We start from the raw sequence: 142,152 nt of genomic DNA on the forward strand, positions 1-142,152 counted from the left end.
AGCCTGAAATGCTTTGTTGCTTCTGCCCGACAACTCTCAAATGATTTCTTGAGATTATTGTGAATGTGAGATCTGCTGAAGAGTCAAATCACTACAAGCCAACCGACAGAGGTGAAAATGGAGACAATGAACATTTAGTTCCGGTAATGTCCATAAAGGAGGATGACGAGTGCAAGTCAATTAAGTTTGCTGTTGACTATGGCAACCTCCATAAGCAGAAGGCGTAGTCCATGGGGAAGGCAGCCAGTGATTTTATCTAAGAGGACTTGAAGATGGACAACGTGTATGCCTACATGTTTCATCTTTTAAACGAATATGCTAAGCTGTTGAAGTTCAAGCCCACTGTGCCTGATGAAGCTATGGAAGGCTATCTGGAAGGAGTTGAGCCTGATGAGGAAATTTGCTATCATGTTGTCTTCCACTTTTCTGAACATGCCAAAGACCCAGGGATTAAATCTGATTGCTATGGAATCTGCCAAGGAATTAAATAGGCCATTTTATAGTAATCTCATTGGTACCTCCAGCTCAACAGGGTACTATAGATTTGCAGAGTGGGATTCGTCATGTGGAAGATGCCTGATTGGGCATACATGAAGGATCATGTAATTCTAAAGGCCCAAGAACTCCAACAGCTAGTTGAAGTCCAAGAATCCACTGGAATTCCAGTAAACATTGCCAATGGAAATAAACATTATGGAAGCAATATGCCACAGCCTGAGTTTGCTATTGTTCTTCCGTGTAATGTTGATGTTCAGACGAGCAATTGTTGAGGATGTGACTGAAAATCGAAATGAAAGAGATGCAGTGTACTTAAATCTTGCTCTTGAAGGCGTCTTTGAAACTGCATACCAAGTTTCAAGACATCACAGCAGGAAGGACTAGCATGTGCCCATTATATAAGTGTAATTGTATGCATACCAGATCTGTCATGCACTTAACTGCATGCACAGTGCTATTGGGGTCTGTCATTGTGATATCAAGCTTCAAAATTTATGGGTCAATCTCCACACTCATCAGCTGCATATATGTGATTTTGGAAGCTCAAAGAAGGTGGCGCTAGGTGAACCAAACAAGTCATATATTTGCTCAAGGTATCATAGAGCTCCAAAAATGATCTTTAGGGCTACAGAATATACAACTGCCAGTGATATGTGGTCTGCAGGCTGCTTTGTGGCTGAGTTTCTTCTTTCCATCCAAATGCATCCTTAGATCCTAAGACTCTTATCTTATTCCACACAGCAGTTACGTGGTTATTTCCATCATGAAACCCCTCCAGATGGCAATCATAGGTCATCTGTAAACCTGCATAGATTTGACCCAAGAGATAAATCACGTCAGTGCCACTTGAAGCATTTGCTTAAGGGATCCGCAACCTGGGCAGGGGAGAAGTTTCTCACTCCAAAGTTGCTGGTTGTAACATCTGTAATATGCAAATCTCGGTGTAAAATACCTTGCTAGAGCATGTCTAATCCTCGTGCATGGGGTCTCGTCTTTGTAGCCGCGAGCTGGGTTTCGGTCAGCCTGCTTTATGCTCTCAATGCCTTTTAAGAGCTGTGGGACTTTTGATGCAAGGAGAGGCTATTGCCCAACTAAAATCTGCTAAAGCAAGTAAGGGGGAAATCACCGCATCTGTGGCTGAACTTAACAAGGCTAAGGAGAATCTCTCAAGGCTGGAAGAGCGATCTAAGCTTAAGCCTGGTATCCCTCAAAAATATGGGAAGATTGATTATTCCCAGGATTTCTTTGCCCGTCAAGCATTTTTTACTGTTTCTGGCCAACTGCTAGTTGAGACTTATGCATGTGCTATTGGCAGTGTTTATACATTTGGGCCAACTTTCCGAGCTGAACACTCTCACACATCAAGGCATTTGGCAGAATTCTGGATGGTGGAGCCTGAAATAGCATTTGCAGATCTTAAGGATGATATGAATTGTGCGGAGGCCTATGTGAAATTTCTTTGCCAGTGGTTACCTGACAATTGCATTGATGATATGGAATTCATGGCTAAAAATTTTGATAAAGGCTCCATTGATCATCTAAGAATGGTTGCATCAATGCCCTTTGAGCGAATTTCATATGCAGAGGCAATCAAACTTCTGGAGGAAGCAATCAAGAAAGATAAGAAATTTGAGAATAAAGTGGAATGGGGGATTGATTTAGCATCTGAGCATGATCAGATTCTGGCCAGCAGGCAAGGACACGTATAAGAAATTGACTTCTGATGGAGGGGTCATCTCAAGCATCTTGGTAATGTACTTGCTGCACCACATGTCCTGCTGAAGAGATGCTTCAGTCAAATGGTCAGAGTTCCATCATCATTGCTAGGGATATCAATATGTCTCTTTAGGCTTGAGACTCTTTTTGATGAGGATGCACAGATTGTAAAGAATGCGGGGATTGCTAGCTTTGCTTCAATGAGGATTTTCTGCTCTCCTCAGCATTCGGGTAATAAAGATTTGAAGGACTCCACAGGGATATCTTTTAGAAGATGTATGCAGCCTGTAGAGAAGTGTTCAAGGGATGTTTGGGAATTATTTCGATCAGTTGATGGTGCAGTACATGGATGGCCAGCCTATATAGCAAGATCATGTGATTCATTTGAAGATGAGTTGTTGACAGAGCAGATGTAGTGGCACTCCAGATTGCATTCTTACTCGGTTTTCCCTCATCACCTATTCACTTGTATGTCAATGCATGGCTACCTTTGAGGAATGTGCTATCTCCTATTCCCCTCTTTTAATTTTTAAGATAATTGCCCCAAATCCTATTTTGTAAATATTCTCTCAAATTCAGCTTTTCAAATAATCCCAACTCCTATTTTCTAATAAAACTTGGCTGCCTTTTTCTTTCTGGCAAGCCATTTTCAAATTTTCTTTGTTTTTTAAAATGTTTTAAAATAAGCATGGATTTAATTTCGTAATTCCGAATAATGGAATTTATGGGATTAATTCATGCAAAATAAAACGGGCTTTAGTGGGGGCCCAACATCAAATAATTTTTCTTTAAAATAAAAATGAATTTTGAGTGAAGTGCCATGCGTGCCTTTGATGATTTTGTACTCGATTTTGTGACATGTGAGTTATGTTTATACTCTTTATTTTGCACTAACCCTCTCTCTTGATAGCGCATAGTGGCTCGCTGCACAGGTACACACTCATTCCCACTCTAATTAGTCTATATGCATTTTCTGACTCTCGTATGTGCATGTTTTGCTCTGAGTATTCATTGATTTATTCATCCATTGCCATGTTAGCTTCACCTCATTAGTAGAGACCCGACTTAGGGACTTAGAGGGGTGCTACGGTCTTTACCGTACCTTCCCGATAAGTAACCTGACCCCCGAACCCGATCCGGTTTTTCGTAGATCACCTTTTCCAAAATAAGGAGTCACACTTAGGGTTTTCTTTCTTATTTTGTTTACCGTTTAAAAATAAAACAAAAATAAGTGGCGACTCCAAGTCATTTTCAAATAATCAATAAAAATCAATTTTTTAAAAATAAAAATCGAGCTCGCCATCGAGTGGGAAACGCATCGAGCAATCGAAATGCGGGGTCCACAAGGGGCAATTAATATTTTTCAAAATTTTTATTAAATAAAAATTTACTTTTTTGAGATCTCCTTTTTTGAAAAATTTTTATAAATCAAATTTATTATAAACTACAACCATCATGGAAAAAAAATAATGATTGAATAAATGACACATAATGAAGAAATGCTAGTCGGATAAATGTCCTAGAATGGGTGGCTAAAACCCATGGTCTAGTCGCAGTGTAAGCCTCCGGAATTGTCATGAGATCAAGCTCATTACCATTACAATATATAAATAACCCCAAAATACACTTGTTAAAGCATAAATGATAAGGCACGAAAGCTTGAGAGTTTGTTTCTAATACTTTTGAAAAATATTTTTAACTTCAAGCATGGATTGATCTAATCCAACTTGACTTCAATAATGGGATTGGACTTTAAGTTATGTTATTTCAAGGCCTAATTATAACCTCATCTAATACTTTTATAATATTTATAACATAAAATATATTTGTGGACCCCGTATTTTCACACAATGCATTCCCACTCGATGATGTGACTCGTTTTTTCATTTATTTGATGAAAAAAAAAATTATTATTAGAAAATATTTGGAATCGTCACTTATTTTTGTTTTATTTTTTTAAAGGAAAACAAAATAAGAAAGAAAAATTCTAAGTGTGACTCTTTATTTGAAAAATACAGTCTGTGGAAAATCAAAGTCGGGTCTGGGGATCAGGTTACTTATCAAGAAGATACGGAGAAAGACCGAAACACCCCTCTACTAAATAAGATAAAGCAAGTGTGACAATTGATAAGGAAATCAATGGATACCGATGAAATGATCAAATAATAAAACAAATCGAGCATGATAATAAATAAATAAATGAAGTATGAGTGGGAGCATATATTAGTAGCAAATAAGAATGCGCTATCATAAAACGAGGTTAGTGCACAATAATGAATACAAAATACATCACATGCATATCAAAGAGCAAGACAAAAAAACAAACAATATTCATTAAGCATAACAGTTGACAATAAGAAGAGAGAACTCATATGTAGGGCCCCCACCAAAGCCCAATTGATTTTACATGAATTAATCTCCCAAATTCTATTATTTTGGAATTATGAAAATTCATTCTTACTTATTTAAAATGAAGGAAAATGAAAAATTATTTTAAAATCAAAGAAAATTTGAGAAAAATGCTTACTTGAAAGGAAGTGTAGCAAGTTTATTTAAAAACGGGATTTTTAGTAACTTAAAACCCTAATTAGGAATGGCAATTTCGCGGGTCAATCGGGTCACCCGCCCCGCCCCACCCCTCCTCTATTGGGACGAGTATGGGATAAATTAATCAGGTATGGGACGGGTATGGGAAAGCTTTGTGAAACCCGAATCGGGTTTGAGGCGGGTATGGGTTTGTAGTTACCCGCCTCGCCCTAGAATTAGAATTACCAATTTACCCTTAAATATTATAAAATACCAAAAATCTCCTCTGTATATATAATTTATTCTTCCAAGATTTTTATGGTTTTTCTCTCTCGGGAGAAAGGTTTCGTCTTCTCAGTTCAAATGGCCCTAAAAGCAAAATCTTTGCTCTAAAAACCATATTTGCAATCTCGTAAACAAGTGATTATTGGAGTTATTGTGGATTCCTTCCTTCTAGGTAAGAAAACCCTAACTTTTGAAACTTTGTTAAAAATTTGGCTTGTTTTTCAAAATTTTTTGGTTTTAGTTTATGGGTTTGAGGTTTTTTCAATTGTCTATCAGTAGATTTGTAATTTATATGCACTCTTAGTCTTCGTCTTATATGTATTTTTCAGTTGAATCAATTTTCGTCTTTGACTCTTATTGTTCATGTTTTTGACATTAATTTTCACCCTGTCCAAATCAATTTCATCCACATATAAACTGATTTTTGGGGTTTATACGAATAAGAATGATGATTTATGGGTTTTTCATTATTTTAGGGTTCAATTTTGGTATTCACGTTTTTGCAGAAACAAGTTGTTATAATTTCATTATTTTAGGGTTCAATTTTGATATTCATGTTTTTGCATAAACAAGTTGTTATAAGAAAACGATCTAATTTCATGTTGTTTTTTCATAGATGAAAACCCTAATTTTTTTTTTCTAAACAAATTCTGGAAACATATTATTCATGCTTTCAGAAACATACAAATAGAATTTTATTGTGGTTAAATTGGTTTCAAACTATTTCAGAATATCCTAACGATTCAGCAAAATGACATCAGAAAGGGAGGAAATTTTTTTCATGCCAAGTAGTGGTTCTAATCTAGCTACAGGTAGTACTTCAACTATTGATGGATCATTGACATGTAAAAAAAGAAAACTGACTTCAATTGTTTGGAATGAGTTTGAGAAAGTCATAATAGATGGACAAGATTATGCTATTTGTAAGCATTGTAAATCAAAACTCAAGGCCGATAGTAAGAATGGGACTAAACATTTGCATGTACATTTAGATAGGTGCATCAAACGGAGAAATGTTGATATTAAGCAACAATTTTTAACAATAGAGAGAAAAGGCTATGGAAAAGTGCAAATTGGTGGTTTCGCATTTGATCAAGATATCTCAAGAGAGAAGCTTGCACGTCCAATTATATTGCATGAGTACCCTCTTTCAATTGTTGACCATGCAGACTTTAGAGATTTTGCTAGTAGCCTTCAACCTTTGTTTAAGATGATTTCCCGCAATACAATTAAGGATGACATAATGAAGATTTATGAGTTTGAGAAAGGGAAAATGAGTAGCTACTTGGAAAAGCTTGAAACTAGAATGACTATCACAATTGATATGTGGACATCTAATCAAAAGAAAGGTTACATGGCTATCACTGTGTATTACATTGATGAGTCTTGGTTACTACATCATCATATTGTAAGGTTAGATATGTTATTTGTTCAAGTTTTCAATTTTTATTTTATTTTATTATCGTTTAATGATGTCACTTATATTAATAATATGTTTTTATATATCGTTTAATGTAGGTTTGTTTATGTGCCTCCTCCACATACAAAAAAAGTTCTTTCTGATGTGTTATTGGATTTTTTATTGGATTGGAATATGGATAGAAAACTATCTACAATCACCATGGATAATTGCTCAAGTAATGATGACATGATTGATATCCTCTCAGAGAAATTATCTTTAAGTGGTTCACTTTTATTAAATGGAAAAATCTTTCATATGTGATGTGCAGCACATGTCTTGAACTTGATTGTGAAGGAAGGTCTAGATGTCATTAGAGTAGAAATTGAAAAAATTCGTGAGAGTGTTGCATATTGGTCAGCAACACCATCAAGAGTGGAAAAGTTTGAAGATACAGCTCGCCAATTGTGTCTTCCATGCAACAAGAAGCTATGCCTTGATTGTAAAACACAATGGAATTCTACATACTTGATGCTATCAATAGCTATAACTTATAAAGATGTGTTCCCGCGTTTGAAGCAACATGAAAAGCTCTACACCTCAGTGCCATCAGAGGAAGAATGGAATTTAATAAGAGAAATATGTGAAAGGCTGAAATTGTTTTATAATATAACAAAGTTGTTCTCAGGGCGAAATTATCCCACTGCGAATAATTTTTTCATCAAAGTGTGTGAGATTAAAGAAGCATTGTATGATTGGTTGATTTGCTCAAATGAAGTTGTAAGCACAATGGCATCAAGTATGTTAGAAAAATTTGACAAGTATTAGAGTGGATGTCATATTGTAATGGAAATAGCAGTTGTATTGGACCCAAGATACAAGATGAAGATTTTAGAATTTTATTTTCCAATAATGTATGGGTCTGAAGCTTCAAGTGAGATTGGAAAAATTCGTCAACTATGTTATGATTTGCTTTCTGAGTACCAATCAAAGTCTAAGATGGGTCAACAAACTTCATCTCATGATGCTTCATCAGTTTCAAATCTCTTTGAGTTGACCTATGACGAACAAGATCCTCTTTCGAAGTTTGACTTATTTGTTCATAGTACCAGTGAAGAAGGTCATGCGAAGTCGGAGTTAGACTACTACTTAGAAGAAACTATTTTGCCAAGGATTTCAGATTTTGATGTTTTGAGTTGGTGGAAAACAAATGGTATTAAGTATCCGACTTTACAGATGATTGTTTGAGATATCTATGTCATTCTAGTATTTACAGTTGCATCTAAATTAGCCTTCAGTACGAGTGGTAGGATGGTATCAAAACATCGTAGTAGACTCCATCCAAATACTTTGGAGGCCTTAATGTGTGCTCAAAGTTGGTTGGGAAATGAAATGGAAAATAGTTAATCTAAAATATTTTCAATCTTATGGAACAACTATGTTGAATTTTTTAATAAAGTTATTTCTTGTTATTCTTACTTTTATTGGGTGATTTTTTGCTTGTTAACCCATGGGGCAAACTCACAATCATGGATGAAGATGATGAATCACTCTTGTTGTAGGTTCTTTTCTTGAAATGAAGTTGGTATTGGAGATACATTTTGGGACCCAAGATACACCTTTTTTTTAATGCTCTTTTTTAACCTTAATGTGGTTATATGTATGAATATGTTGGGAAGACTTTATGTTTAATGTTTTTTTTTTTTTAATGTTGCCATATCCATGGAGATTTTCTATTTTTATATGTTGTAGTTGTGATATTTATTTATTATTCATTTTTATCTTAATGTTATAATTTATATTGTTATATCCATGGTATTAAGCATCAAAGTTGTATCTTTTGCCAAAGAAGGCATTAGTGCTGACCTAATTGCAGTAAATGAAGACGTTAGGGCTGCTTGTTGGGGCTACAGATTAATATAACTTGGAAGTGATGCCAAAGAACCCTTGTCATGCCAAGGAAGAAAGGAGCTGATCAACCTGGCACATGAAGCAATGCAGAATCCAAATCATGAATCATCAAGAGGTCCAACTTCTAAGAGAAAAAAAGTTGTTGTTCCTCTTGGAAAAGAGGAAAAAGTGGACAAGAAATTTGTTTATATTTCTCCAATGTTTCTTAGAATTGTTGTTGCTGGTGCTAGATTATTAAAGAACAAAGGTATATTGCCTAAATAACTTGGATGATTTGGGTTGATAAATCTATCTTTTCTTCTAGGGTCAATCACATTTAATTTGTTCCCAAGAGATGGAAAGCAAAAGAGAGAGGGCCCTTGTGTTGGAACCAAGGGCTTTCGGGCACCTGAGGTAAGAACTTGTAATCATTTTTGCTTCGGTGACTGCATTATTGTTATTATTTTCTATGTCATGTTCATTCGAATCCTAACCCACACTATTGATCAAAAGGGGGTAATGATTGGTGCTATCACGAGTGGGCAGATTGCTGATTTTATTGGTCGAAAAGGGGTAAGATGGAGGATACTCTGTCGAGATTGTTCATATTTGAGCATTTTTCCTACACAAACCTTCTCTCACAACTTGCTTTCTTTGTGGGTGGAATCAGGCCATGGGGATGTCATCCATGATCTATCTAGCAGGATGGCTCACAGTCTACTTATCTTTTGTAGGATATCTCCAATTTTCAATTATAATTTTGATATATTTGTATATGTTTTTCTTCATGTTTTACCCTCTGGATGTTTCAATGTAGGGATCTTTTTCCCTTTATTTTGGGAGATTTCTTCGTCTTATATGGAATTGGTGTTCTTTCTTATGTGGTATGCTTTTATGAGAAGCTTCTCTTCTTGGATATGAAGTTCCGATAATTATGCAACTTAAGAAGCATTAAACATCTTTTTTTTCCTCTGGATGAACAGGTACCAGTCTTCATTGCTGAAATAACACCTAAGAATCTTTAAGGAGCACTAGCAACAGCAAATCAAGTAGAAGTTTTTATTTTATTTTATTTTATTGTTTGCATTGTTTTCAAAAGCAATTTTGTTGAAGAATAATTTATGATGGAATGATTTCAATATGATTTAATGTAAAAATGTGTTTTAATATGTTGGATTGGGTTTAAAGCCTCATGCATTAACTTTATTGAGAAGCTTGTGTGCTCTTAGTGCTTTGGATGGTAATAGGCTCACTTAATTTTTATGTGATTTCCCTTATCTGCTATTGATGTCTATGGACTTCAGTTTCTGAGTTCTATGGGGTTTTAAGAGTGATGAATACGGTATTTTGATCCAAACAAATATTGTATTCATAATTGGCTTGTATTATTTGAAAAAAAAAAATTTACTTTTGTGCATCTTTCGTCCTTCACTGTTTTGTTTTTGATAAAGATTGAGTTTTTGTGTTTTTCTTCAACCCCTGGATTGACATCTATACTATTATTGCTATCTCGTTTTTGGTCAATGTATTATCTTTCTGGATGGTGCAGTTGCATTTTGAATCCATCGATGTCTGTTTTGGGGCACTGGCCTGGTTTCATTGGTCGTTAGTAGTTTTCAAATCTTTCTTATTAACTGCTTTAGTTTTTGCTGGGACTTTGTCGTTCATCGTTATTATTATTACTATTATTATTATTGGTGTTGCCATATGTATAAGTTAAGTCTTTGATTTGCCTTTTATCATACACATAATGTCTTTTAGTGTCCAAAGGTAATCAATAGTGGGTTTCCTCTTTTTGATGAGAATTGCAGATATTTATATAATGGAAATTGATTCATTCTCTAAACCCTGTAGTTTTTTTACTCGTATTCTTATTAGGTTGCAATTGAAGACCTGGAGCATATCTTAAATGAGGTGAAGACCCACATCCTTTCTTCTCCTCCTGATCCATCTCCTATGAGGACAATGGCTGGGGGCAATGTTGCCAATACTATTTGAGGACTCTCTGCAGGCTTTGGGGTCAACTGTGGAATACTCTGAGCGTGTGGGGAGATGAGCAAGACGGCTTGTTTGTAAGTAACATGGGCTCTAGTGGAGTGAACTTTTCAGCATTGAGGATAAAGAAAGGGCCAACAACTCAGGTGAGCTTCATATTTCTTCTATATAAATGGACTAGCTCTTTGACATTTTCTCATTGGAATTCTGGATAATAAGTCCTAGAAATTTATTGACACTGGTACATCACAGTGTGTTTGCCTGGTTGATGCATTGGGCAATCATACTATGCGGCCCTGTCTCTCAAGTGTTGTTAAGATTCAGGTGCATGCTGCTTTTTTAGTTTTATTTCTTTTCACTTAAAATAGTTTAGGCTCCAAGTCTTTCTTTTCATACAGTTTTCTTATTAAGATGAGCATACATAGAGTCTTATTATTGTTTTGTCCCTTGCAGGCAGATGAATTAACTAAAGAGGATTTTAAAGGGGTAAAGGTAAGACATCTCTAGATGGAAATAAGATATCATGGATCAAGTGTGACCATGGAATTTCTTTTTACTGTTATCTTATTATTCATTTTCTTCTTGACATGGTAGGTTAACTTACTATTAACTAGTTGGATTAAATTTGTATCCCAACAAATGATATTAGCTACTTTGTAAGTATCTAAACTATAGGCATAAAGGTGCATCTATACGTTTAATTTATAGCTCAGCTTCAAATACATAGATGCAATGTAATTGCTCTGTTTGGTTATTGGTAGTGCATAGCTTCTGAAAAACATATCATTCAGCGGTTCTGTTAGAACTTAATTGCTGATCCATCTGTTGTTACAGTGGTTGGTAATGAGATATGGGATATATAATTTGGAAGTTATTCATGCTGTAATTCAGATGGCCAAAGAGGAGGGCATATTTGTATCCTTGGATTTGACCAGTTTTGAGGTATGAGTTTCTTTGCATGTGATTGAAAGAAGGTATTCCATTTGGTTTTCTACATTGTGATAAACAGAATGAAATTATCACCAAAATGTTAATGAAAAAAAAGAAAAAAGAAATGGAGCTTCATAATCTTTATAATTAGTTCCCCTACACTCCCTAAAATGATCATACCTTGTAGACAAAATTTTATGTCCTTTTCAATTAAAAGACTCACTAGTCCTCCAGTGGCATAATACCATGTTTGAAAAGCAAAAAAAATAAGGGGTTGTTGTACTTTGACTGCAATATCCTACTCATGCACTGGAACAGACTTGTTCTGAATTACTGGGTCAGGAATTGTCTTTTTTAACCATTGTTTTTTTTTTTATTATTACCATGGCCAGTTGGTTCGGAACTTTAGAGGACCTCTTCTAAAGTTACTGCAATCAGGGGATATAGATCTTTGCTTTGCCAATGAGGATGAAACAAGAGAGCTGTTAAGGTGATTGCCAATTGATTTTTCCAAACCTATCATGTTAAAACAATCGATGATGAAAGAGAATTAATCCTCCTCATCCAGCTTAAAATTTTTGGTGCAATATGTGGTAAATGGTGCTAATTTCTCTTATGATGGTTGTAGAGATGACGAAAATGCTAGTCCTGAGGCTGCTCTTGAATTTCTTGCTAAGCACTGCCAATGGGCAGTGGTGGCACTAGGTTATAATAGATGTCTTGCAAAATGCGGAAGAGAGGTTAGTGCAATGTAGCTACACTGCACTTCTGTTGATGTCACCAATAAAATGCATTTTACTTGTATTCAGATGTGCCCTGTGGAGAATTAGCTGCATTCTGGTTGTTAGTTTGAGTAACGTATAAAATGTTTCATTTTTCTTTTAGATGGTCCGAGTTCCAGCCATAAGGAAGGCAAAGACAACTGATGCCATTAGAGCAGGGGACCTGTTTGCAGGTGGGTTTTTGTATGGGTTAGTGAAGGGACTATCACTGGAAGAATGTTGCTGAGTGGGCACATGTAGTGGTTGTGTTTTTTTCCATAGAAAAACATATTCAAAAGATTGTATATTTATTGAAAATAAATTTATGTTTTGCCACATTGATTGAATGCTGAATAGTATGTGAAGAAAATGCTAATTGTTGATGCTTTTAAGAGTTGCAATCTATATCATTGTGATGTTGAATAAGACAGGAAAATAACCATGGAACCTATGTCATAGAATTTTCCAACTAGAAAAAACCCAATACCCGAACCTGAACTAGAAACCCGAGCTCACCCCGCCCCGAAAACACATTTGGTACGGGGATGGGATTATCAAGTCTATTGTAAACGGGAACGAGACACAATAACTCATCCCGCCCCAGGTTTGGGACAGGGATGGGAAAGAGATTCAGATAATTGGGACAGGAATGGGGTAGGGGTGGCCCGGCCCAAACCCGTCCCATTGCCAATCCTAACCCTAATAAAGGATGAAAAGTGGTAGAATTAAAAAATATTCAAAAACTTGAGTGAAATTAAAATTATTTGAAAGAAAACTAGAGTTTTGAAATTTATTTGAAAATTGAAGTCTTGAAAATTATTTGAAAATTGAAGTCTCGAAAATTATTTGAAAATTGGAGTTTTGAAAATTAAATTTAAGAATTGGAATTTTGGAAATTAAATTTGAAAGAAATTGGAATTTTGAAAATTATTTGAGAATTAGAGTTTTGAAAGTTAAATTTAAAAATTGGAGTTTTGGAAATTAAATTTGAAAGAAATTGGAGTTTCGAAAATTATTTGAAAATTGGAGTTTTGAAAATTATTTGAAAATTGGAGTTTTGAAAATTAAATTTAAGAATTGGAATTTTGGAAATTAAATTTGAAAGAAACTAGAATTTTGAAAATTATTTGAGAATTGGAGTTTTGAAAATTAAATTTAAGAATTGGAGTTTTTGAAATTAAATTTGAAAGAAATTGGAATTTTGGAAATTATTTGAGAATTGGAGTTTTGAAAATTAGTTTTGAGAATTGGAGTTTTTGAAAATTAATTTTTAAAGAAAATGGAGTTTCGAAAATTAGAGTTTTGAAGATTAAATTAAGGAATTAAAGTTTTTGAAAATTAATTTTGAAAGAAATTGGAGTTTTGAAAATTAATTGAAAATTGGAGTTTCAAAAATTAAATTTAAGAATTGGAGTTTTGAAAATTAATTTTGAAAGAAAATGGAGTTTTGGAAATTAGAGTTTTGAAGATTAAATTAAGGAATTGAAGTTTCGAAAATTATTTGAAAATCGGAATTTTGGACAATTATTTGAAAATAGAAGTTTTAGAAATTAAATTTAGAAATTGAAAATTTGGGAAATTAAACTTTGATATTAAAATGTGAAGAATTAAAAAAATGATGAAATGTGGTCTTCAAGTGGTGCATGGAAGGGTGGCCATGCATGGCCATGCGGAAGTGGGCTTGGGGTGAAAAGTGGCTACCTTGTTGGTGGTGAGTTGACTCGGCATCGTTCATATTAAAAAAAAATATTCCAAGGTTCCTTAAAACTCCTACCAATATAAACCATTTTTGGTTGCTCTTTCTTGAAGTATCACTTGTAGTTGGTTGAGTACTGTGGGAAAGACATTGCTTTGTTGCATCAACACATTCTATCATCAACAATGCAGATTTCGAGCAAGACTGGTTTTTCTCCAAGTGGCGGACTGTGAGTTGATAATGGTAAGCTCGAAGCATTCCCACTCAGTCAAAGAGTTGTCCATGGTGATCGAAAGGTTAGAAATTATCAGCATTAAAATCCGAAAATTCAAGTGCATTTGATCCATTTCTTGGAACTTCTTTTCCATGGAAGAGACTCCACTTAGAAATGATATTCTGAGGTCCATTGGAGCCATTACTGTGACTTTTTGTGAAAATGGAATCAATAATGCAGTCCCTAGGGCAATGATATCCTTGGCCACGTTACCAAACTTTGAAGCATCCTCTGAATCTACATGGCCGGCCTGGAGCTTTTCTATTTCCAGCTTCAAAACCTTTTTCATAAGCTTATGAACCTTGCGCTTAAGATCCTGAAATGAATCCTCAGGAGTTTCATCAATTGCAATAGCTTCTCATTTTCTGGAGCTTGTAGAAATCACCATTCTTTCACACTTTACAGTTTCTTATTTTGGCTATTCCAAGACACAACATTATGCTTGGGCAAGCATAAGAAGGCTCTCTTTGCAAGCACCATCTCACTACATTTTTCATAAAGTTCAACAAGAATAGACCTACCGAATAAATTAGAAAAAACCTCCAACCTTGATAGCTTTCATGTACACTCATTCTTCTCTAGCATCCTAGCATGTCACTCACCTTCCCACAAGATATACAAGTAAAGCTCCCATCTAAACACACAAGTCACCCATCCCTAAGAGGAAAGACTTCTGATTTGAAGAAACAAATGCACTAACCCTTTGCATTCAATGAAATTTCCGACCTTTTGACAAGAGCCACTGATCATTCATAGGAAATTAATATCCTGCTGCATCGATTTAATGCCCCCATATCTCACTCACCACCTAGATTCACAAACATTTGCAGTTGGGGTTGCCTTTTTACCCATCAAATGTTCTTCACATCAAGTCATTCCCCACCAATGCATCAACACATATTTTAATTCATAGGGCTTAGGGTGTACATTCAGGGAAAAAAAATAGAGAAACAAAAGAATAGGAGTGGAAATAGAGCATGAAACATTTAACAAATATGCTAAACCCATTTTGTTATTTTATCCATGGGTTTAACAATTAGTGGATTGCACTATAGGAAAGATTTTCTAGAGTAAAGCATAAAATATAGCAAACTCTTCAAATATTAAACCAATAATCACCAAATCATAACAACACAACAAGCAAAGTTGAAATCATAGGGAATGAGACAGGACAAATATGAAATATGAAAATATATGGGAAACCTATAATGGCCATATCTGAAAGTCTCCTTCCCGATAAGGTATTTTGGGTTGCAGCTCACTGTTCTTTCTTCTTATTTTCGCGCACTATACCTCTAGCTTTGTTTCAGCTATCTTCACACCTCATTTAGATTAAGCTCAACTCACCATCTCCCAATCTCTCCAAAACGAAGTTCCCATGGATCGTTCCTCTCTCGGTTCCGTCCAGCTCTCTTCATTTCTTCAGAGAGTTTTGGGCCAAAATGGGTTTTTTCCTAAACTTAATACTAAAAGTGGGTTTCTTCCCAAACTAATGTTCAAAATAGCCTCCATCAATCCACATAAGCATAAAACCCAGTTTTTTATACTATTTTTGTTTACTTTCCTAGCTTCCCATTCCATGCTATGTTCTTTATGTAATTTTTTTCTTCAAAACCTTAGCCCCACCAATGGGCCACTATGAGATAGACATTGTTAGAGTTACAAAGTATCAAGGTTGAGGTTGGTCCCAATCTTCTTTTTGGCTTGTTTTATATAAAGTTTTTTGCATTTTTTCCCCCCATCTCGGAATCTTGATTTTTAGAAGAAAAAAAAAATTCATGTTGCTTTTGGTTTTCTCTTTTGTTTATGTCCTTTACGGCTATTTTAGCATAAATGGTTTGTTATCATCTAAATATTGAAGCCCTTTAAGATGCAGACGTTTGTTGAAGTTTTTGGGGAAAATGAAAATTTATGGGGAAAATGAAATTTTCTAGGAAAAAATGACAATCCGTGTTTCTAATATTTGACATTTATTCTATTATATTTTTTGTCTCTTTTCTATTAGGACTTTGGGAGAATGAATTTTATATCCTTCCTTAAAGTTGCTTTCCAACGCATCCTAACTCAAGACATACATGTGAGCTTAGTGTCTCACACAGGGCCTACAGTTGTATATTGTGATGATTAATGTCTTAAGGGCCGATTTCAACTTCGGCTTTGTTAGCTTAAGCATCACATAGGGTAACCTGCATGGAAAAACAGGGCTCGATTTTGTAGCATCTGGTTCTAGATCTGGATCTACAACGCACTTAAATGGTCCAACCTTGATTTCTCCGATGAATTAGTTCACTTTTTTTTTTCTTTTTTGGTTGGTAATAAAATGTTTTTAGGTCTCAATTGGTTTTTAGCTTGAAGGTGCTCATTACAGTGCCTGATAGCTTGAAGCTACAGTTGAGTCATCAAGTAGCAAAATAAAGGGTTTGTTTGAGGGTTTTAGGTATTTCAAGTCAATTATTAATAAATTAACACTACTTATGATATTATTTATGTCATCTACATCAAAGACTTATTATTACTTATTAAAAAATAAAAATAACTATAATTGTAATATCTTTTACTATCCTAAACTCGCTTTTGGATTTTTCAGGGGCTTAATGTTAAGTTTTTAACTTTTGTGAATTTGATAATATCATTACTAAATTTATAAAATATTTATATATTTGGATATTTAAATGAATAAATGAATATAATAATTAAAATTTTAAGGTGTAGTAGAGTCATTTTTATAAATATATCATATTTAAATACTTCACTTTTAAATAAACTTTATAAAATATACTGTTATTTATTTTTATGTTCATATTTTCAATTGCTAATTTGCTTAATATCTTGTTTTTAAAAAAATAATATTATTTAATTTTATGATAAGTCAACACAATGCATGAATAATATTTAATAATTAAAATATTAATCATATTTATTTTGACACATTAAAATCTATATATAAACCCGATGTGATTTGATTGGTCATGTTTTTCAATATGTATTGAATCAGTTCGGCAGCTAGACTGAGATCGCATCGAAAATTTGGAGACATGATGGGCCCTAGACACAGAGACTAAGAAAAAAAAAATGTCATTCATCACTTGCTCATTAGATCTCTTCATGTATGGGTTTGTGAGAAACTAACCAATAAATGTTTCCTAACATTATCCCTTCTATAAGATAAAAATGGCAGATCCTTCGTAGAAGGATACGTCCATATCACCCGAGGTTTGCTTTACCACCAACTAAAATAAATGTTTGAATGTTGGAGGAAATAGCCAAAAAAAAAGTAATAATGGGTAAATATTAGTGCTAGTAAATTTCATAAAAAAAAAAATTCTTTTCTTCCTCCCTATTTTTAAACAAACAACTTTCTAATGAGTAAGTAGACTAGAACCAAAGATGAATGATATTCCTATTAACTATTTAGATATATACCATGTACCATTCCCAGAACCCCCACATACAGAAAATCATAGTTTTCAATATTGGGAATTTTTTCCTTCTGTTCTCAAAGAAGGAAGAAACTTTTAAGTTTATTCCATGTTATATGTATCGATGCCACTCTATAAAAACTATTGTCCAACCTACTTGTAACTTGTAACTTCTAATGTTACATCCTTCTCAATGTATGATGCATCCTATCCTATATTCACAAAATACTAGATGTTGTTCTCAATTAATCGATGTTGTTAGGGTACTCAAGCCCCATGAAAAGAACTTGAATCTTACCTAAACATTAATGTCTATATCATTGAAATTTAAACACATGTTTAAGGGTGTTTATACAGAATTTTAAATCACGGTTCCCAACTTACATTTTGTCAAAAAAATTAACATATTTAACATATGTTTATTTTAAAATTTAATTTTTAATATAAAAATATTAATTTCATTTTATCAATAAAATATTAGAAGTTAATCTCATCCTAATTATCAAATTAGAAAAATAAACTAAACGTGTTTGTAACCCAAACACATGTAAAACATTTTATTGGACCAAAAAATAAAATAAAATAAAATACATCAAATTACGCAATAATAGACATAGTAGTAAGCTCAACAGTTTCTCAACATCCAAACAAGAGAATTACCATTAGATAGTTTTCTAAAAATATTTTATAAATTTTTGTATTATATATAAGTATGTTGTAATTTTATGAATAATAAGTTGAGCAAATTGTATTTCATATTTCAATTCTCGAACATAAATTTGCTCTTAAAAACAATTTTTAAGAACTATAGAATAGAGTTAGTTGACTAGTCTTTTTAGATGTGATATATGTTATTGGAACTCGGGGAACTTCCTTCGTAGCCTTTTATTATTATTATTTTTCATGTGTTTGTACAAATCATCAATGGAGAAACCGTTAGGTAGAAGCTAGTATTTAGGGAATGGTGAAATAATTCTAATCCATTTCAAATATGCTACCACCCTAGACAAGGGTCCTAATGCCTATATTGATGTTTAGTATTATGACCAATGCTACAATTTATTGCCATTATTTAGGCCATCTAAGACATACTCATGATTTTTTATTTAAAAATCAATAAAAGAAATTGAACATAAACCCAATGCTATTTTATTTTATTTTTTGACTATAAAATGACATGTTAATTTGCGATCATGAGTTCTTCATCTCTATGAATTCTTCATTTTGAAATATTTATTGATATTATCATATTAATTCATAATATCATCCTACTCTTTACTTATACGCTTATTTGCTTATAAATTGCTTTCATTTGAGTTGAACTTGGTATTTAGACATGAAGCTTTGTTACATTCCAATATTCATTTGGTTTATTCTTGTCTTTTATGAATCATTGACCGCAAAGTATTATTTTTTACTTGAATAAATATTATTTTTTTTATATAATAACCATTTTTTATTATCTATATGGAGGCAATTATGAATGATTCCATGGTAGAAGTGCTATGTTATTGAAATGGAACAATTTTGAGGACAGAAATGGATTTGAGATATATTGGAAATAATGTAGAGATTGAGCCTATAGATGTGCCCATTCATACGACCTTTGTGGTGTTGTTGAACATGATATATGATATCATTGGTGTTGACAAACACTATCAGTTGGTCTTGAAATGTCGACATCTAATTGAAATAAACAAATTTCAACTATTAGTGGTTAGGAATGATGGGACAGTTGCATGTATGCTAGCGGTGCCATCAAAGTATGGAATGTCTTCAGTTCAATTATTCATCAAGCAAGCTCCCAATCACTATCATTTGAGTAATGAAATGAGCCATTTGACATGGTTGTCGGCAGGTGATACTGATGTTGATGGCGAAAATGAAATAGATGAGGAAGATGATAGAGATGATGCAACCAATACAAATGAGATTCATTTACCTAATGATGATGAAAATTGTTATGAAAAAGAAAATATTGATTTGGTGATGGTCCAACAAGTTGTGGAATGTGAAAGCACAAGATATGTGAACCTTGAAGTTGGTGATAGGTCTAATAATCTTAAGGTTCAATTTGAGGTTGAAAATACATCACCAGTTGCCTCCCCACATGGTACCCAAGTTAATATCTCTAATGACAATCTAGAGGCAGCATTTGCACCCGTTTCATACCATATGCCACTTGCACAACAATTTTTAAATATGGACGAGGCAATTAATTGTGTTGTAAGTGATTGGACTCCATGGAAAAACCCAACTTTAGGAAATGTTGATGGAGAGTTATCAATTGGCCAAATATTTTCCTCAAAATCAGATTTGCAACATGCTGTGAAGATGTTTTCCATAAAGTCGCACCAAGAGTTTACTGTTTATAAATCAAATGCAAGTGTGTTAGTTTTTAAATGTAAAAAAGCACAAGAGTGCCAATGGCGACTAAGGACAATGACGATGAAAGATACAAGTATGTTTAGAATCACAAAGTACAAAGGTCCTCATATATGTGTCAATCCATGTATAAATCAAGATCATTCTTAGTTGGATTTTAGCTTTGTATCTGAGTATATTGAAACATTGGTGAATGCAGAAATGACCATTATAGTTGCTGCAATTCAAGCTGCTATTGCCAAATAATTTGGTTACCAAATTTCTTATCAAAAAGCAATGAAAACAAAAAGGAAAGCAATGACTCGATTATTTGGTGATTGGTACAAGTCTTATGCAAAGTTGCCTCGCTTCTTCCTTGCTTTGGAGCAATCAAATTCTAGATGTATTATGTATTCCAAAATGTTTCCTGGAAACAACCCAAATGAAGAAATTTTCCAACATGTTTTTTGGGCATTCGCTCCATCTATTAAAGGGTTTACTCATTGTCGACCAGTTCTTAGTATTGATGGGACACATTTGTATGGAAAATATAAAGGGACTTTGCTGATTGCTATGAGATGTGATGGTAATAACCAATTGTTCCCACTTGCATTTGCCATTACAGAAGGAGAGAATACAGATAGTTGGAGTTGGTTTTTGGCATGTATCAGAGTTGGAGTAATACAAAGGAAAGGCTTGTGTCTAATCTCTGATTGTCATCCTGACATTATAGCTGTTGTGAATGAAACATATTCGGGATGGACTAAACCAGATGCTTATTATAGATTTTGTATGTGTCATTTAGCGAGTAACTTCAACACAAAGTTTAAAGATAAGAATTTAAAGGATCTCATGTGTAGGGTTGCTATGGAGATTAAAGTTAAAAAAATTATTTCTCACATGGATACAATTGGCCGGATAAATGCTGAGGCTAGAAATTGGTTGGAGCATATTCCTCTTAAAAAATGGGCACTCTCACATGATGGTGAGCGGAGATATGAGATTATGACAACTAATATGTCTGAAGTTTTTAATGGTGTCCTTAAGGGTGCTCATAACTTACCAATAACAACTTTAGTCCAGTTAACTTGACTTCATAGTCAGGTGAGAGCATGGTGCTAGTCAACTTGCTTCAGGTGAAGAATTCACTCCATATATTGAATCCAAGTTGAAGGCTAAAGTTGTTAAGATAGATTCACATAAGGTTGTTTTGTATGATCATGTAGCGGGATGTTTTCATGTTAAAACTAGACACTATGTTGGAAGTAGTAATAGAAAACCTTGCACATATCATGTTACCCTTTAAACGGGGTCTTACACATGTAACAAAACACTTTTGTTAGGATTCCCATGTTCGCACATTCTTGCTACTTGTCATTGTTGAGCATTTGATTTTCGACAATTTGTACAAAGTTATTACACCACACATGCTTACCTATCAAGGTGGGCTCCCTTGTTTTATCTCATATTTGATGAGTTGGAGTGGTCTCAATATAATGGACCGATAATTGTACCTTCGGACTCACTGAAACGACTAACTTCTGGTCGACCAAAATCAAGTCGTTTGCATAATGAGATGGATGCAAGGGAAACTAGAACTTTACAAGCACGTGGACTTTGCAAGCAATCGGGTCACAATCGACGTTCTTGTCCTAATAGAGAAACCAATGATAGGAAGAGTTGATGTACTTCATGAACATTTTATTTTACCATTTTTATTTTTTTTATTTTACTAGTATTGACCTTAATTGTTTTAAGATATATGTAGAAACTATCTTATTGAACATCTTATTGACATTTGTTTGTTTGAAATTGTTATTTTTGTCAATTCATTCTTATTTTGCTTATATCAGGTTACATGGAAAAAAATATTAATCTCTATTGTTTAGGGAAGATGTTGCTCAAATTTTAATCATGAAATTCATATTGTTAGAAAATATTGTGAATTCATTCATATTTTGCTTATATTAGGTTATATGGAAAAAAAAATCGAATCTCTATTGTTTAGGGAAGATGCTGCTCAAATTTTTAAAATTTTAATCATGAATTTCATGTTGTTATAAATTGTTGTTTTTTGTTAATTCATTCATATTTTGCTTATATCATATTACATTGAAAAAATTTGAATCTCTACTGTTTAGGGGAAATGCTACTCAAATTTTTACAATTTTAATCATGAAATTCATGTTGATAGATATTGTTGTTTCTTGTCATTTCATACATAGTTTGCTTATATCATTGTGGATCTTGCATTTCTACTCATGCGTTTCCAATCGATGGCGAGCTCGTTTTTTATTTGAAAAATGATTTATTGTTTAGAAAATGACTTGGAGTCACTACTTATTTTTGTTTTATTTTTAAAGGGAAAACAAAATAAGAAATAAAACCTTAAGTATGACTCCTTACTTGGAAAAGGTGGTATGTGAAAAATCGGATTAGGGCTCGGGGATCAGGTTACTCATTGGGAAGGTATGGTAAAGATCGTAGCACCCCTCTAAGTCCCTAAAAAGGGGTTTCTACTAATGAGATGAAGCAATCATGACAACTAATAAGGATATCAATAGGTATCAACATGATCACACACTGAAATCCAAAGCATATATGGAGGATGGTCAAAGTGAGAGAGGATACGTACCTTGGCAGTGAACGATAATGCACTATCAAAAAATGGAGTTAGTGCACAAGAATGAGCATAAAATATGTCACACGTGTTACTAAACAGAGTGAGAAATCACCAGATATCACAATTCACTCAAATTTATTTTTAGAGAAAACATCCACTAATGTTGGGCCCCCACCATAGCCCAATTTATTTTTGCATGAATTAATTTTGTAAATTTCATCACTTGGAATTACAAAATTGAATTTATGCTTATTTAAAACATTTTAAAAATCATGAAAATTGCATGCCAAAGAAAATGACAGCAAATATTTTATTGGGAAAATGGATTTTTGGAACCTAAGAAAAATGCTAAGGATGAAAATGGAAGAGTTGAAATTATTTTTAAAAAGAAACTAAAATTTCAAAAACTATTCGAAGAAAGGGATTTAGAAAAATTATTTTCAAAATTAAAAATAGTGAAATGAAAAATAGCACATGGGTCAAAGGTGGCCAAGCAACTGGAAGCATGCAGGAGATATGCATACATCATGCCCAACAGATCACTGATTTAGTCACTTCTAGAATAAGCTGATCAAATATACTCTAGGCCAATGATTCTGTTCCTCTTATTGTGAGTGCCCGACGTCCTGTATCCAAATATCTCTTCATCTTTACTAGAATTCCCATGGTCAAAGTGAATAGTGATGGGAACACCATTGTCCATTGCCACCAGCGCCTGTTGGGTGATGATATAATCAAATCGTGGGGCCCATTTCCTTGATCTTAGATGCTCTGTGGTTGAACAATTACCAACCATGAATGAAACTCTGCAAGCATGCGCGAAGAGATTCAAAGAATCTACTGACTCAATCACACTTTCATTAATTTTTCTCTGAGTATGAGTGCCATTTCTTCCTCAAAAACTCAATATGTGCCATCATTAAAACCACATACACACCAGCAATGAAGGGGCATAACGGACCCAAGTCACCAGCTATTCATACTGAGCTCACCCTCTCACTAACTTTTCACATTCTTGTCTGACCAATCTTACCCATAAAGAAAGCTGGTAGACCATTCTTTTCATAAAAGTGACGCCCAGTCAACACAATACTGCAAGTTTCTCTTCCACTGGCTACATCTTTATAGCACTCATACAAAATATCCATACAAAGATAGTATGAGGCACTGTATATAGCCTTAAATTTCTTTTTCCATCTTCTGACAAGGCATTTGTACACAGCCAACATACCCCGAGTTGAAATAATCTTCAATATAATTTGAGTAATGCACTCAAGAGCATTCTTGTAAGCTAGATCCTTGCTTATTCCATGCTTAGTGTACTTTCTAAAAAAAACTCTACAATTCCATGAGCAGTATCAAGCAAAATTCCTTGCTCCCCAAAGATGTAATTTTTTGTGTGTCTTTTTGTCGTAAACCACACGAGCCTCCACAACCTTACCATATTTACTGAAAACCTGCTCCAGACGAACACTGTCGACACCCTATGGCAAGTTACCAACGTACATTCTAAAACCAGGTTCAAACATGCGAGAAGGGAGAGGGGGGGGGGGGGGGGGGGGGGGGGGGTTTGGCAATGATCTTCGTGGAGCAGCCTTGTTTACAATAGATGCAACTGGAACCAAAGATGGAAGTTTCCCATCTTTCCTTGCACTCTTTACCTCTTCCTTGGTATACCAGACTTCGCATCCGTATCGATGTCCAAAGTCTCCAAAACTTGCTATTTATTTTGCAACTCGCAGTGGGCCATTTAAGTTTCATAAGATAATTAAGCTACTCCATTACTTCGTGAATTACTGCACAATCTGATTCATCCATCTTGTCAACTAATTCTTCTTTTCCTTCACATGCCGATCACCGTTTGGCTCATGTATTCAATCACAGTTGTATTTCAAACATCGCAAGACACCAACGTATAAAGCCATTCCACGATGTCGTCTCTTTGGTCTTGGAATTCTACTAAGCAGTTATGTCCTTGATTCACTAGATTTTGTGATTTTTTTTAGACCACTCATTGTCACGTTTTCTTTCTTGGATGGTTGTGCAGCGACGACGGGTAGAGCAAGTGTGGAATCGGACCTGACCATATGCGTGGAACTTGGAGAGCGTGTTCGAATGGATAAGGGAGTGAGACGATGGATGAAGGCATAGGTATGTCAATCTCTGAGTAAGTTATGGGGCTTCGTTTCCTACTACACAAACAATTGAAACCCCCCCCCCCCCCCCCCCCCACAGCATGAGATCAACCAACGAGGATGCCACCAAACTTGATAATTTCAATGAATCGGACGTCTTCAAAATTGAGTGAGATTGATAACGCTAGTTCGTCATGTACAACTTTGTCAAAAGCTTTCAGTATATCAGCACAAAATAGTCTCTCTAAATCCAAGCACGCTTCATACGTGACCAATCAAGCTCTAGGCGCGCAAAACATCTCCATGTCTTTCAAGAAGGCCATGCATGCGTCAAAATGGTCATGCATGTGGGTCATGTGCATAGGGGAGAGAATAAGAAAGATATTTATGGTGAGTGAATGGTAGAATAGGTAAAGGAGGTAGTGAGAGAAAAATGGATTCGGTGGTGTTAAAAAATGATGATATGCATGGAGCATGAAGAATGGGTATAGAGATGGGTGTGAGGATATTTGGATTTGATAGAGAATGGAGGCTTTGGTGGGTGGTTATGCAAGGCTTTGGATCGTTATTGAGGGAACGAAAGATGAAGGGTAGTGAGATTGATGGGTTTAGTGGGTTTAGGAAGATGAGAAAAGAGGTGAGAGAGGTGAGTAGTGAGAGAAAATGAGGAGTAATGGGCATGAAAGATGGAAATGTGGCAATGAGGGGAAATGGGTATGGTGGTATGGGGATTAGTGGACATTGAAGGATAGCCATAGGTGCATGCATGATAGGAATGAATAGGAGAGGTGGTGAAATGAAGGTGGACATGCGCGTAGGATTAGTATTAAGCATAACCATAGGTAGTGAGAGAAAATTAGGTTCGGTGGTGTTGTTCATGGATTGCATGGATGATGGGGGTGTAATGTGAGAAATGGGTTAATGAGGTGGTTAGAGAAGATGAAGATATGGGTGGTGAGCATGAAAGACGATGGGTACAGTAGGCATGAGGTGTGAGAATGGAGAAAATGGATATGAGAGGAATATAAGCTAGCCATGCACGCATGAGGGGTGAACCCATCAATATAATTTGTGATCTTATCAATATCAAGAGCATTTAGCTTGTCAAAAGAAGCCAAAACTTGCACTGCACTGAGAGTATGCACTATATGTGGATCATGTTTGATGTTACCCCCAAACCCACCAGATTCATGTTAACACTCCATGACCCATGAAACAACTTCATCTTAATCCACTATTTCTAGCTTTCCAAGAAGATCTAGAGTAGTCAATCCCCAGTATGCTCTATTCATTTTTAAATGCTCTGTCACCACTAATTCAAAATCATCCTTCCTCTTTTTAACTTATAAAATGTATCGAACGTGTTTCTCAGCTTCCAGCTCTTCTATTTTTGTCAGTCCCTTCTTTTGGAGCTCATATTCTTTTTGGCAACTTTTGAAATTCTTCTTCCTTTTTTCCATCTTAACCTCCCTTTGGGACCATTTCCATGCCAACTGTCTCTTACCTTCAGCACATACTCATTCACTGAGAGATTAAAGACTTTACCACCAACACTAAAAGAAGCATTAGGCATGGAAGAAAGCTACAAACAGTCCACGACTGATCCTCCTATTGGGCTTGGCAGTCAATCACAAAGCTCATTCACATACTCCAACATACATCATCGTGTTTGATTTCGCCAAAGTTGATTTGGCATCCAAACAACTGCCATTTCACCAGCATAACATCCAACATCATGTACACTAGATAACTTGTCATTGTTCTCCTCATCCACAACACTCTCAATGATCATGCTGACACCAAGAGTCTCATCAAAGGTACACAACTCAATTTGCGAGTAGATCTTCTATGGTGATGTCTTTGATTAAAAGTAAATCAATGATCGTTTGCCCATACTGTGCAACTTCAGCCTTGCATTCAAGCACTATATTCTGGAAGCACTGGGACTACCCTTCATGCTAAGTAATGGTGCCAACAAAATCAACCCTAAGCTTGGAAGACACTCTCAACAACTAGACTTCTTTCACAACTGAATCTATTGAATTGTTTCAACACTAATGATCATCATCTTATTTACCTGAGCTCTCTTAGAAACATTCTGATCAAGATGGCCAACCCAAACATGATGCCCAACTTTCCAAAAAATATCAGAACAGAGGAGAGGGTGAAGAAAAATAGAGCATGTATAAAATGAAGAAAAAAACTGTCAAGTCTAACTTCATTTTATGAAGATCAAGGAATTGAACATAGGTGGGATCAAAAGGGAGTGAGAACATGATTTTAATACACTAAGTTCAGGGAAGAAACGAAGCATTAGATATTTTCAAGAGAAGTAAAAAACACCCAAAATAAATCTAAAAACAGAGCATGCATACTCAAAGTCCCACAAAACAAACAAGTGGCCTATAATATCTACTCCAATCAATAAACCAAATACTCAAAAGAAATATTAAAAGTGAAAGTTAATCAAGGTGAAAATGAGAAATCAAGAGCTCACCGATAATCATACCTGGAATGCTTCTTTCAAGCCAAGAGTGGATTAGCTTCCAACTATGCTTTTGTTCCTCTTATCCTTCTTTATTTTATTTTTTTCTCTCACTGTTCTCCCTTTCTCCTCTCAGCTCAGGCTTTTTTTCTTTCCCTTCCTCCTATAACCAACTCACTTTCAGAGAAAAAAATTTTCCCTCTCGTTTTCCTAAAGTCACCACTCCCAAATATCTCTCTACAACCTAATGAAAAATCTCTATGTCACAACCTGCAACTCTTTCAGTCTTTCTCTCTCTGTAAAACTTTTTCTCCAAGAAAAACCTTGCAATCCCCTCCATGTTTTGCCTCCCAAAAAAATATCTCACCCTTAGCAACAAAATACGCTTCCCCTTCTCCTCCTCCTGTAACCAGCTCATTCTCAAAGAAAAAAATTCCTCTCTCCTCTTCCTCAAGTCACCACTCCCAAATATCTCTCTGCAACCTAATGAAAAATCTCTATGTCACAACCTGCAACTCTCTCAATCTCGCCCTCTTTGTAAAACTTTCTCTCCAAAAAAAATCTTGCTATCCCCTCTGTGTTTTGCCCCCCAAAAAAATATCTCACCCTTAGCAATAGAATACACTCCCCCCTCTTCCTCCTCCTGTAACCATCTCACTCTCAGGAAAAAAAATCTCCCCCTCCTTTTCCTCAAGTCACCACTACCAAATATCTCTCTACAACCTAATGAAAATCTCTATGTCACAACCTGCAACTTTCTCAGTCTCGCCCTCTCTGTAAAACTTTCTCTCTAAGAAAAACCTCGCAATCCCCTCTGTGTCTTGCCCCCCAAGAAAATCTCCCCCCCCCCCCCCCCCCCCCCTCCCCTCCAAAAAAAAAAAATATATCTCACCCTCAACAACAGAATACGCTCCCCCCAGCTTGCTCCAACACCTATAACTTTTCTCATAATATTCCTTGACCTGCGTCAACCTCCCATTGTCTATCTTAACCACTATTGTGATTCCTTGATGGATAACCATAAGGCGACACGTGGCTTCCTGAGAGCTTTCCACCTAGTAAGAACAAGCTGCATAAAAGTGAGAAAAAATTAGCCCCCAAAATAGGGGTTTACAATCATGTATTGATATACATGCAGACATGGATACTCCATTGTTTCCTGTTCGTCTTCACCCTAAGGATACATTTGTGCTTACTCTTCAGCATCGACATCGATCATCCACCATACGTGTTGATCCAGATATGGGTAATGTTTTGACCTGTTGACACAAGTTTCGTCGAGAGTGGGTTTTGGATGATCGTGTTCAGCCATACATTATACAATTAGGATTTTATGTCTTTCATCGAGTAGGTCATGTTAAGGTTGATTAGTCTTTGATTACTATACTAGTAGAGAGATGGCGCCTAGAGGTGCACACATTCCACATGTTAGTTGGTGAGATGACCATCACATTGCAGCATGTAGCCATCTTATTTGGATTACGTGTACATGGTCATCCTGCCACTGGTTTTACAGATATTGATTGGCATGCACTTTGTGAGGAGTTATTAGGTGTTCAACCAATAAAGACTGATATTTGTGGAGCATCCCTTAGAGTTCGTTTTATTACTACCCATTTCTCCCACTTACCACCAGGGGTTGTAGATGAGGTCACATTACAGCGTCATGCTAGAGCATATCTTTTATTGTTAGTTGGTGGTTCATTATTTCCATATAAGAAGGGAATCTACATCCAATTAGCAATTCTACCCATGTTAAGAGATTTTGGTGAGACTGCACAATATAGTTGGGGGAGTGCAACACTAGCACATATTTATCGAGAGTTATGTCGAGCTAGCTTAGATAGTGCAGAAACTATTGCAGGACCATTACAGTTGTTGCAGGTATAACTACAAGTCTTATTAATTATGTAATTTTGTCATAATTATGTGCATTTACACATAATTTTGTTTCATTTTTAGTTTTGGTCATGGGAACGATTACATGTGGGTCATCCTAGTAGATCACTTCCCCATGCACTAGTGCCTATAGATGGGAGATTCTCGCCAGATGCACTAGGGAGTAAGTAGAGAGTTCCCTTATCTCATACAGACACTCCTCATCATGTGTTGGTCACATACAGAGATGAGTTTGATAGACAACAATCTGATCAGGTTTGGGCTAAATATTAGTATTTTTTAACAAGATTATTAATATTAATATTATAATTTAAACTTTATTAAATACATACTAAGATTTGAATACATCAGGTATTATGACAGTCTTACATAGATGATATACTAGCATTACTTCCAGACATTTGTTTAGCTGATCAGGATATTTGGCGGACGATGTCACCACTTATTTTTTATTTTTTATTATTGAGTGGCATCGTCCTGAGCGTGTGTTGCAATAGTTTGGACTCATACATGGTATTCCTTTGACATCCCTTATTGATTCTGACCTCACTCCATAGATCGACGTGGTCGACTTCAGTTTGATTGGATGTTATATCATGAGCACTACGTGGCATTATGGGAAGCTAGGGGGGACCACATTGTCATTGCGGAGCCTATAGAGCCTCATATGGACTACCATGCTCCGTACATGACATGGTATCCTCGTATTACACGTCGTTTTATTACACCTATGGATGATTTTGGACCTATGCAATACCAAGCTACTGCCTTATCTGCCCACTTATTGGTTTGTATCACTTTAATATTATGTACATATTGTGTATAATATTTATTCCAACAAATAATTACATATCATTTTATGTGACAGATTGAGACAATGACATCTATCATATCTCGAGGATGTCATGCATTGGAGGACTCTAATAGTAATGCTTGTCGCACTAGTATTGTTGATATTATTTGTATAGCCACTAATGTTATGTGCATTATTCAAGAGGATTATCGTATCCCACATGTAGAGCATGGAGGAGGTAGGTCACCAGCTTAGTCGACAGTTGCTCAACTACTACTTGTTCGAGGTCAATCGACATCTCGAGAGAGAGGTAGATATATTAGTTGTCAACCCATCACATCGTTAGTATCAACATCATTACAACCCCTACCTTTTTATCCTCACGATTAGTCACCCATCTCTTCAAACGTACCATCAGTGCATCACCCTACTTATTCAGACATACTATCAGTGTAACCCCCTACCTCTTTAGACCCACCATCAGTGCAACCCCCTATTTCTTTAAACTTATCTTCAGTTTAGGTCCCTACTTTTTCAAACCCACCATCAACACAACCCCTTACCTCTTCAAACCCACCATCAGTACAACCCCCTACCTCTTTAGACCTACTTCTATTACAACCTCCTACCTCTTCAGACCCACCATCAGTGCAGACTGACACATCTACTCAGGTAGATTTACCTCCAGCCATTCCGAATGGTAGACGGGACCTACGTCGACCTAGATTGCTACTTCCACCACCACCTCTATTTCCAGCTCCAGCCCTATCACAGATAAATGTTCTTCATGTGTCACATGCAGTACCTGCTACAGTTAGAGAAGAGCGTCCAAAAAGGAAGAGAGTACTGGTTACACATAGGTTCTCTCCTTGTGGAGGCATGTGAGATTATATATGTTTTTTTATTTTCCACTATATTAATGTTTGCTAGATATTTTTTGTGACTTTGATTACACTACTAAAAATTACATTTTTAATAGACTTTTTCTAATTAATTTCATTAACTAATTTTGTTAAAAAATCTATATATGACAACTGCAACTTAAAAATATATCATTATTTCGATAAAGATAAATTTGTCATAATACAAATAAATTAATATCTTAAAAAATAACAAATTAAATATCTTAAATTAATAAATTATACAATTTTATATATTATTTATATGTTATATAAGTTTATTGTTTTAAGATTATTAATTTATTAATAAATAAAATAGTCATTTATAATATCTTCTATTTATCAATTTATGTTTGTTGAAATAATACTAGATTCTTAAGTTTAAATATAAATAATTTATTATTTAAGTATATTTTTAAATTTTCAATCATAAATTGTAATTTAATACTTTTTAATTTTAAAAAAAATTAATTAAAGTCTCAGTTGGCAACCGTGGCTTTAGTTCAAAAATGAAGTCTTAGTTGACAATTGAGGCTAAACTGAAGTTTCAGTTACCTCAGTTGACAATTGCGGCTTTAGTTCAAAAATGAAGTCTCAATTGCCAATTGAGGCTTCAATTTAAAAATGAAGCCTCAATTGGCAACTGTGACTTGAGTTCAAAAATGAAGCATCGGTTGCCAAATGAGGCTTTAACTAAAATGATGAAAAAAAAAAATTAATGACATAGCACCTATGTGGCACCAAAGAGGCCAATTTGAACATAAGTTTCAAAAAGTAGTTAAATCTTATATATATATTTTTAAATAAATGGGTCATTTTGACCCAAAACTCTTCTCTATAACTCCCTCTACAACTCTCTGTTTTTCTCTCTCAATTACCCAACTCTCTGTTTTTTTTCTCTCTAAAAAAAAAATCATTGGCCTGAAAACCCTTCTCGGATCCCCTTTTCACCAACTCATTTTTTTTTCCCCACCAAGCTTTTACCGGCTCCATTGCTCACCTTTCAGCAAATATGTCACCATCTTCAACCACCACCATGGCAAGGTGGTGACATCCTTCGCCACACGTCCCATGCAACCTACCTATGGAAGTCATCCACCACTCCAAAAAATAAAAATAAAAATACTTAGCTCCTCGAGTGGCTAGCAAGGGGTCTACAATATTATATAATAATATTATTTTTTTTTTAACCTTTAAGAAAAAATATTAAATTATATTATATCATATAAGTTTCAAAAAGTAGTTAAATCTTATATATATATTTTTAAATAAATGGGTCATTTTGACCCAAAACTCTTCTCTAGAACTCCCTCTACAACTCTCTGTTTTTCTCTCTCAGTTACCCAACTCTCTGTTTTTTTTCTCTCTAAAAAAAAAATCATTGGCCTGAAAACCCTTCCCGGATCCCCTTTTTACCAACTCATTTTTTTTTCCCCACCAAGCTTTTACCGGCTCCATTGCTCACCTTTCAGCAAATATGTCACCATCTTCAACCACCACCATGGCAAGGTGGTGACATCCTTCGCCACACGTCCCATGCAACCTACCTATGGAAGTCATCCCCCACTCCAAAAAATAAAAATAAAAATACTTAGCTCCTCGGGTGGCTAGCAAGGGGTCTACAATATTATATAATAATATTATTTTTTTAACCTTTAAGAAAAAATATTAAATTATATTATATCATATATTTTTTTTCATTATATATATATATATATATATATATATATATATATATATATATATATATATATATATATATATATATATATATATATATATATATATTTATTTATTTATTTATTTATTCATTTATTTTTCTATTGTTATCTTGAAATTTTATCATATTTATTAATTTTATTCTCATATAAACATATAAAAAAATTATAGATGAATTTTGAATTATACAATTCAATTAACCCAACCAACCCGAGTCCAAACCAACCAACCTAAAATCAACTCGAACTTTAAGAAAATAAAGTTGGGTTGAGCACCTCGAATTAGAGGTCAAATTTAGTTGGAAATGTTAATTGGTTTTTTTAATTCGAGATGAACTAGCTATCAACTCAACCAATTCTTCCAAATTGTAACTGTACTTATAACATTCATAGTGTTCAAGAAAAACATTTAACAAAAATTTAGAAATATTTTTAAAAAGTTGAAAATCATTTATAATGATTATGAAGGAACATTTGATAAATGATTTTTTCAAAAAAAAAATAATAATAATAATAATTAAAGCAAACATTTTTACTAAAAATTCTTCCAATAAAAAACACTTCCAAAAGCAGTCTAAAATGTATTGAACTCTTATTCGGACGACTATCTTCAACAAGAAAAAAATCTCTCATTATCTAAAACGCACCAAAAGCACCCTTTTCTGCCGTCTCTGTGGATGGCGCAAAACAATTGGCCTGCTTACCATCTTTCACACCGAATATTTCCATCTTTTTATGTTCTCCTAAATGCAATATTTCTGTAAAAGTCACCATTGTTGAACATTAATACCAAATTCAACAAATATCTGAAAATGTAATTATACAAACACTTGTCATGCTAGGTAGATCTTGATATTTCTGCAATTTTCATAATACCGAGAAGTGTCCTTTGAATTTGTTGGAAATCATGACCTTCAAACACCAGGATCTGATTTTATATTAAGTTACTAATTTGATTAAAAGGTGAAGTTGATAACTTGTTGTCAACCCCGCTTTGATTAAGCAAAAAGGAAGAAGGAAAATTAAAGAGAGCAAGCATGGTATATGCTGATTCCAGGAAACAAGCATCAGGCCAATTGTTACATTTTGGAAAAAGCAGCTAAATCTAGAAATTTTGGCTGTAAATATATGATATGAAGATCATATCATAGTGTATTAGGCACAGGCCTGAACTCTTATTGCCAATGTGTGGTGGATCAAGCTCAAGGTATCATGCAGAGTTGCCTAAGAACCAGTTTGGGAAGTGAGAACAGGAGAAGATGGAGAGAAACAGATAGAACACAACCTCAAGGATATGGGAAAACAGGAAACGAAAGAAGAAGACTGTCAATCAGAGAACCTCAACAAAATGGATGAGTTTACCTAAATGTGAAGGGACTTCCATCTGAATTTTGTAAAAAATACTGGGAAAAGCCATTTCCAAAATGTTTCAGATCGGTTTTTTATGCTGTGATGATAGGAAACATGTACCAAACTGGATCCTTAAAATTTTAATGAAGTACCAGGATTCTTAGACTCAGGTTTCTGTGAGACATTTATGTTTAGTGTGGAAAAAGCTCTCGGGTGGTAGTAAGCTTAGGAAAGAACAAGAAGAGAAATGGACTCGAACATTATACAGAGACACATAAAAATACCTACGATAGGCATATATGTTTAGTCAGTTACTTAATCTTCGTCCATCAAAAAATATTACAATCAAGGCCATAACCACAGCATGATCACCAGACCCAGGAAATATGGTTAGTCGAAATTTGCACCTCCCAACAAAAGCCTTCCCAAGCTTGTACATGAGGCTAGTCTGCATCAAAATTAATTATGAATAAGAAAACAACATTGTAATAGATTTCATCAACCATGTAGATGATAGAACAAAACAGACGACCAAGTCATAAGTCCTCTGTTAGGACTCCCTCATCAGGACATGCTGTTTCTATAGAGGAGACCAGCTCACTCTAAGTTCAACTAAACCATGGAACTGGTCTGAGTCAATAGAAACAGAATGGTGATGAGCCATTATGCACTTGGGAAACCCAAGACTCCCATAGCTTTGCTACTCTCTCCTACAAATTGACCATGGGAAAAAATTTGTTACCATTCCCACTGTTATGTTTAGTGCCAGAGTCCAAGGCTATGTTTGGTTCATGAAAAAAATGATAAAAAATTATTTTAAAAAAAATGCTTACAAAAATGATTTTCTCATGTCTGGATACCATGAAAAATGGTAAGGAAAACAGGGAGAAATATGCTATAAGATTTTCCAGCCTATTTTCCTCATAAGATGCTGGGGAAAGTGCATTCCTTATAAAGTTAATTTTCTTTCCCTTAATTTTTCTATGGACAATCAAACAAGAATTTTTTTATTTTTTTTTTATAATTTTTCCTAACCTTTTTCTTTCCTTCTCTTTTTCCTCTATGTGTTTTTCCCTCCTTCAAACTTTATGGGAATCAAACATAGCCTAAAGGTATGTAATTGTCACAATCTCAAAACACTTCTATAGGATACCACAAGGATTCAGTAGCAGGCAAGGAATATCGTAAGGAATTCTCTATATAGAATCCTTTAATTGACTCAAAAGTTCATTCTGCTCAAAATAAAGTGATTCCACTCAGAATAGAGCGGTTTGCAAAACCTCAATTGTAGTGTAGTTAGCATCAATACCTGTGCTACTATAGAATTGCCTTTGTAGATGGTGCAGGACCTCTGGAATGGGCAACCTTTCATCTTGAAATCTGTGGAGTCTTCACAATTTGCACCACCGAGGAATATGTTGAACTCAGTTCTAGTAAGCGTATTCAGTGTTCTCTCAACTCTGAATATCAAATCCTCCCCACTACCATCCCCTCTGAAGCATTGCCAAGATCCATCCTGCAAGCAGAGACATAACACATTACTTAATATTAAATTCAAAAAGTATCAGATTCTACAACCACCAAGCCTTGTCATTTTGTTCTCATACCAACATAATTAATATAGTTATTTAGCTTCAAATGAACGCATACAACTGATCCTAATTGTCATTTTGATCTTGATTGCAGACTGTGTGAAACTCACAAGGAAAATCATGCAAGGTAAGTAATTACACCAGGCAAGAAAATAAAGTTAACATGTGTTCAGAAACATTCCTTCCTCCTCTCCAGCACCATGGCTTGTTGAGAAGGTCAATGACATCTGGCTTTCCATTGACAAAATATTCAGCCATTCATTAACAAATATATTGTATTATTTGTATATTTGATTAGTTGTCTTTTATACTTAGACTACCAAGAATAGCTTAGCATGATTAGCATGATTGTAGGAAATCTCTTGTATAAAGCTACGTCTCCTGATTCAATAGATTTATTCAAAAAGGAAAATATTCTTTTCCCTTTCTTTTACATGGTATTAGAGCAGGGAATGATACCCTAGCTCTCTGTTTTTCTTTTTGCCTTCTTTTTTATCGTTGTTTCTTATTATCATGGCAAATGAGCAACATTCGGATGGAGGCAAGCTTGATGCTATCAATCCATATTTTCTTCACCATTTGATCATCCAAGAATGATGCTTGTTTCCAAGCCTCTCAATGGGGATAATTATTCAACATGGTATAGAACCATGATGATTTCTTTGAATGCCAAATCCAAGATAGGTTTCATAGATGGGACCACCACAATGTCGTCTGCCACAACCAAACCAGACGACTATGCTTCATGGAAAAAATGCAATGATATGGTCCTCTCTTGGATTTTTAATTCACTCACACAGGATCTTGCAGACAGTGTCATTTTTTCAACCACCTCCCAAGAGGTATGGGAAGACCTTCGGGATCGTTTTTCTCAAAGCAATGCCCCTCGTATTTTTCAGATTGTGAGAGACATTGCTTGTCTTGCTCAAGATCAAATGATTGTTGCGGCTTATTACACAAGGCTAAAAAAATTATGGGATGAACTAGGATCCTATAATGACACCATTTGCTCTTGTGGGGTGGATCATAAGAGACGCAAATTGATGCAATTTCTCATGGGACTTAATGAGTCCTACAATGCAATCCGAGGACAGATTCTATTGATGAATCCACTACCTGATGTTGCCAAGGCTTACTCTTCCATTGTACAAGAAGAGAAGCAGCAAAGCCTAGGGGCTGCACGTGAGACGACGGAGAACTCAGCCATGGTTGTTCAAAGGACTGAACCGGTGGGGCTGTTCAACATGGACAAGGTTCTTCTTCTCATTCCAACTTGTCTAATTGAAAACCTTTGCATTGCTCTTATTGTGACCATGGCCATCATGTGCGGGAAACATGCTGGAAGCTGAATGGGTACCCGCCAGGACACCTTAAACATGCATCAAACAGGTCCAATCAAAGAAGCACTCATTTTAAGCGCAACAATAGCCATCAGCCTTCAGTGAACAATGTCAAGGAGGGTCCAATGATGCAGGAAGTGCCATTGGTGACAAATAGGCTCTCTGATTTGCAAATTCAGCAAATCTTATCCATCATGCAGGGTAAAGGAACAACACAATCTGCCAATTCTAAAGATGATGTTGTTGTGCTTCTTCAGGTTTGTTACAAACATTGTTGCGCCTCTATCAATTAATTATCGATAGTGGTGCAATAGACCACATTACCTCATCTCCAACTTTGCTTGTCAACAGTAGTAAGAACACCCGTTTGCCACCAGTTGCTATGCCAAGTAACCATGCTCCGATTACATCCATTGGAAATCTACCTTTGAATTCCAATATTACTTTAAAAAATGTGCTTGGTGTGCCATCTTTCAAGGTGGATTTAATGTCTGTGAGTCGCGGTACCAGAGATCTCAATTGTTCAATAACCTTCTTTCCTCATTGGTGTATTTTACAGGACTTGATGACGAGGACGATGATTGGTTTGGGTGAACAACGAGACAAACTTTATTACTTAGTTGCATTGGCATCAGAGAAGCCAACATCTCAAACTCCATCTATAGCAACTACTTCTTGCCGTTCACCCAGTCATCAAGTCATCTCCTCCACTGTTTTATGGCATTGCCGATTGGGGCATTTGTCTTCCTCTAGATTACATTTTATGGCAAAACATTTGTTAAGTTTCCCTTTCTAGTCTAATAATGTTTGTGATGTTTGTGCCCTTGCAAAACAAAGTCGACATCCATTTTCTGTTATTTCAATTTCGTCTATTAGACCTATTGAATTAATTCATTGTGACATTTAAGGCCCCCATAAAATTCTCTCTTTTTGGTGCAAAATATTTTTTTACTATTGTGGATGATCATTCTAGATTCACATGGGCATTTTTTATGCATCACAAAAGTGAAACACAAAATTTACTTGTCAACTTTTTTTCATTTGTCCAAACACAATTCCATGTTTCTATAGCCAACATTCAGGTTGATAATGGTGGAGAATTCTTCTCTATGTGGGAAGTTTTTAAACAAAAAGGGACCACTTATCAACATTCTTGTGTCTATACCCCTCAACAAAATGGGGTTGTAGAGCACAAGCATCGCCATATTCTTGAGAGAGCTCGAGCTTTTCGTTTTCAAGCCCATCTTCCTTTACATTTTTGGGTAGAATGTGTTTCTACTGCTATTCGTATCATTAATCGTTTGCCTACACCACTCCTTTCTCGTCAAACTCCTTTTGAGCGACTCTATGGAAAACTTCCTTCTTATTCCCACCTTCGAGTTTTTGGGTGTCTAGCATATGCTATTGATGTGCACGTTCCCCATAAATTCGCTCCTTGAGCCAAACATTGTATTTTTCTTGGCTATCCAGCTGATCAAAAAGCTTACAAGCTCTATGACCTTGCCACCCATAAAATGTTCACTAGTCGTGATGTTGTTTTTCATGAAACTATTTTTCCCTATGAGTCCATTTCATCCATTTCCTCAAATTCAAGCCTTGTAGTTCCTCTTTCTATATCCGATTCCTCACCACCAGAACCAGTTTCTCCTGTCCAACAACCCACACCACCGAATCCAATTTCGTTTCTGCAATCACCTACTAGTCCTCCTCGTGAACCCATTTTACGTCGTTCTCAACGACCTCACATCCCCCCACGGTTTTACGTGATTATGTCTGCAACCAAGTGACATCTCCCAACCATTTGTCGGCTTTGTCATCAAGTCCACAAAAAGGTACGCGATATCCCCTTTGCCATTTTGTCTCTTATCATCGTTACTCACCACAACATCGCTCCTTTATTGCTACTGTCAGTTAAGATATTGAGCCTACCTCTTATACCGAAGCAGCTTCTCATCCCCATTGGCAAGAAGCAATGCAATTTGAATTGGCAGCTTTAGACGCCAACCACACTTGGTCCCTCACTTATCTTCCTCCTGGTAAGAAGCCTATTGGTTGTCGTTGGGTTTCTAAAATCAAACGACACTTAGATGGCACTATTGAGCGTTTCAAAGCTCGTTTGGTTGCGAAAGGTTACACACAGCTGGAAGATTTAGATTATCATGACACTTTTTCTCCCACTGCTAAAATGATTACTATCCGTTGTTTATTGGCTTTAGCAGCTGCCCAAAATTGGTCTCTTCACCAACTTGATGTCAACAATGCATTTCTTCATGGTGATCTCCATGAAGAAATTTATATGACTCCACCTCCTGGTCTTCAGCGATAGGGGGAGAATCAAGTGTGTCACCTTCACAAGTCGTTGTATGGTTTAAAGTAGGCTTCCCGACAATGGTTTGCCAAGTTCTCTACAGTTATCCAAGCTGCTGGATTTACTCAATCCAAAGCAGATTACTCATTATTCACATGTCAGAAAGACAAATCTTTTACAGCTTTGTTAATATATGTTGATGACATTCTTATTACGGGTAATAATGTCAATACCAAATTAGCTCTCAGGCAATTTCTTCATAGTCATTTTCAGATTAAAGATTTGGGTGATTTGAAGTAGTTTCTAGGCATCGAAGTTTCTCGGTCAAAGAAAGGTATTTCCATCTCACAACGAAAATATGCTTTGGAAATTTTAAAAGATGGTGGTTTTTTGGGTGCTAAACCTGTGAGCTTTCCCATGGAACAAAACATAAAGCTCTTAGATTCAGGTGAATTGCTTAAAGATCCATCTCAGTATAGACAACTTGTTGAATGCCTAATTTATTTGACTATTACCCGACCATATATCACCTATTTGGTCCATATGTTAAGTAGATTCATGCATGCACCACGCAAACCACACATGGAAGCTGCCTTACGTGTGCTGCGTTATTTGAAAAGTAGTCTAGGACAAGGTCTATTCTTCCCTTCTCATAATGATTTATCTTTGCAAGCTTTTTCTGATTCGAATTGGGCTGGTTGTCCAATATCTCATAGATCCACTACAAGTTATTGTGTTTTTCTAGGATCTTCTCTTATTTCCTGGAGGACAAAGAGACAAAAAACCATATCTCTCTCCTTAGCAAAAGCCAAATATAGAGCCATGACAGGTGCATGCTGTAAATTATCTTGGTTGCGCTCGTTATTGATAGATTTGAGAATATTGCATCCGAAGCCAACATTGTTGTATTGTGATAACACAACCGCATTACATATAGCAGCCAGTCTTGTTTTCCATGAAAGAACCAGACATATAGAGATGGATTGTCCTTTTATTCGTGACAAAATACAAGATGGTTCAATTGTAACCAAACATGTTGCTTCAACGAATCAACTTGCAGATGTATTCACCAAGCCATTGGAAAAGGAAGCTTTCTCAACTATGATGCGCAAGTTGGGAGTTCTTGACATTCACTCTCCAACTTGAGGGGGAGTGTTGAGAAGGTCAATGGCTTTCCATTGACAAAATATCCAGCCATTCATTAACAAATATGTTGTATTATTTGTATATTTGATTAGTTGCCTTTTATTCAAAAAGGAAAATATTCTTTTCCCTACAAATAAAAAAATAAAAAATGATTGTAGGAAATCTCTTGTATAAAGCTCCATCTCCTGATTCAATAGATTTATTCAAAAAGGAAAATATTCTTTTCCCTTTCTTCTACGTGGCTCGTCAATTCAACAGTAATACACAACGAAAATAGATATCTCGTGGTTCCTCAATGGCATACTGGTAAGAGGCATGTGAATTCATTTTACAATTTGCCTAGTGTTTTTGCTTATAAAAATAAGAATGTGAATTAATTTTCCATCTCTCTGCACACCTAAAATGACGATTCATTTATATTTCCTGGAAAAAATTTTCCGTGGAAACAAACAAGGGAAAGAAGGAGAGAGACTCACATGGCTGCCGCGCATGGAAATTAGGGGATTGCCTGCGGCATCGAGGAGCACTCTGTTGTGCTTCGGAGATCGACGGTTGACTCTGTACACGATAGTCCCGCTGGAATCAGCCAACCCGAGATAGCCACGTGGAAGGCCGGGATGTTTCTTGGAGATGAAGAGATCGAACGGAATTTGGAAATCTGAAGGGTACGCCAGAGCTGAAGAAGCCATGGAGATGAGATCCTCCGCGAAGGTGAACCAAAAATGGAATGACCTTATTCGACAAGAATATTTCAAATCGGCAAAAAAGGGAGAAGTTAAAAAGAGAAAAGAAAAGTCAGGAAGTAGTTGGTCGGTTAAAGATGACCGAGAATCGGATGCTTTCGCCGGCCGCGTTTGAAAACAAGTTACAGCAAATGGAATTGGGTTTGGACCCGGCAGATGGGTTTTCAATTTTTATTCAAAATTAAAATTTTGAAAACATTTTTAAAAAGCATGTTTGATTATTTCTTTCTATTTTTGTTTTTCTGATAAGAAAAGAAAATTTTTCATTCGTAAATTTTTCTAAATAAATTTTAAAATGGGAAACCAAAGGTCTTTTTCACATAATTATTTCAAAAATAGTTTTCTAACTAAAAACACATGTATAGCAATTTTTTTACTAAAGACAATGTTATTATTAAAGTTTCTTATTTTCTAAAATAATTTGGAAGTGCTTTCAATTTTTTCTTGAAAGCATTTTTATTGCCTATAAGTGCATAGTACTTTTACAAAAAATAAGTTGAGAAAATCATTTTTAATCAATTAAGAGCTATTTTAAAGAAGTGTACGTTGCCAAACAGCCGCCAACATTCCTAATGTTCCCACATCCTATACAACACCTATCTGAATATTGAAACATTGCAAAAATTACTAATTTTTATTAAGGAAGAAAATAAGGACAACCAAATATGCTTGGTATGTATAAAAATTAAAGACGTAATTGAAAAAATAAGAATATATTTTATTTCTAAATAGTAAAAAACTGAAGTGTGCCTAAATGACAGCCAAATAGATATTGAATAGAAAAAAATTTCTATCATTCTCCTCTGTAAATATACAACAGTTGTATCATACTGCAATCACTAATATTGATTTGGCCCTCACCAGTAGTTTCCACAAGAGCATACTCCATCTTTGAAATGATGAAACCTGCTGGAATCTCTTGCAACTATCTCCCTCCCTTCAATCTTTGAGATCAACCCTGTAAAGACATGGCAGTCTGCACATACCCTAAGGTTCTTAACTATCAAGATGCATGTACCGGGATGCGTGCTCATGAGCCCAAGTGCAATGGCCAGCTTCTCACTGTGACCAAGAAGTATCTCTTCTTTGGTTAGCTCATCCACATTTTGGGCCACCATACTTGTGTCGGGGACATACCCAATGTTCTTCATTTTCTGAATAAGAACTTCCAAGTACTTACAGATCTTTAGGTAATCAGGATGAGACCTGTCTCCTGATTCAAAGCTATGAACTTTTCGGCTAATTTCAATCCAAGTACAGGCCTTCTCTTTCCTTATTCCCCTTTCTAACATCAGCCTTCTCACATTGGCAACACCTTCCAAGTCCCCAACAAGTCCATAAAAGTTTGACAGTGAGATGTAGGCTCCTGCTTCCTGAGGTTGTAACTGAAGTAGTTTCTGCCCAACAGTCCTAGCTAGCTCTACATTCTTGTGATGACAACATGAGCTGAGAAATGCTGTGAGAAGCTTTGCATCCGGGTTTATTGGCATCCTCTCTATGAAGTCATGAGCCTCCTCGAGATGCCCAGCTCGAGCAAGGAGATCAACCATGCACGTGTAATGCTCCATCGTTGGGGTGATCAAGTATTTGTGTACCATGGTTGTAAAATTACTCCATCCTTCTTGTAACAATCCTGCATGGCTACAAGCATATAGAGTACCCAAGAATGTGATTTTGTTTGGCACAACACCTTCCATTTCCATTTGTTGGAATGCCTTCAGAGCTTCAATCCCTAATCCATGCTTTGCATAACCAGAAATTAGAGAGGTCCATGAGATCACATTCTTGAATGGCATGTTCTGAAAACATAAACAGGCATCATCCATACATCCACACTTAGCATACATGTCAACAATGGCATTTCCCACTGGTAAATACTGCTCAAACCCAGATTTAATCACCAACCCATGAACTTGTTGAGCATGAACCATCATTGCCATATCGGCACAAATGGAAAGAATGCTCATCATTGTCATAACATCAACTTCAACATCCTCCACTCTCATCCTCCCAAAGATAATCAACGCAGTCCTCCCTTCTAAATTCTGTCCAAGGCCCGAAATCAGCGAATTCCAAGTACCAACATCTCTCTCAGATTCATTCATTTTGGTAAACAAATCGATTGCATACGATGGTAAGTGACACCTGCAAAGCCCAGAAATCATACTGTTAGTCACAACTACGTCTCTTTGGGGCATTTCCTCGAACACCCGGCAAGCTTCTTGAATGTTGGTGCATTTGGAGTACATGTCAAGAAGGGTTGTCATTAGAATCAAATCTGCATTGAACCCAAGTTTCAGTATCAGGCAATGAGCTTGCTTTCCTTCTTGTAAAGCTTCAACTCTTCCACAGACCTTGACGACTGATGAGAGAAGAAATTCAGTTATTTTTTGCCCAGACTTCTGCAGTTGATGAAACTCGGTTATGGCTTTTCGACTTTGGACTTGATTTGCCAGAGAAGTGATCCTTCTGGCCCATGAGAAATTTTTCTGAAGCATTTTTCATTCTCGTAGAGAATCTACATTTTGTTTGATTAGATGAGGAATTTGATCAAAATTCACTTCCAGTTTTGTTAGGGCTAAACCCGAGGGTAACAATTTTGATTTAAAATATTTTTTATGTACAAAATTTTCATACTAAAAACCTGATATGTGATTAGTCTACTTCAAAATTACAATCAATCTTTCCTTTGCTAATTGAAAATAGAGGCAAGAGAACGTCTAAACCCATGTTTTTTTGCTCGAAAAGGGCCTTAATTTGAACTTCAAGCCCTATTGCTAGGGAATAAATACTTTCCTAGCTGCTTGTCCATGAAAAACCAAGTATTTTCAATTGTAAATTCATTCTTTCAAATAGATAAATGCTACGTTTTTATTCATTTATTCTATCCTCGCTTTACTCTTGTGTTAATTCTTTCTTATAAGAATGTTGTTTTCTTGTATTTTTTTATTTTGAAAAATATATAAAAGCTTATTTAACACATAACTTAACAATGTAAAAAAAAAAATTAGGAGGTTTGGCCCAATAAATACGTTTTTTTTTTCATAAAGTAATATTTTTATATTATATTAAATTTAATATTTTTTTTTATAAAAAAACTGAACATAACAATGAATTGGATCAATAGTATATATAAATGTTAAAAAAAAAAAATCAGGTAATGATGATAATATATGTTAACTTATTTAAATCAAAGCCTTAACTTTTTTTTTTTTTTTACAATTTAGTACGTCATTTTCCATGTAAGAAAGATGTTTTTATCAAAGACAAATTTTTCAAGAAGAGTAATAATATTTGCCAGGAAAAAGCAGCCTCCATCCGGTTAAAGAATATATATATATATATATATATACTTTTTTGAAAAATCCCTGCACACATGGATGATACATAGATGTGGCAAAACGCACAAGTCCTCAATTGGTGTATTATAATTTGGGAGAATTGTGTTTTGGGTCCAAAAATTAATATTTGGTCTATATATCATGTATATTTAAGCTCAAGACCTAAACAAAGTATGAAAATTAAGATAAAAATATATTGTCTTTCATTAATCCCTAAAATACTCTTAACCCTTACATAGGTCCAAGTGAGTGTGAATTTCAAATTTTTTTGTGTTTTTTTTCCCTTTTCTATTCCTTATTAAGTATTACTCATTTCTAATTTTTTCTTTTTCTTTTTCTTCCAATCTATATTTCTATTTGATGTCAAATAAAAAGCAATAATGTTTTTTTATTTTTTATTTTTAAATATATTAAATCTTTTTGCTCTTATTATAAGTAATGATAAAATTTTTGGGATTTTTCATCCAAATATTTTTTATCTTTTTGTATTTATCTTTTAGTTTAATTTTCATTTTTTATTTTAAATTTATATTACCCTTTCATTTATATTTTTCTCTTATTTTTAATTATTTTTTTATATTTTCTACATTAACCATATTTTAAAAATTTTAAAAATTGACTATCACTTCACTTTATTATATATATATCTTTTTAGCTTTTTATTTTTTAATGTTTTTATTTTAAAATTTTTAAAAAGATAAATTTATTGAAAAAAAAAACTAAGATATAAAGTTTTAATATTATATTAATAATTTTTCTTATTTAGATAAACTAATGCAAAGTATTTTGACTCACAATAAGAAATTTGTCAATACAATTTTTTAGTTAAACTTTATAAATTAAATTTCAAATAAAATATATTATATAAAATTTTATCTAAAAATTATTGAAAGTGGTATTTAATTTTTTTTATTGACTTTCAAACTTATCTAATTTTTTACTTGAAAGGTAATAGAACATGTTTACAAAAAAAAAAAAAAATTAGTTTTTCATTTTTTTAAATAAATGAGTATAAATATATTAAAAGAATTAAAGATAATTTTAGTAAAAAATTTGATAAATATGATTATAATTTTAAATATGATTCTTTATTTCAAACTTATATTATTTTTCATATATATTAAATAATTTTTAAACACCTCATAAAATATTAGTATTATTTATTTGTTCTAACTTGTAAATTAGGTATCATCAAATATTATATTTTTTCAAATTTATAGAACATATAATAAATACTTTTTAAATACCTCATAAAATATTATTATTTTTTTTTTTTGTAACTTGCAAATTAGACACATGATGTTTATTATTTTGAAAATAATTTAAACACTCACATGCATATATATTGTGAAACCAAGGTTTAGTTAATCTTGATTTTGATGATAACAAAATAAGGTTTAGAACTAATAATCATATTTCAAGTGTGATTAGGCAAGACGATTTCCAAAATGGCAATCACAAAGACAAATCAAGCCAAAGAGAAATCATGAAGAAGAAGACCACCTCAAAGAGAAGAGTTTTTTCAAGACCAAAGCTTCATAAGATCTCTTTGTAAGGTTGTTGGTGCACTAGGACTTTCATGCATTTCATTCTTTATTTATACACCAAAATCATCCAAGAGTAATATTGTTTTAAATATCTTAAGAATTGGATGATTTCATATTCTCAACTAAAACCTTGTGTTAAATAATTTTCAAACTTGTGTTAAAAGGTTTTAAATTAAAAAAAGTTGGGTGTTGAGCCAAAAAATGGCTCAACCGATTCAACTAGTCGACCGGTTGTGCTCGTCCGATCGAGGATCGGTTGAGGGAAGCCAAAAAGTTTCTCTCTCTCCCAATGGCCTTCTCTTCCCGGTCAAGGTTGAACCTCAACCGGTTGAGGTCCGATCAAGGTCCGGTTGAGGTCCTATTGAGGTCCGGTTGAGGCCCAACGGTCACTTTCCAAGCATTAAATGCTAACAGCTAGTCAACCGGTCGACCCCTATCTCGACCGGTCGAACCCCCAACAGCTAATTTGACTTTTTTCTTCTATAAAAAGGCTTCAATCTTCATTGTTTTATAAACTTAACCATCCCAAATCATTCTTGATTATATTTGAGCCTTGAAATAGTGTTTTTGAGTGTACCATTGTTTCATAACTTGCATATCTTTATTGCATCATTTAATCCTAATTTTTTTTGTATCTTTGAGCCTAAAGTTCTATTACTAGGATTTTTGTGAGATCATTATTTGTATATCTTTGTGAGGAATTTTCTCAAGTGAGGGGTATCACTTGAGAGGTTGTTCAAGAGAGGGATATCTCTTGAAGAAGTGTAAAGGGTGCTTGGAGCCAAAAGTCCAAGAGGGTGAATTGGAACCATAATACAATTGTAAAGAGATTAGAAGCTTGGTGTTTGCACTCTCTCTTCCTTAACTCTTTTAAATTATATGCAATTGTCTTTATTTTGTTTATTATATACTTGCATATAATTGTCTCTTATTTTTGCATAGTTTAAATTTTTGAAAAAGAAACCATCACCCTATTTACCCCCAAGATGATTACCATAGTTTGGATTAACCTCAAATTCCTAACATATATATATAATTCCAAAATTACCTAATTGCTCTCCACACTAATCCTAAATATTTTTTAATAAAGATTTAAATATTTAAAATCATTAAAATAAATATTTTCTTATTAAAGCAATTTTTTCAAAGTAATAAGATAAAAATCATGAAATCTTCAAAACTATAATTACAACAAATATTTTTAATTTTAAAACTAATTTCATAATTTAAATTAATAATTTTAAAAAATAAAAACGTTATAAAAATAATTTTTTTATTTTTAATTCTATTTAAATATGATTTTTTTAATCTCTATTGATAACAATGAAATTATGTTTATAAAAGAAAAATAGTAAAAATATATATTTCATTTAGTTTACTCATAATGAACAATTCAAACATGATTGATTTTAATTTTATTTCCTATGTGTTAATTTTTGTAGGGAATCTCTTAATGACATAGTTTGGCAAAAAAAAAAAAAAAAACTATCAATAATCGTCTTAATGTCAAATTCAAGTTGTTTAAAAATTGTACAAAACCTATTAGGAGTCTTGTACACCCTTGTACACTTAGCACATTTCCCTTGTACAGTTAGTGTAATATTCTTGTGCAATGACACAAATTTCATATTTCTCATAAATTATATGTTCATGTAGGTGTAGTAATCATATTTTCAATGGTTTGGTTAAGAAAATGGTGGATGACTTAGGATCAATTTTTTTCCCCAAATATCATTATTAGGGAAAATATTAAAATTGTCATGTGAGAGTTAAATAAAATGCATGACATAGGGGTACAATCCTTAGGTAACAAGGAAAATAAAAAAGTGGTTTAGAATTGATTAAAATAATTCATAAAGGGTAATCTTGTACACTTTTGTATAATTAGTACATTTCCCTTGTACAGTTAGTGTAATGCCTTTGTACAATGGCACAAATTTCATATCCCTCCTAAGTTATGTGTTCATGTTCACGTAGAAGTGTTTAACCATATTTCCAATGGTTTAGTTGAAACGATGGTGGATGACTTAATATCAAAAAAAATTTCCCCAAATATAATTATTGGAATTTCCATGTGGGAATTAAATAAAGTGCATGACATATATGCACAATTCGTGAGTGATAAGAAAAATAAAGAAATGACTCATAATCTATTATAATCTTTCACAAATTGTAGCCTTGTACGCATTTGTACACTTAATACATTTTCCTTATACAGTTAGTGTAATACAATTATACAATGACACAATAAATAAATCAATAATTTTTTTTTTCATATAAAAAAATAGTACTAAACAAGGTTTTCAATTTTCATTTTTAAAAATAGTTTTCATTTTTTAATTAAACGCATTTTCAAAAAGAGACAATATAGAAAATAAAAATTATTTTTTTTTAAAAAAAAAAAACTAGAAAAATATTTTAAAACAAAACTCAAATATAATCTATATAATTTTTAGTTACTCGTTTTCATCTAAAATAAGTAAATATACATTTCAACCCTTTTATATAAGAAAAATTCAATCTCTACTATGTATTGATATAATTCACTTCTAAAATTAGGTTATATGAAAACATTTTAATTAAGTACTTAAAATAAAAACTCTCCATTCATCCTCTTTATTTCTTTTTCTTTTTCTTATTTTAATAAATTTTCAATTAATTCAAATCATTAAAAAAATCCTTAATAAACAAATTTGTAACATTTCATATAACTTATACTAAAAGTTATGTTCAAATAGTTATTAAAATAAAGAAGGAAGAAGATTAAAAAAAATAAACTTTTTATTTTATAATAGTAAAAAAAAAAACTTTAAAATACTTTTTAGTATAAAAAAAATTAAAATAGTGAAAATATTTATTTTAAATGATATTTTAATCATTAAATTATTTACTTCTAAAATGTAAAAGATAAAAATAAATGTAAAAGATAATTTTATTTATTTAAATTAATATTTTTTTTAGAAAGTATTTTCCAAAATAGTCTTTGAATCATTAATATAATTTTTGTTTATTTAAAATTTAAAAATAAAAAATAATGTTAATTTTTCGATTATTTATAAAAGAGTTTAAAAAAATAATAAAAAATCCAAAAATTGTTAAATAAGAAAGAATAGTGGCAAATAGTAGAATAAAGATAAAAATGAGTCAAGTGGGTATTTTTATTAATTACTATCCCATATTCTTATCATCACAGTAGTCGGAGGATTTTATCTTAATTATGAACCCTATATGGGTTGAAAACACAATTATCCCTTGTAATTTTGGGAAGGTGTTGGTGGCCATCCCATCAATGGGGCTGTAGTGCACCCACGTCCAAGTCCAACCACCAGAAGATACATTTGGCTATTTTCCATTCACATACTGCCTAGCGCCTACAGCTATAAGCGACACTAGCATTTTTCTACTCTTCATGGTTTGATTGAGTTGAAATTCAAGCTTGGGTCCGGCCTTTTGCGGCTGCAGGAAGGAAGATTTGATATATAAATCGATGCTTAAAATTATATTAAAAATATCAAAAAAAATTATCGAGGGATATTTTAACATAAATATCGATAAAATAAAAATTATTTAAAATTTATGTGAATATTTATAAAAATTTAAAGAATTGATAAAATAATAAAAAAATATACATGTTAAAGTTAGTTTGTAAGTGTAATTGACATAAATATTATTAAGGAAAAAAATATTTAATAACAGATAGATATATAAGTAAATTCGATACTTGAATATTAAAGATAAAAAATATGATTAGAAATGTTTTTAATAAAAACATTTTTTTAAAACATTTTTAAAAGAATTACCCATTAAGTTTTTCTCTCAAAAAAACAAAAGCATTAAGGACAAGTGATTTAAAAAAAAATTAATATTTTTTAAATTTTATCAAACATATAATTTTTTTTAAACATTTTTTAAAAATTACTATAAAATGTAATATATATATATATTAGAAGTACAAAGGAAGTGTCCTAGAAGCAAGAAAATTAAGTAGTGAACCACAATATAAGTTTAATTTTTTTTTATAACAAAAAACACATGTTATTTATAAGTGGAGAATGATGAACGTTGTCACAGTTCTCGCCACTTAGAAGAGCAAAGAACCAGGAAGAAGGAAAGTGGGGGAATAAATAATGAGAAAGAAAAACCGGTCCAAACACGGTCTAATTATTTTAAGGGAATATGTGAATTTGGGCTATGTGATTTATTTGCAAATGGTGAGTTGAAATGGTTTACCGCGGGACCCACTTGATCCACAAATGTCATGAATGAGTCCAACCATGACACTTTCATTAAACACGGTTGAAAATCGTCCCAAAAAATCTGGTCGTTGGATGTAGAAGAGAGGAGCGCAAAAAATCACCCCAAAAATTGTCAATTTTTTTTTAAAATTAGCGATATATCACGATAAATTGACGATGTTTTGGGAACTTTGGAGATTTATCGTGATATATCACTGATTTTTTTCTCATCGTCCTCGCCGTTGCGCACGTCGCCGATTTTGTTTCGGTCATCCCCGATATCCAATATTTGTCCGATATTTTGATGATTTTTCCGATTTTTCAAACATTGGTTGGAAACAGTTTTTTATTTTGTAATTTGGAAAACATGTTTAATAAAAATTTTGATAAAAAAGTATTTTTAAAAAAGCAAGTGGTTTTAGAGAATTAATTTAAGATGTTTTTAATTATTTTCTTTAAAATAATATGCCTAAGAATTGAAAATATTTATGTTAATGTAAGTCTACAATGCATTCTTGAAAATAAACGAAGAAAATTATTTTTTGTTATAAAATGTGAGAATTTCTAGCATTGAGGGAACTTATGGATGATCATCCATAATAATGTTTACTTCTTTGTACCTCCCTATAAAAGGGAGAGACCCGTAATGAAAATCAATTTAATTTTCTCTTTGTGGATTTTATCATCTCTTTCTTAAGAAATAAAAAGATTTTTCTCTTTTCTGAAAAATATAAAAATGACGTCATTCTTTTAGAGAAATAGAAAAACTTTTCTCACTTTTTTCTCACAAAAGATATGTCATAAACTTATATCATGATTTTCTATTTTATTTATGTGTGATAAAATTATCCTATACATAAATATTTACAATTCCTATAACCAAGTTATGAAGTAAATTATAAATTATGAGATAAATTCATAATCAGAAGTTACGAAAAATATGTGCAATTCTTATAACCAAAATTATGGAGAAAATTACAAAATTACAAAAGTTATGTATATGATCACTAATTATTTATTTTTATCTAGGTTTTGTCCCATTAGGTTTTACTAGCAATGTTTTTAACAAAACAATTACCATATTTTTATGATCATCTAAGGAGTATTATAAAATGTGAGAATTTCTAGTATTGTGGAAACCTATGGATGATCATCCACAATGATGTTTATTTCTTTGTAACTCCCTGTAAAAGGGAGACACCCATAATGAAAATCAATTTAATATCTCTCCTTGCATTCTATTCTTTTTTTCTTGCTTTCTTCTTCTTCTCTCACTTTGTTTTACAATATTTTTTATATTTCAATTCCCACTTTCCAAATATTTTTTTTTTTAAAAAAATAATAGAACTATTAACTATTTTTAAAACAATTCAAAACAAATCCTTAGTTTTAAAATTTTAAGTATATATCCTTTTTTTTTTTATCAAATAATCTATTTTTATGGGTAGTGGCTGAGGTAACACTTGACTTTAGGAAGCATCCTTTAATGTATATATAAATTTTTCCACACAATGTTCCAATGTCGACATGATTTTTTAAGGCAGTATAGTTTTCAATCATTCCATTAGAGATAGGTTTAGCCCCATTAATCCTTGCTTTTTAAGGCAATACAGTTTTCAATCAATCCATCATAGATAGTTAGGTTCAGTCCCATTGCTTTTTAAGTCGGGAGAATTACCCGTTAAGGTGGGCTAAGCTTGAATAATTATTGGAAATGGTGTCTTCTAATAATTCTTGGGGAGGACTTTAATAGATTTAAATACCAAAACTGTCCTTCAACTAAAACTTTTAAAATTCAAAGCATTTAAAGCATTTCACTTGGTTTGTCAAGACATTTATGGTGCGTGAACCCGCATTTATTGTAATTATTGATATTCAAAATTTAAATCAAAATTTTGAGTTTAACCCTTACAATTATTATACATAATGATAGTATAATGTGTTATTTAAATTTACTATTAAAAAAAATACTTTTAAAAAATATTTTCAAAATATCATTTATTTATTTATTTTTACATTTTTTATTTTTATTTTTATTTTTATTAAGAAAAAAATAAATTTTATAATTATATAATAAAAATGGAGATTTTTTCATATATATATATTAATTTTAAATTGATAAATTATGTTTTTTTATTAAAATAATTTTTAAAAATTTATATGATTTTTTTTTCTTTGCATAGTGTTTTTTTTTTTAATTTTAAATTTTCATATATAATTTTTTTTTCTCAATGCATCAAGTGGATGATGTTAATATATTTGATATGTTAAATATTAATGAGGTATAAAAAGTGATCTTCAATATTATTACTTTTATTATAAAATATAGGTACAACAAAAATATGTTATAATTACAATATAAATACATTTACATTACAATAAAACCTAATAAGGAAAATTTTGAATTTTTTTATAGAAATGATAATTTTATACGATCATACCATATTTTACAACATATTTATATCATAAATAATTTCTGAAACCAATTGAATTCACAAGACTCATAGTTTATATATATATATACAAAAAAATTATTAAATAATTTCAATGTACTGGATGAATGTTGTTAATATATTGATATGATATATTAATACCAATAGCGTATAAATAAGCATTTTTAGAATTATTATTTTTGTAATGAAATATAGGTACGACATAAATGCATTATATTTATAATACAAATACACCATCATTACAATATATTACAACATAATTTAATTTATTTTTGTTTAATTTTTTCATGTGCTATATTACCCAATGAATAATTGTGAGTTATTCTATTTAATAATTGTGTGTTAGTCAATTGAATATTTATATATTATTTAATTGATGAGTGCTCGTAAAAAATAATTATTCATTCTATTATGGTAACAAAGTTTTTAATTGTATGTTCTATATATAAAATGATATAATAACCTTAGGATATGGTTTTTATTTATGAGATATTGAAAATTATTTTTTTTTACAAAGTTCTTTAAAAAATCTTAATTTTTTTGGGAAAAAAATGAAGAAAAAATAACAAATTTTTAACGGTCACTTGATTGTTCAAAAGTGAACAAAAAAATTTTCGGGCTTAAGAAATGTACTATTAATTACCTGTACTTATCATCATATATGAATCCCACACATCATTGAGTTTTAAATTTACTTATAAATAATATAAAAAATATATTAAAGGGTAAAATTATCTTCTAAAAATCCTTGAGATGAATTAGCCTTCCTAGTAATTATTTCAGCCCAGACTTTTAAGTTTCAATCAATCCATTAGAGATAGGTTTAGTCCTATTAGCCTTTACTTTTTAAGATAATATATATAGTTTTCATTCAATTCATCAGAGATAGGTTCAATCCCATTAGTCCTTGCTCTTTACGCGCCCTTCACTCTTTAGTCCCTCCTTCTTACTCTAGTGTTGAACCAGTAAAAAAAACTCAAGGTTAATAGGAACATTTTTTTGCCTTTTGAAGTTAGATATTTTCTTACCATTAAAGATCAGATATAAATGTAACCATCTCCTCAAAGCAAAGAAAGTGACAAAAATAAAAAAATAAAAATAAAAGAACGACAAGAAGAAGCAAGTTTTCATTTTTTTTTTTTTTAATTTTCCTGATTTACTTCCAAAGTTTTTGACACTTCTTGGGGGGGGGGGGGGGGGGGGGGGGTGTGTGTGGGCGGGGGCGGGGCGGGGTGGGGTGTGGGGGTTCAGCCGAGTTCGAACACCTGGATCACCTTAGGAGTGGGTTGTTGACTTTTGAGTGGTCTTCTTATTGCTCGTCTTCACAAATTGTTACCTGAATCTTATCAGATATAAGTCACTTCTGAATGGATAAGCTCAAATGGCTGGCAAGGCCTTGCTTAGATAACACGTGGATCCTTCCATTAGACATTTTCTTTTCTTTCAAATGGGTTATTCTTCAGCAATCATCTACGTGCTCATCTTTGCCTTGTAAGCTAACTAGATATACATGCAGGTCCTTTTCTTAGTAGCTTAATCTCATACTGCTTTAAAATTTACTCATTCCATTGAGGTAGTAGCACTCATTTAAATGATAATGACACTTACCCATATACAAATGCTTGGTTATGATTATGTTTCCATCAGCAAAATGAACCAAAAATAATTGATGATCAGTTGGGCACAAAGATGTTTTAGGGGCTATGAAGTATTAGATTGCAAAATCTGAGTCAGTGTTATATCACTGCGCAGAACTCTTATGATTTATTGCATGACAAGTTCATCTCTATTGTAAAAAATTATCTGTCGCTACAACTGAGAGGTGAACGAGAGCCTTCATTTTTTGAGCGTTGGAAACCACCTTTTTCTCTATTTTTTCCCGTCTCTTTCTTTATTTTTACTTGTGTGTGGGACTGTGTTACATAGACAACATTAATTAGAAGGTATACAATATGCAGTTGTTTCAGTTGGCTAGGAGTATATATGTTCTCTGAGCAGGGACTGTGTGGGTTGGAAGCAACACGCTTCTTCAAATGAGGGCATAAAACATAGCAACACCCTTTATCAAATTATACTCAGTGATACTGATACAGCAGTAGACCAAACATATATGATATACCTGCAATTACATGGAAAAATAATGCTGAAGTTTTTTATTCTGATCATTCTTGGATTAGATGTCATCAACTTAAAAAATGGGGGAAAGCAGGGAAGAGTTTTACATATTGCACTCAACCAATTATTTACAGTTCATAAATACACAGAAGGCAGCAGAGATTATTAAAAAACACAACACTCAACATTCAGTGGCATAGTTACGAACAGGCCCAAGGATTAATTCTTTCAGTACTTGATCGAGAAATATATGTTTGTTTTGAGTGTCAAGCTAAAGCCTTGTCATCTCCAAGACTGAGGGCATTCATCTCTTCCTTGAACTTGGGTATGGCAGCTGCAGGAAGGGAAACAAGGACCCTCACCCCACCTTTCATTGCAGGATCCAGACTGGAAGGAGAAGTGAGAATACATAAACCCACGTAGTTGAACATGTTCCATGGCACCGGTATCATGTTCACAGGCTCCTTCCACCCGAAATCTACTTCTTCAACTAGACCCAGTCTTCGCCAGTCTGTTAAAACCACGGTTGCGTCGTTGGTTTCGAACTTTGTATTTTGTCGTCTCATGAACTCCAGCATGTCTATTGAGTTCCTAATGTAGTCAGAGCTACAAGCAATCTTCTTGCTTTCTTTGATCAGTTTGGAAACCCTTGAGAGAGGTCCTTTATTGAGATCCTTCCCCATTGTTGTGGCATTTGCAGCACCAAAAGCATTCCCGTAATACCCATCAGGCAGAGGGGGATTGAGAAGGCGTCTATACCCCACAGTCATGGAGAAGAGGGTTGTTCCATCTGAGTTCAATTCTAAGGCTCTAAACCTAGATCTCCAAACATAGGCACCGAGGGCTTCAATGGTGGTGAAACCCTCTTTGGGAGCTTCATCCCCACATTGTTTCATCAAGCTAGTTTTGAGTCTTTTGATACTCTCACTATTCACGTTGAAGCAGTCATGCACAATTTCAGTGGGTGGCAAGTGTGGTGAAGTTGCTAAAGAAGCCTCATCTATAGGGATTTGGAAGGGGTTTTTTCTGGGTGTTCCCACTAACCTCTCCCTCTCCCACACTGGTTTCACAGTTGGCTCGCTCTTTCCGCTTGCAAGCTCAGCCAAGGCACGGAAGAATTGAGCAGCACCGAACCCATCACAGACTGAGTGGGATATGCCCATTCCAATTGTGAAACCCCCACAAGAAAACTTAGTCACCTGCAGCACCAGAGGGTGTCTACCATCGCCACCATCGCCTGGCCAATCAAACACAAAGGGTTTAGCAAGTTCGACAGTAATCCCATCTAAATAACAGAGGGAAGAAAGCTCGCAATTGGCTGTTGCCACTAGAAAAGGCACCCCAGCAGCATTGCAGTTGAGTCTAAGTTCTCCATCACTGTGCCTCTTGAGCTTCCCAGCTAGAGGATAGTAATAAACTAACACTCTGGAGAGGGCGTCACTGATTACACTAGCTGGGTCACAAGAATCCAGATCATGGGTTTTCCCGTTCGAGGAAGCTAGATCATGACCATTATCATCACTAGAGGAAAATCTCTTTGCTTTGTACGCATAAATGGTTTGGCAAATGATCTCAAGATTGGGGTCATTGTCAATGGTAGAGAAAGAAAGGACCTCAGAAGGAGTGGGTTTTGCAGGTTTAACAAGCACAACATCCATCTTCTCAAGCAAGAAGGGGATATGGATGGTATTTTTGTGGGTTGCCATGGAAGCTAGAGAGCTAGCTGAGGTGATACAAAAATGGGAGAGCTTTATGGAATTTGTGGCAATGCCTCTGCATAATTTATACTACTGTGGCCAACACATGTCTACCCTCCAATGTGATCACGGTCCCAGTTGCCACTACAATTAAAAATATTGAAATGAATGTTGTTGATAAGATTTTGAATTTGACTAGCCATGAAATTGAAGGGTTACCCAACTGGTTGCATTTTCTTGGGTGAAGTGGAAGCAACCCACTTTGAAAATTCTGTGCCCTTCACACACCATCCCTTGGAGACCAATGGAAGACAAAGACACATGGAAGATGGAGTCCGGAACTATTAAAACCATCCTCACACTTCTTTTGCAACAACTCAAGGACAACTATCTTTTGAATCACTTCCTTTTCACCTTCTGCATTTTGCACATGCTCGAAGTAGTTCTGTTCACTGTGGTGGGGATTTCATGATCCCTGTGTATTTGAAAACTTTTCATTTTTAAAATTTTCACGGGTACATCACAGCATATTTCAAAGTATCTTAAATTCGTAATTAAGTTTACATGAGATTGTGTCAGATTTCTCATAAAATAAGGAAGCACATAAATATTATACTGTCATGAGAAAAAAAAAATTATATTTCAAAGCGTCTTAAATTTGTAATTAAGTTTATGTGAGATTGTTGTTAGATTTCTTATAAAATAAGGAAACGATGATGAGAAAAAAAGTTATAAGAAAAATATTAACTTGTGAAGACCATAGAGATTGATACAGATAGAAGGTAGAATGAGACACTTGATTTGAAATAAGAAAGTTTACGATTTAAGATGGAGATATAAAGAGTGAAAAAACTTGAATATTTTAAAATTTCATTATTGTATTTATTTCTTAAAATATATAATATTTTATATCATATAGTGAAATAATATATCTCATACTAAGGAAGACATGTTTGACCGAATCACATTAAAGCCTAATGTACTGTTATGTGTAGATTTTATCTTGTGCTCTTTCTATGATCCAACAAGTGCTTCCGTTTACCAACATTTTTATCCCTTCAAAATTTGTTTGTTTATACATAAAGAAATCAGCCCATCTCTAATCAAACGAAGAACCCACGACACACAAGTGAAAAAAGAAGCCAAGGTCCAGTAGTAATATGTACAAGGATTTGATCGCTCCACTGACTCAAGAGACTTAATATCTTGCAAAGGCAATTAGGTGTTTAGAGCAACAACTACTTGGTCCATTCACAGTAACAGTACTATAAATTAACCTGACTTGAGGGAAAATATATGTAATATGAAAGGTAGAGTTTTGTCCATGGTGGTTCTCTACCAGTTAAGCTAAGCCCAGTTGAGGAGGATAAGGACTGATGGATCAAGTGGACCCAAGAAGAGAAAAATTGGGACGCACTCAGAATCAAATCATCAAGAAGAAGAACCTGAAGTATTTTTGTTTATTTTTTGGGTATCTTCTTGGCAGTTTGCCCTGTTGTACCGACTTCCATTACCGAGAAAGCATAAAACAAGTCTCATGGCTTCTGCAGGAGCAAGTGCCCTTAGTCCTAAAGGTTTGAAACGCGGAAATATGATGCAAGCATGACTTTCCTCCACTCCCTACGCTTATAAGTCTTAATTCTTTACCTACGATCTCTCTTGTTGTGACATAGGGAAAACATATTCTCCACTCTTACCTACCACCTCTCTTTTTTTAATGGGAAACTTTTAGAATATGAAAATTTTCTAGCCCTTTTTATTTTTCTTTTCGTTTCTTTGTCCGTATCACTAGGTTTGTTGGTGAAAGAAAGAAAAAAAAAGTAGAAAATAGGAAAAAAAAAAGTGAAAAAATAAATAATAAATTTAAATTTAACAAAATATTGTCTTTTCAATTAAACTCATTTCATCATTAATTTTTTGACATTATGTAATAAAGTCAGACTTAACTATTGCTTTGTTATATTTTTTTATGAATTGATATTAACTTCAACATTCAATCCACATATCTTACATATATACATGACTTTGGTGCATTATGAATTATATAAGTAAATAAGTCATTAGTCAGTTAATAAATTTAGACAATTTAATAGAAATTATAATGCACTATCTCCTAATTTAAGGGATGATCTGTCTTGACAGGTAGGATGAGTTTCTCATGATAAATGTACTAGTATATATGATGCACACTAGATAAGACTTACAACCAATCATGATATAAGATTATCGATTGTCATGATTCATCAAACTATTTTACTATATGAATTTTTAACCTTATGAAGATATTGAGTCTATGTTAAAATCAACAAGGAACTTTGACTTAGGGGTGAAACCGTAAAGTGGTCATATATACGTATAAATTAAGCCACTGTTGATGAAAGTTAGTAGCAATAAGTATTCTCAATAAAGACACCATGTTATTTCATTGGTTTAAGACAACATGTTTCTTTGGATTATCTAAAGGACATATGACCATGAAATTTGTGGCTGTAATAATTCTTTTAGTAGAATTGGACATATGCTCCTTGTAGTCAGAGTATGTTAGTTGATCATATGATAAGTAAAATTTGTATTTTAAGGATTTGAGAAATAATCTTAACAGGTGATAATATTACCTTGTTATAGATTATAGACACCAGTCCATGGGGAGTTTGTATGTCATAAGTCACGAACCCGAACTTCGTCTTGTTGTTATTTATATAAGGTATGAAAGTGTAATTGATTCTTTGTAATGAGACGTTGAATCAACTTTACAATTGAATTTTGAGGGAACCAATACTCCTATGGGTCCTAGTGATCTCTGCTCTAAGCTCATATATCATGTTGGTATGGTTTATGAGAGTTGAATTGATTTTTGGATCATTTTGGTGTCCAAGGGTGTTTTGGTAATTACGTAAGGTTGTATAAAAGATAGCGAATAAGGTCTTTGGATTAAACTAATTGATTAATTAGATGACCTAATATGATTAATTAATCAATTGTGACCTGTTTAAAGTTAGATTAAGTGATCCACGCTCATATAGACTTAAGTCACTTAAGCCTAGTGAGAGATCTCTATAAATACTCCTTTAAGGGGGTGTTTGGTACGTCGGAATAGGGAATAAAAATAATATTTTGTTTCCTTTCCTATTTCTTAGTGGAATGGAATGAATTTGATGATTCCATTTCTAGCATTTGGATGAACTTAGGAATGCAAGATTGGAATGATTATTTGTTTCCATTCCAATGTTTGATAATAATAGGAATGGAAATGAAAAAGAAATAAATTTACAATAATATCCTTACATATAATTTAAAATATTTTTTTATTTTTACTTTTATTTTTAAAAAATAAAATTTGAGAGGTTTTTTGTTATTAAATAATAAGACTAAAAAATATATATATACTCAATAAATAAAAAATTAACCATAAAAAATCGTATAACCCTAATGCACAAATATTCAATTATCATTTTTATTAAAAATTTGAATAATTTGTCATGCTTAAGTAGTTATAAAATTATATTTTTCAAAAAAAAATTATTTATTATAATATTTAAATTCTCAAAGCTAGCAAATGTTTTTCCTATTTTCAAAAGAGGAAATAAAAGAATTCAAATTTATTCTAATTTTCAACAAGTATCATATCCGATAAAATCCATAACCTTAAAAAATTTTAAATATTGTAAACATGTGAAATCAAAAAATCTTTTTCCAACCATATCAATTTTTCTCTCTAGTTTCCATTAATACAAGATAAAGAAATATCAAAGATTCCAAACATAAATTAATAAAAAAAAATTAATCGATTTATAGAGAAGAAGAAACACATATAAAGAAGTAGAAGAAGAAAGAGAAAATAAGGTAAACCTGATCAAAGATGTAGAAGGGGGTTTTTAGAACCTAGTTGCAGCAAATAATGACGAATCCTAAATCCAACAATCAAAATGAACATCCAAAACCCTATAAATTAGAAATTGATTTTTTTTTTTTTTTAAATATCGTGGAAGGTTTAATTGATTCAATTTGGAAGAATCACTTATTGCAGAGAATTAGATGATGAGTGGGTCTCTAGCTTTGCAAAGAAGATAAGAAGTGGATGATGAATGGATCTCTACCTTTGCAAAGAAGATAAACATCGGGTTTGAAGAACAAGATAAGAGGGTAAAATAGTAATTTAGGTTATTTTATATTATCAAATAGGTTTAATGAATCAGAATACCACCTACTTTTAATGAATGCAAATCCGACTCATAAGTTGGATTTGATTTCTGCCGGAATAATTTTTTATTTCATTTCTACCTTCTTAACATTTATCCAAACATAGAAATAAGGGAGAAAAGGAATGAGATGTCTATTCCCACTCCCTATTCCCATGTACCAAACACCCCCTAAGGGGTTAGGAAATGACTTTTTGATTGTTGTCTTCTAGATCCAAAGAAAGGGTGAAAGTCTAGGCATCTACTCTTTCAAATCCAATTTTTGGAGTGTCATAGACATGACTCAAGTCATTGGACAAAAAACTTTGGGTATATGAGACTTCTAGAGTATTCAGACACGTTCTTCATTGGATGAGTTTCAATCTAAAAATATCCAAATTATATATATGAGTTTTAATTTTTAGATCTATATCTATGGTGTTTGAAGCCATTTATTTTCGTTGTGTTACATTTAGAGATCCCTAAGGAAAGATGTATGTACTCTACAAAATTTAAATACATGGGAATGGAGTAATCATCTCAACATCTCTTCCAAATAAAAAAATTAAATAATTTAAAAACATGTATTTAACTTTTCTTTCGGTATTTTTGTAATAAACCTAACATTAAAAAAAATTATTTTTTAAAAAATATTTTTTCTTTTCTTAATATTTTTCTAAAACCAAATATAATATAAGATTTTTCAGTTACTATCGAACGTCCCATGAGGAAAAGGTGTCTCAACTGCTATGGGATGAAAAAAAAAATTTAAAACTGAACATATAATTTTGTAGGGTAAAAACATGCATGAATTATTTCATATAAATATTGTTAGACTTTAAATCCATTATAAATAACGTTCTAAAAATGGGCATGGAAATTTTGAGGGGCATGACCCAGTACTTCAACTGTGTTTTTTTTGGTCCCAAGGTGAAGATTCTTATTTCTTTCCTTTTCACTTCTATCAAAATCTGGAGGGCCATGGCCCTCAGATCTCCGGGTCCTCCTTTCTTGGACACCTTGAGTATATGATTCACTAATATAATGAACTTGAAGATTGAAATTAAAATTACATAATTTCAATGTGAAAGATGCCAATAAGTTGATGATTGAAGGTAGACAACAGGCAAAAATCTATCCAAATATTATTAGTGGTTGTGTGACTTGTGTCTTCACCAGTTATTGTCGACATTAAAAGCCAAATATCGATGGCGGCCTTCAACATTGATTATCTATATAAGGGGCTTAGAATTTCTAGGTGAAATTTCCAATTCAACCAATTGTTTCATTACTAATGATGAAAATTAATAATGAAATAAGATGGGATATTTCAATGTCACTAATTCCCACCATCATCCAACCATTTTTTTCCCTAGATTAATGATGAGACTAAGTAAAAGTTTTCAAGGCCAAAAATGTCAAGAATCTTGTCATTGGAGTATGAAACTTTTGGTTCAAGCCTTAATTAACCAACTTCTTTGGATTTAATTTGAAGTATGGAAATTGTTGAAATTGGCTAATACTTCTTTCGAGTTTTTTGCTTTAATAATTAGTTTTGACAACATCCGACTATAATACAAAAACACATTTTGGTAATATCTATTAAAAAAGATACCGTCAATCAAGTAATATCACATACATTTTTAGATTATATCGTTGGTACCTTTATTCAATGACTTAAATCTCATCATGTATATTTAACTGTTCGAATCTTTTGTTCTATAGATATTGTTGTAGTACCTTAACATTTTTAGTTTTGACATTATCATTTGAAACAATAAATCAAAGTGGCAAAGATGATGATTACTATACCCATCTCATTGGTGATTTTTCTTCCTACTTATGAACATGCTTTCTTTTATCCAAATTTACAAATTTTTGCTAACTTTTGTCAAATCATGTGAATCATTAGTCGAAAATCAATTTGAAAAAAAAAAAAGTATAGTACAAAGTGATGAAGGAGGTGAATGATCATCTCTTTTCAAAATTTTCTTTCAAAATCAACGACATTCGTTATCATTTCTCTTTTAGACACAAACACACCAATAGAATGGAAAACTAAAGACATATGATGACAATGGATTCTTGGTCACCAAACATAAGTAGAAAAATTATTCCATAATGAATATAATTTTTTACTTATACGATTTAGATATCTTATATTTATGAAAAGAGTGATTTGATTGATGAGATTTGATATCATACTTATAAAATCCGAAGGCATAAATGAAATTAATATTCAAATATTTCTTCTTAAAAATATAGTGACTTGGACCTCTCATAAGCAGAATATTGATGATTAGGATTGCACAAACGAAGTAGTTTTGACCCATAATTGGCAACATTCAGAATTTCATCAAGATATAATTAAAGGCTCTAAGCACACTCAAAGACTTAAAATAGTTACTCAGGAACACTTTCAAGCACGTGAACCAACCAGATGATGCTACTGTTAAAACATTTGGTAGTGCATGCTATCCATTCGCACTCATAAGTGCAAAACAAATACAAGTTTGAATTCCATTCCTTAAAATGTATTTGTATTGGTTATAACCCATCTCTCAAGGGCCATCTTTTGTCTCAACTCAAATGGAAAAGTTTTAGTGCGAGGACAATTGATTTTTAACGAAATTGACTTTGGTTTCTCTTGACAGTTTCTTCACTCCACTGCGCGCACCATTCTTCATGTCACCTTGCCATTAGTCCTTCATTCCACGCCTGCTATAATACCAATTTAGATATGAGCCCCACCCCCACACCCCATCATCGATACCCTCGAGTCCGTATCTTCATCTACCCACTAATGATAATAATCCCCACCACCTGCCACTAATGATAACTTCTCGCTCCACCCATCACCATTGCTGTCTTGTACCGTATCCACCAAGCCCATCACCTACAAAGAAGCCGACCTCCACTTCTCCAGAATGACAAGAAGTCATGCAGAATGAATTTAATTTTACTGCCCTGAAATGCAATCAAACAATAACTAGATGGCACGGTGGATAAATTCACGGCTCATCTTGTTGCAAAAGGAATTCATCAATGTCCGGGCTTCTTCGACCATGTCGATAGATTGATGGGATTCTCATCGCAGGTGGCAGCCTAATGTTTATTCAATCAGTCATTGCTTAAGCAAAAATCCAATAGCGTTGGGTAAACAATTGTCTTTGCATGATGGTCATCCCATGGATTATGTTATTTTATATCACGGGGATTAAAATGTTTAACATTAACTGGATCAGATATAACCTTTGCTGTCAAGAGTCAACAAGGCTACTTAGTTCATGCATCAACCTTCTTTATCCCACTGGTATGGTCTCAAATTAAAAGTCACACCTATCTTAAATCTCACAGCTTAGACCAACACCTACGGGGACAAGTAAATCCCATGATCGCAAGTCTACAAAGTGGATATGCAATTTATTTGTCCCCTCTACTCGTTAGCTCATTGTCAGGGATGATAAGGATGATACAGAGGATAATCCCGGATAATTCAGGAAGTTCAACCATTCAACCATACAGTGATTATCCTATACTAATCCATTCAAATTAACAGCTAAGATAGCCGTTCGTATTTTGAATGAATCTGTTAGGTCTGTACCTGTAAACATATACTACAGAGAAATTGATAGATTATATGTAAATATAAAATATGTACCTGTGTATTAGGCTTTCAACAATTCTCCTCCATTAAATTTTTGATATTTTTTAAGCAGAAAACTGGGTTTTGGGTGGCTAGGTTAAAATCAGATTGAATATCAATTTCCATACTCAATATCCAAAAACTAAGTTGGTAATTGGTTCTAATAAAAGTTCTTTATTGGAAAAAGAGAGAGAGAGAGACAACGAGGTGATGTCTCATCATCTCATCTACTTGCATAACTGCAATACACATACCAACAATTTGCACTTCCAGCAGAGTTGTCAATACACCGATAACATAGAAATTCGGAGATCATGGTGAAATAGTAGTCTTATCCAGAACTGTACACAGGCTCTTTCCCACCTTATTTTTTTTCACATCCTTGACGAAATAGTAGTCTTATCACACAGGCTCTTTCCCACCTTTTTTTTTTTTCACATCCTTGACATCGTGTAGTCCATCACATCCACTAGGAAATCTACAGTCATGAAGGACAAAGGCTGAATTAGCAAAAGGGGGGAATGAAGGAGGATAGAGAGTAGAAGAGAATGGAGAAGAAAACCAACCAGCGTCTTCCTTAGTGAAGCAGAGGGGAGGTGTGATCCTAAACACATTCCCATAAAATCCACCTTTGCCTATCAGCACTCCCATTTCTACAACAACAATGCAGGTTTGTTAGCTACAATTCAAGAGGGAGACACTTCAACACAGAGAGAGAGAGAGAGAGAAACCTTTCATCTTGTCCATAACATGCAGAGTTTCTACCTTTGCTGGAGTTTTTAACTGCCGATCAGTTACAAGTTCAACACCAAGCATCAGACCTCTTCCCCTTACATCCCCAATAACTGCAGAAATAAATAGTCTTATCAGTCATTCTTCTTAATGAGCTATGAAAGAACTGAATGAACTAGAATTAAGACTCTCGACAGTTTGAATGGTTGAAAGTCAATTGTGTATTGTTGCATGGTTCTCAAAAGGATTCAAGTCCATTTCATGTGTTGTGTTTGTAATCTGTATCATTCATATATTCTCAGATTTCATGTCCAAAAAAAAAAAAATTTAGGGAAAGGGAATATACTTTCATGCTTTTCCTTGAGGGAAGTGAGACGGTCTTTCAAATATGACCCCACAACATGTGCATTCTCCTGAAGCTTTTCTTTCTCGATCACCCTCAGAACAGCTAGTCCACTAGCAGTAGATACGGGATTTCCCCCAAAAGTATTAAAATAAGTGCGATAAGTCAAGACCTTTGCTATCTCAGGAGTGGTTACCACTGCACCAATGGGAACGCCATTTCCAATGCCCTGAGAGAACCACAGAAAGAAACAACTCAAACTGTTAAGCTACAACTGAGACAGTAAACTCAACATGGTGGAGACATGAGACAGTAATTCATCAAACATGAATTTATATATATACATATATATAATTCATAAATGCACTTTTAAGTAATGAGGTAATCTCTAGGAGCACACTGCTCCAGGATCCGTCAAGCTACATAAAGTGTAGGGTGAAAAAAATTAAAAATAAGAAAATTATGGGAGGCTAAAGAATCTACCTTTGCCATAGTCACAATATCAGGCACAACACCATGGGCCTCAAACCCCCAGAAATGACTGCCTGTGCGAGCAAAACCTGATTGAACCTCATCAGCTATACAAAGGCCTCCTGCTTTTTTAATGGTGCCATACACAGCAGCCAAGTAACCTGGGGCCAACTCTAAAATTCCACCCACTCCCTGTCAAGCATGCAGCGTTCACGTAGAAATGAACAAAACAAATTTTATCTTAACCATATTCCAAAAAAACAGTGACCCAGGCACATCAAATAATACCTGAATGGCTTCTGCAAGAAAGCCAGCAACATTGCCACAAGTACCATAATCAATGAGGTCTTGAACATCTTTTGCATATTTCAATCCATCAGAACCAAAGACACCTCTGTATTGATCTGGGTTCAAGGCATGATGAACTCCAGTCTGTTGTGATAACATCATAAAATGAGAAGATTATTACAAAATAATATCAGTGTTTATTTGATTAGATATCAACTGAATATTCCAAAAAGATCTTCAAAAGTACCAGAAAGAAAACTCAGTTACAGAACTTGAAAATTAACAACAGGGAAATCAGAAAGTATCCAGGAATAGTACTCATTCAATCATTGAAACTGATCAGTAAAAAGCAACCTTCAAAGCTTTACCAAGATAAGTGACAATAGAAGATTTTTTTGTAGAGAAGTTACTGATTTATAGAAGAATTGACAGATAAAAAATTGAAATAATAGTGCAAACAAATTTTATTTAACCCCTGTTTTTAGATAGGAAACAGAAAATGACACCCTCTCTTGGTTCTGACTTTTTCTGAACTAAACCAAGCCACTTTGTTCACAAGCTAAAGCTCACTGGGTGTGAGCCTGTCTAATCTTCAATCAAAAGGGCTCATGCTTATGTTTGTTTCCATTAACATAAAGCTCAGCATAATTCACAACAATGTTTCAACATATTAGGCATCATTAACTCCAGTAATTCATATTGATATGCTAGAATAATAGATGAAACCATAAAACACCTTGATATTTAAATTTCAGTTTATACCAGTACTGCATTTAAAACAAAATTTAATAGACATAAATATAACATAACATTATCCATCAATACTTTACTAAATGGCTGCTAACTCTCAGTAGACAACCTAATAGTACAAATAGAAGCACCAAGAGTCTTAAAGAAAACAATGATTGAAAAGTTGCAACTGTAATATAGGTCGTATACAATATTTTTAGTTCTATTTTTGTGTCAAACCCATGATTCTTAGGGGGTTCATTTCGGAGACAGGATGAACCTTGAAAGATAAAAATGGACGTCCAGTGGTAAACCAAATGATAATAGCATCTAGTTGTTGATCTCTAAGAAAAAATGAGACTTGTTTTAGAGAGAAATATACCTGTACAACATTGAACTTGTAGTTACATTGAGCAGTAGCACTCATAGTCGCAGCTGCATTCCCATGATATGCATTCCTAAGGGAAATAATATCATGGAAACCGGTATACAACCGAGCAATCATCATAGCTAACTCATTTGCTTCAGTCCCAGAATTCGTAAAGAAGACAACCTGAAAGCTCATCCAAAATTAATTATAGATGAATAACAACATGAAATGATCTTTCCACAATTATTATTTAAGAAATATACCTTGAGATCTCCAGGCATCTTGGATGCTAATGCCTCAGCAAATTCAGCAATGGCATGATTCAGATACAAAACTGTGGAATGCTGCAATCTCTGCGTCTGACTTACTATTGCCTCCACCACATCAGGATGACAGTGTCCACAACATACAGTCGCAATTCCTCCAAATGCATCAAGGTATCGACGACCATTCTCGTCAAACAAGTACTGCATCTTTCCATCTACCAAGTTCAACTGTTGACATAGCACACATCTCCATAAATTACCTTTAAAACTATAGCCTACAGTAACCCACTTGACTACTGGATCACACTGATTCTACAGATGCTTCAACATCAAAATTCTGATTAAGTCAATTCATTTCAAGTCATCAAAATCAAAACCGAAGCACGGCACCAACTAATCATACCAACCAAACAAATGAATGAGTTTTAGCCTTTAAACTTATACCAACTTAAAAAAGGGATGAGTAATAGTTCTTTCTTCAAATGGGTTCTCTAACAAGATCCAAAACATCAAGAAACTTGATTTTACAACCTAAAAAAAACACTCAGAAAGCATCCCATTGCATGACATTAGCTAATGCTATTAACGAATCATTAAAAAAAAAAGAACTTTAATTCTTTAATCTTGCAAGCAACTTAGAAGAGCTTGAGCAATGATGCATTCCCGGAATAAGCTCTCCAACAAAGATCAAGCCCTAACTGTCCCTTATCGTTCTAAAAGAATTACAGAACATGCCAGCACTTTCCCAATGCCCCTGATTTAAGAGGAAAATACACAACAGTGTTGGAGATTTCACTCTATAACGGCACCATTTTTCCAAAATTCCACAAGCTTCGAATCACTCCAACACTTAGTACCATGATCATAAGACTAGAATCCATTGAATCCATTTTCATATCTACAAATAATCAGGTACCTTACAAAGAAAAAACCGTACGTTTTAATGCTTTTTGTAAAATCCAAATCTGGAAAAACCAAAGCACATAGAAACAGAAACTTGCTCTACAAAACCCATACAAATAGACAAAAAGGGGGAAAATCTGATTTGTAAATCCGAACTAGGTCTGAAAGAGCCGAAAACTCACTGGGTTGGAGTAGAAGTGGAACAAGGAAGGACTGAGATACTCTTGACGCTTCTTCAAGATCTCAGCGGCGGAAGGTCCCGTATAGGGAGGAGGAGAGTAATCGAAGGGGGGCATTTTGGGAAGAACAGCATCATCGTCCACAAGAGCAGGCTGGGTTTGAGCCAGCCGGGAGAGGCTACGACGGCACAACTGGAGATAACTTCCCGATAATGCCCCTGAGATTTTTGAGATCCTCTGCATCTTGATAATGAGGACTGGTGATCGTGTACTTTCTCTCGAAGACGCTGATGGAAGCGAAGAGAAAGTGTGAATCTCTCACTAAAGTTTAGACAGCTGACGAGAATCGGCCGAGGGCATGATTTAGTATTTAAAGAGAGAGGCGTGAGATTCGTCACGTGCCATGCAGAGTTAACCACGTTTGTTTTGTCTTTTAGTGGCTGGATATTTTAGCCACGTGGCATGTTAGATTTTTGGGAACTAATTAAGTTTCCATTGGAATGTGAAAGATGTGTTTTATTAGATGATGACTTTTAAATTAAGCAACTTCTAAGTTTGAGTGGCGCCTTGGAACCAAATGAAATATGAGAGCCGTGTTTCTTAAAAAAAAAAAAAATTATATTAAAAAAATATATTTAACAAAATTTTCATTAAAAAAATAATAATTTTCATATTTTAGCTTTTAGTTTATTTAAAAAAAAAAACAAGTGTAATATCTATAAAAATTATTTTAACAAAAAGGCAAATGTAAATATATTTTTGAGGAATGAAAAAATTTTGGTATATCATAAAAATCACTTTGTACTTTCACCCATATCTTGTTTAAATTTTTTATTATTTATTTTTTGAATAATTTTTATTAGGATTTAATGAAAAAATTCAAATGATAAACGATAGATAGATTAGTCTTATTGAATGTCGTTCTTCAAGGAAAAATAATAGCTCTGGAGAAAATACTTTAGATTATGTGTATTTGAGATTTGGTTGGTATGGGAAATATGTTCAATGTCATATTGACCAAGTATTTGACATTGGGCCAAGAAATTGGCACTGAATTGTGCGTGCTTGGATTTAGTTGGTATGAGAAGTACGTCGAAGGATGCCTTAATTAGGTATTTGATATTGACTCAAAAAGTACACTCAAGATTATATGTTCATGGGATTTAGGGTTGACCTTGAAACAATGCTCAAGTTTGTAAGATTTGTTTAATGTGATTTGAAATCAATTGGTCTTTAAATTAGAAATCAAGTCTTCGTATACATATCAAATCAAATCCGTTGAGCATCATTTTGGGAAAAGGATGCATTGGGGGAAATGATGGATAAAAAAGTAAGGCCTAATATTATGTGTGCTTGTGATTTGGTCTTAACCCTGAAAAATATGCCTAAGATGGTGTAGGCTCAAGATAATGCATGCTTAGATTTTGATGTTGGCTTGAGAATGATGTCCAAGGTTGTTGGTTCAGGATTTTGTGTGAATTGAACCAAAATTAGCTTGATGTCACTACAACCAATTGTTTTTTTTAGTTGAATTGACTAAATTTTTATGTATGATAAGTAGTATCGAAGGCAGCTCATGGATTCACATCACACAAAACCTCATATTGGGGGAGGGATGTGGCTTCTTAGGAAAAATGATAGCTTGAGAAGTAAGGCCCAAGGTTGTTTATACTTTAGATATGGTGTTTGCTTGAAAAATATTTAAGATTGTATTAGCTTAGGATTTGTTATTGACTCAAAAAGTAAGCTTCCATTTATTTATACTTGGAATTTGATGTTGGTCTCAAAACAACATCCAAGATTGTTGGGTTAGGATTTTGTGTAACTTAAACCATATAGAGAGGATTAGTTTAACTTCATCAAAACTTGAGGAAACTACAATATAAACTCATATTAAACATTTGGATTTGATCACAAGTTAACATTACTTAAAAACACAAATGAGAAAAAAAAATGTGAATTTGGTAATTTATCCAAATATTTTAAAGAAAAAGTTAGCACATTCGACTCTCCTTTCCCAATTAGGTAAATTTTCAATGAACAAATAAAAACCAACATGAGGAGTGTAGGGGGTCCCCCTCCACGTGTCCCTTTCTAGCACGGACACCTTGACCATCTAGCACAAATATGCAACACATCCAGATCGTTCCGCCCACACCAAGATAGGATCTGTCTAGCACCAAAAGTGAGAGGGTTCCTTTCCCCCACAGGGCCAGATGACATCGGAAGTCCGGACTCCCAAGCGAGAACGACTGTCAAGTCAAGTCTTAAAGACCTTTGGCATGCATGATCATTCACGCCTGACATTTGAATGGCCGACGGGACTCCATTTATCCCACAAGTCCACGTCAATTAATTGCTACACATAATTCTAAATGTCAACAGGTTGAAGGAATAGACAGCTATGCGGTATGAGATTTTGGCACTTTAGCAGATAACACCTATCAATCGCCCTTAACTGTGATGATTATCCAGCCGCCTGCAGGACAATCATCATTACAGAAGAAGGTCAGAGTCTCTGGTCAGTACAACATTGGCGGTGTCATTAGTTCTATGTAAACCCTTCAAAAAACACGAACGAGGTATATGCACATATACGCTCACTCTTTCCCACAAAATAGTTAAAACTACCCTTGTCTAACTTAAATTTCGGAGGGATGTGTCTGAACTACCCGTTTGGACATCATTTTGTGTAGGAAGCAAGCCTGTTTGGTTTCAGTATAGCTAAATGGATTCTTCAAGAAGCACGAAGAGGGGAAGAAGTCTGACTAACTTCAGCGAAGCTAGACAGACCTAACTTCAGTTGGCTTGGTGCCAACAAGGAGTTTATGATCAAATTTGAATTCACGTGGGAGAAATCCCCTCCACTAACGTGTGAAGGATAAGCCCTCGACCATCCCTCTAACACAAGACATTATAAAATTTGAATTCATGTGCATTTTATTTATATCACAATATGACAACAAATTACAAAACATGTTAATTGAGAAGGAAACTGTGAAAAACCAAAGATATCATATTGATACCTTCAAAACACTCTTATGGAATTAGATCCCCGAGACTTGGACGAGAACTTTACTCCCACCACAAACTTGCTTGATCACACACACATATTATCAAATATATTTATTCATATATAATTTTATATTTATAAAATTTCAAAACATGATATTCATTATTATCTTAATATCAAATATATTAGTTTATATGCAAATTTGTATTTTATAAATTAAAAATAAATAAATAAATGTTAATGGGATTAAGATTAGAAAAAAAAAAGACTTCAAACAGGGTAGACAAGGAAACCCTTCCCCATTTAGGTTTCTAGGGTTTTTAAAATAGTTCACAATCGTTGTGAAGTACCAAACAAAATTCTATTTGAAAATCATACAAAAACAATCTTCTCGGTTTATTCTTTAACAAAATTCGACATGTTAAAAACACCAACAGAATAACCTGTTTAAAGAACTTTTTTTTTTTTTTATTTGCCAAGGGTGGTTTTTTTATTAGAAAACTGGTTTTAAGAACATATAACCATTTTCAAAAACAGTCTCTAAATAAGGCCTAATTTCTGCAACAAATGTGGTTATGATCATAGAAAATGTGAAATATTTGATAGGATCTGAAATTCCTAAATTAAAAAGCGCTTCTAAGCTTCTTAGAATCACTTTTACACAGGTTCTAAATGATTTTGCTTAGAATGCTTCTAATGAAAGCGTTACTAACAAACAAATTATAAACAGAATTACTCCTAAACAGGCATTTAGTTTACTGGATCTTAGATCTTAGAATGCATAGTAGAAGTATGTCTCTTTTCAGATGCCCTAACCATCACAGCAGACAAGATTTTTGAGGTATATGAAGGGAAAACCAACTTCTGAAGCTCATCTCTTAAATCTCATCCATCATAAATGTATTCAATATACATTGCCGATAAAGAAAAACATACTAGGACACAATTTACAAATCACTTCTGGATGAAACCTTTCCTTCCTTGAAGACCTGCCTCTCTACCCCAAGTCTAAGGTCCATCAATGATCTTAGAAGTTGAAGAATTCAGCAAATAACCGGCAGTCAAGACTAGTCTGGTAGACATGATGAGGGACCTAACAAACAAAAATTCCCATAAAAACAGAGAGGTGCAATGCCTAACAAACAAAAATTCCCATAATGACAGAGAATTGTAATCCTGTGAAGTCATCTCTCAACGGTAAGACCATCTCCAATCCTCAGTATTGTCATCAACATCACCATCATCATCATCATAGTCACAATCACTCTCATTCTCACAATCATCATTAATCTCATCCTCAAGTTGCACCAGATTTTCAGAGTCTAAAGATCTATCACTGGCACTGTCACTTTTGGGTTCTCCTGATTCATCATCTGAGGCTCTACTGTCACTGTCCTCTTCATCTTCAGATGTCTCCTCATCAGGATAATCATTCAGGGGATTATCTTCGGCTGAGAGCGATAGAAAATATTAACACAACTTTTTTAACAAAAAAAAAATTGACAGGAGCATCTTGCATTTGGGAGAAGAATGAAAAGGGAACAAATAGATGATACCATTTGAATCATCACTCTCAAATTCTGATTCTGGTGGTCCAGCATAAAATTCATCATCTTCATCAACTTGTACCCTGAACCAGAAATTATGTGCACACCTCATTTCAATGAGAAGGAAAGAAGGGCAACCAAACATACAGAAAAAAGAATCCTTACAGAGGAAATGGATTTAGAGCATCCTCATCAGTAATGTTCATATCATCCTTCACAGCATACAAGTCATACACATACTCATCAGGAGATGCTGTAAGACACAAAGGAGGAACCCATCAAACAGAATGCAAGAACAAAAACAAGTAATCATAAACCAACTCTGAAAGCAAGGGTGAAAGAAGAATTGAACATTTAGAGTAGGGATGACAACTGTGATACCAACCCCCAATGATGTAATCTAGTTTGAACATAGTGTCAAAGAAAACTAACAGAATCTCCCTTTTAAACTAGCACCATGTAGTCATTTTTCATTTGTTCACATAGAATTGGTTTATGAACAATGACAGAAAATTTGCTGAAGAATGCAAGGCATGCATTAAGAAAATCAGTCTCTTGTGAAGCAAACTAAAAAGAACCACCTTGTTTGGACATATAAGCATGGATATCTGATTCAATCTCTGCAGCGGCACTTGGAATAAAATCTCTTATTAGGGGCAAATAGTTGCATAAAATCATCTGATCCTCCAAAGACATATCCCTGCATTGAAATCAGAGAAACTGACTCAATTTGAACAAGGAGCTGAACAACCATATGTTAAATGAATTTCATAACAACAGTGCTTACTCCTGCACCTGACTGGATGTTTCCTCAACATCAACACGAACGACATCATAGAGATGACACATTTCATGTAGTGCTTTGTCTTGTGCTGCCTCATTCTTCCCCTTTCTGCTCCTCCATATTTGTTCAAAACGAGCATTTTTTGCCAAAATCTGATAAGGAAGAACGAGAAAAAAAAATGAACCATAAAGGAAATTAATCAAGCCTCATTTTAAAAATATAAGGTAAATAATTTGCATATTTTTCATTTCTACTGCTTTGAAACCATCAAAACAGATTAATAACCAAGTATATAATGATAAAACATTTTTTTCCTATGAATAATGAAATTAAGAATGGTTTTCATTCCTGTTGTTTTTATGACAAAGCATTATTTTCTCTGTACAAGACTAAGAATTAGTTCAGATGCAACCAAGATCCTAAAAGGATGGTGGATTTAGCTTCTGGATGACTCTGACCTAGCTTCTGGATGCATAGAATATGAGCCACTCGGCAGCCCAAAGCATCGGTAACAGCTGCAACCTGAACTGGATTTATGCCTGATCTAGAACCAAGAGCACGTCCAGCGAATTTTGGTGCAACTGCATGTACAACTATGTTAATAAGTATTTTATGTGTATGGAATATAGCTTTATGATTTTCTGATAATGAAGTCAGGGTTGTCTAGATGGCTATAATTTTGAGTTACAGTCCCAAAACTTCAAATTTCAAATAATTATTTAGATAGAAGGATATATTTTTTGCATTAATGCAATACCTAGTGAAAATCTTTTTAATAGGCAAATAGTGCGGATATTATATCTATATATATATATATATATATATATATATATATATTAAGGGCTTCAAAGATTTTTATTTTTATTTTTTTATAGGTAAAAGCACAGGAAAATATTATAAATAAAGAATAAAGGGTGCCCAAAGGCCCAACCCAAAACATATAGGAAGTATATAGCAAGCGCCTAAAGGCAAAAACAAAAAAGAAGCACGTATACAAAAATTCTCACCGGCCCTCATCTAGAACCTAACCAATCAAAAAAGTTGATTAAAGGTAAAGGTCCTTAATTTATAAGCAACTTAGTCCAAGACCAAAAACTACAAACAAAAGAATTCTTCATCCTATGAATCGAAAGCTCCTCATTGTCGAAGGTAATCTTGTTTCTTTCCTTCCACACCATCCAAAAAAGACATAAAGGAGCCAATGTCCAAACCTTTTTACACTTCTTGCCCACAAAGGACCCATGCCAACCAAAGAATGTCTCTCTAACCGAGAATGAAAGAACCCATGTCACACCAAAAAGAGCAAGTAATAACTCCCACAGGCCCTAGCTTAGCATAATGTGTGATTAATAGACTCTTCTTTGGCAAGACAAAGGAAACATTTGTTAGCTAGGGACCACCCCCTCCTCTTTAGCTAATCCAACGTTAAGACTTACCCCACGAGGGTTAATGGCTTCGAAGAAAATGACGCAGCACCGTATACACGATGTATATTTCCATGTATTCTCTATACTTGTATGCATAATTATTAACTCATAAAATGTATCGTATATTGTATTTCTATTTTTTTCTATCATGTATCGTATTGCATCGTTTTTTTTTCTTTTTTGATAGGTAAAAAAATAGGATATATTAAGGAGCTTGCAAAAAGGCACAAAAAAGTATACATGGAGAACACATATTAAGCCCAAAAGCAAGCCAAAGAAGGAAAAAAAGAAGAAAACCCACCACCCTAACAACAAGCAGAGCTAACCAACAAAAAGAAAAACCGAAACATCCCTAACCAAAAGGCTAAACAATAGGAAGGAAAGAAAAAACCTACCCACAAAGAGAACCCCTCCTAATCACAAAGACCTCCTAATCCCAGATGCAACCCCTTCCCTTAAACCTCAGCACCACTCCCCTTTCCCTTAGCAATGAACGGAGAGCTATTGTAGTTAACCAAACACTCTAGCTTTTGGATTTCCCTCTTGGAACGGGAAGAAGACCTTTTCTTACCCCCTGAAACCCTCACCCCATGTCCTTTTCTTGATTCCATTTCTCTCAAACCCACGACTGGCATCCCCAAACAATTATTGAACTTGACAAAACTCTCGGGAAGGCTATTAAAATCCTCCCCCTTTGAGGCATAACCAAAGTCCATGTCCCTTGAATGTTCCAACTACTCAACCCTGATCACCAACTCCATGCCAGAGGGATCCTTCATAGCCTTCCCCGAGTGCTCTAGCAAACTGCCATCCTGAAGCATCATCTTTAACAACTGGCATCTAGGGCTTGGAGGACCTAAGGAAAGGAGAGAAGACCTAGGAGGCCTATTCGCCTCCACCACGAGGGCCTTGTCTGTAATCACAACACAAGATGTCAACAATGCCATGGGAAGAGACTCACTAACCCCCCTCACGCCTCTTGGTTGCCACCCCTCTCACATCTCTTAGTCTTCAGGAAGAGGTCATGCTTAACATCAGAACAAGCAACACGAGGTGACTCGACTTTGGGTGCTTCCTTTGCTGACACTTTCACTAACCCTTGCGTCCCGACTGAACCTCCATTTCTATCTCCTTGTCTTCTCTTAGGCATGCAAAGAACACACCCTTTCTACACCTTTGCTTACCTTTCAATAGAGAGAGCGGGCCCTAACAAGCCCACATCTCCTTTTAAAGCGTCACTTAAAAGCCTATCCTAAGGCCACCCCCCCCATTTCCCTTGGAACAAACTTGGGCCAAGCTCACACTTAGTGGACCTTCCTCTCTTAAGCCTGAAGACAAGTGAGCCTTAGAGGTAACCCCAAACTCAAGGGTCCTAACGAAAACACTGCCTTTCGAGTGGGCATCTCCCAACCCCTAATGGCCCAAGCACCACCCCACCATCCTCCACATTGAAACACGACCCAACTACACCACCTTCTCCCATGCTAGTTGTGTTCCTCTCTTGACCACCTAGGAACTCACCCCTCCCCCATTTTCTCTCAATAGTCTTTGCAATAGTGACAGCTATACACTCTCCTACCAACTTTGGCCTGCAGAAAATCAACCCATCAGCATCAGATTTTGCATCATAGACTTGTACCCTCACCAGCTACCCTAGACCTGCAAGAGAGCGACTCAACAGCGACTAAAAGACACAAGGGTTACAACCACCTTCCCCTACCTCCACTGGCATGTGAGAAATCCCCCACTCCACCTCCATTTCCTTGCATGTTGGGCTCACAGACTCTTCTTCTTCGGCTCAACAACCCAAAAAACCCGATGGAGCTTCCCACCACAATTGTAAGGAGAAGCTGGAGCTTCCCACTGTCGCTTGCAACGAGTTGGGCAAAACTCTCCCAATAGGATGCACCCAAATCTTGGCCCAATGTTGGATTAGATATTAGAGCAATGTCTTCATCCACAACGACAAAACATCCACATATATCCCCAATCTTTTTTTTTTTTTTTTGATAGGTAAATGCAAATTGTATAAAAGCGTCAAAAGGGGTGTACCAAAGTACACACGATGTATACAACGACCGTCTAATAACGTCAAAAAGGATAGGGAAAACAAAAATACTTGTGGAAATCCCGTATGATTTTGAGGGTGATTTGTAGGATATTATGGTAGAAGATATTTAGGCTAAATGTTTGGTATGATTTTTATTTTTTTCCATATTTTGCTCTATGTGTATACGTTAAATAGGGACCCGATTATGTAAAAAATACACGATTGAATATACGATTAAATGATTCTCAGTTTCTTTATGGTATCAGAGCACGGATTGCTCTAAAACCCAAATCAATCCATGGCTGCCCAAAAAGGAGACAACCATGAGTCCAGTCAATCGACAACCCAGGAAAGAGAGTCAGAGATAAACTCCTCCATGGGCTCGGCCGGTGCATTCGACAACTCCTCACTCCATCTTACTGTTGAAAAATTGAATGGTAAGAATTACAGAGAGTGGGTACATGCAATCAAGCCCACGGATTGGAAGCCCAGACAGACCAATAAAGCCCATAGTCAGCAGGCCTCCACTGAAACCCAGGCAGACAAAACACCCATAGAAAATCATCAGTCAACTTCTAGTGTGGGGTTTAATTCCAACCAACTTGCGAAATTATTTGAGTTTTTTTCTAATTTCCAAGCCTCTGGTCAGTCTTCTACTACTCTATCCTCTGGTTCTTTAGCCCACAAAGGTACCTTTTTTACAGTACTTAGCACCACATCTCATATTAATCCCTGGATTATTGACTTTGATGCATCTGATTATATGACTGATGCTCATCATTTATTTTCTACATACTCTCCTTGTGTTGGTAATTTAAAAGTAAAAATTGTAGATGGTACTTTATCCCCAGTTGCTGGCAAAGGAAGTATTCATATTTCTAAGTCATTACTCTCAACCATGTCCTACATGTTCCTAATTTATCTTGCAATTTGCTGTCTATTAGCCAGTTAACCAAACAATCTAATTGCTCAGCTAAATTCCTACCCTCTCATTGTGTTTTTCAGGACCTATCATCGAGGAAGATGATTAGCAATGCTAAGGAACGTGAGGGGCTATATTACTTCAACGGAGCTAATGTGCATGGATAGTGTCCTCCTATTGTTTGTAATTCTGCATCTAGTCCTAGGGAAAGTGAATTTTTGTTATGAAAAGGATGGGTCATCCTAGCTTTCAGTACTTGCAACATTTATTTCCTTCACTATGTTCAAATAAAGCTTCATGGGATTTTCAGTGTGAAGTGTGTGAACTTGCCAAACACCATTGGACATCTTTTCCTAAATCTAAGTATAAATCATCCATACCATTTACTCTAGTTCATAGTGATCTATGGGGACCCTCACATACCCCTAATAAGACCCATAAAAAATGGTTTATTACTTTAATTAATGATCACACTCGCCTATGTTAGGTATATTTGTTGACTGATAAAACTGAGCTTCGATCAGTCTTCATGAACTTTCACTCTATGATACAAAATCAGTTTCACACCAAAATTCAAATTCTTCGTACTGATAATGGTACTGAGTATTTCAATCACTCCTTGAGCACTTATCTACAAAAAATGGCATTATCCATCAAAGTTCTTGCGTTGACATCCCTCAGCAAAATGGGGTTGCAGAACGGAAAAATAGACATATTCTTGAAGTTGCTCGTGCCTTGCTGTTTACCTCTCACATGCCCTCACAATTTTGGGGTGACTCCATTTTGACAGCCACATACCTTATTAACCGAATGCCTAGTCGAGTCCTATCTTTTGTCACACCTCTCCAGAAATTCCAAGAGTTTGTTCCCCATTCTAAACTCGATGCACATCTTCCACTTCGTGTCTTTGGGTCCACTGTGTTTGTCCACGCTCACGCACCTAAGCGAAACAAATTGGATCCCAAAGCGCTTAAATATGTCTTTCTTAGCTATTCTTCCACACAAAAGGGCTACAAATGTTATGACCCAATTTCACAGAAGCTATATGTTAGCCTAGATGTCACATTCTTTGAGCATACTCCCTACTACTCGCTTTAGGAGGAGTCCGTGAGTGAAGCTAGACCCTCCTTAACCTTAGACTACTTCGTTGTTGCTGTGTTCGAATCCACTCCATGCCTTATATCTACCCATTCACCTAATACAGAAGGACACTTGCACTCAGGGGGAGATACAGAAATACAGACAAATAGGGAAACACTCGTCTACTCAAGGAGGCCAAAATCGAAGTCCAATGAGACACTCACCTCCGAAGCACTAAAAGAGTCAGAACCGGTGATAGTTCCAACCCCTCAGGAGTCTGGCTCCAATCCTGATCAAGTAATAAATGACTTACCCATTGCTCTTAGGAAGCAACCTCGTTCATGTACTCTCTATCCTATCTCGAAATTTGTGTCTTATAATGTTCTTTCTACAAAGTGTCGTGCTTTTACGACTAACCTTGATAAAATCCAAATTCCTAAAAAAATTCAAGAAGCCTTGGAGATTCCAGAATGGAGAGAGGCAGTGATGGAAGAAACAAGGGCATTGGAAAAAAATGGGACTTGGGAAGTGATGATTTTGCCAAGAGGGAAGAAACCAGTGGGCTGTAAATGGGTATTCACAGTGAAATACAAGGCGGATGGCACAGTAGAACGATACAAAGCCCGCCTGGTTGCAAAGGGGTTTACTCAGACCTACGACATCGACTACACCGAGACATTTGTGTGAAACCAAGGTTTGATTAATCTCAATTTTGATGATAACAAAACAAGGTTTAAAATTAATGATTTTTTTTTTTTCCATATTTTTCTCTCTGTGTATACGTTAAATAGGAACCGATTATGTAAAAAATACACGGTTGAATATACGATTAAATGATTCTTAGTTTCTTCAATACTCCTTCCCTCAATCTGTCCCCAACCAATCAATAAAATCAACTAAGGGCATAGAAGTATGCTTTATAAACAAGTTTGTCCAAGATAATAAGTTGCACAAAAACACGAACTTTAGCCTTTGAACAGAAAGTTCCACATTCTCAAAAGATCTTTTATTTCTCTCCTTCCAAATTGTCCAGAAGAGGCACAAAGGCACTGCTCTCCACACTTTCATCCTTTTTCTTCCAATGAACAAACCATGCCACCCTAAAAGAGTCTCTCTAATGGAAGCATGAATCACCCAACTCACCCTGTATAAAGAGAACAAGAGCAGGACAGCCTTGCCTATTCATAATGCAAGAGTATATGGTCAATTGACTCCTCATGAGCATAACAAAGGAAGCATCTATTGGCTAAAGACCACCCTCTCCTTTGCAATTGGTTTAAAGTCAACTTCCCCCCCTGTTGCCTTCCTGGCAAAAAAACTAACCTCAAGAGGAACCCAAGCATTCCACACAATATTAGTTGGGAAGGGGCCTACCCTTACTTCCTCAAGGATAGAATAGAGGGACTTAACAAAAAAGGATCCACTCTTTGTAACCTACCAAAACACCTCATCCTCCCTCTCCTCAACCACCACTTTGTCTTGAATCCTTGATAAGAAGCATTCCACCGTCCCAATCTCCCAGTGTCCAAAGAAGTTTGGGTTCCAACCACCCCACTCAAAAGAGTGCTCTGCCACCCAACTAACTAGAGTGAACAAGGAGGGAAAGGACACACATAAAGGCTCATCACAACACCATCTATCTCTCCAAAACTTGACCCTTCTCCCGTTGCCCACTACGAAGAGAGTTATGGAAGAGACTAACTCCCACAATAGCCTTATAGCCTTCCATAGACCAACACCATAACTGTCCCTCACTTCCTTAGAGCACCAAACCCCTTCCAAATCCCCAAATTTACCACAAATAACTTTTCTCCAAAGGGCATCCCTTTCCTTAGAAAACCGCCAAATCCATTGGCAAAGAAGAGCTTTATTTAGATAGTTAAGATGTCTAACTCCAAGGCCTCCTTTTCTTTTGTCTAAACAAACAATATCTCACTTCACTAAACGAGGATTATTCTCTAAAGCCCCACTTCCCCACAAGCCCCTTTGAATCTTCTCCAACCTTAAGCGAACTCTCCTCGACATCCGAAAAAGTGACATAAAATAGATTAGCAAGCTAGTTAGCGTGCTCTTGACCAAAGTTAGTCTTAGGTGGTGTTTGTTTTTTTGCTGAATAGAAAAAGCCAAATATTTTGGCTTTTTCTATTCAGCTAAAAGTACCTTATTGATACTAATCAACATAATTAAAGTGAACTTATTATCAATAAGTTTAGTTTAATGATGTTGGTTGATGTCAATGAGTTACTTTTAGCTGAATGGAAAAAGCTAAAATATTTAGTTTTTTCTATTAAGCCAAAAAACAAACACAACCTTAGAAATATATTGTCTTTTTCACATTGCTAATCTTTCTGAACCTTTCTTCAACCCCATCCCAAACCACCACCGAGTTATGGATAGCTCCTAGAGGGAGCCCTAAATAAGTGGTTGGAAGTGCACCCACTTTGCAACCAAAAACAACAACCAACTCCATTACATTCGACACCCTCCCAATCTTCTTAAACACCACCCAAGTCCACAAGTGTAACGGGAAACCCAACACCCTCACCCATAGCTCCTTAGCATGACCCCCTTACCTAGACCTTTTTTTTTTTTTTGATAAGTACCCTCTTTACCCAGAATCCAACCTCAAGAGTCACCTTTAACTCTGTTTCATATTGTGTATAGTAAGTTTTTTTATATAGTGAAAAATAAATAGGAAAGATATGTATATGTGTGTACACCTATCGAAAGTATGAAATATAGAGGTTAAACCATATCATATCAATAAAAATAGTGAATGTGTGTGTGTGTGTGTGTGTCATCTTCAAAATTCCAACTTTTCAAGTTCATCATCATTCCTCTTTCACCAAAAAAGAAATAAAAATAATAATATATTAAGTAAAAAAATTTATTCGCTAATCACCATCATTTTTATTGTTAACATCCAAACCATTCAAATGAAAATTTATTCATTGTAAAATAAACTTACTTGACTTTTAATGTAACATTTGACAACAAAAATATAATTTTTCATATAAGATTATTTTACTTATTTCTCCTTTTTATATCTTTTAGGAGATTTTAAACAATTAATATTAATATAATAAATTATTTAACCAAAAAAAATTAATTTTATTTCTCTAAAAAATTATAGAAAATAGTTGAAGATGTACGTATCGTTGTATCCTAATATCACATATTATATCGTGTATCGTATATTCATCGTAAGATACGCTTTAAAATAAGAAATGGATTGCGATACATATCAATTTCCATAAAAAATGTATCATATCGTTATATCTTATAGTGTATCGTAAGTTCTTTAAAAATATGTTTGTATGATACAAATTGAAAAACAGATTAAAAAATGTCATACAATAATTAAATAAAAATAAATAAATGCTAAACTATATGTGAATCAATAATAAAAACTTAAAAATTGATCACTTAAGAAATAATGAATGAACCTTTATAAAATGGAGAAGGAAATTAGGCAAGAATATGCATGATTCAAGATAGAGTAATACTAACTGTTACAAATCTTCCAAAAACTAATTCCTTACTGTGACATTAAACCACCATATGAAACAGCCATTTTCATGGCCTGTTGTGAGATGCATTTGTACGACAAGTATTTTCCCTCAAAAAATAGAGAAAAGGCAACAGAAAAAATGATTTCTCCAGAAAGAAATACAGGACATTTAGTTAATGGTAAAGGGGTAGTTATTCCCAAAATTTAGCTCATAAATCAACCACCAAAAAAAAAAAAAATCAAAGAATCTACTATGTAGCATACCTCTTGTTCTTGTCTCGCTTTAACCAACAATTGATCCTGTATCTGCTGACATAAGTTTGAAAATGCCAAAGGATTAGTTGCAAGAAGCAATTTAGAGTTCTAATCATCTTTAAGACAATGACATGGAAATACTGGATCACCTTAAAGAGGCAAATTTATTTATAATAATAATATAATTAATGGTAACTTCTCTTAAAATCATTATTATCATCATAATCATTATTCCTATTATCACTACTACTAGTAATAATATTTGATGATGATGAAGCACACCCATCCAAACTACTGCTATACTATAACTGTAATAATATTTATTAACTGTCACAGCAACAATCCATTGGTATAGTCAGACTTACATTCTCCTTTTTAAAAGTGTGCCTTCGCTCATCACTCTTTGTTTTAGAGTCAAGTGCACCATCAGAATTAGGCTGCCAAAAAAACAGCAGTTTATCAGTATACATGTCATCACATCATTAAAAATATGAATCAATAAGAACTAGGCAACATGATAAATTTGAAATGACCTTTTATGATAAATTAAAAACATTTTGTAGTTAAAAAAGCTTTATTAACACTAACAAGAAAAAAAAATTCCTTATTGGATAAATCATTATTGCTATTAGACATATATTAAAGACAAGAAATCTTTCAAGATAAAATATTCGAATCGGGATTTTTGAAGATAATGCGATAAAAAATCAAAAAGAAAAAAATTTGAGGGTCCTTCTCTTGAAAGGAGGATTTAAGGGACCACCATGGATGATTATGGCCTTCATGTTGTGCTGGCCATGTTTCAGAGACAAAGGATGGGACAAAAAAATAATAGAGTCCAATACACAGGACAAAAGAAAATAGCCCAGCACATGAATCACGCACTGAAACATAGCATTCACAAGCACATGATTAAAACAATAATGAAGCAGGTACAATGTATAGACGGGGATGCTGACCGCAAATGACTGCAAAATATTATATGCAGCCTCAGAGGTGCTCACAGTCTCCAAATGTTGCACTAAGACCTTTTTGGTCTTCACTTCCTCTAATACAAAGAAAAGATAAGAAAGTAAAAAGGTGAGAGTGAGAGAGATAAAACAATCATTCGTAAGATTCATATCTAAATGTTGGCAAATAATCCAACACAAAGTCAATACAACTCATGCAAGCAGATGTTAATGTCACAGTTCTTATGCTCAATTTAACAATCAGTATTGGTTTTGATTGTGCTATGGCATCCTGTTCCACATCAGCCCAAAAAAAATCACAAAAATATCTATGAATGAAGAGGACAATGCTAATCTCACCTTTTCCAGATGAATCAGAAATTGAGAGTTTCTCTAGATCTAACAAGGGCCGCTTCAGTGGCCTCTCATTGATTTCTAACCCTGAAACAAAAGAAATCAAACCAAATCTCAATCCTCAAACATTAGCCCGTTTAGTTGCCAAGAAAAATGTGGAAAAACAAACCGCAGGAAAGTTCAAAATCTTGCTTTGCATGTAGGTTTTCCCTCTCTCAGATTCAATTTCTGTTACATTCTGCCCTTTCCAGGAGACTAAACAAAGTCTAAGCAGAAAGAAACATAAAATCCTGAAATCCTATGTCATAACCCTAGGCCACAGAATTTGGTTCCACCACTACAAAAACAACCACATTCCGTTCGATTGCCAGGAAAAGTGAAACCAAAAAATGAGAAACAAACTTTATTTTTTATTTGCATGTCACTCGGCTTTGGCCTATCAAAATATAAGAAATTTCGTGTCAACTAAACAAGCTGAATGAATGTTTTTGCTTTCTCGTGTCCCAATTACAATATTCAAATTCCTATTTCGTTCCTAAGCATACTTTTTCTAGCGAGCAAACAGATGGATACGTAAAAATAAAAATAAAAAAAGTTGCCTAAAACTCACAGAAAGCTTCGAGCAGGGACTGGAAGGCTTTTCGCTTAACCCTAACGATCACCGGCTTTGCATTCGCCGAAGAGCCTTCACCAGTATTCGCCATGGAAGGGGTGCTGTGCTCTGAAATTGTGAAATTAGGGCTAGGGTTTTGAGTTTGGTGAGTTGGCTCGGGAGTCTCAGTCATGGACTCATGAGTTGGAATCTGAAAGGAACGGCCTGACCAAGTCAGAAAATACTAATAGTGAGCTTTGATGTTTTGATCGCGCCGACTTTTTGGTTTTCTACAATCAACTGCATACTAAGGCTATGTTTGGTTCCCGGAAAATTTGAGGGAAAATGCGAGGGAAAGAAAATGCAAAGGAAAAGTAGAAGGAAAGAAAAAGTAAAGGAAAATAAAAAAATAAATTAAAAGTTGATAAATTATTTTTTTTGTTACTTCAAACTCATTTTATTTATTTTAACTCATCAATATAAAGATTAAATAATTTAAAAATACATAAGTTTTTAATTAGTTTTAATTATATTTGATTTTCTTTGATATTTTTCATAAGACAACCAAATATGAGAAAATCATTTTCCTTAACATTTTTTTTCTTTCCTTTGTACTTTCCGGGAACCAAACATAGCCTTAATAATTAAATAAAGGGAGAATTACCTGGGTAGGCTGGAAAAAAAAATTACTAAAAAAGGTGGATAGATTTGATAATTCTTACGAAGACCTCGTATTTTTATTGGACTAATTTATCCTAAATTTCTTAAATTCATTTACTAATTGAAAAGTACATCTTCTTTGCTGACAATTATAAAGTATAAGTACAATACAAATATAATATAGTTATAATAAAAAAAATATTATTATTACGATACATTACAATATGTCAAAATGACAAAATATGGAATTCGTTTTTTTACTGAATTAACGTTTCTAGGTTATCGTGTTGTATTCCTATCATAAAGAATCATTGTAAGCCAAAATTATAAAAAGACATCAAAAATATATTATTGTAATTTCAATACATGAAGTTGTTGATGATAATCTAAATGTATAAAAAAAATCTATAAAATTAATTTTTTATATAAAAATATAAATGTACAATAAAAATACACTACAATTACAATATAAATACAATAACATTACAATACATTATGATAACATAAAATTTTCAAATTTTCAAATTTTGTATGAAACTGGGCAATTGTGGGTTTTTTTATATAAAAATATAAATGTACAATAAAAATACACCACAATTACAATATAAATACAATAACATTATGATACATTACGATAAGATAAAATTTCAAATTTCTTATGAAACTGGACAGTTGTGGGTTTTTTTGGCATATATATGTCTAATATACAACAAATATTGTTCTTTATTATACAAAATATGTCTCAATTGATTACAATTTTGAGTTTTCAACGAAAATTCAAACATGTTCATAAATACCCAAATAAAGTGGTTCCAAACAACCAAAAAACAACTGAGAAATTTTTTTCTTCTGCCATGTCAAACAAGTCTCAACAACAAAACTAAAATGCAAACATTTTCAATGGAAATCAATAATAATCATATCAAACAACCTGAAAAATAAATTAAAAATAAAAACATATCTTCAATATGACCAAAATAATATTAAAAAATTCAAATTAATAAATTTAAATAACATTTTAGACAAAAAATGTAATTTCTTTCTCAAAATCTCCTTCAATATTTCAAATCTAATATTTTACATCTACATTGTTAAAATTATTAACTTTTTCTTCATTCAATCTGATTTTTAAATTATTTATTTATTTTTCCATAAACTGACGTTTTTTTTTTTTTGTATTTAAAAAAAACTGACCTTTAATGGATTTCTTACTAGATTCACAAAAAAAAAAAAACAAGTTTTGTGTAAACGGTTGCAGATTACCTGAAGTGCTGGACCTTTTTCCGTTCTCTTTTTTCTTCTACAACACTGACAAGCTCCAAGTAGGTTAAAGAAAACTCTTTTTTATTTTCTGTTGCTTTTCACTTTGCTGTTACTTTTCACTTATTAAGCGTAGTATTGACATTTAAACAAAATAAGGCATTTGGAGGAATTATCATAATTTTACCCTATCCTTTACAATAATTATCATATTTACCCACCCTTATCGGTTATATTTTTCCCCAGCCTACCTTTAAGGGTAATTCTCCCTTAAATAAATGGATAAATAAAATAAAGTAATCATATTTTTTTTTTACAACACAAAAAGACACCGTTTTGATCACCCCAACCTCTTTCCCCCCGACAGAGCAGTTGTCACCGACGAGTACCAACCCCCCAGTAGTCTTTTCCTCCCCCATGCAGAGCACCGCCGACAAGTCCCCCCATAGTAAATCGCGATTAGATTAGTGAATCGATAACTTTTTCGATTCAATGATTGGTTTTGTTATGAAAACATTACGAATAAAAATATTACTAAATGAATTAAAAAAATGCATTTAATAACATATTTATTTAAAAAAATTAATAAAAATATTTAAAAAAAAATATTTTTATAAAATAATCATTTATCATATATTTTTATAGAAAATATTAAAAATGGTTTTTTTTTTTAGTTTTTAGAAGTATTTTAAAATTTTTCTCAAACGTTGTTTTGGTATTAGAAGTGCATTTTAGAACCACTGTCATGGTAGAAAATAAAATATTGCTAGAAAAAATTACTTTGCAGACAAAGAATATGTCGAGCAGGGCCAGGGAGCATACAACTACGATATAAAAAGGGTAAAATTCGAGTATTTGCATTGGATCTGGCGATTAGATTGTCTTTTATGCTTTCACTGCAATCCTTGTCATCTTTACACGTGGAGTGGAGTAAGAATGACAGTAGATCTTTTGGAAAATTTATCCTCAATCATGTTGGTTCTTGGAAGCATTGAGGAAAAGGTCGGGGTGGGGACCAAACACAAAGGGAGGAAGGGACCACAATATTCCCCACCTCCATAGCATACAAAATATGAGAATCTCGTGTTCCCATTGAAATAATAGAGGGAACCATCTTCCACAGACAAATGATGGGAATCTCCTGTACCCATTCAAATAATAGAGGGACTGAATCTGATTGGGGACCATAATATTAAAATTAAAAATATACTTTTATTTTTCTTTCCAAGTACAATAATGTTTCCAAATCAAACTACAAGTCCAACTTCAAAAACAGAACCCTGAAACTAAAATAGTAAATAGCCAAGGGCCTCCTTGAAAACTCTTTGAACTTCCAATGGGGCATGGAAGTCGTGGACCAAGCCTGGTTGACACGTGACAGTGATAAGTGAGACTTTCCTCTGACTCTTGCAGTCTTCTGCATTTCGTAAAGGCACTCTCAATTTTTATTTTTATTTTATTTTTTCTCATTTAACTAACACTCTTTACTTTTCACTTTTCACGATCGTAAAAGATACCTTGGAAATGATCACAAGTGTGGACAAATTTAAATTTTGCAATTTATTTTATTTTTAAATATTAAAAAAAAATAAAGTACTAACCAAATATAATAAAAAAATTATATAAACTAACTACTATTGATTTGATTTATATGTAAATATTCATTTGTACTAAAATCTCGTGGATTTATATCAATGCACACCATGTATTAGATTTGTCTTCAGCATTTTCTTATCTATTTAATTTATGAATGCGCTAGCATGATAAAGCCTCATAATGCTCGGAGAGGTAAGTCCTTATTTGATATCCTAGATCGGATTAAAGAGAAAGTTTCTCACACTATATAAGTATAAATTCATCTTAATCATGTAAACTTGTTTTAAAGTCATGAGGATTTTTTTGAATCAAGAGCGAACAATATCTAAATGATTGAAAGTAGATCATTATAAATGGTATCAGAAACGACCTTCAAACTTGATATAGGAGTTTGTTTGGTTTTATATGGGGTGTTTATTTATTTAGTCTCATAATCTCATGAGATACAAAAAGAACGTTATGTTTATACGAAGAAGTGTTTATAAGTATTTTTCTAATCATATAGATATATTTTTAAAATCGTGAAGGCTCCTTGATCTTAAAGAAAACAATATTTATATAGTTGGAGTGACTTGTTACAATCCTTATCCTCTTCACTTGGGTTTTTATTTTTATTTTTTGTTAAAAAATTCACACTCAAATGGATTATACACGAGTTCCTTGATTACCACTTAGTGATGCGATATGATGAGTTTATTTATTTATTGTCTATGCTCCCTCCACTCATTTCCTCTACATGAATGCATAGTCTCACGTGCAGTGCGAAACTCCATGATTCCTCTTTATGTGATGAGTTCGTTTTTATTCATCATTCATGTCCCACTTGACCCAGTCATCCAATAAAGGTGTGGTTTTGCATACCATGTTCTCCAATTACCACTTGGTTATATGATAAGTTCACTTCTTTTTTTCCTTGGTCCCATGCTCGACTTGATTCATGTCCTGACTCTGTCCCGCATGAACTCATAATTCGATCTACGATGTGACAATTTTGTTAGATATTGAGAGAATCAGCACATGGCTTGAGCTTGTGGTCACCCTTTTACATTTTCTTTAATACCCTAATTTCTTCATGTGGGCTCTTTTGGAATAATGATTGGTTAAGAAACTAAATTAAACATCATAAGATAATTTTACCGAGCTTAGTTGCATTTTACCTTGGAGAAGCTCTGCCAAGAAACTTATGATCACATGTAGCACTATTATTTATTTTCTTTCCATTTAAATGAAAAAATTATTTGGTATTTATTTTTGACATATCTTTCACATGTCAAGCCCAAAATAGAATGGAAAATGACCCATAAACGCCACCTACTTGAAAGTGAATTCCAAACCATAAAAATGAATAGCTACTAGTCCTCCTATCCTCCATATGTCACTCATGTAATTGGCCTTCAAGTTGAATGTTAGGTGGCACACTTGAAACCCACTATGAGAAAAAAAAAAAAAAAAAACAAATGATGGAAGTTATGTTCGACGTCCTTTTAATCATCAATTGCGAAAATTCAAGAATTTGGTTGAATTGAATACTTCCAAGTTGTTAGTATCCATTCATTTATAATAAAATAAAGTTTCTCTTAAATCACCCTATCAACTAATTAATAAACACAAACACAATATTTGAGAGTTATAAGATATGTTTGAAAATTGTTCTTGAAAATTACTATTTTTACAAAATATAAATTATGAAACTAGTTTTTATATTTAAGTTTTTAAGCAAAACTCTATTCTTAGTAATTATTTTTGGAGAACTATTTTTGAAAAAATTGTCAAAGGGATAGGTAGCCTCCAATAATTAAGACAAGACTCCTTTCAATTATCAATTACCAGTAAAATACAAAAATTTGGTTGCACTAAATACTTCCAAGTTGTTTATACCGTTTCATTCATCCAAATCGAATTCTATCTTAAGTATTTCATTGGTTAAGTCATTTCTTTCTTCTTCCTTTTTCTTTTTTAAAATATATAAAAGAAATAATAATTTTCAAATGTCTTTTAAATCATTTGTATGTTGTTATGTTTTGATAAGCACAGTGTTTCAAGTTGTAGTCTCATGTAATATATATGGAGCTTGTGAACAAGTTGTTCACATTTAGACAAGACAAGTATGAACATGATTTAAAGGTGTAGGGTCAATCGACCATAAAGCTCACATGACAATCATATCACATGGAATATGCAAATTATATTTGTCTCTTGAATGATTTTTTTCTAATGTCATTTGCAAATTGAAATTGAAATTTTATAGGAGGAAATCATCGATATTTCTATATTAAATCTTAAAGAATATACTTTAGAATCAGTCACGGGTTTTTGTTCGTAAGCATCTATGAATTTCCCTTCTTTTTTTTTTTTTAGTGTCTCATCCAACCATATAAAATTCTCACTCCTTATATATAAACTACTTTTTACCATTATTTTCTTTCTTTCTAATAATTATCATTTCCTTTGTCAAGTTAAATTCATTCATTCATCTCGCTTGAATACATAATTATTTAAAGTCTCTCATTTTTATTTATTATATTTCATTACAAAGATAATGGCGACTTTGATTAGACTTCTCTTTACTAATAAACTTATCTTTATCTTTACTTTTTACTTTTTATTAGTGGACAAAGTGTGGACAAAATTGATTAGACAAGGTAGCTAAGAAATCAAAATTTTAAAACCTATCTTGTAGCCACCTTTTATAAGTGACCTTTACAATATAAGCATATTTTTTGTGGATATCATATGAGTAGAATCTTGGGATAAAAAAACCATATTGAGCAAATAGCAATAGAATATATCTATATAAGAAAACTTCTACATAATGTATATTAACTAAATTTTAATTTATTTAATTATCATTTATTATATAAGTAAATGGTTCCCCAAGGCTATATTATTGGAGCAAATCATTATGCATGGACAGATCCTCTTTGAAAAGTCTTCAAAAGGGTAGGAGGAGAAAAGCAGAGATGTGCATGAAGGAGTGGCACAGAGTGAGATGACTTCCTCTTCAATGTTGTAGAAAATTTGCATCCTCTAAAGTCTTAAAGTGAATTCTTATCGAATTCAAGTATATATTAAGAATATTAATCTAATGTTATCATACATTTCATTGAATTTGTCTTGGATTTTTTAAAAAAACACTTTAAAAATAGAACAAAAATATCATAGTTTGTCTACTATGATAAATGGTGGGTTTGACTTGTAGATGTCACATAAATAAATTCTTGGGATATAATAAATATGAGATACTCCCATTTGATTAAAGTTTGAATTTTGAAGTCAAAATTTATTTTTATTATAAAATACGGTTTTTTACATATGTTAAGGTTTGAACTTTTTGAAGAATTATTGGGCAATTGATATAAACTTACATTTCGTATACTATTTATAAATCTCTTAAGATAGTCATAAATGAAAAAAATACATAACCAAAATATTGACATTCAACTATTCAAGTCACTTTCATTCTTTAAGAATGAAAGTATTAAATCTTATACTTAGAATGTATTTAAGATTCTCTTATACGAAAATTTACAATCCCCATCAAGAGAGGTGTCACCAAAATTTGTTGCAAATTTAATTTAAAAGAAAGTAAATGATTCTTGCCAAATTCTCGTCAAACAACCATGTATTTATTCTAATTCAATGAGGGGTTTGACTAGAAGGGAAATTGAGGTGCAAGAATGAATTAAAACCTAGAAAAATAATAAAGGGCAAGGAAATGAAGTAAGGCAAGCTTAAGCAGATAAAGCAATGGAAGCTACATGTATAATAAAAGAAACCAAGGAAGTATGCATCTTATGGTGTGTTTGATTTGAAAATATCATGGGCCAAATCTATATATACATGTGTATGCAATATTATTATCCCCAGGGAAAGAGAATATAAAAGAAATAAAAATATTGAGTCTTCCCCCACCAAAGCTTCAAAGCTTCTTGCCATGGCTCAGGCAGCTCTGCGATGGCTAAGCCTTGTGGCTGTGGTCTGGCTTCAGTTCATAAACGGAACAAACACCAATTTCCCAGCTTATTCTTCTGAGCTCAAACAGCTACTGTCAATGTCCCAGTTGCAACTCAACAACCTTGCCTTCGCCTCTGATGCAGGGAAGATCTTGGGGTGTTTAGCTGGCTTTGCTGCAGATCACCTCCCCTTCTCGGTCGTCCTCATCATTGGCTCTATTCTGGGGTTCATTGGCTATGGAGTTCAGTTTCTATATGTGAGTAACCTCATTTCCTCACTCTCGTACTGGCAAGTCTTTGGGCTCAGTGTTCTGGCTGGGAACAGCATTTGTTGGATCAACACAGTTTGTTACATTGTAGTGATTCGAAACTTCCCTTCGTACCGCCAGATAGCAGTGGGCATATCGACTAGCTATATAGGACTGAGTGCAAAGATTTTCACAGATATAGTCGATGCTGTTTGGCCACATTCGTCACCCATTAGAAGAGCAAGAGCCTATCTTCTTTTAAACACTGTTTTACCTTTAGTGGTTTGTGTTATAGCTGCGCCAATAGCTAGAGCTATAGATGCCGGAAAGGAGAGGAAAAAGGAAGGTGGGTTTATAGTAATGTTTGTGATCACCATAGCCACTGGAATCTATGCCGTTATAAGCAGTTTGGGGTCAGTCCCAAGTGGGTTATGGCCGGTGATTAATCTGGTCGTCATGGTAGTGCTGGTCATATTGGCTCCGCTCACGATTCCTTTAGGTGAAAGTTTAGTGGAAGAATGGGGGTTGAGTAACGAAGAAAAAGTACATGATTTCCCCATAAAGGAATTACATGACAATAGAGAGTTGAGATCAGTAGAGGAAGGAATGGTAGAGGAAGAGGTTGTTGTTGCTGCAGAAGTTTGTGATGAAGTGGTTGCCAAGGAGGAGATTGGCTTGAAAACCATGCTCAGTAGATTAGATTTTTGGCTTTATTTCTTGATATATTTTCTGGGTGCAACACTTGGGTTGGTGTTCTTTAACAACTTGGGACAAATATCAGAGTCTCGTGGGTATTCCAGCACTTCCTCCCTTGTGTCTCTGTCTTCAGCATTTGGGTTCTTTGGACGTCTCATGCCATCTCTTCAGGACTACTTCTTCTCGAGGTAATTAGCTCCTCTCCACACACACAGTTCTCTCTGTCTCTGTCTCTCTCTCTGTCTCTGCTTCATTCCAATTTCTAAGGTCGTTTTCATATGAATCAGCTACATGTGGATGCAGAATGGTATATAACATCTAGGAAAAGATATGAGAGTAATATTGGTGAGGTTTCTGGATGGTGCATATAGATATATTGGAAGTATTCAATGAGCGAGGCTTCTAGAATTATGTCAGTATGACAATTGAAAAGGAGTTGGGTTTTAATTTGGTTTAATTTTGGTGTTTCTTTCAGGAGTAAGTATGTGGTGTCAAGGCCAGCGTCCTTGGTAGCCCTGATGGCACCAATCTCAGGAGCCTTCTTCATTCTCGTCAATCCAACCAACCTCTGCCTCTACATCAGTACAGCCATAATAGGAGTCTGCACCGGCGCAATTTCTTCCATTGCTGTCTCCCTCACTTCAGACCTTTTCGGGACAACTAATTTTGGCGTAAACCATAACGTTTTGGTTGCCAATATTCCCCTGGGGTCCTTCCTCTTTGGCTTCTTCGCAGCTCGTCTCTACCACAAAGAAGGACATGGAGGAGGTGGGAGGTGCATTGGCATTGAATGCTATCGTGGAACTTTTATCAACTGGGGGTCACTTTCACTCCTTGGCACGTTCCTATCCCTTGTCCTCTACGCCCGCAATCGGAAATTCTACTTGCAGAGGTTACAGGCAGCAGTCACCCCCCGTTAACAACTCAGCCCCAATGGAAGAAACCAAGCATGGAGTTGCAGTCGGAGCCAGGCTTCTCCCAGTCTACATGTAACTCTTTACAATAATTTCGTTACTTGGGCCTGTGATTAATCCTTGATCAACCTTCCCCTCTAGGGTTGTCACAGCAAAATGATAGCGAAATGTGCTGGATGGAATGAATTTGAAGCCATTGTTAGTACTCTTTCGTGCACAGAAGGAATTAATCTATGAAGATATCGTGTGGTCTTTGTTTGCAGTTATGGAAACGTGCGCATAACTTCCTCAGGAAAATGAAACTGAGATCAAAGCTGATTCAAACCCCATAAATAAAAATAATAATAAGCTTTTTTCTTTTCTTTTCTTTTTCTTTTTCTTTCTATTCAATCAGGTTTTCATTTTTTCTTTATAAGAGGGTGATCCCCGAAGTACTTTTATTATAAGAAGGAGACCCAATCACCTTTACCCCCAGAGTACTTTTATAAGAGGGAGTTCCAATCACCTTTACCCACTTATACGCTACAGATTAACTGCTTCCATCAACCAACAACCCCTCATATCTGATCAACTTTTTTGGTGGGTGGTGCCTGGTGGCATCCTCCATGTGCACCAAGTAACAACTAACAAAAGGTGGCCCATTTATCTCGATTTGAAAAGGAATGTTCATGCATAGCAAGCATAAGTGGCTGACCTCTTGCTCACGTTCTGATGACATGTGAACTAACCCATTAAATCCTGTATTTGAGTTGGCCCCATATGAATAATAATACAACAACATAGGGCCACAATTTCTTCTCTGGCTAGTATTAGACCAGGTCATGATACCATACCAGTTCATCAATGTATGGGTGCCCACATTTCAGCAAACAATTGCTACTGTCATTTAATTTGGGAAGACATCACATTTTTTTTTTGTTTTTTTGTTACATTTGTATGATACCAAGAGTATAATTTTATACCATATTTCATTAATACGTAGAGGGAGCCATGAAATATTTTGAAAAATTTTTCTCACTTCCAAGATGGTATGATAGCATGTCGTACTATTTGAAAAACAATTCTCAATTATTTTCAAATATAAGAAAGAGTTTATCTCATAAAGGAATTATACAATTATGTATACGACAAAAGCTTTTGCATTAATGTATGAAAAATAATTGAAAATATTTAAAATTTGTTCTCATAGGTAAGTTGTTTTCTAGCCAAATTCTTGAAAAACTATTTTTTGTTATAAGTTTGTGAAACTTGTTTCTTATTTTAAATGATACAAGATTATTTTTATGAACAATTTTCAAAGATGACCTAAATACCCATGGTTACAAAGCCTACCGCCCACTCTATATACATTTAGCCACAGTCGTAAAAAACCCTCTCTCAATCCACCACCACCCTTAAAACCTTATAGTCCAGCTTGGCCCTTGTAATTAATAGCCACTCATTCAATCTCCACAACTATTTTTATGACATTTTATCATAAATATTAAGATTAATATAGCGATGTATATATCCAAATCATGTAAATATTATTCACTATTAACACAATAAATTTTTATGATTTTAAAACGCATCTATATGATTTAAAGAAATTCATACATGTATATAATATTAGAAACTTTTTTGGTATGAAATAACACAAAATACTTTTTTATCAAACCTTTTATACTCATTTCACATCAAATCATTTCTTATAAAATAAAGTAGGGACATTTTGATACATTTGAGATTATATTTACAAATTCCAAAACACAAAAAGTTACCTTTTTAAAATGTGAAATATTTTAGCCCTCTGACACAAATATTTCCAAAATTAATCACTCCTAGCCATCAAGTTAGGTGTGTACTAATGAAACTCTCTGTGCTTGTCCCAAAACTATTTCACGATCATGACATCAATGCTATCCTCGTTGGCTTGGAAGAACACCACTAGTGGCCCCTTTAGGCCACCATCTAGGTGATCTAGCTAGGTAGCTTAATTATTGAATCCATGGGGGCACCTCCTTGATCATCTCTTGCTATTGATTTTGATACTTACTGCTTATATCACTTAACCATGTTTTCATATTAATTAACATAATATTTTCTCACGTCACTCCAACATTTTCTTTTGGTCCCTAGTTATGGGGATTAAAATATGGTTGAAAAAATCAATCTCCCCCATTCATGACCTCATTCAGTTTGATTTGATGTGTATCTACACCACAATTTTCTCAATATCCTTGTGGGTGGGAGGCTTGCTCAATGAAGCTATCAATTTTTCATTAAATCGAAAACACGTAAAAGTCCAAATTTTATTAAATTCATTCATTAAGAAATATATGACTAACGTAAAGATATAAACTTCATCAATTTCATTCATTAAGAAAAAAATTGATGGTTGTGATAAATAGTGGTTGAGAGAATGCCCCATGATTGAATTATGAAGATTTTATTTTTATTAATTATAAATTTATTTTGAATTTATATCTTATTATTAAAATAGTTTAATAAATTAATTTTTTAATTGGTAAGGAAAATGTATAGTGTTATGTTTTATTTTGATCTTATCACTTTATTTTTATATAAGTTGTGGTTGTTTTCTATCAAGCTTTATGGTTTTGTACTTAGTTTTATTTTTTATATTATTATTATTATTTTTAATTTGTTCAATAATTCAAATTTTATCGTATGGTCGAGATCATGCGATACTTTAAATTTCGTCGTATATTTAAAAAGTTTGATTTAAAGATTGGATTGGACATTGAAATCCGGGCGATAGATTTTTTATTTATTATTATAATGTTTTTGTTTTATTTGAAATCAAACTCAAATCTTTATCATGGCTTCTAGAATTATTGGTTGGCCACGTGTGAGGGCGGGCCCATGTCTTTTTTGACCTGGTCACGGACACCATTGCCACTGGGCAGGTGAAGAAAATACATCTCATTGATGAGAGTCCCTTTAAAACATCAACCTTTTTATGTTTGAGGTGGGTGAAGAGGAATGGTTGATTCCGATAAGTACGAACAGTTGTAAATAATAATAACAAAAATAATAAAGAAAAATAGAAATGATTTTTTACTAACTATTTTTAGGGGTGATTTTTTATAGCTAACATAAAAATAAAAAAAAAATAGAAGAAAAGAAAAACCAAAAAAAAAATTTTTAAACTAAATAAATTATTTTTATACAGAATTTCAAACTCATTTAACTTATTTAACCCGTCTATATAAAGATTAAAAGCTTGATGGAATATGTGATTTAAAATTAGTTTTCTGTTTTTAAAAATAAAAAATTATTTTTAAAATTTTCTTAAATTATTTGATGGTTATAAACAATTTTTTAAAACAAGATAAAATATAAATAATTTTTAGAAAATCAATAAGAGTTGTTTTTACTAGTTTTTAAAAACAAAAAGGAAAATATGAGTCTGTTTAACTATATATTTTTGAAATTTGTTTTTAAATTAAAGAATAAAAAATAGTTTCTAAAAATAAGTTTTAGAAAACGTAATAAACATTAAATAATTTAAAAATATATAAATTTATTGTTAATTTTAATTATATGTAACTTTTTTTTCTTCATTTTTCTCATAATAGAATTAAACATAAGAAGATAATTTTTTTTTTTTAGTATTTTTTTTCTTTTCTGAAAACAAACATGACCTATAATTTTAAACATTAAACAATTTTAAATTTGAAAACTATTTATAAAACCCTATGGTGATTTTTGAGAACACATTTAACATGTTTTTTTTAGGTATTTTTTCTAATGTATCATGTGAAATATTGAAGAGAACGTAAACCTTTTTATGTTTGGCGTGGGTGAAGAGGAATGGTTGATTCCTATAAGCACGAATAGTTGAAAATAAATAATAATTATAATAATAATTTTATGTCTGTCTGGGGAGGCAACAGCATAGGTTTATTTCAGGGGAAAATCAGTCATATTAGTCAAATAATTTGCAAAATTGGAAAAAAAAAAATCAAATAGATATAGTTTAAATCTTGGCCGTTTAAAGTATACGGTGAAATCTAAATCATCAAATACATATGAAGTAAATTCCAAACTAATATCATCATAAATATAATAATAAATGTAATAAAAATGTATCAAATATAAAACAACGAGACTTCAATTATATATATATATATATATATATATATATATATATATATATATATAGATATAATGTCATTTGATTCATGATGTTTTATGATATATAGTGATTTTTTTTTATAAAAAAAATAGAAACGTTTTTTTACAAACTATTTTTAGGGGTGATTTTTTATTTTTTATTTTTTTATGGCTATGCTTAGTTTAAGAAAGTTTGAGGAAAAATGTAAAAAAATAAAAGTAGAGAAGAAAAATGGAAGAAAAGAAAAAAAGAATTCAAAACTAATAAATTATTTTTATATAGTATTTTAAATTTATTTAACTTATTTAACCCATTTATATAAAAATTAAGAGCTTGGTCGACCATGTGATTTAAAATTAAATTTTTACTTTTTAAAAATAGAAAATTATTTTTAAAATTTTCTTCAACCGTTTGATGATTGGAAACCGTTTGATGATTGGAAACAATTTTTAAAAACAAGATAAAATATAAATAATTTTTAGAAAACCAATAAGAGTTGTTTTCAGTTTTCACTGGTTTTTAAAAATAAAAAGGAAAATATGAGCATGTTTAATCATGTTTTCTGAAACTTGTTTTTAAATTAAAGAATAAAAAAAGTTTTTAAAAACAAGTTTTAAAAAACATAACAAATATTAAATAATTTAAAAATATATAAATTTATTGTTAATTTTAATTATATTTAATTTTTTTTTTCATATTTTTCATAATAGGATCAAATATAAGAAGATCATTTTTTTTTAGTATTTTTTTCTTCCCTAAAAACAAACATGACCTATAATTTTAAACAATCAACAAATTTTAAATTTGAAAACTATTTATAATACCCTGTCGGTGATTTTTGTGAACACATTTAACATGTTTTTTTTAGGTATTTTTTCTAATGTATCATATGAAATAATTGAAAATATAGAAAAGAAAAATGTTGAAAACATTATAGCATGGATAAAAGCACATTGCATTTATGAAGAACTAAGTAAGACAATATTTTTTTATTTATTCAAAATTGAGTTCACAAAAAGCATTTTGCTTTTTAAAGAACATTGACAATTATTTTTAAGGATGGTTTTATAATCTAATTATTAAATTTTAATAAACAGAAAACAATCCAATTTTGGCCTGAAATTTGTGGAAAATAGGAAAATCCTATTTCATTTGAACAAAGCTTTTAGATATTATTTGAAAATAAACTTAAAAATGAAAGAAAAAAATTATTAATTGAATTAATTTTTTATTTATTTATCAATTGATTTGTAAAGGCTTTTTTATTAAAGAAATATATATGAAGTATGAAAAATTAGGGTTTCATTTAGATTTATTTTTTAAAATTTTATTTATAAAAAAATTAAATTAAATAAAAAAATATATAAGCTTATCTTATGTGTTTTAACTTTCAAAAATTTCAAAATTTGAAAATAAAAAAATCACAATAGATTGGGCTAGATAAACGCAATTGAAAGCTTGGTGTATAGAGTAAATCAAGAACCGCAGCGAAAAAAATCTTCAACTCTCATGATTGGGCTGGGCTTAAAATCAAGCCATTACTCTGACCCTTAAAATTCAGAGCCAGGGTTCGGCCCATGGGCCTGGCCCGATTGGAGAGCATTTATCTTCGCTCAGTTGAATTTAGCTAACTGCCCCGACGGAAAGCAAGAAGTTGGGAACTCCATGAAACCGCGAGTCTGCGTTTCCAATTGAAATGGGGGTGACACTAGGGCTTTCAGTGAAACTGGGCGCTTCTTCTGAACCGTCTTTTCTTCGCTGCCACTCTCCAAATAATCGTATTTCCAATAATAAGGCAAGTAAAAGTAAACGTCTCTCTTTTCTCTTTTGTTCATTCGTTACTCATCGTTTTAGTTTCGCTGAGCTGTGATTATATCATTGCGCTTGTCTCTCTTGCAGGCCAAAGTTTCAAATGCGACTCTTTCTTGTTCAAGGGTCCAGAAGTTTAAAGGAGTTGGTAGAGGAAAAGTTTGTGACCCTAGTTATACTGCTAAAACCGATCGATACCATGAATCCCATGAAGCCCAAGAGTTGGTTGACCTGCTACGTGACAGTGCAGCAAAAGGGTCGATCAGAGAAGGAAAATCGGTTCATGGGTTGTTGTTGAAATCAAGTTTCGGTGATGAAGAATCAATAAGGCTGTTCAATCATGTGGCCTATATGTACGCCGAATGCTCGTGCTTTGTGGAGGCTTGGAGGGTGTTCGATGGAATGCCGCATAGAAATTCATTCTCTTGGACTGTTATGATCGCGGGGTCGAAGAAAAATGGGTTGTTTCTTGATGGGTTTAGATTTTTTTATGATATGTTGGTTGACGGAATTCTACCGGATGAGTTTGTGTATTCTGCGGTTATTCAGTCTTGCATAGGGCTTGGTTGTATTGAATTGGGCGAAGCAGTGCATGGGCAGATTGTGAAGAGAGGGTTTTGGGATGATGTTATTGTCGGTACGTCTCTTCTTAGCATGTATGCCAAGTTACACAATAGTGAGGCTTCAGTTCGGGTGTTTAATGCTATTGCTGAACATAATCAAGTATCTTGGGGTGCAGTGATATCAGGATTGTCATCAAATGGACTATACTTAGAAGCATTCCACCAGTTTCTTGCCATGATAACACAAGGCTTCACACCAAATATGTACACTTTCTCTAGTGTTCTGAAGGCGGTTGGGAAAATAAGAGATGCTACCAAAGGTAGAGAAGTTCACCATTGTGTTATGGAGTATGGTATGGAATCTAATGTTGTTGTGGGGACTTCACTCATTGATATGTACTCGAAATGTGGGCACTTGTCTGATGCTAGATCTGTATTTGACAGGAATTTCTATAAATCTAAAGTGAATAATCCATGGAATGCCATGATATCGAGCTATACACAATGTGGGTATTGGCAAGAGGCTTTAGATCTTTTCATTGAAATGTCCTTGAATGATGTAAAACCAGATCTCTATACTTATGGTGGTGTGTTTAGTGCCATTGCTGCATTGAAGTGGTTGTATTTTGGAAGGCAAGTTCATGGGATGGTTGTGAAGTCTGGTAATGGCTCTAGAGTTCTAAGTTTGAATAATGCAATTGTGGATGCATATTTTAAATGTCAGTCCCTAGAAGATGCAAGGAAGGTCTTTGATAGGATGCAAGAGAGAGACATGGTTTCTTGGACTACCTTGGTCAGTGCTTATGTCCAGTGCTATCAACCTAGCGAAGCATTGAGCATCTTTTCCCAAATGAGAGAACAAGGATTTATGCCCAATCAGTTCACCTTTTCTAGTGTTCTTGTTGCATGTGCCAGCCTCTCTTTGCTTGAGTATGGTCGTCAAGTGCATGGTCTTATATGTAAGGCTGGGTTAGATGATGATAACTGCATAGAGAGTTCTTTGACCAATATGTATGCAAAGTCCGGTAATATCATTGATGCAGTGGAAGTCTTTGAGAAAATTGTTTGTCCAGATGTTGTTTCATGGAGTGCTATCATTTATGGGTATGCCCAACATGGCTTTCTAGACAAGGCTGTTGAACTAGTTCAGAAGATGGAACAATCTGGTATTCAACCCAATTCTAACATACTTTTGAGCCATCTTATTTGCTTGTAGTCATGGAGGCGTGGCAGAGAAATGCCTCCACTATTTGTTTGGGGGGTTGCTAGCATGAACATAAACATGTCATATACATACAGCAAATTAGAAGATCAGGGCCAAGGATAAAGACCATGGGTTATATGGTCCAATTGGAACTTTGAGTGCAAGACATGCATGAAAGAATGAAGAGTGGTAGCTTGGAAAGATCAGCAGTACATCTATTATGTCATAAACTTCTAATTATTGTTAAATAGGAATTGCTAAAGAAATCATGAGTGATGTTTTTTTGTTTGACATTCAACTATCCATGTTTCTTTCCCTGTGTCAAATGGAATTGGCATGAAAAGGATGTGTGCCTACCGATGAATTCATAAATGAATAGAATTTCCAATAAAAATGGTATGACTTTTTTAAACAGCATTCAATTGAATATACATTGCAAGTTTTGGAATTCTTGCAGGGAAAAAGTGGATTTCATTTGATGTTTTAGGTGGTATTTCAACTCTTGAATATCCTTCACGTACTCTATTGTAATTGAGTGCAGTGAAGTACCTGAAAGCGTTGGCCATGGGAATCTTCACAAAGAAGATGCTGTGGTATGTTTAGGAAATTTTTAGAGCTGAATAGCTTGAAGTTTGCATTCAGTACACAGAGAGAGAGAGATTCTCGTAATAATCAAGCAACCAAATAACCTGTCGATGCTTGTCCAACCAAATAACCTATTGATTTTCTGTATTCACAAGATTTAATTTGGGATGTTTTTAATGCTGTTTGGCTACAGGTTTTCCTTCCTCCCAGCTTTGCATTTATTGTAAGCAATCTACTTTTTCTTGATCATGGTCAACCTTTACCTTCCACATAATTTTGCTCTGTTGAGAAGACACTCCCAATTGTTTAGATCCTTCCTTGGTCATGATAAACTATAATATTTGTCCTTTTCTTTGGTGGTGGTGGGGGGATGTGGGTGGGCGGATGGGGAGGGGTGTGTGCTGAACGGGCATGATAATCCATTTTGGTTCCGGTTGTGCCTCATCTCCTTTTAATTTTCCATATTAAGCATGTCATTGGATTAGAAGGTGTGATTAGGTATTGTGCTTGTAATATACCTATCAGAACCCTCCTCCCAAGTTCAGGATCAACCATGTGAAAGTTAAGGTGTTAATCATGAGACACTCAGAGTTAAGCATGCTATTGTTAGATAAGAACTATGACAAATAATAGGCAATCCCTATGTTATCTCCAAGACTAGCTTGAATATAGCTCCCCCTTACTGATCCATTTGTAACTTGAAAAATCAACTGGCTAGTGTCATTGGAGGTTTATTCTTTTCAGTTTGAAATGATTTAATTAGATTTCAATAGCATTTAGATCGCTTATTTATTTATCCTTCTATATGTTACTGGTTTTTACATGTAATTGAACTTGGGACCTCCTTGTCCACACTCCACTAATTCCTGAACTGTTCTAGTCTTCAGGGGCTTCAATGGAACTTTAAAAAAATGAGCTTTTGTTGGGGTTTTTACAAATAACCTCATTTCTATTTTTGTTTTGTGATTGTGGTTCATATTTTACAAACTAGTGTATTGAAATGCTATGCAAAACATCATGGACTGATTTGACTTCATGCAGGGTCCAGGAATCATTTAGGGATTGAACGATGTCCCATGGGAATGAAATAATTGACTAGTGTTTTACATAGCACTGGAGATTCGGTGTTTTGTCTAGGACACTGTTGAATTGGGTTACTCCTACAGTATGCAAAGGGGTATAGGACTGGAGCTAGCAATAGGTTATATTTCGGTTAAACGTCATCCAACTTGATTCCTCGGCATTATCATATATTTAAGAATCATAAGTATTGCACCAAAAAGTAGTAGTATTGGTGGGGCTATAAGCTGAATGGCAGACAATTATCGTGTAATTGACCCTAAATAGTCAGGATTTAATGTTTTGTTATTATCTTTGGAAGTGGTAGTCAAGCTTTGGGGGCCTCCACCTGAAGCCTACTCATTTATAATCAAGTTGAAATTGGATAACTAGACTTTTGTTATCTATGGGTAGACATCACTGCTTAATGGCTCCAGATTAGGCTTTGATGAATTTATAGAGAACCCTCTTTAGGATGTCAAAAACATCATCACATTTTTCCATTTTTATATTAACTCCAGTTATTGTTTTTTATTAATTTATTATACCAAGAATGATCCCTCACTGTTTTGCCTTAACTCCATTCGGATTAAAAATCTATGCCTAGTGCTATGTAAACAAATGGGACAATTTCTATTGGGTGCCAAATCAATCCCTTTGTCTCCACCATAAGAGAAGTAGTGGAGGGTGATTTGAACTTGACATAGTTAAGTTCTTATAAATTCAGAAGGTTTTGTGAGTCCAAAGAAGTTGAATTAATTGACCTAGTTGTGCAACAGTGAGGCCTTAAGGCTAGGATGCCTGTTACTGAAATTTAACTTTACATCTGACCTTGTTCACCTCTTCTATAGTAATTCACATCATCCAAGTCCTGAGAAGACCCACATGTGGCCAGCTGGCTTCCTCGTTTGCATTAACAAATGATACAATTCTGATTGCTGTTCCTTTCTTCAAGGATTTTGGTAGCCTACCCTTTCACTCACTCTATTTAAGGTTCATATTGGTTTCTATTGCCTACTTTGAAGCCTCAAATATGTGTTTCTAAAAATTATAAGCTCCAACACAAATGGTCTTTGTAGTGTTTGCAGCTTTGCAAATAATACAGGATTTCAAGTCTAAACACAGAAATCCTAGTCTTTTATGCCATCCAAAATCAACTAAAAGACACACAAGTTGGTGCCATAACTGATAGCACCCATAATTTGTGATCTGTAATTTAGAGATCTGAGGAGAAGAACAACTGTGTGATGTACAGGTCATGCTATCTGAATGTATATATCTGTGTGTATCATGACTTACCATATATCCCTGGTTTCTAACTAATAAAGCATGTAGGAATTGATGTGAACCAATTTACCTTTCTCAAAAAGAATTGCAGAATGACACTTTAGGTTGCAGAAAGTTCTGTAGGTGCATAAATAGATTAAGTTATTAATTAGTGATTCAATACCATGATTCCATTTCTTATAGCACCTGTCTGTGTGGCCTTTGTTTGCATTACCAGTAGCCTTTTTTTGTATCCAGCAAGCTCTTACTAGGAAAAGCTATTTGTACATTAGATGAGAGAGTTTTAGAACTCTGAAGGAGAAATCAAAATAATGTTTGATTAGAACTTGTTACACCGTTTATGAACTTATGAGGAACTATTATTGTTGACTCATTGATATTACATGTGTTTGTGTTTATATTCTAAATCTTATTTGAAGCCTAGTTATGATTCTGCTCTTTATTTTCTTAGACTAGCCAACAAACACAGTACTACTTCCATGGATCTGTCTAGCATTACCCAATGAAACTTCTCGTCTTTGGTGTTTATCTTATCCCTTAAGATTCTTTGATACCCGCCATACTGATCTCTCTCCTTCTCTGGCATTCATATAATAACTTTATACTTTTATTTACTTTGTTTTCATTGACACATTTGCATGTGAATGTACTTTCTCTATATACAACTCACGTGAGCTATGATACTAAATAACAAGACACCTATATTTTGTTATCTGCAGAGTGTAATTCCTTTGAAGTGAAAATTTAAAGAGAAATGATACTTCATTATAGGACCTTAATGGCAGATTGGCTGTGATTTAGAATGAAAGTAGGGACAAAGGCAATCCTGGCTATAAACTCTGTAAATGATTTTCTCTGTGACTGTTTTCTTCAGGGCTTTTGACCCCATTTACGAGAAAGAATGTAAAACAAATGTACTTGGTAATTTCAAGAGCAACTTGTCCTAAATCAGAAGGAATGTCATAAAATATATTATGGAATGTCACGAGCAGCATGTTCAGAATCAGCAATACACAGTATGCTTGGACCCAAGTAACATGGTTAAACAAACAATACATGTTGATACAAAAAAACGCGTACAGGTCAGCAAAGCACTAGATAGCTATTGTCAGAACTTGTATGTTTTACTATTTTTATTTGCTGCTTATCTGTGTATTGACAATTACAGATAGTTCTGGCTGCATTTGATTGTTTAGTTTATAGTAAATGCATTCCCTTGTTCACCTTTTCTTTCTTTTAAAATCTGCTCATTGTGAAACATGTGAATGAGAACAATCAAATCAAACGAATGTTTTCTCATAATCCCATTTGTTTATAGACAAGAGCCCTTTATTTAGAACAACAGCAGAGTGAAGCTTAACAAAAATGAACCTCTAGAAAATTTGTTCTATGAACTATTATTATCTGCATATCTGCTCTCTGCCTTAGACTCTCCTTGTTTGTTGCTGTTGAGATCAGTTCTTTGATATGGCTTCAACCCAGAAAGTTGCATTGTTTGGAGTGATGGAAACTCAACTTTGCTTGCTACTTTTTCTGGGAAAACTTTGCTCTTAACAGATCTGGAATAGATCCTATGAGACAAGTTACATTCATTGCACATATGGAACCTTAATTTAGCAGGATAAGGACCAAGTCACCATCAATCAAGAAGTGATCAAAAGATTAATGTGATTCAATAATTGAATAACATTGTCCACCATTTGTTTGTGAGGTTCGAATTTCATATGAAAAAAACAAATTTATTCTACTATAAACAGCTATACCTTGCACTGTTATCAAATCATGTTGTAGGGTGTGTCTGTCTGCATGTGCGTGTCATATTTGTTTGGTTGGGGAGAAATCATAGATAATAATTTCAGAATGCTGTGTATTTCATTTCTGAGTCATTTGCCATAAAACTTTGTTGCTATTACAAGGTAGGGAAGTATCATTATATAATAGAGATTTGTGTACGCATTTGCTTATGTTTGGATGGAATTTTGAGATGTTGATATGAATCATATGATTTGGTTTGAGAACGACCGATAATGAAATCTTGGAGTTTGATGCCACGTGGAAATTAAAGCATTTTGTTGCATTCAAATGTGTTATTTGGAGTGGATTCATTGCAAATTAAACCATTCTAATTCCTTCATGTAAAAGGGGTTTTTTTATATTAAATTTTAATCATTTACTTAAGTGGTAAGATTAATTGTAGAATTAATGGTACCTAGAACTTCCATATAATTTAGTGTGGGTTTAATACTACAATTTTCCTAGAACTTGTTACTTATTATGGCTGCAAATGCTAGAAGCTTTGCACCATTTACACTTTTTCACTTCCTAGTTTGAAAAACATGATCTTGTTTCATATCAAAATGTGTATAAGACCATGAAGAAAGCAAAAATCATTTAGTATGCTACTAAACTAAAACATACTTCAAATCAATAAGCTCTTGTTTGATTATGGAAAGTAACAAGTGAAGGACAATAGTTTATCACAGAAAATATATAGAAGGAAAAAAGAATAGAAACAAATTTTGAAAGGTATGCAAGAAAAATGTGTTAAAAAATTATTCTATTTTTTATTTTCCTTGTGTCTTCCATTTCTCTCTATTTTCTTTCTGTTAAACTGTCCAAGAACCAAATGATAGTACTGTTAAAAGAAACAGAAAGTGTCAAAGCAAGGTGGGGTATAGGAAGTATCTTTCAAGAAACACTCTTGTAGCAGCATGATTAATAAAAAAGGAAAAAAAATAAATAAATAAAAATTTGGGTGAAACCCTGATATGGAGTTAACCCAACAGAGATTTAAATTTAAGGAAGACTTGTAAACCCTAGGATGTAAAAGAATGTGATGGAAGGAAAGGGACAAGGTGGAAACAGTGAAATGTGCATGGGCTATATTGTTTGGTTGCAATGATTAATGTACACTCGTGAATAGATGGACGCCTGATTTGTCAGTGTTGAGTAGAGACAATGCTATAAGCAAGCCCACACCAGTTGGCATTTCAACTAACAACAATTCACTAACTAAAACCAAGCCACATAACAAGCTAAAAAAAATCTATGTTTTTAGACTTGAAAGTTGAAACCATATATATATATATATATATAACATACACACATATCCCATTCCCATTCCTTTGGTTGGTTATTCTTTCAGCAGTTAAAAAGTTGAAAAAAAGTTGAGAACTTTTAGTGGGTGTGATTTGAAAAGTTTTTGTGGATCACTAGTACTGAAATTTTTCTTAAAATGGTGGTAAAAGCTCATGAAACTGAGCTATTATATTTGGTACACTTTGGAGAAAAGTCATAAAATGATGTGTTGGATGATTTATTTCAGACTCAAATGGCATGAGAATCTCTCTGGGTTATGGAATTGACACCCAATCATGTCAAAGGCAATAGTATGGTTATCTGCCCCATGTTGCAATAGGCTTGAAGAGGGCCAGTGCTGTCCCTGAGATAAAGAAGAATGCCTGGTTGCTCAATGGGAATCAATCATTGGGCTTTAGGTCCAATGGTACATTTTCATGCTTTGCTGGTTCCTTTTGCTCTCTAGCCTCCTTTCTGATCAGTACCTCATGTGGGTTCTTGTGTTACACCTTTGTTTAGCCGCGGTGACTGGTGGGTTTGCAAAGATTAGACTGGTACGTACAGACAATATGGAATAATCACATAAAAATGCAATATTACAAATGTGTGAATTGCATACAACCCTTAAACAGTGAAGTGGGATACTGTATTATTTCTATATTAATTCACTCCAAAAAGATGGAAACAAGAAAGAAGATGGGAAAAAATGAATATGGAGTAGATCACAAACCCCAGAAAGAGACTCCACTGGACATGAGTGGGGTCGGGTGGAGTTGGGTTTGATCCAACTTCCATGGTGGATTCATCATCTCTTTTATTTCTTACTTTGAAATCATGAAGGAGTTGTCATCATGTTAGTGTAGTCAAACACATAAGACGATAAAATAAAATGGTTTCTAAGAAAGCAGAAGACTGCTGCTGGGAGCTTATGTCATGTTGCTGAACAAAATGGTATAAGCTAAGCCTAGGATACCTTTAAAGAATTCATTCAAGGAGGATGTGTCTTCTTGAAGACAACCTGGCAGGCTCATTCGGAAATCGTCCAACAACCCTCTTGAGTAGAGAATAATAAGTAGCCCCAACTATCTTGGCTTATGTTTTATCTACATAGAATCTTAATGAATGTTTATTACTTGGAAGTCCGGGACAGCATTATTTCATGAAGTAGGATGAAGATTTAAATATGTGATCTACTAAGACTTGGTTTTAAAAGTTCCCGTTGAATCTAGAAATATTAGAGAGCTTGTACGGCAAAAGGGAAATAATTTTAAAAAATGGAAGGAAAAAATGTGAAGAAAAATTATATATTTGTATAACTTTTATTATATTTGATTTGATAAAATAAAACTTGAAATAAACAATGGTCATGATATGAAATGAAAGGGAAGTTAAGACTACATGAACCTGTATGGGATCACTGCATAAGTTGTTAGCATTGAACTAGAGGAAGAGGCCAGGGGGGAGAGAGAGAGAGAGAGAGAGAGAGAGAGAAATTCTCCCCCGTGAGGAGGGCTTGGAGGCATTCACAAATCAAAACTGAACACACTTTGACGCATCCTTTGCTGCTTTCGATGGAGTCCCAATCACGTGTAGATTCCTCACTCTCTTCTCAACCCCACCACCACCACCCCATGCAAAATCCTCTGTTTCTATTGCCAGTATGTCCCCACTACCCTCTTCCTCTATTCACTCCTCCAACTCTCTCTCTCTCTCTCTCTCTCTCTAAACTTCTCACATCATCTACCATCACTCCATCTCTATAATGATCACACGTCATGGGAACACTGACCAAATTCAAAATAAATAAAAAATAAAAAAAATGGTGACCAAAGAGAAATTTAAGTAAAATATGCACGAAAATTACGCCACAGAAAAGTGCATGTATGCGTGCTTTACATAATGGATTAGTATATATGGCTATTTCTAGGAAAGCAATGCTGATAAAATGGGTGGAGACATCTCCTTGAATGTGGGATGGTGCCTTTGCTTTACACAACACTATGTATTTCAACTAATCTTAAAGCCACTATGTCCTCAACTAATTGGGAAAAATGAAAATTCATACTTATTGGTACTTAAGCCATTATTCTATGACCAACCAAGCTATATATAGGTATTGTTTGAAGGCAATGTACCATATAATTCCACCATTAGAATCAATCTTTCCCTAAACCTCCTGTATATATTTGTTTTGGGAGGAAATCATATCTCAAAAATGAAAACCGAAATCAAGCTTTTAAGCTTACATCTTATTAAACATAACCCCATCATTGTATAAGTTGTTAAACTCCATATCCTTGAAGAAAGACAACCAGGTTTGTTAATGCTAAAATTAATTAAGATGTAATATTTGTAGTTTCTCCTTTTAATTTGTTACTTTAATTTTTTGCTTAGAAAGGTGATTATGGGAATGGAAGGGGTAGCTTGGTAAATGAAGAACAGCTAATATGATGTTGAGCTGATCCTTAGTTCTCATCTCCATTTTTATATAAAGAGCTAGTCAGCACCAAAGTTGGGAGAGAGTGATGATTTCTAGGGAGCAAAAGAGAGCTGCCATGTTCAAGAAGCTGGAACTCCTTCGTTCTATCACCAACTCCCATGCAGTAATTCCCTAAATTTCTGAAACTTCAATCTCTTTTCTTTGGCTTTCCTAGTTTCCTGGTCACCGATACAAGCCTCTTGGATAATTGTTTGAAACAAAGCTCGGAACCCCATTTTGTCCCCTCTTTTCTTAATCGTTAAAGTTTCTTCCATCCTTTCTCTTGCTGGAGCCCTTGATTTCTCATCTCTCTCACTTTCAAGGCCTATCTTTCTTGAACATTGTCATACTCATTTCTCATCTTGATTTTAATCTTCTGATTACATATATCTATGCAACATATATATGATTTTAAATCTCTATGATTTATCTTGAATTCTCTATCATATTTCTATTTTCTGATTCTGCAAGGGAATTGAGGGATGATGAGTTTATCAATATGCAAGACAGTTTTATAATACAAAAGGGCTTACAATTAATCATTAGAACAAGTAGCAGTTTTCTTGAAGCATGCATAGAATATAGGCTCCAGTTCCCTTGGATGTTCTCCTACCCAGGTTCTAATATATTGCCTCTCTTTGTGTGGCTTTATTTGTCTTTGCAGCACAGCAAAACCTCAATTCTATTGGATGCATCAAAGTACATAGAAGAACTGAAGCAAAAGGTCGAAAGACTGAATCAAGAAGTTGCCGTGGCACAAAACTCCAGTGATGAACAAATTCCAATGCCTGTGGTTGGTTTCTAATTCTGCTGATTGCATGGGGGTTTTATTTCTGATTTCTCACTAAACGGAATTGATTATTACATGGGTTTTCCGTATGTGTTTCAGCAGGTTAGAGTGGAAGCTAAAGAAAAGGGTTATCTGATTAATGTACTCACAGAGAGTAGCTGCCCAGGTCTGCTTGTTTTCATATTAGAAGCCTTTGAGGAACTAGGCCTTGAAGTGCTCCAAGCTAGGGTTTCTTGTTCAAGCAGTTTCCATCTAGAAGCAGTTGGAGGAAAAGTAAGAGATCAAAATCTTTTTGTCTGTTTCTCACTTTCACCTTTACACAACATCAATATACTTTCTTGCTCTCCATAAAGATTTACACATGGCGGGCACATCTGCATATAAAAGCAGCCCACATATGTTTGGTGGGTCTGAGTGTATATATACATATTACCCAGGTTGAGCTCTCAACAATCCAAATTTCATTAATTCTGCAGGAAAATACTCAAGGACAAGTTGAACATGTAGATGCTCAGGTCGTGAAACAAGCAGTTTTACGAGCTATCGAGAACTGGAACGAAAGCAGCGAGCAAGAATGATCAAACTGATCCTTTAGCTTGAATTGGTTCCTTTCTTGCTTTCTTTCCTTTTTTTTTTTTCTTTTTTCTTTTCTTTTTTCCCTAGATTTTCGTTTCCTTTTGCCATTTTGTAGGTGGGTTGATAAAGTTGTCTAGAGAAGGAAAATTTTACTATTATACATATATCTATTTTACATGTGAATCAATGATTGCAAAATGCTCCAAACACTAGACATTCATTACTAGGTTAACATGTGAGTGAATCTGTTTTCATGCTTGCAAGCAGAAAAAATGACAGAGAACCCTAACTCCTTTACATGTGATCACTCCATACCTTTTTTCTGATAGTTTAATTTAGTAATTCAGTAATAGCCTCACAATCAGATTTGTAATACAAATAATAATCAAGTAAATTGGAACATTAAGGATTCAAAAGAGGAGGTTAATTCCAGTTGAAATATAAATATATATATATATATAACCACTATGGCTGTTGTATGTCCAAAATACAATGATGCCACCAAATCTCAATGAAAGCACAGGAAGACCGTCTTTGGAGCCCTGCAGGAATGCATTCAGCTCTTGCTTTCCTAACAAACTAGGAGGAAAACATACATAAAAGATGCCCGAAATCGAGAAATGATGATGGATCGATGACGAAAAAAATTGAGAGTGAAGAAAATTTCAGTATTTGTTTCCTTAACTGGAGAGGCAGTCCTTCTATACAAACATGGACAATGATTCGAAATGGAGAGAGAGAGATTCTGACTGCATGACATGAAGCATGGCTAGGGTAGGGAGGACTCTTTTTCTCAAGAGAATGAAAATGGGGTGGAACTGAAATGCAATGATCACTGTTATATTTCTATGATGGGGGAGATTTAGGACACAGTCCATGCTGATTCTTCAATGGTACTAAAATGGGTTGTCTTCTTTTTTATTGAATGTGTTTGGGATGGGTAAAAAAATGAAAGCAAATTCTATTACCAGATAGGACAGTGGGGGCAAGAGTCTGTATATGCTGCTTCTTCCTTCAATACAATGGTGGTAGGGTCCGTAAGACTTTTATCATTGACAAGCCTGGTAGATCCTCCCTGCTATGAAGCAGTGAAAGATGGTAGGTCCATTTAAGTTTCAGAATCACTTGATAAATGTCAGGTATTTCAGGGAATGCCAAAGTTTGAAGGATGTGGGTAACACCAGAGTTGATGGCATCAGCTCAAAGCCTCAAACCTTTTCCATATGCGCCTGGCCTTTTGTCTCAAAATTCAGGTTGAGTTTTGGAGGGTAGTTCACAGTCCCCAGTTCCCACCACCAAAGTCCTCCAAAACCAAGGAATACAGGTTATTATTATGTCCGGGACTATGGAGAGCCAGCACATCTTCACATTGAGCAGCACCCAAAGCCCCTCAAGGCACAAAAAACACCATCTAGATCATACTCCCCACGCCCTGAAAACCTTGTAGTCACAGCAAAAAGGAGAGGGGAGAAGCACGAGAAATTGTGAAAAGATGCTTTATCAAACTCAATTTTCTGTAATCTATCAAAGTTGTAGACATGGTACAAGCTAGTTCAAAACATCAACAGGTTTTCACCCTAAGCACATAAGGGATTTCTAGCTCTAGGCAAAATTACCCTAAGATGAAGAGAACATGTGGTAGAAACTAGCAAGTGCCAAGCTGTGAAAGTCTGTGACTTCTTGCTGAACATTGTGCTGAATGCTGGTCGGCCCTGATTTTCAGTGAAATTCCATCACATCCTCTTTTGATGTTTTCTTTTGTCGAAAAGCTTCCAAGGGAACAATTTGCCATGTGAACCCCCATAATATACCTTGATATCCAATCTTTCATCTTGTGATCAAATCCAAACAAGCATCAACCAGCTCAATATTGTACAAGTCAGCAGGTAGCAGGGAGGCTCAATTACAGCAGTCCCTGTCACATGGAACACAGAACATGGTATCATATATTGGGTCATAAAAACAAAACAAGTGTATACTGCATTTTTTAGGTAAGTACCAAGTTTATACCGTATGTAAAAGAAAAGAGTTTCATTATGTTTTCTTCTTTCTTTTTTCCTTTTTTATAGTTTATTTGTTCATATTGTGCCTTGTCTACTTTCATTCAAAAAGAATGTTAACACTTCATGCATTTTATACAATGTCACTTCCAAAAGTAATTAAATAGCACAGGGTTTTGTCTGTGGCTCTTTAGTTCCCAACCAAGAGGCAACACATCATGTATGGAGAGGATTTCCATCATTTTGCAGAACAATCAGGGTGATTTCCAGGGTTCTGTTGTCCTTTTCTTTCTGGCAGAATGACAGAAGCACCCTTCAAGACCATGATGTGGTGTTTGGGATTTGGAACAGAAAGAAACATCAGGGTGCTAACCAGAGAGAAGCCTCTAGTAAATAAAAAACAAATAACACCATAATTTGAGATACCAATAGCATAGTCAATATTAGAAAGGAAAATTTTACCTTGTTACTCACATGGACATAACCTTGGTTCTACTCCGGAAATTTTCCTTCCACAGTTTCCAAGCAGTCCTGACATCATCCAACTCAGCTTCTGGAATGCTTGACAGAGTTAGGTTCTCAAGCCAGTCGTGCCAAGGAGACTTTGAAGGGTCCAAAAATTTTGAAACTTGAGGCAAAATTACAGATGTGTAGAATTCATCAACAGACTTGAGAATTTCCTCAGATTCCATCAATGTAAGCATTTCAGGCCTTTTTACATTGCCAGGTTTTTTCCTCACTGAGAAACTGTTACCCCTCAAAATTAGAACTTCAGAAGGGGCAAGGGGCAGGACAATCCGTGAGAACTTGGTCAATGACAATGTCAAAATATCTCTTGGGAGTAATTCCCGTTTTACTGCTATTGCAGTCCCAACCATTTTGCGGATCTGGACAAATGTGATGCATTAAATGTTGAGAAATTGGCAAAACAAAGTAGAAGCTAGCTCTCTAACCCCCGAAAGAAAAAATAATAATGAAAATGTTCAATTGACCTAATCTTAAGAACTTCAAGAATATTTGCCAATTCTTATCGGACATTTGGATACCACCTAGGTTAAAGAAATCATTCACCACAGGATTGTTACAAGTTTATAACCCTCCAATTTTGAACATTTTAACTCCAAATGGATCACAACCTAGGAACTTAAATTGTGTTATTTTAAACGAAGTGATGGTATATTTCAGACATGAAACAGAAATTTAACATAATATCTGTATTAAAAGGATGTTAGAAAGCAACTTCAAGGAAAAATGACCATGAAAGGTCACTGGATCGACTAGTTTAGTGACCTATTTCTGATATCTACAATAAAAGTGAAAATAAAGTGCATGAGCATGCATTTTCTATGTCCAACCTCTAAATGGAACATTTCACCAGCTCAACTCCACCTAAGACAGATGGTACCAGCTTTAACTTGGGCTCTATTTGGATCATAGAAAGTATGAACGAAAGTAGGAAGGAAAGAAAATAAGGGGTTACATAGTTTTTCTCTATCATACTTCCCCAAGTTTGAATTCAATAATTTTTTTCTACAATGCTTCTCCCCTATTATTCCTTTTCTTCATAGAGAATAAAGAATTCAAAAATATATAAATTTTTTTAAAACTTCTCATTATATTTCATTTACCTTTATATTTTTCTTTCCATAGTACTTTCGATAATCCAAATGGAGCCTTAGACATCATTTCAGCAGTGATCTCATGAAGATAGTGAAAATGTTATTAAAGGTCCTCTGCACCAGACACGTTACAGTTAATATTTCCAGGAGTTGCACCAGGCAATAGATATTCATTCCATCAACATTACTAAATAGGGAATATAAAATGGAAAAAAATTTCCTGTGAACATATTTAAAGATACTTACTTGATGCAACATGAAAGACTCTCCACAAATGGAAAGCTCAACGTAATCTAATCCAAGAAATTTCTCCAGCTTTCCACAAGAACAGTTAAAAATCTTTCTGAAGTGGGAAGCACTAATTCTATCTCTCTCATCAGGTCCATGTAGCCATCTTGCACGAACAACTAATTTGGGACTTTGCTCCTTCAAACCCTTCTCATTATTATTGGAACTTCCAACTGGATGTTCAACAAAGCTGGTGGACTCTGATGAATTTTGATTCTCTCCCTCATCATAATCTGATGAAATCACTCCATTGATTCCAGAATTTTCTTCTCCATCACTTACCTCAAACTCAGAAGTTGATGCCTCACCAGATGATTTTGCTCTTCTGAACACTCCACCATTACCAGGAGATTGCTTTGCAGGAAACTGTTTCCTGTACTTAGACCGTATTGTGTAGTTTTGGAAAGGATGTTCTCCCTGCAAAGACCATCAACAAACACAACATGGGTGGATGAGTAACCTCTAGCAACAATCTCTATATATGTCATTTTTATGCCATATATGGACCATAAACTATGCTTCAGAAACGAAAATGACATCAACATGAAATAATAAGGTGGGCAGTACCCACCTTTCTGGAGGCCTTTATTAGAGGCCATAAGTTCTTCATAATCAATAATATCCCCACATTAGTAATTCGTCATAACAATTATCACCATGTAAAAGTGTGGAACAGCAGATCCTGGAATCATACAGGAACTAGACCAATAAACTAGTAACCAGCCTGCCAGCCAGCCAGCCAGCTGCTGAAGTGCAGTAAGTGCACCTCTCTGCATACATCTTAAAGGGCCAATGAAGTCATGTGCCAGCCATGTGGCAGTCATGTCCCATCCATGTGCTAATCATGTGTGAGTCATGTGCCAGCAGGTCATGCAAGAGTTACCTTGAAAGAAAAGGAACTTGATTAGGTTCCAATAGGAACCGTTTTCAACCGTTCCCCAAAAGGAGAAATTTACATAAAATTAAAAAGAAAACTCCCACCTCAAAAGTATTCAATATGTCGTTGAACTCTGCTATATGATGATCAATTTCTGAAGCACTGGAGTTACTTTTAATTCCAATAATTTCAGCTGGGAGGAGGTAAGAATACCTCCGAAGATCACATTCCCTTCTAGCATCAAAGCTCCTGAAAACAGTTGACCGATGTAGAAGGTTAGAAAACTGAATCAGTAAGCAGAAAAGCAAATATAAATAAACTTCTTTCTTATGGATATATTGATTGAAGACAATGAGTTATACTCCAGATGGGGACATGAGTTTCCTGTAACAATAATGAAAATGTCAATTAATAGACTCCACATAGAAGAATGATAGTGATTCTGATAAGTTTGGTCTTGACCAATATTTCTGACACATTGATACATTGAAACATGTTCCTGAGTTTTGAGGTATTTTCTTTAAGATGCATGACATTCCAAATATCCATTACAATTACTTTTTTTGATAGGTCAAATATTCCATTACAATTACCAGCTGTTCTTCATCTTTTAAACTACTTTACAAATTGGAGTTGTTGTGGTTCTTTGTGTCTATTACTTCCCATTATGTTTTTAACTCTACCATATTAAGAATCATGTCACAGCATGTTTTTTGATAATAACATTAATTATATGACTTATAGATACCATAAAGTCCTAGATGCATGTTATTGGTTCATCATCAAACTACAAGAACCTTCTTTTTATGCAGAAAAGTTCATGAGATTTTGAATTATGGAGAAAACGAAAACCTGAGATCTCACCTTTGTGATGGTAAAATGCTGAAAACTTTGATATTGTTAGGAAGATGAAAGTTAACATAATTCGCAAGTGCAATGCCATTAGGATCTTCCTTCCATGCATTTGCTGGTATTTCCATTTTTAAGGATATCATGGTTGCCAATGAGTGAACCTGGAATATTTTCCCATGATCAACTTATCCTACAAATCAAAAAGTAGAGCAAGCACAATATCAAATTAACATGGATGACTATAAGCAACTTACTCCTTTATCAGTTCGGCTACTTCTGTCCCACCCAATTTTGTGTAGATTCCCATAATTACTATCACGAATTCCCCCGGCCTTAAACACAGCAGTTTCCAATTCTCCTTCAATAGCTACATTTTCAAAATTGTAGTACCTTAGTGAAATCCCATCCATGCTAGCTAGGATGATGAAGGGGCCCATGTATTCAATGTATTGCACAGGAATCATCATTCAAACTTCTAAACAGTTGTTTCTTTAAACTTAACAGAGTAAAAGATAAGTGATACTATATAGGGCCTTTAATATGGAGATCCAGATTAGTGGGAAAATATATATTGCATAAGGTCAGACCTACTGTTCCATAAAACAAAAAGAATACAGCAAAATGCTAGTCTGTTGTGCACTCCCAAATTTAAAGTTTTACTATGACCTTATTAATAACATCTGCAAGCTCAAGACACCAAAGGTTAGCATAACAGTAGATTACATACTGCAAAGCCAATATGATATGGGTGGGACGCCCATGTATGCATGCCCAAAAAAATGAAAGCAGACTAATGCCATAACTTAAATATTAATGGAATATACTCCACTTGGTCTCTTCCATATTAAACATTATGAACTGATAAAACACCTCACTATAGTGCCAAAAGCACATAAAAACAATTGCAGGCACAAGAAACATAGATTAGAACAAATTGTGCTAATTTGCAAAGGAAACTATTCAACCTTACATGAAACTCTTTTTAACAAATGCGGCAAGAAAAAGGAGTAATGGCCTTTACCTTCTGCTTGGTCACTGAGAAGGATAATTTTTTTCTTTCAAAGGACTATAAATGCCCCATTTGATTCATGAGGAAGTGTGGAGCATGAAATGTGAATAATAATTTTGAACCTTGGATTGGGGGAATAAACCTCCACAAATGAGCCTAAATTCGATCATTTAGCTTAGTTTAGGTGAGTTTTCCCACATATTAGAAACCAATACAAAAAAAAAAAAAATGCAACAATTCATTTCTCTCTTCTTTGTTTTTTCCTTCCGTTTTCTGAGCAGTCAAGCAGAGGGCTCAAAAAAAAAAAAAAAAAAAAACTCATCTACGCCAGGCGTGAAGTTTTTGAACCATTACATAATCATTAAATCTATACCAATGAATAAAATATGTGGTAAGAAGATTTCCTTAGAAAATTTTGATTCTACGTTTTCATGAAATCTGACTTAGTTTTTGTCTATGACATATATGATATCCATACAACAAGTACTTTTTGGGAAACCAGATTTTCTAGGAACTAGAAAAAACGAAGAATATCTTACTTGATAAAGAGCTTTCATCTCGCTGCATTTGCAAACCTGAAAATAAAAATTAAACAAACAAATGAATAAAATGAAAAAAAAAAATAAAAATAAAGGAGAAGAAGAGCTTAATTTTCATTTTCACCTCTGTAATTGGTGCCGACATATCCGACCCGCATTACCACTTTCTTTTTCCGAAAAGATTCCCATTTCTGGACCGACTGGTCCGGATTGGACTCGGTGACAGTTGAAGATGAAGAAGATGAACAATGGAGCGACCACTGAGGGAGAATCCTAGGGTTTGAGAAACGAAGATTGGAAGTATGGTTCGAGATAATCCATGGGAAGAGCGGGAACCGCAGAGAAGAGACGACCATGTTCACCAGTGATACAAGAGGTGAACTGGGAGGGCTGATGGAGTATGGATCCCTAGACTTTTCTCTAGGCCCAATAGATCCTTAAGATGGGCTTGGAATATCTACAACAGTCGAGCCCAATCATATATCAGAAGGCACATTGGGTTGGGCCCGTTGGGTTTTGGGATCGTAATTTAGCTGCCCTAAATCCTAATTAACTTTTTATATAAAATAATAATAATAATAATAAATAAATAAATAAATAAATCGCTTTAAGGCTTGTTTGGATATTCCAAAGTTTAAAAAACCTATAAGGGAATAAAATCAAGGCAATCATTTAACTCGATAATTTTTTTATAATCTATTTCTTCTCTTTTCTTTTTAATATAAAAAAAATTAAAATTGTATAAATTTTAAATAAATTTTAGTGTAGTTGGTTTTTATTCGTATTCAAATATTCAACTAAGAAATTAAAAACCAAAAAGGAAATTTCAAATTTTTAAAATTTTGAAAAGTGTTATCTTAATTTCATAATAAGATTAAGAGATATTGACATGTTAGATTCAATTGTCTTTGATGTTAAGATCAAGGATTTTTCAACCATTTCTAGGTCTCAAACCTTTAAACAATTTGTTTAATTTTCTTCTCCTCGAACCAAAGTTACATCACATTCATTAAGATTTAAAAACCAAATTATAGAGGTTGTCAACCTCACACCAAGTTCTAAAAAATCACGGTATTAGCAAAAAGATCTTAATAAACTATTATGGATATTAATAAATAATTTTTTTAGTCAAAATCTAAGAAAGATTGCCAAGAAAATATTTTTTGATCATTTTCATTATCCTTTTGGTGATCTCTTAAAAATAAGAGATTTTTATGAATTTATCCTTGTTAACACCTGATTAATCAAAATTAAGCATATTCCAAATAAATTTGATAATCCTGAGTTTGCATACTCTACTTATTATATCTTCAAGATCCTCATGATTACATAGTGGGAATCAAAATAAGGGGCAACTGGATGCATATTCCTTGATTACAAATGTGTGTCTTAAACAATTTGTAATTAATCTTAAGTCTGACCTCATTAGCAACATAGAGGACTTTTTTTATTTTTTCATAATACTTGGTTGAGACTAATTCTTCTTGGATGCAATTTAAAAAGCTGCACTTGAATCTATTAAAGCAATAGTCTTAATGATAAATTCATTGTTAATCACAATTATTAAGGAAACATTCAATTTTTGAAAAATGACCTTATTTACACCGTTAAGGTATGAATCTGAAAATTCTTTACTAACCTTAGAGGATTTTAAAATTTCTTTATTTTTATTATTTAAAATTTTATTTATTTGTTCTTGGATGTCATAATCCTATATTGGTGTATTGTTTTAATTTTTGAACTTCTAATTTATATTATCTTTTTTTTTTTTCCTAAAGATCTTTAATAGTTACTTCTTTAGAAGTCTTATGGTTAAATCTGGTTAAAATTTCATCAAAGGTATAGGAATTTATAATTTTGTTATTTTTTGGTTTATAAAAAAAATTTCTTAATAATTTCATATAGTTCTAATTTTACTAAAGACTCTTCTTCTTTATTAAGTAATTCTAAGATTAATTCTTGCTCCTTGGTAATAATATTTATAATCTTGGGTTAGTAATCACAATTGCCTTTAATACATTTTTCTTGATTACTATATATTTGACTTAGGTTTTTTTTAGTATCTTGAAGTTGGTTAATAACTTCTTGATCGTCTGATTTAATCATGGATCCCAATTCTAAAGTGTTTAACATTAAATCACATAACATATCTTTTAACTTATATGAAATATTCAAGTTGTTGATTTTCCTTTTTATCTTACAATCATTTTTAATATGCCCCACTTTTCCAAACTTAAAGTAAATTGGATTTGAATGTGTAGGAGTTTTTATTTTCTTACGAACTTACATTATGTCTAAATCTTTTATTTTCATTTTATCTTCATTTTTCATATCTTCAATTTTATTACAATAAAAGTTTTCTTTATTTGGTTTTTTTACTATTTGACTTGTCTTATGTTGCTTATATAAAGGTTTAGTTTCCTTTTGACTAAATCCAAACGACTACAAAATATTTCAAACTCATTTTTATAAATGTTTTGTGTAAATTTCATTTTTTTGCTTAAGATTATAATCATAGCCTTTTACGGTAATGATACTTGTAATTTCTCTATATGTTAATTTATGATAAAGAATTTGATTCCTATTCTTAATCCTAATATTTTTTTCGAAAAGTCAAGGTAATCCTGAGATAAAATTTTCTTTCCAAAACGATTGATTATAATTTGATCTCAACATGGTCTTGGTTAAAAACGTATCTTCATATCACCTTGTAGACCTTTTTTTTTTTTCCTGCCACCTTTGAGGAGCACCAGAGGAGAAGTTGGACAACACTTCATTTTGGAGAAGTGAGGGACGACTTCCATGCTCAGCTACATGAGACGCATGGCCAAGGACACCACCACCTTGCCATGGTGGTGGTTGAGATTGAGACTTTTTTTTTTTTTTTTTTTTCTGAACGACTTCAAAGGATGAACGAAGAACAGTAGAACGGGTGGGAGTTGATAAGGGATGAAAGTGATATTTGAAGGTTTGATAGAAAAGTAGGTGTGGACTCGCATTTTTCACGTGCGCTCCCATTCGATCGGCGAGACTCGCTTTTTATTTGTGAAAAATTGATTTTTGAAAAAAAGTTGGAGTCACCACCTATTTTATTTTTATTTTGAAGGGAAAATAAAACAAGAAAGAAAAACCCTAAAAAGTAACTCCATAGTTTTGGAAAAAGCATGTATTTGAAAAACCCAAGTCTAAGTCCGGGGATCAGGTTACTTATTGGGAAGGTACCTCTAGGAGGTAGCATCCCTCTAAGCCCTAAAAAGGTCTCTACTGACTAAGTTAAGGGAAGTGTGGCAATTAAATGGTTGATCATGGATACCTAAGTAGACTAGGTGATTTCAAATATTGCATGCCTAATAAGAAAACAAACCATGAGAGAGAATCGAAATGCGTACCTGAACGACTTTTCAAACGCTATCACAAGACATCAAAGTTAGTATAGAGATATAGCACGCAACATGCATTTTATCCAAGCAAGTCAAACATACATCTAAGCACCCAAGAATTAAATCAAAGCATGGACATAGCTCATGATAGCATGCATTTTCATAGAATTTTGGAATTAGAGGATAGAGAACGTACCTGGATAGCAAGTATATTTTATAAGATTCCTCGAAAAATGCTAGATTGGTTAGGGCAAGCATAGATTATATGAAATATCCATTATGTCTAATATACAGTTTCAAAGCCAAAATTGAGCTAAGACAAATTAAATGACTCCAAAAATAATAACAATTTCAAGTAAGGTATAAAACCATCAGCATGCGGTTAGAAAATGAAGCATCGTAAAACAATTTCTAAAAAAAATGGCTTAGAGTGGAATTTGATTACAAAAAATTTCAGGAAACAACTCCTACACACCTAGATTAACATACCGAAAGCCAAACACTCATTCAAAAGACAGATTATCGCAAAGGCACCTAAAGGTTCTACAAAGTCCAGATTAGATAAGGAAAAGTGACGTGCATAAATGAATTTTTAAAAAATAATAAATGATCCTATAAAATCATAAAAAAATCACACACATATTTCAAAATGTCTATATCACATAAAAAATAAATTCGGGGTCGAATAGTACTCAAAAATATTTTTAAAACTATAAATCTAATCAGATGTACAAACTCCAGCATGCGCAGTAGGCACAACTTTGAAAAATCATATCTCCCTCAAAAATGCATATTTTCTAATATTTTATGTGTCTAAAATCAATTTCAAGAAGCTTATAATTGAGAAAAAATATTGAATCAATTTTAAAAAGTCCTCTAGTATTTTATTTTTTCCAAAAGATCTTGGGTGTCCAAAACTATGTGAAAATGGAGTCCCCCTAAAGACTCATTTATATTTTCTATCTCAGAATGACTTTCTAACTCAAACAAAACCTCAAATTCAAGTTCAAGAAGTGAGGAAAGTCATAAAATTTCTGGAAATTTTTACAGATATCCTAAAGTTGTCAAAATGAATTTTCGAAGTTGAAGGGTCAGTGGTTTGATGAAAACTGGCAGCAAAGATTAAATTATTTAATACCTAAGATGGGTAGTTCTTTTCTTTTTAACAAACCGATTTTAGATCAAGAAATCTCAGTAGGAAGGGGTCTCAACAGGTATACTGATGTTATAGCTGCACCTGAGATGACAAAGTCTTGTGTATTTTGTAGGAAGATAATCATAAACAGGGTGCACAATGGGGAATTCACGTCAGAATGGTGGCTACTCCCTTACGTGCTGAAGCTGATGTACAATATAATTTCCCCACTAGCTGCCACCATCCCTACATATCTATCACTATCATTTGTCTACCAATCTGCTACTCTCTCTTTTAAGTGTACACCACTCTTATAAATCTCATGCACAACTTCCTCTTTGAGTGTATACACCCTCTCTCTCAAGCACAAATTAGAACACGAAACCAATTATAGAACAAAGTGATAATAACACTGAGTAAGGAGTTCTCAACAAACATACCGAGGAACGCTCTCTTCTGGCAAGGAGATCCCACTGGTTTGTCGTCTGAGATTTCTTCAACCGCCCTCTCCTTCTTCTCCACCGACAACTTCTCACTAGAAAGTCTTCTCTGAAAATCCAATTTTTCCGTCTCTCTCTCTCTCTGTTTTTTTTTTCTATCTGCCGAAAGTCCCCCCCAAAACCTATCTGTTAGAGCTTTTTTATAGCAGATAACAGTCCTTCTACGTGAGGAGTCTTCCTCTCTCCAAATTTTATCTTATGCACCGGAAAAACTCATTTTTTTTGAATTTCAAACAATACCAATCCACGCATATCACCTACAATCCATGCATATCATTTAAAGAGTTTTACCGTTTTCAAAAACTTCTCCAATGGTAGACTTCTTCCATAAAAATTTCAAATTATTAAATTAAATAAATAAATAAATAATAAAATAGATAATAAATAACTAAATAAATAAATCGGAGAATATAAAATGATAATAATAGTTAAATGAATAAATAACAAGATAATAAACAAATAAGTAAGAATACTAAATAACTAAATAACTAAAAATGATTGATAATAATGAAAATAAATTAAAATAAATGAATAAATAAAACCATAATAAATGATCAAATAAAAGTGTGTAGACCTTCTATTTTGTCTTCCTCGCACATGTCGTTTACAGCAATTCCTTGGTGGCCCATTAATACTCGTGTAGCCTATCTACTCTAAGCCACCTTGGGGACTATGGTTGAGGGATTTATCGAACTCTATTGCAACTCCTGGTAGTCCATTTAGACTTAGATACACTTAAGCACCACCCTAGGCCCACTTAGGCCCTTTAAGCCCATTAGGCACCATCCTAGGCCCATTTAGACACTTTAGGCTCATTTAGGTACACTTGGCCCATTAGGCATCGCCCTAGGTCCATTTAGACACCTTAGGTTCACTTAGTGCACCTTAGGCCCATTAGACATCACTTGGCCCATTAGGCATCACTTTAGGTTCACTTAGTGCACCTTAGGCCCATTAGACACACTTGGCCCATTAGGTACCGCCTTAGGCCCACTTAAACACTTTTCAAGGTTTAGTTTCACTTAGATTTGTTTTCTTGTTTTATTTATTTATTTATTTTATTGATTGCTTTTAAGATTAAGTGAGTTTTTGATATATTTATACTATTTCATCATTATTATTATTTGTATTTTTGTTTATTTATTTTATTTTATAATTGCATGAAATGAGTTCTTATTATTATTATTATTATTATTATTATTATTATTATTATTATTATTATCATTATTTACTTAATTATTTTGTTAATTTAATTTGTTTGTTTATTTTATAATTTTCTAAAACACCTTGGGATTCATTCATTAAGTCTAATTTTCTTTATATTTTTGTGGAGAAATTCACCAAAGGAATCATCACTGGAGAGAAAAGGGAAGGTTGAAAACATGTATTGGCAAAGATATGCATGTGTTGAAGGATAGATCCAAGGTGGTTGGAAGAGGAGAAGACGTATGGAAGGAAATGAACTGAGAAAGAAAGCAAGCATGCACCCATGCATGTGCTGATTGTGCTTCTGATGGAAGGAAATGAATGAAGAAAGAAAATTACCAAAGCTATTTTGGCATGGAAAAAGGAAAGGTTCAATGGGTATTTGGACGGAATGAAGACTATGTTCAGGAGGGAGAGTCCTAATGATGCTTGACTGACGTGGATGATTGAGGCTCTCCGGGCTGGTGAGTTGTCTTTCCATGTTGGTAGAGTCAACGGGACCATTGAGAAGGAAAGGATTCTCTGGAGGGAAAAGGCAGCTGCACCAAGAAAGAAAGAAGATATTTTTTTGCATTCAAGAAGAGAGGAAAAGGATCAGAGAAAAGGGGAGCTTTTCCGACGGTGTCTTCCATCACTGTGGAAGGGTAATTGAGAGAAGAGTTTTGGGAGAAGCTACAAGGAACGAGAAGTCTCCATTGCCGTAGTGAAGGAGATTTTTTCTACAAGCTATACAGAGAGTAGCTCTTGGAGAGAAGAAAGGCTAATTGAAAAGAGGAAGGTTCAAGTATCATTTTCATAAGTTTTGGTCTCTTTCACGTTCATGTTTTTTTGTTTAGGTTATCTGAATATTAACGGGTTTTCTATCTTGGTGTTTGGTGAGGATTTTCACTTGATTCATGCTTATTTTCTTACTGGTTTTGTGTCCTCTGCCTCTAGGATTTTATGTGAAATATTGGTGTTTATGTCTTGATTTGGTTTTAAAACTCATTAGAAAAACTGTTTTGACCCACTCTCGCATCCGAGCCCATTGATAAATACATGAAATGAGGCTTGGATGGGTTGATTTTGCTTCCTTTTATCCTTGCTCTGTTTTTTTTTTTTTTTGTTCATCCCCTGTTCTTGGCATCCATACGTATCTGGCATCAGATCTTCCATTTTCGTCTGAAGGGGAAGGGTATCACAAGAGATTGGTTCTCAGTCTTCGGATATTAAAATGGGAGAGTTTAAGGGAAAACAACATAAGATGTAATGACAGCATCAAAAGAGAAAGTAATTGTGAGGAGGGGTTTTCTTAAGATGGAGAGTTTGCTGCACTCAAGCTGTAATTGACTCGCGCGTGTCCTTGTACTACTGGATCCTCAAAATTTCTCCAAATAAGGGTGTCTCTATCAGTGCTTGGTATTGAGAAAGAGAGAAGACCAAGGCAATGTCACCATATTGATTTCTTTAACCTCCATGGAAAGTGTATACCAGACCAGGTAAGGATTGACAAAGCGGAGTTACATGAGATTGTCTGAATAACCTTCTGTAGATGGCTCTGCAGAGGATTTTATTTACCCTTCATGATGGCAGTATCGTCACTACTTCCTATAACCATACTCACGCTCCCATTATCACTCCATGCCATTACCTCTCTGCTATGCCCATAAAACCTATTCCTCATATTATCACTATTCCGCCACACCACAATACCCATGTCATCTCATATCCATGCATATTTGCCCTCACTCGTTCCCTCTCTTCACCACCATACTTGGTGATACCCATTGGCTGCCATACCTATGCCCATTTGTATGATCGCCTTTCTTTCTACACCACCATGCACCCATCTCATCTCTCTCTTTCGCTCATCATACCCACACTTCCATACTAACCATCATCTTCATGCCCCATGCATGCACCCATCAAACCCATTCCACATTACCACCTTTTCTCTCTCTTTAAACTCTTTCATACCCATTTCACCACTCTTTATTCGTCATACATCATCCAGCCATGTTCATCTATCCCAACCTCTCTGCTCGTCATGCACCTTCAAGACCAGTCCAACCAGTCCTAGTCTACCGTCATCAGTCTCCGCGTCTTCAGCGATAGCATCAAGGTTCCGTCAGAGATGAAGCAAAATGTGAAGATTGCAAATGGGTTTTTGAGCAAAACTTCACTCACGAACTGGTAGATGGACGACGCAGCTGATTTCTTCAGATTATTATTATGCAAAGTCATTCCTAACGGGATACGTGTCTGACATCATTCCGATATTTGCCATTGTCGTTGCTATCTACGCGAGTTTCAGCATGGCTGCCATGCATGGAATTGCAGTGGCAGCTTCGGGGATGCACAACACTATCGCCACCGGGCTTGCCATCGATGCGTAAGGCCCCATAAGTGACAATGTGGGTGCCTCACCACAGGCCACTCAGCAGCCTATTATTCCTCTGGAATCCATTGGACTGCCAGATGGTGGTGTCCCACCACAAGCCATGGGTCAGGCTGCTGACCTGCCACAATCCATAAGTCAAGCTATTGTCACACGCATCTCATTTGGCTGAAGTTTAAAACCATGCCAAGGTCTCTGTTGATTTGCTCTGGAATTAGGCATTGGCTCAAGAAACATGAGTAATGTCAGTATGGATGGTCAGAATTATATTGATTAAGTGGAAATTGTGGGTTATAATGCCAGTTTCAATCTGAGGAGCACCTAATACATGAACTCCATTGTACAGTGTTTGCATTCAGTTTCGGAATTATAGTCAGCTTTAATCCAATATCAGCATTTTGGAAGAAGCAAATATTTGAACCATTCCTCTCATGTGTTGACTTGCTTATCATGTGGTTTATTTGGCAAGCTTGGTAGGAATGTCAAACCCGCGGTGTGCCCATGCAGATTTCCTTTGGTTTAATTAGCAAGACGAAGCTAAATGCAAAGATTATAGGTTGTTTTGTCTGCCACCGCAGGTTGTTGGGTGTCTATCTATGTCTTTGCTTTTCCCATCTTCAAGTTTACTGGATAGACTAATCAAATTTCTAAAACTATGCACAGTTTGGTATTTGGTAGAAATTCCACGTGTTTGGAATAGGCTCTTACTCCACTATAGCCTTCCGTCTTTTCATTGTGCATCTGAAGACTTTTATGACAGTCACATGGCAATGCCGAATCAATGAACTTGCTGATCTGGTGGGAATTAATCTTGTTTCGAAAGACAGTAATGTCAGATACCACTTTTGTACACTCTTTCTCAGTGGCTTAGACAACCCGGTTTTCATGAAAATCTCGATACCGTGAAGGATTCTTTTGGTGTGGAGCCTAGCATCATTGGTGTAGGTCCAGCTATTGCAATCCAAATTACTGCAAGAAATGCTGGTCTCGAGGTTGCTGACATTGACCCATTCGAAATAAATTGGACGCTCGATGCATTTCAATACTTGAGATGAAGTACTACGGAAGAGACCACCGGTATGGTATGGTTCCCCTGTGCTTAACCGAGACTATGAAAAGCCAATCCCAAGGGAGATAGAATCAGAAATTTCAGATTCAGAGGTGTGGTTCAGTGATCCGCTCAAGACCCCAAGCTTAAGATCTCACTCTTGCCTAATTTTGACTTACAGGCTCACCTTCTTATACCCCTCTTCAAAACTCGCAAGTCTTTATACCCATCATCATGCACATCTTTAAAAATTGATTTTCAAAATAAAAATCTTGTTTTGATTTCATAGTTTATTATCCTTAGAATTTTTAGGTCTCGAAAATCCTATTTTTCAATAAAATTTGTTGTCAATCTCTTCGGCATGCAATTTTCATAACTTTCATGATTTTAAAATGTTTTAAAATAAGCAAAGAATAAATTCCGTAATTCTGAATAATGGAATTTATGGAATTAATTCATGCTAAAATAAACTGGCTTTGGTGGGGGCCCCACATACTTGACTTCATGATTGGTTTACTCTATTCTTTGATATTCGCTTAATTATATTTGTTCATCGTTCACTAACCATGTTTCATGGAAGTGCATTGTAAGTTATATATGCTATCCAGGTACATTCCCTAACACCCACTTTCTAAACCATATGAATATGATTGTCATTGCGTACTATGTCCATGCTTGCTATCCTATTTGATTGTCTTGATATACATTTGATGATTGTTTGATTTTCTTTGATAAAATGCATGTTGTGTGATGCATCTCAATACTAACTTTCATGTTTTATGATAGCGCTTTGAGAAGTCGTCCAGGTATGCACCCTAACTCTCTTTTATGGCAATTTGATCATATTCGGCATGTTATTTTTTGAAATCATCTAGTCTACTTAGGTATCCATAATTAACCGGTTAATTGCCACATTCCCCTTAACTTAGTTAGTAGAGACCTTCATAGGGCTTAGAGGGGTGCTACCTTTTAAAGGTACCTTCCCAATAGGTAACCTGATCCCCGGACTTAGACTCGGGTTTTTCAAAGACATGCTTTTTTCCAAAAATTATGGAATCACATTTTAGGGTTTTTCTTTCTTGTTTTATTTTCCCTTTAAAATAAAAATAAAATAAGTGGCGACTCCGACTTTTCCAAAAATTATTTTTCACGAACAAAAAGCGAGTCTCGCCGATCGAGTGGGGGCGCACGTGAAAGATGCGGGTCCACAAATTGGCGACTCCGCTGGGGATTTTGAGGATCAAGCTTGAACACTAGTTAAGGAAAATGTGGCGTTTAATTGGTCGATTAGTGGGTACCTCTTTTTTAGGCAAGGTGATTCGATTTGCTTGCTTGTTTGGTTTGCTATCTTAACATGTTTGATAGCCTTGGATGATCACTTGATTGTTTTGCTCACTTTAGCATGATTCACTATCACATATGTTGGATAGGACTTTGTTTGTTTGATATTTATTCGCTTCGCATGTTTGAATGATCACTTGATTGCTTGCTCACTTCAGCATGATTCACTCTCACGTATGCTAGATAGGACTTTGATTGTATGATACTTATTTGCTTGGTATGACTGCTTGTTGCATGACAACCCTTTCTCTTGCATGATTGTATGATTGCTTGTCTTTGTTCACTATCTCACTTTAGATCTTAGGTTTTTCGGATGCACCCACATTCTTCACTGTGCACTTTAGATTATCCTTGAGTGTTGAGAGATGGGAGAGCCTTCACCCTTAAGAAACCCCCTAGGAACGCGAGGAAGTGCATGTGTGGAGGTGATGACCACCTTACATGGAAGCACCCCGTCTCCTTGGAGGCGTGCAGAGGGTTGCGTACCGCCGGAGGGTACGATCGCTTCTGCTAGGGATCCTTTAATCCACCCATTTTTTTTTTATCTTATAGAACCACCACAACCTTATAGGATAGCCTAGACCCAATTAGGATTTCACTCTTACACGTGGATGCATCTGTGGACCTTCAGAGCTGCCTTGGTTACAATTGGGTTCGATTACCCTCTCCATAGTCCCATTTTGGTATGATCAGATACGAGTATCAGTTTGGGTATACATGGGCTATATGTTTGATTACCTTTTAGTCGGTTTCTACAGAGTTACCCTTGTACAACGTCTCATCTAGTGTTTCCGTGTTTATAGGAGTATTTTTTGGTGCCCAGTCTGGATTCGCCTTCGTGGACTAGAGTCAGAGGCAGGTTGACCAGAGTATCAGATTAGCTAGACCAAGGAGTAGATCAGAGAGATATGGACTCCCAGGTAGTCACAGTTGACCAGTTTGCTGCGGCCATGGCTTCGATTCAGGAGGCTATAGCCGGCCTTGGCCAGAGGATAGACGGGCAGCAGGCCCCACCTCAGGATGGTGCACAGTATGACTCTACGGCACCACCACCCCCTCCACTCAGTCAGCCAGTTCCACACCCGACACCGTATGTTTTACATAGTCAGACTGATGCTACCCCACTTCCTGTTGTAGCACCCATTCAGGCATCAGAGGATGCACATGCTCGTATGGATAGACTCGAGCAGAGGATGAGACAGATGAGGGTTTCGGATGGAGACATCAGTTGGGATAATTTTGATGGAGCACCAGTAGTCAGTTTACCGACTCAGTTCAGGATGCCAGAGATTGAGAGGTATACGGGCATAGGTTGCCCTAAGATTCATTTGAGGTTATACAGTAGTGTGATGAGGGCCCACGGGTTGGATGAGGCCCATTTGATTATGCTTTTTCCCATGTCCTTGAGTGGTGCAGCACAGCGTTGGTTTGCTTTTTTAGACGCTTCACGCCGTAGGACTTAGGATGACTTGGCCCAAGAGTTTTTGAGACAGTTCGCGTTTAACACTGTCATTGATGTCTCGAGGAGAGAGTTGGAGGCCTTGAGACAGGGGCCAGATGAGTCAGTTACTTCATTTATCTCCCGATGGAGGGAGAAGATCGCCCAGATTGTTGATCGTCCTTCCGAGAAGGACCAGATTAGTATGATTTTGAGGAGTTTACAACCTAGATTTGCTAGACATTTGATGGGATTTCCTCGTACAGATTTTGGATCCTTGGTACAGGCCCTGTATGGCATAGAGGAGGGCATTGCTAGAGGGTTGTGGCCTGAGTCTTCTCCTTCTGATTCAAAGGGGAAGAAGTCGTTAGAAGGACAGAGACCAGGAGATGTGAGTGCTATCAATTTAGTAGGATCGAGATCTCTCAGGCGCTATCAGACATTCGGGCAGACTTCACGAGCCTATTACCCGCAGCGTTATGCTCAGTATAGACCACCCAGGCCCATGATTCCTACATACCTACACCAGACCCCAGAGCCTGTTTTTGCTGCACAGGTCTCGGAGAGGCCTCCTACCTTATATCCTCGGCCTCGAGCTCCACAGACTACTATTCCTCCTGTACAGAGGCCGACACGACAGTTCTCCCAGCTAGGTATGCCTTTGAGTCGAGCGTTCCAAAAGCTCATGGAGGGTGGTTTGTTGACTCAGTTGGCACCTAGGCCTGTACCCCAGCCTGTGCCACCACGCTTCAGGATGGATCTACATTGTTCCTACCATCAGGGCCCAGGGCATGACACAGATCATTGCGCTGCCTTGAGACATGCTATACAGGACTTGATAGATCAGGGTCTGGTTAACTTGGGGCAGCCAAGTGTAACCACGAACCCTCTACCGACTCACTCTACACATGCAGTACCACCACCCCCGGGCGGTATACATCATATAGATTTTGTAGAGGATGACAACATACACATGATGAGTTGGGATGATGGAGTGCCAGAGCCGATTGTTTTGGATGATGGTTATGAGGTTGACACAGTGGGTTCTCAGACTTTTACTCCATTCAGTTTGATTTCAGATTGGATACCATTTGAGTTGACTCCTATTGCACCATCGGCCATAGCACGTCAGGGCCCGCCCGCCCCATTTATCCTACGGCTAGATGATGATGATTTAGAGGGGAGAGATGTACAGATTGTGACCCGTAGTGGGAGAGTAGCTCAGCCCCCACCTCTAGTAGCCAGGCCATTTGATGGCGCGGTTTCTCGTGAGGAGAACAGGAGAGAGGATGATGAGATATTGAGGCAGTTACAGAGTACACATGCCCGCATATCTATCTGGAGTTTGTTGGCATCTTCTAGTACACATAGAGATGCATTGATTCGGGCTTTGAGCCAGATCCGCGTAGAGACCACCACTACCCCGGAGGGATTGATTCATATGATGACAGCTGGCAGGGCCACTTGCATTGTATTTTTAGATGATGACTTGCCACCTGATGGTTTAGACCACGTGCGCCGTCTATACATCACAGTTGGATGTTCAGGCCGTAGAGTCCCGTCTGTCCTACTGGACAACGGCTCAGCCCTGAATGTTTGCCCTTTAGCCACTGCTATAGCCCTTGGTTTCGCGCCTTCAGATTTTGGTCCTTCTACTCAGACAGTCAGGGCGTATGATAGCACCAAGAGGGATGTTATGGGTACCTTGATGATTGCTTTGCAGATTGGTCCAGCCACATTTTCCACTTTACGGCAGATGCAAATTGTTGACTTTGGGAAGATGATTAAAAATCAAGATAACCCTCATGGTGAAAAATTATTCTTTATCCTCACATGTCAAAGTTTGATTTACGTAAATTCTCTTTTAAATGATTCTTAAAATTCCGATTTCTCCAATTATCTTATTTCTATTCTAATTTTCAATTTAATTCTTAAAAATTCCATTTTTTAAATAATTTTCTAAAATTTCAATTTTCAAAACTTTAATTTTCAAATCATTGCCCAAAATTCCAATTCTCAATTAATTTTCAAAACTCCATTTTCTTTCAAATTTAATTTCCAAAACTCTAATTCCTAAATATAATTTTCAAAATTCCAATTTTCAATTAATTTTCAAAACTCTAATTTCTTTCAAATTTAATTTCCAAAACTCCAATTCCTAAATTTAATTTTCAAAACTCCAATTTCCAAATAATTTTAAAAAATCCAATTTTTTTCAAATTTAAATTCCAAAACTCCAATTCTTAAATTTAACTTTCAAAACTCCAATTCTCAAATAATTTTAAAAAATCCAATTTCATTCAAATTTCATTTTCAAAACTCCAATTTTCAAATAATTTTCAAGACTTTAATTTTCAAATAAATTTCAAAACTCTAGTTTTCTTTCGAATAGTTTTAATTCCACTCTAGTTTTCAAATATTTTTCAATTCTACAACTTTTCATCCTTTATTAGGGTTTTAGGTCACCAAAAATCCTGATTTTATTAAGTCTGCTGCCATCCTCATTGTGGCATGCATTTGTGCAAATTTTCTTTCATTTTCAAATGTTTTTTTTGTTTCTCTTGATTTTAAATAAGCATGAAGGCAATTCTCATAATTTCAAAATAATGAAATTTGTGGGATTAATTCATGCAAAATCAATTGGGCTTTGGTGGGGCCCTTGTTACGAGTTTTCTCTTCTGATTGTCAACTACTATGCTTAATGAATATTGTTTGATCTTTGTCTTACTCTTTGATATGCATGTGATATATTTTGTATTCATTATTGTGCACTAACTATGTTTCATGATAGCGCTTTATTACCTACTGCCAAGGTACGCTCTTACTCTCACTTTGTTTATTTATTCGTTAGCATGACTTGCTTTTGATCTATGATCATTTTGGTATTCATTGATCTCCTAATTAATTGTCATGCTTGTTTCACCTTATTTAGTAGAGACCCATTTTTAGGGGCTTAAAGAGGTGCAACGGTCTTTACCGTACCTTTCTAATAAGTAACCTGACCCTCGAACCCAAACTCGATTTTTCATAGATCTGTTTTTTCCAAATAAGGAGTCACACTTATGACCTAGAGTCATTATTTCCATTTAGAGCCCTGAGCTCTCGACCAAGAGTCGTTCTTCTCGTTTATGACCTAGAGTCATTATTAGCATTCAGAGCCCTAAGCTCACGACCCAGATTCGTTCTTCTCATTTATGTCCCAAAGTCATTCTTAACATTTAGAGCCTTAAGCTCACAACCCATAGTCATTTTCAATATTTATGACCCAGAGTCATTCTTAGCATTTAGAGCCCTGAGCTCATGACCCAAAGTCGTTCTTCTCGTTTATGACTCAAAGTGATTCTTAGCATTCAGAGCCCTGAGCTCACAACCTAGAGTCGTTCTTCTCATTTATGACCTAGAGTCATTCTTAGAATTCAGAGCCCTGAGTTCACGACCTAGAGTCGTTCTTCTCATTTATGACCCAAAGTCATTCTTAGCATTTAAAGCCCTAAGCTCACGACCCAGAGTCGTTCTTCTCATTTATGACCTAGAGTCATTCGTAGCATTCAAAGCTCTAAGATTACTACCCAAATTCGTTATTCTCATTTATGACCTAGAGTCATTCTTAGTATTCAGAGCCCTGAGCTCACGACCCAGAGTTGTTCTTCTCATTTATTACCCAAAGTCATTCTTAGCATTCAGAGGCTTGAGTTCACGACCTAGAGTCGTTCTTCTCATTTATGACCTAAAGTCATTCTTAGCATTCAAAGCCCTGAGCTCACGACCTAGAGTCGTTATTTTCATTTATGACCTAGAGTCATTCTTAGCATTTAGAGCCCTGAGCTCACGACCCAGAGTCGTTCTTCTGATTTATGACCCATAGTCATTCTTAGCATTCAGAGCCCTGAGCTCACAACCCAAAGTCGTTTTTCTCATTTATGACCTAGAGTCATTCTTAGCATTCAGAGCCCTGAGCTTACAACCTAGAGTCATTTTTCTCATTTATGACCTAGAGTCATTCTTAGCATTCAGAGGCCTAAGCTCATGACCTAGAGTCGTTCTTTTCATTTATGACCTAGAGTCATTCTTAGCATTCAGAGCCTTGAGCTCACAACCCAAAGTCGTTCTTTTTATTTATGACCCAAACTCATTCATAGCATTCGGAGCCTTGAGCTCATGACCCAGAGCCATTTTCACCCCTTAGGTGTTCAAAGCCACTATTTTCTTTCATGGGTGTTTAGAATCGTAGGCCTTCAAATCTCCCATTAGCATTCAAAGCCACCATATTCCTTCATAGGCATTTAGAGCCATCTTTTCCAATTTTAGTCGTTCAAAGCCATTCTTTTCATCAGTTTTAGGCATTCAAAGTCACTCATATCTTCCAATTTTAGGCTTTCAGAGCCACTTTCTCTCCATAGTTTAGCATTCAGAGCCATCATCATATGTCTTCAGTTTGGAGTTCAAAGCCATGTCTTCAATTTGACATTTAAAGCCATCATTTTCTTTAGTTTGACGTTCAGAGTCATTGTGCATACTCATTCAGGCATTTAGAGTCACTGTTTTTTTTTTCTTTTGGCGTTTAGAGCCATTTTTCCTTAGCCTTATCATTTAGAGTCATAGCTCCTAACACTCATATTCACTGACATTGCACATCTTACCTTCACGATTTTACATACGTCCTCATTTTCCTCACCTCATTACCTTGTGTTTATCACTTGTTCATCATGCTCTTCTAGACTTCCCCTTCCACTGCACATGACATAGTCCTTTGAGTTCACGACACATATTTCACTCATGTTGTTGGACACCCTACACTTAGTGTTCTCATGTAGTTTACATAGGGCAGTCCCCTTTGGACACATTCTTTTCTGTACTCCAAGGTGGTTCGACCGTTACTCATCTTTGACATTGATCTTCGAGTCACTTTCGGAGACATCTTAGAGGGAGCCTGGATCCATAGCGCAACTTTAGAGGCACTCCGAGAGCTACCCTTCTCTTAAGGTTTTAGAGTCTTTTTTGTTCCTCTGTTGGTTTGGGAGAGTTTGTGTTCTACTTATATACCTTTAGGGGTCTTTCTTTTTCTTCGGTAGAGTTCACTTCGTTATACTCATTATTCACACTCTCATTTCATTTTTATGTTCACATTCTTTGCACTTGTGAACTCTACCAAAGAGGGCTATATTTGTAAACCCTATTTTTTTTGTCACCTTTAAGGAGTACCCTGGGAGAACTTGGACAACACTTCATTTTGGAGAAGTGGGGGACGACTTCCATGCTCAGCTGCATGGGACGCATGGCCAAGGACACCACCACCTTGCCATGGTGGTGGTTGAGATGAAGACTTTTTTTTTTTTTTTTTTTTTTTTGTGAACAACTTTAGAGGATGAACGAAGAACAGTGGAATGGGTGGAAGCTGATAGATGATGAAAGTGATATCTGAAGGATTGACAGAAAAGCAAGGGGGTCAGAGAATTCAAGGGGATTTTTTTTGGGAGAAAAATCTGGAAAGTGGGTGCTAGGTTTTGGTGGCAGTTGAGGGATTTTAGATGGAAGAAAAAAAAAAAAAAGTGAGCTGAGATTTGAGGGAGGGTCAAAATTAATCATTTTCTATGAGTGAAATGGTGAGTTGAGATAAGTGGAGAAGAGGCTCACGAGTTCTTGGGTTCCAGAGAATAAGGACTTCCAACATCTTCCCTAAAGTAAGTTCTCCATTATGATTTTTTTTTTCTTTCATCTGCTATTATTAAGATGTGTTGTTGTTGATCTTTGGGTGATTCATGGATTCTTTTTAATAGTTAATGGCTCATTTTTTGCTCGTGTTTGTGTTCAAAAATTGATCCAACTCATTTTTATCTCCTTTGTGACATTTAGAAATCCTTTTAATCCACCTATCTTAAAGCCCACTGACTAAGACATGAAGTGTGGCTTTTGATGATTCATCTTATTTTCTTCATTTGTGCTATGTTTTTTCTATTTTCTCCCTGCTCCTGGTGTTTGTGCATTCTTGGGTATGGGACCGTACGCTGGGATGTGAAACCATAGGATAATGATGTTGACAAGAAAGAGCTTAAGGTAGGATGAATCTCTAGACCCTAAGTTAGATTCGTTACAAGACTATAGCTGCTGGTGGCGAGGCTCGGAATGACGATAGGGAGGCACTTGGCGAGTCCATTTGCGAGTAAGGGAGAGCAAAAATGGAGGATGGTGGGTTAGATTATGAGGACCGGGAATTCAAGAACGTGGAGGAGATGTAGAGAACTGAAATCGGAGATGGAATAGATCCTCACAAGAAAATCGATTGGTACCATAAAGGCATCGACTATTGGGAAGGTGTGGAGGCATTGATGAATGGTGTGTTGGGTGGATACAGCCATGTGAATGATGTGGATGTTAAGGGCAATGAAGTTTTCCTTAAAACACTTTTTTTTTAGCGGTTCATTGATGCTAGAAAGATTCAGCATCTTATTGCCCTATATTGTGGTTTCTGGCATCGGGAGAGTGACTAAGAATCTTCTTATAAGGTATTTTAATGAGGTTGATCTTGTTGAGCCAACATCACATTTCTTAGAGGCTGCTCGTGAAACTTTGGCTTCTAGAAAGCTTATCTTTTCGGACATGCACAAGGCAACCAACTTTTATTGTGTTCCACTTCAAGACTCTACTCCAGAAGCAGGGAAATATGATGTTATATGGATTCAGTGGTGTATTGGGCAGCTTGCAGACGACGATTTCATTTCATTCTTTAAGAGAGTAAAGGTTGGACTGAAACCTGGGGGATTTTTTGTCCTGAAAGAGAACATTGCAAGATCTGGGATTTGTGTTGGACAAAGCAAATAAAAGCATTACCCAGTTAGATTTATACTTCAAGGAGTTGATAGCTCACTAATAACATGAAGCAAAGCACGGTTTAAGCAAATGGAGAATGACAAGTCAATAGTGGCATGGGAATTTTCACAAGTGGTAAGGGCACTTCAAATTTTCTGAATAAATAACACCCTTCAATGTGTGGGTCTAGTTGTGGCAAATGCAAATTGTTGACTTTGGGAAGATGATTAAAAATCAAGATAACCCTCATGGTGAAAAATTATTCTTTATCATCATGTGTCAAAGTTTAATTTCCGTAAATTCTCTTTTAAATGATTCTTAAAATTCCGGTTTCTCCAATAATCTTATTTATATTCCAATTTTCAAATTTAATTCATAAAAATTCCATTTTAAAAATAATTTTCCAAAATTTCAATTTTCAAAATTTAATTTCCAAAACTTCTATTTTCAAATAATTGCCCAAAATTCCAATTCTCAATTAATTTTCAAAACTCCAATTTCTTTCAAATTTAATTTCCATAACTCCAATTCCTAAATCTAATTTTCAAAACTCCAATTCTCAATTAATTTTCAAAATTCCAATTCTTAAATTTAATTTTCAAAACTCCAATTTTCAAATAAATTTCAAAACTCTAGTTTTCTTTTGAATAGTTTTAATTTCACTCCAATTTTCAAATATTTTTCAATTCTACAACTTTTCATCCTTTATTAGGGTTTTAGGTCACAAAAAATCCTGATTTTAATAAGTCTGTTGACATCCTCATTTTGGCATGCACTTGTACAAATTTTCTTCGATTTTCAAATGATTTTCTGTTTCTCTTGATTTTAAATAAGCATGAAGGCAATTTTCATAATTTCAAAATAATGGAATTTGTGAGATTAATTCATGCAAAATCAATTGGGCTTTAGTGGGGGCCCAATATAAGAGTTTTCTATTTTGATTGTCAACTGCTATGCTTAATGAATATTGTTTGATCATTGTCTTGCTCTTTGATATGCATGTGATATATTTTGTATTCATTATTGTGTACTAACTCTGTTTCATGGTAGCGCTTTATTACTTGCTACCAAGGTATGTTCTTACTCTCACTTTATTTATTTATTCGTTATCATGACTTGCTTTTGATCTATGATCATTTTGGTATTCATTGATCTCCTAATTAATTGTTATATTTGTTTCACCTTATTTAGTAGAGACCCATTTTTAGGGGTTTAGAAGGGTGTTACGGTTTTTACTGTACCTTCCTAATAAGTAACCTAACCCCCGAATCCAAACTCATTTTTTCATAGATCTGTTTTTTCCAAATAATGAGTCATAATTAGGGTTTTCTTTATTATTTTGTTTTCCCTTAAAAAAAATAAAACAAAAATAAGTGGCGACTCCAAGTCTTTTAAAAAAAAAATCATATTTTTCACCAAATAAATAAAAAGCGAGTTTCGCCATCGAGTGGGAACGCATTGTGCTAAAATACGGGGTCCACACACCTCAAATCTTGAAGTTTAAGACACTTAAGGTTGGTTAAAAGATATGTTATTTTATCTTTGATCTTAGATGGGTTTCCTTGGAAATGTTTAGAAATGGAGAAAATTATAGTAGTAACTACATCCTCTATGTCTTCTTCTTCTTAGTCTTTGACTATTTCATTTTCTGAAATGGTTCTATAGATTTTTAATCTAGAGTTCATATTGTCTTATGTGAGATAACTGTCTCGCCATCCTTTTAATTGACCTTTAAATGCAACAATAAGAGTTTGGGTAATAACATGGTTTGACTATTTATTGTTTAACTTATAGGTTGTGTTGAACATAATCATTTCTTGAAGTTTTGTTAATATGTTATACTCGGTCACACAATCTATGTTCCATTCATAAATGGTTCTATTAATACAAAAAGCTTGATCATACTGATTCATTTCCTCAAATTGCATATCAATGAAGGTTGATCTTGGGTAAAAAATATTAATCCTAGAGATTGCTTTATTCTAATTTAATTTTTTTTATTAGTTCATCAGTTTCAACATAAGAATTATAGTCTTTATTAATAACAATAATTATCCTCAAATAAGAAAATTGTGGTGTGTCTAAAATAATTAAATTTTCTTTTACCTTTTCACTTATTCTTTTGATTAGATCTTGGTTTGGTATAAGATTTTCTTGAAATTTCTTAGATAATTCAAATGACTTGAATAAAGGCTTATCATCGTTTTTAATAAAGGTTGTCTTAATGTGTTTTTAGCTTTAGATGACTTCTTCTATTTTATTGAGTTGATCTCCTAGAGATTTTATATTAATCTCTAATTTTATTTCATACTATATTTAACCAACCAAATATAACCGTAAGGAATTCTGCTCTATTTTATCTCTCAAATACGATTGAGGTTACTTTAGTAATGTAATGACACCATTTCTTTAAATTATAATTCTATTTGAGAGAGTTTCTAAAACATTAAAGGCAACATTTCAAATATTAAATTAATTGATCTCTTGAGTATCCAAGAGACTCCTAAAAGTGCAATGCTTTGCTGCTAAGAGTGTAAGTAAAGCCGAAAAAACCAATAAACCGATCCAAACCAACCAAAATTGATCATAGTTTGACTTTCAAAAATAAAAAGGTCGGTTTGGTTTGAGAATTTTGAAAATTGATTTTGTCGATTCGATTATTGATTTTCTTATCTCCTAATTGATAAAAACCGAACCAAACTAATATCCTAAAACTTATATATAATTATTTGATATTTGTTATTTTTTTTTATATTAAATTCTATTAAAGTAATGTTAATATATTTTTAACATTAAATCCAAGTTAATTTCAATTAATTTTAAAAACAAATTAGACTTAGGTCTAATATAAACTCAAATTAATAGGATTTGAGATCAAAACAAGCACAAATCTACAACTAAATTTAGGATTAAAAAAGGTTAATAAGTTGGGTAAAAGCCGATCCACAAAAACCAAATTAAATCGACCTCAAAAGGCTTGGTTTGGTTCGGTTTTTTCACTCCAACTATGGTTGGTTCGATTTTTATCACATAAAAAACCGATTATATTGGTTCAGTTCATTTTTTATCCAAAAACCTATCGAACCGATTTTATTTACACCCCTATTTGCTGCAATGTTTTCCTAGCACATTTTATTATTGCGTTATATTGTATTAGTAAGATAATGTGCTCCAACAAAGTGCACTTCAACGATTTAAGACTAGTGAGTGTACAAGGATGGTCATAGATCAAACTAGATTATTTTTCTTTCCTAGAAACTAACCTAAAGAAAAAAACTCTATGCTCAGTAATATCGATTGAGATTTTACATACTATTTATTGTAAGCCCCAATGCTTAAGGTGCTTACTCCTATTACTTTATTTTCAAAAGAATTTCGGTCATGTTTCCATTTTTATTTTTCCTTAAATAGGAATGAATTTGGTAATTTGATTACAATATTTTTGTTTTAAATAGAAAGAAAAGTTTGATATTTCCATTCTTGTTTGGATGCATATAGAAATGGAATGGGTATTTGTTTAGTTTCAATATTAAGTAACAACATAAATGAGAATGAAAAAAAAATGATAATAATATCTATACATATAGTTTAAAATAATATATATATATATATATATATATATATATATATATATATATATATTTTAAAAGTTCTCACAATGTACATAGTTTTAAAATAATTTTTTATTTTGATTTAAAAAATAATATCTTTGAAACTTTTTTTTGCTAAATGATAAAAACCTATTTGAGCTTGTGATTTAATATATATATATATATATATATATATATATATTTAAAAAAAATAATAATACCATTTTTAGTTGTTGTTCATGAGAAACAAATTTTAAAAGCAAAGTAATCAATTTAATAATTTTTAAAAATGGTATTAACAATTATTTATTTTAGAAACAACTTATCTAAAAAAAGTTTTTATTTTAAAATTTTTTTAAAAATAACTTGCACCAATAAATCAAAATACTTTCTTATAAGTAAGATATTATTTCCTTCATAATCATTTTTAATTTAATTCCTCTTCTTATTTCAATTACTCAATAGAGGAATGAATAAGAAACGGGATGAAATATCATTCCCCCTTTACAT

At 34.4% G+C, this 142,152-nt stretch overlaps 12 protein-coding genes, 1 long non-coding RNA gene and 1 pseudogene across 15 annotated transcripts; 8 read left to right on the forward strand and 6 right to left on the reverse strand.

The window, feature by feature from the left end:
• The first annotated feature begins 1,409 nt into the window (after window positions 1-1,409).
• LOC109122721 (asparagine--tRNA ligase, cytoplasmic 1-like) lies at window positions 1,410-2,668 on the forward strand. The gene has a single exon (XM_019220391.2). It carries the CDS (start codon window positions 1,479-1,481, stop codon window positions 2,205-2,207), a length of 729 nt encoding a protein of 242 aa, XP_019075936.1. The 5' UTR covers window positions 1,410-1,478; the 3' UTR covers window positions 2,208-2,668.
• A 6,159-nt stretch (window positions 2,669-8,827) lies between these two features.
• Window positions 8,828-9,358, forward strand: LOC109122785 (uncharacterized). The gene is made up of 3 exons (XR_009465797.1): window positions 8,828-8,887; window positions 8,985-9,198; window positions 9,298-9,358. It is a non-coding gene; the product is annotated as an uncharacterized LOC109122785 (long non-coding RNA).
• Window positions 9,359-9,647: 289 nt separating this feature from the next.
• LOC100262046 (uncharacterized) lies at window positions 9,648-11,257 on the forward strand. Its single transcript, XM_059737326.1, is given in 6 exon segments — window positions 9,648-9,656; window positions 10,193-10,348; window positions 10,351-10,455; window positions 10,562-10,633; window positions 10,763-10,801; window positions 11,144-11,257. Coding segments are annotated over 6 exon segments (495 nt in total).
• Window positions 11,258-33,880: 22,623 nt separating this feature from the next.
• LOC100260489 (protein LURP-one-related 7) lies at window positions 33,881-40,995 on the reverse strand. Its single transcript, XM_002276988.4, has 3 exons — window positions 40,518-40,995; window positions 34,965-35,171; window positions 33,881-34,103 (listed from the first exon to the last, which is right to left on the reverse strand). Exons 1-3 carry the CDS (start codon window positions 40,728-40,730, stop codon window positions 33,963-33,965), a joined length of 561 nt encoding a protein of 186 aa, XP_002277024.1. The 5' UTR covers window positions 40,731-40,995; the 3' UTR covers window positions 33,881-33,962.
• A 483-nt stretch (window positions 40,996-41,478) lies between these two features.
• Window positions 41,479-43,628, reverse strand: LOC104879603 (pentatricopeptide repeat-containing protein At5g66520). Its single transcript, XM_010653121.2, has one exon. The coding sequence runs from the start codon at window positions 43,280-43,282 to the stop codon at window positions 41,642-41,644; it is 1,641 nt and encodes a 546-aa protein (XP_010651423.1). The 5' UTR covers window positions 43,283-43,628; the 3' UTR covers window positions 41,479-41,641.
• Window positions 43,629-54,548: 10,920 nt separating this feature from the next.
• Window positions 54,549-56,249, reverse strand: LOC100253583 (spermidine coumaroyl-CoA acyltransferase). Its single transcript, XM_002270784.4, has one exon. The coding sequence runs from the start codon at window positions 56,179-56,181 to the stop codon at window positions 54,742-54,744; it is 1,440 nt and encodes a 479-aa protein (XP_002270820.1). The 5' UTR covers window positions 56,182-56,249; the 3' UTR covers window positions 54,549-54,741.
• A 7,901-nt stretch (window positions 56,250-64,150) lies between these two features.
• Window positions 64,151-68,670, reverse strand: LOC100258727 (alanine--glyoxylate aminotransferase 2 homolog 3, mitochondrial). Its single transcript, XM_002270749.4, has 9 exons — window positions 68,281-68,670; window positions 67,193-67,423; window positions 66,942-67,112; window positions 65,831-65,974; window positions 65,555-65,734; window positions 65,075-65,300; window positions 64,728-64,841; window positions 64,563-64,649; window positions 64,151-64,474 (listed from the first exon to the last, which is right to left on the reverse strand). Exons 1-9 carry the CDS (start codon window positions 68,518-68,520, stop codon window positions 64,431-64,433), a joined length of 1,437 nt encoding a protein of 478 aa, XP_002270785.1. The 5' UTR covers window positions 68,521-68,670; the 3' UTR covers window positions 64,151-64,430.
• A 3,466-nt stretch (window positions 68,671-72,136) lies between these two features.
• On the reverse strand, window positions 72,137-85,039 carry LOC104879519 (RNA-directed DNA methylation 4). Of its 2 annotated transcripts, none has more exons than XM_010652539.3 (10): window positions 84,781-85,039; window positions 84,177-84,257; window positions 83,826-83,914; window positions 83,232-83,303; window positions 82,876-82,917; window positions 73,625-73,773; window positions 73,419-73,537; window positions 73,003-73,090; window positions 72,847-72,920; window positions 72,137-72,741 (listed from the first exon to the last, which is right to left on the reverse strand). In XM_010652539.3, the coding sequence occupies exons 1-10, from the start codon at window positions 84,953-84,955 to the stop codon at window positions 72,482-72,484; spliced, it is 1,149 nt and encodes a 382-aa protein (XP_010650841.1). In that variant the 5' UTR covers window positions 84,956-85,039; the 3' UTR covers window positions 72,137-72,481. The 2 variants fall into 2 exon arrangements, with proteins under 2 accessions (XP_010650841.1, XP_010650840.1); XM_010652538.3 differs by having other exon boundaries at window positions 82,876-82,920; window positions 84,781-85,033.
• Window positions 85,040-92,132: 7,093 nt separating this feature from the next.
• Window positions 92,133-94,355, forward strand: LOC100263887 (protein NUCLEAR FUSION DEFECTIVE 4). The gene is made up of 2 exons (XM_002270600.4): window positions 92,133-93,363; window positions 93,651-94,355. Exons 1-2 carry the CDS (start codon window positions 92,213-92,215, stop codon window positions 94,093-94,095), a joined length of 1,596 nt encoding a protein of 531 aa, XP_002270636.1. The 5' UTR covers window positions 92,133-92,212; the 3' UTR covers window positions 94,096-94,355.
• Window positions 94,356-99,823: 5,468 nt separating this feature from the next.
• On the forward strand, window positions 99,824-102,176 carry LOC104879518 (pentatricopeptide repeat-containing protein At3g53360, mitochondrial). Its single transcript, XM_010652537.3, has 2 exons — window positions 99,824-100,001; window positions 100,106-102,176. The coding sequence occupies exons 1-2, from the start codon at window positions 99,903-99,905 to the stop codon at window positions 101,792-101,794; spliced, it is 1,788 nt and encodes a 595-aa protein (XP_010650839.1). The 5' UTR covers window positions 99,824-99,902; the 3' UTR covers window positions 101,795-102,176.
• Window positions 102,177-110,270: 8,094 nt separating this feature from the next.
• Window positions 110,271-111,819, forward strand: LOC100241616 (uncharacterized). Of its 2 annotated transcripts, none has more exons than XM_002270404.5 (4): window positions 110,271-110,394; window positions 110,935-111,063; window positions 111,163-111,333; window positions 111,537-111,819. In XM_002270404.5, exons 1-4 carry the CDS (start codon window positions 110,317-110,319, stop codon window positions 111,636-111,638), a joined length of 480 nt encoding a protein of 159 aa, XP_002270440.2. In that variant the 5' UTR covers window positions 110,271-110,316; the 3' UTR covers window positions 111,639-111,819. The 2 variants fall into 2 exon arrangements, with proteins under 2 accessions (XP_002270440.2, XP_010650838.1); XM_010652536.3 differs by having other exon boundaries at window positions 110,275-110,394; window positions 111,160-111,333.
• Window positions 111,820-113,118: 1,299 nt separating this feature from the next.
• Window positions 113,119-119,225, reverse strand: LOC100241658 (putative tRNA pseudouridine synthase). The gene is made up of 8 exons (XM_010652534.3): window positions 118,945-119,225; window positions 118,821-118,856; window positions 117,527-117,639; window positions 117,285-117,433; window positions 116,525-116,669; window positions 115,502-115,960; window positions 114,111-114,523; window positions 113,119-113,551 (listed from the first exon to the last, which is right to left on the reverse strand). Exons 1-8 carry the CDS (start codon window positions 119,174-119,176, stop codon window positions 113,536-113,538), a joined length of 1,563 nt encoding a protein of 520 aa, XP_010650836.1. The 5' UTR covers window positions 119,177-119,225; the 3' UTR covers window positions 113,119-113,535.
• An 11,490-nt stretch (window positions 119,226-130,715) lies between these two features.
• LOC104879602 (uncharacterized) lies at window positions 130,716-133,124 on the forward strand. The gene is made up of 3 exons (XM_010653120.1): window positions 130,716-131,233; window positions 131,333-131,448; window positions 131,512-133,124. The coding sequence occupies exons 1-3, from the start codon at window positions 130,716-130,718 to the stop codon at window positions 133,122-133,124; spliced, it is 2,247 nt and encodes a 748-aa protein (XP_010651422.1).
• Window positions 133,125-137,421: 4,297 nt separating this feature from the next.
• LOC100251911 (alpha N-terminal protein methyltransferase 1-like) lies at window positions 137,422-138,113 on the forward strand (annotated as a pseudogene).
• Window positions 138,114-142,152: the final 4,039 nt, after the last annotated feature.

Source organism: Vitis vinifera, chromosome 6 (genome assembly GCF_030704535.1).
Source record: "Vitis vinifera cultivar Pinot Noir 40024 chromosome 6, ASM3070453v1".
NCBI classification, from domain to species: Eukaryota; Viridiplantae; Streptophyta; class Magnoliopsida; order Vitales; family Vitaceae; genus Vitis; species Vitis vinifera.

Coding starts and splice junctions, on each gene's coding strand:
- LOC109122721 (XM_019220391.2), top strand. CDS start 1,479: ATGGGGTCTCGTCTTTGTAGCCGCGAGCTGGGTTTCGGTCAGCCTGCT.
- LOC100260489 (XM_002276988.4), bottom strand. CDS start 40,730: ATGGCTTCTTCAGCTCTGGCGTACCCTTCAGATTTCCAAATTCCGTTC. Junction 35,172..40,517: donor TTTCCATGCGCGGCAGCCAT/GTGAGTCTCTCT, acceptor CTCTGCTTGCAG/GATGGATCTTGGCAATGCTT. Junction 34,104..34,964: donor GCAATTCTATAGTAGCACAG/GTATTGATGCTA, acceptor ATTTTGATGCAG/ACTAGCCTCATGTACAAGCT.
- LOC104879603 (XM_010653121.2), bottom strand. CDS start 43,282: ATGCTTCAGAAAAATTTCTCATGGGCCAGAAGGATCACTTCTCTGGCA.
- LOC100253583 (XM_002270784.4), bottom strand. CDS start 56,181: ATGGCAACCCACAAAAATACCATCCATATCCCCTTCTTGCTTGAGAAG.
- LOC100258727 (XM_002270749.4), bottom strand. CDS start 68,520: ATGCAGAGGATCTCAAAAATCTCAGGGGCATTATCGGGAAGTTATCTC. Junction 65,301..65,554: donor ATATTGTGACTATGGCAAAG/GTAGATTCTTTA, acceptor TGGTTCTCTCAG/GGCATTGGAAATGGCGTTCC. Junction 64,475..64,562: donor CTTCACTAAGGAAGACGCTG/GTTGGTTTTCTT, acceptor TCATGACTGTAG/ATTTCCTAGTGGATGTGATG.
- LOC104879519 (XM_010652538.3), bottom strand. CDS start 84,955: ATGACTGAGACTCCCGAGCCAACTCACCAAACTCAAAACCCTAGCCCT. Junction 83,304..83,825: donor ATATTTTGCAGTCATTTGCG/GTCAGCATCCCC, acceptor TTTTTTTGGCAG/CCTAATTCTGATGGTGCACT. Junction 73,538..73,624: donor ACATCCAGTCAGGTGCAGGA/GTAAGCACTGTT, acceptor ATTTCAATGCAG/GGATATGTCTTTGGAGGATC.
- LOC100263887 (XM_002270600.4), top strand. CDS start 92,213: ATGGCTCAGGCAGCTCTGCGATGGCTAAGCCTTGTGGCTGTGGTCTGG. Junction 93,364..93,650: donor CAGGACTACTTCTTCTCGAG/GTAATTAGCTCC, acceptor TGTTTCTTTCAG/GAGTAAGTATGTGGTGTCAA.
- LOC104879518 (XM_010652537.3), top strand. CDS start 99,903: ATGGGGGTGACACTAGGGCTTTCAGTGAAACTGGGCGCTTCTTCTGAA. Junction 100,002..100,105: donor ATCGTATTTCCAATAATAAG/GCAAGTAAAAGT, acceptor TCTCTCTTGCAG/GCCAAAGTTTCAAATGCGAC.
- LOC100241616 (XM_010652536.3), top strand. CDS start 110,317: ATGATTTCTAGGGAGCAAAAGAGAGCTGCCATGTTCAAGAAGCTGGAA. Junction 111,064..111,159: donor AACAAATTCCAATGCCTGTG/GTTGGTTTCTAA, acceptor TATGTGTTTCAG/CAGGTTAGAGTGGAAGCTAA. Junction 111,334..111,536: donor TAGAAGCAGTTGGAGGAAAA/GTAAGAGATCAA, acceptor TTAATTCTGCAG/GAAAATACTCAAGGACAAGT.
- LOC100241658 (XM_010652534.3), bottom strand. CDS start 119,176: ATGGTCGTCTCTTCTCTGCGGTTCCCGCTCTTCCCATGGATTATCTCG. Junction 118,857..118,944: donor TGTCGGCACCAATTACAGAG/GTGAAAATGAAA, acceptor TTTTATTTTCAG/GTTTGCAAATGCAGCGAGAT. Junction 115,961..116,524: donor ACATATTGAATACTTTTGAG/GTGGGAGTTTTC, acceptor TGGTCTTTGCAG/GGAGAACATCCTTTCCAAAA.
- LOC104879602 (XM_010653120.1), top strand. CDS start 130,716: ATGGACTCCCAGGTAGTCACAGTTGACCAGTTTGCTGCGGCCATGGCT. Junction 131,234..131,332: donor AGTGGTGCAGCACAGCGTTG/GTTTGCTTTTTT, acceptor TGATGTCTCGAG/GAGAGAGTTGGAGGCCTTGA. Junction 131,449..131,511: donor TTCCGAGAAGGACCAGATTA/GTATGATTTTGA, acceptor TTCCTCGTACAG/ATTTTGGATCCTTGGTACAG.